Here is a 144,179-nt window from a genome sequence, read left to right on the forward strand (position 1 = left end):
ACTCTACGTGGGGCTTGAACTCACCACCCTGAGATCAAGAGTTGCATGGGGCATGGGTCTTTTTCATCAATAGTCTTGGGTACTTGGAAGTTCTTTTATGGAACTTTGGGATATTTTGTCTTATTAAAAAAAATTCCTTCTCACTCTTACCTTTTAATTTTAATTAAAAAAATTTTAAAGTGTATTTATTTGTTTTGAGAGAGATAGAGATAGAGAGAGAGAGAATATCCCAGGCAGGCTCCACACTGTCAGAGCCTGACATGAGGCTTGAACTCACAAAATGTGAGATCATGACCTGAGCCTAGATTAAGAGTCAGATGCTTAACCAACTGAGCCACCCAAGTGCCCCTTAATTTTTATTTTTAAAAAATTTATTGAAGTGTAATTGATATTCAAGAAATTCATATATTTAATGCATATACTTTGATAAGTTTGAATATATGCATATACTCATGACATCATAACCACAGTCAAGGTATAAACATCCATCACCTCCAAAATTTCCTTGTGTTCTTCCACTTTTTGTTTTTTGCTTTGGATTTTTGGTGATAAGAATACTCAATATGGGATCTGTCCTCATAATGTATTTTAAAGTGTATTGTTGGGGTGCCTGTGTGGCTCAGTCGGTTAATCATCTGACTTGGGCTCAGGTCATGATATCATGGCTCGTGGGTTAGAGCCCCACGTTGGGCTCTGTGCTGACAACTCAGAGCCTGAAGCCTGCTTCGGATTCTGTGTCTCCCTCTCTCTCTCTGCCCCTCCCCTGCTCATGCTCGCTCTCTCTCTCTCTCTCAAAAAATAAACATTAAAAAAATTTAAAGTGTATTGTAAACTATAGATACTATATTGTACAGCAGATCTATAGAACTTAATCATCTTTTATAACTGAAATTTATACCCATTAAGCAACAATTCTCCATTCCCCCCACCCCCCAGCCCCTAGTAATCATTGTTCTACTCTCTGCTTCTATGAGTTTGACTATTTTAGATTCCTCATATAAGTAGAATCCAGCAGTATTTGTTTTTAGCATAATGTCCTCTAGGTTCATCGATGTTGTAGCAAGTAGTAGGACTTCTTTCTTTACAAGGCTGAATAGCATTCCATTGTAAGTACATACCACGTTTTCTTTATCCATACCAATTCCCTTCTTCTCAAAAGTCATAGGTGATATTGACCTTATGAAATGGTCCTTCATGTCTCTTATATTTTTCCTTGCATTTTTCTACTTGTTTAGCTTTTACCCTAGTTATGGATGATTTCCTTGACCCCCATCTTTCAGAATGATAAGCTGGTCTCCAGTCCTATCCATTTTATTATATTCTGTTCACAGACGGAGAATTTGTCAGAAGTGATCTTTGAGTACAGCTAAGAGAATGGACTGGGGAGCACCACTGCAGACAAAGAGGTGAGTAAGGGGCTCTTGAGGTAGCATGGATGAGAGACAGTGGGGACTTGTCCTGGGAAATGGAAGCAAGTAGATGGATTAGGGAAAACTAGCAGTTGGAATAGATAGGACTTGGGGCTAGGATTTAGCATTGAAAAAGAGGGAGGAGACAAGGATGAAGAAAAGGTTTAGACTTTGGTAGCTGGATGATCGTGACACTATTCCTTATAGGGGGCCTCAGAAGTAGAAGCAGGTATAGGGGCATAAAATGAGCCTCTATTTGGACATGTTTATCTCAGAAGCATCCAAGACATAGGAATGGAGATATCAAGCAGATAGCTGAATCTATGGGTTGGGAACACAGCAAAGACATCTGACATAGAGTTATGGCTTAAGGATTTAGTAGGATATGGATGGACATTGAAGCCTTGGAACCAATAATATTACTCAGGGAGAGTGAGAATAGGAATCATTGTTTAAGAGACATGTTGAGGAAGAGAGGTCCACAAAGAGGCAGAGAAGGAGCGGTTTGAGAGTGTATTAGTTTTCTACCACTGCTGTACAAATTGCCACAAATTTATCATCTTAAAAGAACACCCATTTATTATCTCACAGTTTCTGTAGGTCAGTAGTCTGGGCTCACCATGGCTCAGCTGCTTCTTTGCTTAGAGTCTCACAAGTGTGAGCTCCAGTTTCCTTGCTGGAAGCTCTAGGGAAGAATCTATTTCTAGGCTCATTTGGGTTGTTGGCAGATTCCTTGCTGGCTGGGCGTCATTCTCAGATTCTGGAGGCTACTCACATTCCTTGGTTCACGGACCCCTATGAAGATAGCAATGGTAGCCTATATCTTTCTCACTCTTCGAATCTCTCTGACTTTCCCTTCAGCCCCACCTCTCCTGCCCCATCTCTCTGACTCCTCTGCTTTGAGGGGCAGAAGTGATTACATTGGTTCCACCTGGATAATCCAGGCTACTCTCCCAATCTTAAAGTCAACTGATCACTTACCTTAATTCTACCTGAGGTCTCTTCACAGTAGTACTTACAGTAGTGTTTGATTGAATGATGGGGTCATGGGGATTTTGGAGAGGACATCTTTAGAATTCTTCCAACTGCAGAGAGAAAAGAAAGACCAAAAGAGAGGAGTTTGGGTCCAGGGAACTAAAACCCAAGGAGGCGTGGGGATGAGAATGAATGTGAAGATGGTGTCCATAAGAACTTATATTTAGTGATAATAGCAAGCAAGAAGTCATGGCAGGGTCAGCTAGCTGAGGAGCCTCACAAAGAATTATTTTTGCTGGACCTCAGTGAATGGTGGGGATGTGGTCATCTTAGAAATGTCCATCATCCGTCTGGGGTGATGGAGCTTTCAAAGAAGTGCCAGTTTGTGGTGGTGAGGGGGTTTCTAGGGGTGAGGAGATACTGATTTCCCTGGAAAGTGGAAGTGAAAGTCTTGGGCATGCTTAAGACTGGAGAGGAATTGGGTGCCGAGCCCACGCCCCCCAACTTTATTTCTATCATTAGCTCCTGTCTCCTTTCCCCAAAGCTCTTAATAAGTGTCTTAATTTCCTGTGGCTGTTATAACATATTACCACAAATGTGGTGGCTTAAACCAGCTGAAATTTATTCTCTCACACTTCTGAAGGCCACTTACTGAACTCAGTAACCCTGGGCTGAAGTCAAGGTATGTGCAGCGAAGTGTTTCCTCCAGACACTCTAGGGGAGAATTTACCCCATGCCTCTTCTGGCTGGTGGTGCTGGTGGGGTGCGTGCCAATGTGAAGGAGAATTGGGTGTGGGTGGAGAGCCTCAGCAGGGACAAGGCTGGGGAGATGGGCTGGGGCTGGGCCACGGAACCCCTACATGAAGTGCCAGGAAATGGTCCAGAGAAGGCCTACCTAGCTCCTTACTGTATGATGGTAGCCTCCAAAGAGGAGGATGGAGGTCTCCAAGAGGATATAATAGGGGATGAGGAGAAAATAGTAGAACTTCCAGAGAACTTCGGTCATATTTTTTTGATATCATATCCCTCTCAATGTCTGTTGTAATGAATGTTTTGTACTGCTTTTGTAAGACGTTAGTACAGTAATTGATACATATAATCCACAGGAGTTGATAACAATCTAGTACGGTAAATGACACTCATAATATGCTATATTTATATGTATGTAAAATATTTATATATATTTAAAATAGTTTACTGATTGGATGTAGGACCAAAATAGTTCAAAGACCACATAGTACTTTAAAGCACAGTAGCATAGCCTGCCCAACAATCTCACTGAGCACATAGGTAGACCCCTGGTTGGGTCCAGGAATGGTGTCCTGTCAAGTGGCAAAGTTGGCTCTAAGACCCTAGGATACCAAGCTTGGATTCTGGAAGCTTCTTTCAAAACAGGTGGGAAAACAGTTGTTCCAGAAGCTATGGTTGAATCTCATTGACCATATCCTAAATATCTTCCAACATCTAACTAACTTGTCCTAACAACCCTCTCAACAAATTGGTGTATTCAGTTACTGCTTTATGTTGGAGAGTTTGTCAGGAAGTGACATTGCTTAAAGTTAGGTATTCAGGATCCGTTATAATTGGTGTATTTATTGTTTTATTGTTTTTTTGTTTTTTTTTTAATGACTGTGCCTAGAGTTTGGAAACAGCTGATTAATTTTTTTCTGGGCTGAAATGATCATAGCCAGGCTGTGTGGAGTAAGGTTTTAGGTGCTTGGTCGCCCACATTACCCTGACACGCCCAGAATCATTTTCTGAGGGAATCCGAGCCCTGCTATGAGGGTTCTCTTGTGTCTGGCTCTGCAGAGAGGTGAGGTGGGGCGCATGTACCTTCTGGATCTTCATGGAAGTGTGATAATATGCAGACACCCAGTCGAAGGACATAGGCCTGCCTTTGGCTGGTGCCATGGAATGCCTGAACCCTTAGTGTTAGGACTGTGTTTATGAAGCTTTGCCTCCTGGGATTCAGCCGGGCCACTGGAAAACTGTAACATCTGGATTTGGATCTTATCACCTGAGGTTTGGTGCGAAGCCATTTCACTGTGCTGAGATGTGTCGTAAATGGATCCACAACACGGCCTCCCAGAACCATGGTCACATTTGCTGCAGGGATGCTGTTGAGGGCGACGGTCTGTCGATCATTACATCACACAGCCCTTTTTAAGAGACTCAAGTGAGACATTTTCTGTAAGTCTCAGTACCAGGATAGAGTTTTTTTTTTTTTTCCCTGAGTTTGTTTTTCATTTTATGAATACTGTAAAGCATGTAAATGAACACATTTCCCTCTTTGATGGAGAAACACAGAGCTACATTTGCTGCTTTCTTCTCTAAAGTACTCAGGACCCTGTGGGTATATATTTTGTATGCTAATTCCAGCTTCATCTTATTTGTTTCTACCTTAAATTTTCTATCTCTTTACTTCACTGATTTGCTATCGTGTGTACAGAATGTGTTTCCTAAGTCACCTCAGATATTTCTGAAATGAAGAGAATTGAGGAGGGTGCAGAGGTTTAAAATGTGAGTTCTTATGGTAGGATGATCCGAGGTTGGATTCCTGCCCTGCCACTTAGGACATGTGTGACCTTGGATAACGTATCTGACTTTGATCGAGCTCCGGATCCTCAACTGTACACTGGGATGGCAAGAGCACAAGTTTTTTTAAAGGCTGCTGTAGGCGGTAAATAGAAAGCATTTAATACAGTGCCTGGCATATGGTCAGTGATAAATCAGTGTTACATAATTAATACTATTGTTAATATTAAAACTAGTGAGAGGAAAATTAAAATGTGAATAAATTAATTTATCTACTTTTTATCGACTGGAGGAGAAAAGGGCCAGTCTCATCCTGCCAGGGCATTTCCTCGATTCCTGTGGGTTGGGGCAGCCTGGCGAATTAATTGTACAAACTCCAATGATGATGGCTTAAAATCCTGTAGAAGTTCACCTAGGCCTCTGAGAAAGATTTTTATTTTTTATGTTTTAACTAGAAGGGTATGGAGAAAGGGTCATAACATGTTAAAGTATATTACTGACTGCATTATTGACCTGTATTACGTTTTAACAGTAACTCCAAAAATTATTACCATCTGAAAAACAATTCCAAACAATAATGTTGTGGCTTCTCTGTATATGCTGTCATCAACTCAGAGGGGGTATTGCTAGCTACTAGCCACATACCCTGAAACTTAAACAGTAAAATGAAATGGAACAGTAGATGATTATAATATTCTAGAATAGGCTGGTATTGTTACAGTGGCTAAAGTGATGTATTCGAGAAAGAATAGTAATACCAAGGTGGTGTCTTTATTAAGGTGCTTTATAAACATGAACCTATTATTCCCCCAAGGAGCTCTTTCAAATAGCATAAGCTCCACACACCAGACAAAGAACTCATTTTAGTCTGGACTTTTATGTGCTTAACTCATCTTTGATTCTATTCCAGCATCCAGCACATGCCTGGCACAAATGTTTCTTGACAGAGTAAATGAATGAGTAGGTTGCTCCACATCGTGAGAAGCCCACCAAGAACTGGACGATCTCTCCAGAGGCATCAGGACCGAAAAAAGCTTGGTGACCTGTGGGTTGATGAACAAGCACCTGGAAGTCTTTAAACAATTTTTTAAATGTTTAATTTTGAGAGAGAGAGAGAGAGAGAGAGAGAGATAGTGTGAGCAGGGGAGAAGCAGACAGAGACACAGAATCTGAAGCAGGCTCCGGGCTCTGAGCTGTCAGCAGAGCCTGATGCGGGACTCGAACTCATGAATCGTGAGATCATGACCTGAGCTGAAGTCGGACGCTTAATCGACTGAGCTACACAGGTGCCCCTTCTACTGGAAGTCTTTAATGCTGGGAACATGGGAGAAGGGGTTGCATTCATTCATTCATTCATTCACTCATTCAACAAATTTTTGTTTTAAGTCACTATTATGGTCCTGATGCTATGCTGGCCATAGAGGACATAGAAGACAAGGAAAATAGAAGACAAGGCTCTGTCCTCCTGGCACTGAGCACACAATAACAAAGACATGTGACAGGCACAGGGCATTCTATGGCATGACAAAGAAGGATACTAAATCCACCCCTGGACACACACACGGAAAGTTTATGAAGAGTGGGCATACAAGGGTTGAGTTGGATGTCTTGACCAGGTAAAGGGGGTGGGGGCAGGATAGCTAGAAAATGAGAGAGCACATGATACACAAGAGCCCCTGGCCATGCTGAGTCAGTGCGGCTGGGGTAGAAAGAATACAAGAGACTGCTTACGGCTCAGACTGGTGAAGAAAGGAGAGGGGCCTGCTCGGCAGAGCCTTGCCTTCTAGGATAAGGAATATCACTTTACGCTGAAAGCAATGGACATCGATTGAAAGTTTGAAGCAGGAGAGTTTCCCGATCAGATCTGAGTTTAGAAAGCTCACTCTGGATGCCATGGAGAGTGGATTTCAGGGTGGAGACTAGAGACAGGGAAACCACTGAATAAGGAGGCTGGGATGTTGACCAGGCAACAGAGGGTGGACCTGAAAGATCGTTGGGTGTCCTAAGTGATTGGATGTGACTGGGGACTGAAGAGGAAGAGCCAAAGCTATCTTCAAAGGAATGAAAAAAGTAAGATCGATGTTGACTTTGAGTACTGGATGGACATTTTCCCACTTCTAACTCTTTCCAAAGCCACCTTGTGACACATGGGCAGGACTGTGAGATGTGCATCCGGCCATGTGAGAGGCCGTCCCAAAGTTGTGGGAGCTCCTCTTTGCCTCATTTCCAATGTCACTATCATGGTGGCATGGCAGCTGCAATCAGGGAAACTGTGGGAGTCTGTGGACCCCTCTGATGGGAGTTAGGAGGCTTTAAGATCTTTGGACACTGCCTTGTGCAGATGAATGTGGGTCAGGACGTGCCTATGAAGACCCTGTCTTCTATTTTCCTTGTCTTCTATGTCCTCTATGGCCAGCAGAGCATCAGAACCATAATAGTGACTTAAAACAAAATAGAAAACAGGTGGAAATCAATGAATCAGATAATCATGGCATTGGGCTTCTTGGAATTTGGAAGCAGAAAACCTGCATCCAGGCTCCATTTGGGGTAAGCTGGGGAAAATCATTTAAGCTCCAACTAAAATGTCATTAAACGTCAACACTAAAAACTCCAATGACTTACACAAATCCAGGAGTCGCTTATACTCTATGAATTTTAGTTTTCTTCTTTATAAAATGAGAATTTAAATGTCTGCCTATACATATCTTGAATGAAATAAATCACATGTGTACTCATGCTTTGAAACCGGTAATATGGTTAACTATGTATGTGTTGGAAACCTGTGAGGGTTGCCAGGTGATGTATTGAGCATGGATTTGACAAGTCAGACATTTAGGTTCTGGATATGTCACAAGCCAGCTCTTGGCAAGTAGAGTAGGTTGCTCCCCAAATGGCGTCCAGTAATCACCACCTCCTGATATCTACTCCCTTGTGTAACCCCCACCTTGTGTGTGTGTGTGTGTGTGTGTGTGTGTGTGTGTGTGTGTGTGTGTTTGTGTGTGTGTTGGAACTAGTGTTGACTGAGTAGAATATGGTGAAATTCGTGGGATGTCACCTTGGAGATTAGGTTGTAAAAGACTGTGATATCTGTTTGGTTCTCTCTCTTTCTCTGCCTCTGATGAAGCAAACTGCCATGAAGAGGCTCATGTGACTGAAGGCAACCTCCAGCCAAGTGGTGTGGAACTGGAGCCCTCGGCCCAGTAGTCCATGAGGAACTGAATCCTCCAGTAACCATGTGAGTGAGCTTGAAATCAGATTCTTCCCCAGTGGAGCCTTGACATGAATGTGGTTCCTGCTAATACCTCGACTGTAGCTTCGCGAGAGACCCTAAGCCAGAGGACCTAGCTAAGCCATGCTGTGATTCTTGACTCACAGAAACTGTGAGATAGTAAATGTTGTTTTAAGCCACTAAGTTTTGGGAGATTTTTTTTTTACATGGCGATATGTAACGACTATCAAGTTACTCAATCTCTCTGAGTTCCAGGGTCTTCCTCTATGAAATGGTATCCTAAGCCTACATGCAGAAGTTATAGCAAGAATTCAATGGGACAATGGATCTAAGCCAAATACAGTGCCTGGCACCTAGTAGACAGTAAATGGTTGTTAACGTTATCGAAAAGGCAGCAGAGCCCCAGGACAGTTGAACGGTACATACTACCGGGCACTGAGTTTAGGGTAGCACCTTCATGTCTACCCTGTGATAGAAAACCACACTCTACTGTTAATGTTTGTTCAGTTGTGTGTCTTCTGCAGTTGACTTTGAACTGGATGAGGATGAAGGTATGTATTTTGTGTCCCCACCCTATTCCTTGTGCCTAGTAACATTCAGTGAAGGTTTGTTAAATGAGTGAATAAATAATTGAATTAATGAGAGGGCTGAGAGGTTGCTTGCCCCTTTGGGACGTCTGGGACTTCAAGCAGCTGGCGCTTGTCCCAGGAGATAGTGTGTGTGTTGGGGGGGGGGGCGGTGGGAAGGACGTCGGAGCTGAAGTGTCAGGGCCAGTTCTCACGCTCCTTAGCAGATACTCCCCCCGCAGCACTTGCTGAACTCAGGCAGCACATCGCTATGTCTGCAAGGCTCAGTTTCCTCATGCACCAAAAGGGAGTCATCATCGTCCTAACCTCCTAATAGGATCGCTTTGAGGATTAAGCGAGGCCACCAGTAGAAAAGCATTTTGCAAACGGCAAACAGGGCACAAATATTAGCTGCTAGAAATGCTGGCGGAAACCTGCCCCACGTGGTCATTCTTCTCAGGTGGCCTATTACTCAGTCAGGCATGTTTGGACACAACTCAGATTTGGAAAATATGTTTGGATTGTGGACAAAATTAATGGACTAATTTAATATGAAGAGCAATATTCTGACAAAGTTTTACTTTTTTATTATCTGGAACGTATTTTTGTTTTCAAAGGAGTAAAATGTCTTATTTCCTTTGAAGTATTTTCTTTTCTTTTTTTTTTTTTAAGTTTTATTTGTTTATTTTGAGAGAGAGAAGGAGAGCATGTATGAGTGGGGGAGAGGCAGAGAGAGACGCAGAGAAAAAGAATCCCAGGCAGTCTCCACAGGGTCAGTGCACAGCCACGACTGTGAGATAATGACCTGAGCCAAACCAAGAGTCGGGCCTATAACCGACTGAGCCATCCAGGTGCCCTTCCTTTGAACTATTTTCATTCACCTTTGTGATTGGCATGTTTGGCTTGGTAAATGGGAAATGTGTCTTTTACAGATGAATCCTTTAGCAGTAGGGTCACAGTAGTTTTTGCAACGTGTCGTTGATAAGTTTTGGCTCCAAATATTTGTTTTGTGTCCATGGACATGTGGGTCAGCACTCTTACCAGCTAAGGAAAACAAAGGCTTTTGTGAGATGTCCTTCATTTGTATTCAGGCTGGGTTACATCCCGAGCAACCAGCTCTGCCTCACGTGAAACACACCAGCAGGCCCTAACCAGACAGCTATTTCTGCTTCAGAGAAACCCAAATGTAGCCAAGAAGACTCAGTTTCCTTGAACAAGTAATATCCAGGCCCCTTTCCATCACACCTGACCTCTCATTCCAAACACATCTTCCTCTGCAAAATAAATGCCTTTCCCCAGCATTTTACAAATTGTGGTAAGGGAGGGATTTACCAGTTTACCATGAGTGAAGGCACCATGTGACATGAACATGAGTTAGGGAAACATAGCATACTATACCTCCCTCTTGGGGAGCAATGCCCCCCTTTTCACTGCCCCCAACCCCCCCGCGTTAGGCAACTAACTTTAACATGACTTAGGTGAAAATAAAAATCATCAAGTCAGACTTAATTGCTTTCTTTGTTCTTTCTTATATCTCTTTACTAACAAGGATAACCTTCTTCCTTGCCTTTTAGTTATTTTTCCATTTGCCTGTCTCCCTGGTTACTCTAATATCTCTGTGAGTACAGACTAGATTTTTCACTCTGCATTCCTTTGTTTTTTCACCCTGCATTTCTACTGGGCCCAACCCAGTGCTATAAATGGCATAGGTGCTCAATAAATGTCTTTGGAACATGCCGATAGAATAATGAATATTGAATCACCTAGAGTGGGCCAAATAAGCAGACCTTAGAGGAAGAGGGCACTGACAGGCAAAAAGGGTCATGTTTTAATTAATTAATTAATTAATTAATTATTTTAATTTTATTTTTTATTTTTTAAACTTTACATCCAAATTAGTTAGCATATAGTGCAACAATGCTTTCAGTAGTAGATTCCTTAATGCCCCTTACCCATTTACCCCATCCCCCTCCCACAACCGTTCCAGCAACCCTCAGTTTGTTCTCCATATTTTTGAGTCTCTTCTGTTTTGTCCACTTCCTGGTATTTATATTATTTTTGTTTCCCTTTCCTTACGTTCATGTGTTTTGACTCTTAAAGTCCTCATATGAGTGAAATCAGATGATTTTTGTCTTTCTCTGACTGACTAACTTCACTTCGCATAATACCCTCCAGTTCCATCCACGTAGTTGCAACTGACAAGATTTCATTCTTTTTGATTGCCGAGTAATACTCCATATTGTGTGTGTGTGTGTGTGTGTGTGTGTGTGTGTGTGTATACACGACATTGTCTTTATCCATTCATCCATCAATGGACATTTGGGCTCTTTCCATCCTTTGGCTATTGTTGATAGTGCTGCTATAAACATGGGGGTGCATGTGTCCCTTCGAAACAGCACACCTGTATCCCGTGGGTAAATGCCTAGTCGTGCAATTGCTGGGTCGTAGCGTAGTTCTATTTTTAGTTTTTTGAGGAACCTCCATACTATTTTCCAGAGTGGCTGCACCATCTTGCATTGCCACCAACAATGCAAAAGAGATCCTCTTTCTCTGCATCCTCACCAACATCTGTTGTTGCCTGAGTTGTTAATGTTAGCCATTCTGACAGGTGTAAGGTGGTATCTCATTGTGGTTTTGATTTGTATTTCCCTGATGATGAGAGTGATGTTGAGCATTTTTTCATGTGTCAGTTGGCCATCTGGATGTCTTCTTTGGAGAAGTGTCTATTCATGTCTTTTGCCCATTTCTTCACTGGATTATTTGCTTTTTGGGTGTTGAGTTTGATAAGTTCTTTATAGATTTTGGATACTAGTCCTTTATCTGATATGTCATTTGCAAATATCTTCTCCCATTCTGTAGGTTGCCTTTTAGTTTTGCTGATTGTTTCCTTCCTGTGCAGAAGCTTTTTATTTTGATGAGGTCCCAGTAGCTCATTTTTGCTTTTGTTTCCCTTGCCTCCGGAGACGTGTTGAGTAAGAAGTTGCTGCGGGCAAGATCAAAGAGATTTTTGCCTGCTTTCTCCTCGAGGATTTTGGTGGCTTCCTGTCTTACATTTAGGTCTTTCATCCATTTTGAGTTTCTTTTGTGAATGGTGTAAGAAAGTGGTCCAGGCTCATTCTTCATGTCGCTGTCCAGTTTTCCCAGCACCACTTGCTGAAGAGACTGTCTTTATTCCATTGGATATTCTTTCCTGCTTTGTCAAAGATTAGTTGGCTATATTTCTGGCTCTATTTCTCTATTCGGTTCCATTGATCTGAGTGCCTGTGCTTGTGCCAGTACCATACTGTCTTGATGATTACAGCTTTGTAGTATAGCTTGAAGTCTGGTAAGAGTGCTGACCCACATGTCCATGGACACAAAACAAATATTTGGAGCCAAAACTTATCAACAACACGTTGCAAAAACTACTGTGACCCTACCCTTGAAGTTCTCTTTCTGTCACTTCATTGTTGGTGTATAGGAATGCAACCTATTTCTGTGCATTGATTTTATATCCTGACACTTTGCTGAATTCATGAATCAATTATAGCAGTTTTTTGGTGGAATTTTTTTGGTTTTCCATATAGAGTATCATGTCATCTGCAAAGAATGAAAGTTTGACCTCCTCCTGCCCAATTTGGATGCCTTTTATTTCTTTGTGTTGTCTGATTGCTGAGGCTAAGACTTCCAATACTATGTTGAATAACAGTGGTGAGAGTGGAAATCCCTGTTTTGTTCCTGACCTTAGGGGGAAAGCTCTCAGCTTTTCCCCATTGAGGATGATATTAGCATTGTGTCGTTCATATATGGCTTTTATGATCTAGCGGTATGCTCCTTCTATCCCTACTTTCTTGAGGGTCTTTATCAAGAAAGGATGCTGTATTTTGTCAAATGCTTTCTCTGCATCTATTGAGAGGATCATATGGTTCTTGTCCTTTCTTTTATTGATGTGATGAATCATGTTAATTGTTTTGCAGATATTGAACCAGCCCTGCATCCCAGTTATAAATCCCATTTGGTTGTGGTGAATAATTTTTTTAATGTATTTTTGGATCCAGTTGGCTAATATCTTGTTGAGGATTTTTGCATCCATGTTCCTCAGGGAAATTGGTCTATAGTTCTCCTTTTTAGTGTGGTCTCTGTCTGGTTTTGGAATCAAGGTAATGCTGGCTTCATAGAAAGAGTTTGGAAGTTTTCCTTCCATTTCTATTTTTTGGAACACCTTCAAGAGAATAAATAGGTGTTAACTCTTCCTTAAATGCTTGGTAGAATTCCCCTGGAAATCCATCTGGCCTTGGACTCTTGTTTTTTGGGAGATTTTTGATTACTAATTTGATTTCCTTACTGGTGATGGGTCTGTTCAAATTTTCTATTTCCTCCTGTTTCAGTTTTGGTAGTGTATATGTTTCTAGGAATTTGTCCATTTCTTCCAGATTGCCCATTTTATTGGCATATAATTGCTCTTAATATTATCTTATTAGTGTTTTTATTTCTGCTGTGTTGGTTGTGATCTCTCCTCTTTCATTCTTGATTTTCTTTATTTGGGTCTTTTCCTTTTTCTTTTTGATCAAACTGGCTAGTGGCTTATCAATTTTGTTAATTCTTTCAAAGAACCAGCTTCTGGTTTCATTGTTCTGTTCTACTGGTTTTTTTGGTTTCAATAACATTAACTTCTGCTCTAATCTTTATTATTTCCTGTCTTCTGCTGGTTTGGGGTTTTATTTGCTGTTCTTTTTCCAGCTCCTTAAGGCGTAAGGTTAGGTTGTGTATCTGAGATCTTTCTTCCTTCTTTAGAAAGGCTTGGATTGCTATATACTTTCCTCTTATGACCGCCTTTGCTGCGTCCCAGAGGTTTTGGGTTATGGTGTTATCATTTCCATTGGTTTCCATGAACTTTTTAATTTCCTCTTTAACTTCTTGGTTAGCCTGTTCATTTTTTAGTAGGACGTTCTTCAGTCTCCAAGTATTTGTTACCTTTCCAAATTTTTTCTTGTGGTTGATTTCAAGTTTCATAGCATTGTGGTCTGAAAATATGCACAGTATGATCTCGATCTTTTTGTATTTACTTAGGGCTGATTTGTGTCCCAGTATATGGTCTATACTGGAGATCATTCCATGTGCACTGGAGAAGAATGTATATTCTGCTGCTTTAGGATGAAATGTTCTGAATATATCTGTTAAGTCCATCTGGTCCAGTGTGTCATTCAAAGCCATTGTTTCGTAGTTGATTTTTTGATTAGATGATCTGTCCATTGCTGTGAGTGGGATGTTGAAGTCTCCTACTATTATGGTATTACTGTCGATGAGTTTCTTTATGTTTGTGATTAATTGACTTTTATATTTTGGTGCTCTCACATTTGGTGCATAAATGTGTACAATTGTTAGGTCTTCTGGGTGGATAGACCCCTTGATTATGCTATAATGCCCTTCTGCATCTCTTGATACAGTCTACCTTAAAGTCTAGATTGTCTGATATAAGTAGGGCTACTCCAGCTTTCTTTTGTTGACCATTAGCATGAGAGATGGTTCTCCACCCCCTTACTGTCAATCTGAAGGTGTACTTAGGTCTAAAGTGGGTCTCTTGTAAACACCATATAGATGGATCTTGTTTTCTTATCCATTCTGTTACCCTATGTCTTTTGATTGGAGCATTGAGTCCATTGACAATTAGAGTGAGTACTGAAAGATATGAATTTATTGTCATTATGTTTCTTGTAGAGTTGGAATTTCTGGTGGTGTTCTCTGGTCCTTTTTAATCCTTTGTTGCTTTTGGTATATATATATATATATATATATATATATATATATATTTTTTTTTTTATTTTTTTCCATCTTTTCTCCCCTCAGAAAGTCCCCCTTAAAATTTGCAGGGCTGGTTTAGTGGTCACAAACTCCTTTAATTTTTGTTTGTCTGGGAACCTTTTAATCTCTCCTTCTATTTTGAATGACAGCCTTGCTGGATAAAGAATTCTTGGCTGCATAGTTTTCTGATTCAGCACACTGAATATATCCCTCCACTCCTTTCTGGCCTGCCAAGTTTCTGTGGATAGGTCTGCTACAAACCTGATCTGTCTTCCCTTGTAGGTTAGGGACTTTTTTTCCCTTGCTGCTTTCGTGATTCTCTCCTTGCCGAAGTATGTTGTGAATTTGACTATGATATGCCTTGTTGATGGTCAGTTTTTGTTGAATCTAATGGGGGTCCTCTGTGCTTCCTGGATTTTGATGTCTGTGTCTTTCCCCAGGTTAGGAAAGTTTTCTGCTATGATTTGCTCACATAACCCTTCTACCCCTATTTCTGTCTCTTCCTCCTCTGGGACCCCTATGATTCTGATATTGTTTCTTTTTAATGAGTAACTGATTTCTCTCATTCTTAAATTGTGCTCTTTTGCCTTACTCTCCCTCTTTTTTTTCTGCTACGTTATTCTCTGTAAGTTTGTTCTCTATATCGCTGATTCTCTGTTCTGCCTCGTCCATCCTTGCCGCCACTGCATCCATCCGGGATTGCAGCTCTGTTATGGCATTTTTAATTTCCTTCTGGCTACTTTTTACTTCTTTTATCTCTGCAGAAAGGGATTCTAATCTATTTTTGACTCCAGCTAATATTCTTCTAATTGTGATTCTAAATTCTGGTTCAGACATCTTGCTTGTATCTGTGTTGGTTAAATCCCTGGCTGTCGTTTCTTCATGCTCATTCTTTTGGGATGAATTCCTTTGTTTTGTCACTTTGAAGGGAGAAAAGGAATTAATGAGGTAGAAAAATTGAAATTAAAAAAAATTAAAATTAAAAAATATTAAAATTAAAAATACACACACATAAAAATCGAATAGATGATGCTAGATCCTAGGTGTGTTTTGCTCTGGGTGTTGAAAGTGATTTGACAGATTAGAGAAAAAAAGAAGTGGGCGGGAAGGAAATCATTTGAGAATTTGAAAAAATGAATACACTGAAGTAGACTAAAATGATATGATGGGGGTAAAGTAGAATTTGAAAAAATATACACAAAAGTAAAGAATATAGTAGAAAAAATTAAAGAAAAATATTTTTAATAAAAATTAAAAATAAACATGAAGTTTTTTGTTTTCTGTATTTAAGAAAAAAGAAAAGAAATGAAAAAGAAAAAGATAAAAAAAGAAATCGTTTGAAAATTTGAAAAAGTGAATACACTGTAGTAGACTAAAATAAAATGATGGAAGTAAAATAGAATTTGAAAAAGTTTACAAATAGCAAAATATATAGTAATAAAAATTAAATGAAAATATTTTTAATAGAAATTGAAAGTAAAGATGAAGTTTTTCCCTTTCTGCGTTCAAGAAAAATAAAAGAAACAAAAAAGAGAAAAAAGAAAAAGAAATAAAAAAAAGGAAATTGTTTGAAAATTTGAAAAGGTGAATACACTGAAGTAGACTAAAATAAAATGATGGAACTAAAGTAGAATTTGAGCAAATTGACACAAAAGTAAAAAAATATAGTAATAAAAATTCAAGAAAGACATTTTTAATAAAAATTGAAAATAAAAATGAATTTTTTTCTCTTTCTGTATTCAAGAAAAAGAAAAGAATTGTAAAAGAAAAAAAGACAAAAGAAAAAAAAAAAGAAAATTGAATAGATGAACCGGCTAACAGATTGAAGTCGGACTGAAATTGCTTAGTTTTCCCCTAGAAGTCAGTCTGTGTAGCTCTTTATGGTCCATAAACTAAGCTGGCGGTGAGACTTGTTTTCTTGAAGAAGTGAAGTTGGCTCAGTTGGGCGGGGCTCAGTGTAATAGCTCTGCTCTCCACTAGATGGCGCTGCTAGCCTACTGGGGTGGATTGTTGCGGCGCTGGTAGGTGAGTATGCGCATTTGCATGAGCAGTGAAAATGGCGCCACCCAGTTACCTACTCTTCTCCCAGATCAGCAATTGTGCATCTCTCCTCTGTCTTCAGCTCTCGTCCACTCCCCGCTTTTTCACTCTCCGTGACGAGGCCCCAGGCAGTACCTCTCACCCGAGTTTTGTGTCGGATGCGGCTATTTTCCCCAGCCCCTTACTTCTGAAGGACTGTGGCTTTGACCCATTCTGCCCCTCTGCAGGAGGGTCTCACCAAGCAATGTCCGAATGAGCAATGGCCGAATATTGGCTGCACCCAGGAATGCCCGCTGGACCCTGTTGTTGCCGGTGCCCCGAGACTACAGCCAGGTGCCTGCCCATCCCAGAAAATGTTCGCAAGACAGTGTAGCAGCAGCTTTTCAGGGATTATGGAAAATCACAACACACATCTGGCACCAGGCTTCACCCTTAACAACCTTGCCTCAGCACCAGCAAATGTGGCCGCCTTCTGGGGTCTGCTGGGACCAGGTGGATTCAACAGTTTCTACCAAATGTCCTTCCAGCAGTGGAACCGCTTTTCCCTGTGTGGCCCGAGAACCTCCTGGACCCCACTTTGTTCCTGGGGATTCGCCCTTCCTACCAGAGCACCGCTAGGTATGGAGCTGCGGAGTTGCAGGCTTTGTGCTCCCCTTGTTTACAGTCTTAATGGAATTTAAACCCTCTCCTTTCTCCTTTCTCCCTTTTTAGTTTAGTCCCTGTGGCTGTTTCCAATATTCCCCTTTCTCTCCAGCTGCTTTTGGGGAGGGGTGCTTTTCCCGTAGTCTCCCCCGGCTCCCCAGTCTCCATCCTCTCTCCGCCTGCAAAAGTGGTTCCCTACCTTTTGCAGCTTCTCGCTCCCCAAGTTCAGCTCTCCACGCCGCGTACCTGCTGAATTCTGTGATTCAGGTTGTGCAGATTGTTGTCTTAATCCTGCGATCAGTTTTCTAGGTGTGTAGGATGGTTTAATGCTGATCTGGCTGTATTTCATGGACGTGAGACACACAAAATCTTCCATGTTCTTCCGCCATGTTGGCTCCTCCCCAAAAGGGTCATGTTTTTAACGGACCAGAATCAGACAGTGAGGGGGTAAAAAATTCCACTTCTGTTGGCTCCTTCAGGCAGAGTCTGACATCAGTTGATTCTGTTAAGTCATTGTTCCCAATGGTTTGGCCCTTTTCAAGCCATTTATTCAGTGTCGTATAAGCATGGTCTTCCTGTATTTTCCTGCCTGGGGACATTTCTTCATCCACACAAATCCTCTTTAATTTTTTTCCTAGAGACACAATGTTTGTTTATGAGGAGAAAGTAATTTAGAAACTGCTCATCTTGATTTGGAGTGAATGGAACCAAACACACTGCCAATCTTAAGTTACCAACAGGATGATCATCTCACAAGAACACTGAGAGTCTTTGGCCAGATGCCAATTTTGGAAACGCTTTTAACATCTGTGTCACCAGCCACCTTTTCTCATGCTGTGGGTAGCAAGCACTCCTTGGAGGCTTTGAATATACTCTCATGTTCTCCATTACTTGTCAGGTTTCATGTCATTTTACAAACACAAACAAGTGGAAAGACAGACTTTGACTCAGAGGTGGCTCAGGACTCAGAATAAAGCGTGTGGGTGCCAGGTGCTAATTCTCTGTAACATTTGTCAGTGCGGATTCTCTCCCTCCCTGTTAGCTCAGCCATGTGCATCTGGGGGCCTGAGTGTGGGAGAAAGAGATGGCCTTTCAGACAATAACGCTGGCTCCCGGAAACATGACCACTGCCAGAGGAAGAGGAGGCCAGACTGCGTTGGATTGTTTCATGGTTAGCGAGGCAAACATCAGTCAACTCGAGCTGAGGTCTGATTGTGTAGTGCCGACCCCGGTGGTAAGTGGAAATAGTGGGGAAATCTGTCACAGTTTGGCCATGACACGAACAGCTTCAGGACACACTGGGGTCTATTTCTTGAGACCCAAGTGTCATTCATCGCTGAGTGAGGCAAACAAGCTGAGCAGACATGACAAGAGGAATCACGTGTACTTAGCAAGAACCATTCAGGGAACCCAGCTGGGGGAAGCAGAATTGGTGAAGATGATCTTTAGTAAAAGTGACACCTGTTAAATTGCTAGTTATTGACAGGGACTCACGAAGCATGCCAAAGACAGAATAAGACTTTCTTTTTATTATCACGGGTCTTTTTGGGCTCCAAGAGGTGGGAGTAGCACGTGGAGCAGGAACATGGACAGTGCTGGAGGCCAGGAAGGAGGGCTCGAAAATACTAAAGGTCAGAGAAGAAGAGCGGGAAACGTGGTAAGGACAAAGAGAGGTCTCAGTGAGCTACATAGATAAATGGGCAGGGAATTCCTTTGGCAAACAAGTGAAGCATGAATCATTTAATGCTAAAATGGTGGTTGGAGTTACTGAAAGGAGTCTAGGAGGCGAGGTAGAAAATCGTTAGCAGAAATTAATCATCCACTGCTTTCAACACTAAAAATTATTCTGACCTACGCAAACCAAAAAGACCATAGAAGAAGCCAGAGGGACCGCTCTGGGGCCTGAGGTAGCGGCGGCTGCCGTCCTGGCAGGCAGAGGAGAGTGGCAACGGGGAGCAGGGCTGGGTCCGATGCTCTGGAGGAGATAATACTATCACAGATCTCTGTATAGTTAAGAGAGGGGAGGTTCCTGCCGATAAACAGAAAGGGAAGGCCAGTACTGAATGAGGCCCAGCACCCTTGGTGAAGAAAGTCACTGTGATGGGCTCAGCTCCTGGTGAAGAGATCTGTTTGGTTTGGACCTGAGAGTCCCCCTGCAGAACCTCACGGGTAGAGAAAAGGCATGCACTGTGCTGTCCAGGGGTCAGGCTGACCATACCAGAGGGCACCATAACCCCAGGAGCTGGACAGGATACGACCACACTGTTTCCACTGTTGAGAGCCAGAGGCCAACTTACTCCCTCCGGTGCAGACATCCCCAGGTTTCTGGACTGTAGCTTTCCCGACAGGTGTCTAGGCAGCACCCCACCGTATCACAAGGAATCGTCTCACAAAATCTTTTCCTCTTCCAGGCACTGGGAATGGTAGGTAGGAGCTTCTTGGACTCCTGGCTTCCTGGGCATGGTGATGTTGGGATCACAACTGGCACTAGGACAGCACGAGGGAGGTCCCTAGGGTGCAAACGTAAGGAGGTACTCTCAGTGCCATTGGGAGAGTGCGTGGTTGCCACCCCCTTGTACTTTGCACCTCGCTTCTCCCACCCTAGTACTGGCTGTGGTTGGCCTCAAGTATTTTGCTCCGTATTTGGCAGTCTAGAGCCCACGTTTCCGTCTGGTGTCTGGAGAAGCTGTGGCCAAATCTGGAATGCATCAGGATGGGAGGGGGGTGCTTTGTTCTCTGCAGCTGCCAGATTCCCAGGGGCTGTCCGGGCCCCACTGCTATGGGTGCTGCAGCCTATGAAGCTGTTCCTCCTCTGGACAGGAAGGGTGGGAAATAGAAAGAGAGCTTTCACCAATGTGACCTAAAGGTAACCCCCAAAGGACACTGATAAGCTTTAAGAAATAACTTCTCTATTATTTTCCATTTAGAAAAACAAATGCATGTTCATTTTACATGGAGTTAAAAAAGAAAAAGCACCAATAATTCCAACCCCCAAAGTGATCCACTATTCCCACTGGTAGTCCCTTTTAGAGTTTCATCTTTCATCACAGGGCCCTAGTGATGCCAATGATGAAGATGAGAACGATGACCATCACGACAAATGTGTATCATTTCTCCACGTCAAACCCTAGGCTAATTGCTTTACATGCATTTTCCAACATGAGCTAATCTATTGCTCATAACAACCCCACTGGGCCAGCAATTGTATCCTTATTTTGCAGGTAAAGACAAGAAGCGTGAGATGTGAAGTGACCTGCCAGGGTGACACAGCTGGGAAGGGGATTCAAACCCAAGCACACCTGTCCCCATGGTCTGAGTGCAAGAAGGTGGATTAGGAAAGGTCTCCTCCTTCTGGGCTCCCCCCTCTGGTTCCTTCCCTGTCCGTTTACAAAGAAAGCATAGAGTGAAGATCAAACAACAGATCCGGTTTTGGAAGATTTTCCACCTCTTGGGTAGAAGAGACTCGCCAAACAAGAAGCGAATATCAGTCCCTCCACCCATCCCACTGCAGGTTCTGCACAGTGTTTATTGAGCTTGCTCACACCGTATAATTTACAAGTTTGAAGGAAAAACTTCTTGTATCCTTTCTGGGTTTGCATTTTGATGTTCTAGATTGTTTTGACCCTTTCTGGTGCTTCATGAAGTTGCGAGCTCCGTTGGAGAGAATTGTGCCCCCCCTCAGACCCAACGCTTGTTCACATCAGACATTCCCCCTGGGTTTTTGAAGTCAGACACACTGCGTTACACTCTGCCGTCATAAGAAGAAACCGCCCTGTGTCCACACGTTTTAGTATTATGTAAAACAGAGCATGTGCGGATTCAAGATGGTTGCACATTCTTTGACGGTTCTTCTCTTTGGGGAAGTTGATTTCTCCTCCTCTTGAATCTGGGGGTGGCCTGTGACTGCTTGGACCAGTAGACTATGATGAGACTAGCTTTTATGGTTCTGAGATTAGCTTTTATGGGAACTGGCAGCCCCTGCATTGGTCCCTTAGAGCACTTTGTCCCAGGGTCCTGAGCTATGTAAGGGTGTTTCAATGACCCTGAAGTCACTGTGCTGTGCAGAAGTCCAGGTTGGCAACATGGAGAAAGGTCATCTCTCACACATTCCTGCCCCAGCCATTCAAGTCTCCCCAGATGAGACCATGGACACTGTGAGGCAGAAATGAGCTGTCCTTCTGTGTCTTTTCTGAATTTTGATCAGTAGAGTCTTGAGATAAAATACTAAGTTGTCTTAAGCCATTAAGTTTTTGCAGGAACAGATAACTGCAACATAACCACCTGCAAAATTTACAAAGCCACTGAAGATATTTTCATCCAGACAAGCCCAGGAAAGCAAAGGGGTGGTGTCTTGATTTCCTAGGGTTGTCATGATACCACAAACTGGGTGGTTTAAAAAAGAACTCATTGTCACATAGTTCTGGAGGCCAGAAGTCTACATCAAGGTGTCAGTAGGGCCTTGCTCCCTCTGAGACTCTGGGGAGAATCCTTCCTTGCCTCTTCTGGCTCTTGGTGGTGGCCACCAATCCTTGGGGTCCCTTGGCTTGAAGCAGCCTCACTCCCCTATCTTTTCTGTTGTCACATGGCATTCACCCTACGTGTGCCTCTCTTCTTCATGAAAAGATAGATTGTATTGGATTAAGGGCCCACCCTAAACCAGCGCGGCTTTATCTCACTTAAACTGATTATATCCATGAGGACTCTATTTCCAAATAAGGCCGCATTTTCAGGCACTAGGGGTCAGGACTTCTACATATTTTGGGATGGGGGTGGGGGGGACACAATTCAACCCGTAACAGGAACTTTGGACAAGTGACAGGTCAGTTAGCTGCCAAATGGCTGTTCTCTTGGAGAACACGTTTCCCTCCAGTAGAGCTAAGTAGTTTGTTGTGTTCTATTCCAGTTTTAGTGTTTACTCTGGTTTGAAATTCAGGCATTCAACATTCTAGTGAGACATTTATTTACAACTTTAATTGGAAATGTTTCATGCATAGCCTTTAGGCATATTTATATTGGTAAGGTTAGGGGAAAAACCAGTCTGTGTTTTTACCTGTAACAGCATCTGATCTTAAAAAAAACCGAGCAACCAGATGAGAATAGGGGGACTCCCTCCAATTTTCTTTCTCTTCCGGTCTCTCCTAATCTCTGTCTCTGTCTCTCTGTCTCTCTCTCTCTCTGACACACACACACACACACACATACACACACACACTCAGTCACAGAGCTCAGAGAGAAATAAAGACAAACAAGAAATAAGGGCCAATCACAAAACTTTCACTTTGATGGGGACAGGTAGGAACAGCATGGCAGTCTAGGCATGAGGATAAGCAGGTACCAGAGAGCGTGGGACTGAGAGCCAGGCGGATGCCATTCATTCTGTTACTCATGCATTCACTCAACACCCCTGTATCAAGCTGTAGCGACAGCATGATGACTGTTAATCGAGTGCTACTCTGTGCACCCGGAACCATCAGAAGATAACTCCGGTCACTATTAGTAAGGGATTTTCAGTGGCCAGGAACATACAGGGAGGTGGGAGGTGAAGTGCAGAATGGTCTAGAGCAGAGATTCCATCAGAACGGTGAACTTGAGTCTCGGAGGAGATGGTGGCGAGTGGAGGGTGCGGATGGGGAAACAGACGGACTCATTGTCATTGTTGAGTTTGTTTTACATGTTGGGATGGGCCCGTGCTGACTTCACACTTTAGTGGTCACGTTTACTGGTCCAGCAGTACTTAACCATTGGTGCCCAGCCACCTGAGTTTGAACCCCACCTTGGCCCCTTATTTGCTCTCTTAGTTTGCTGGGGCTGCCATAATAAAATGCCACAGACCGGGGGGCTTAAACAACAGAAATTAATTTTCTCACAACTTTGACCTCTTTTTGTGTCTAAATTTCCTCTTCTTATACAGACACCAGTCAGATTGCATTAGGGCCCATCTTTACAGCCTTGTTTTAACTTAATTATCTCTTTAAAAGGCCCTCTCTCCAAATTCAGTCACATTCTGAGGTACTGGGAGTTAGGGCTCCAGCATATAAACTGTCGGGGGGCACAATTCAGCACATAACACCTGCTGTCCAGTATTGGCAGGTTACTTTCTAAGACTTACCTTCTGTACAACTGGAAAGCTGTTAGTAACTAACATGTATGAAATGCTTTCTGTGTGTTTTAAAAACATTTTTTTTTTATGTTTTTTTTTTTTTTTTTTTTTTTGAGACAGAGAGAAAGCATGAGCTTGGGAGGGGCAGGGAGAGAGGGAGACAGGAACCGAAGAGGGCTCTGCGCTGAGAGCTGCGAGCCCAACGTGGGGCTTGAACTCATGAGCGATGAGATCATGACCTGAGCTGAAGTCAGATGCTTAGCTGAGTGAGCCACTGGGCACCCTGCTTTCTGTGTTTTAAAAACTTTATATTTATCATCACATTTAGTCCTCACAATAGCCATAAAGTTGGTATTGTTAGAATACCAAATAAAAATACAGGATGCCCAGGTGAATCAGATACAAAAATGAATACTTTTTTTTTTGTAGTGTGTATGTGTCCTATGCAGTATCTGAGACATACTTACATTAAAAGTTGTCATTTATTTGAAATATAAATTTAGTCAAATGTCCTGTAATTTATCTGGCAACCTTAGCTCCTGGAGCCAGAATAGTAAGAAGGGTCAGGACTGTTGCCTTGGGAGAAGGCCCAATTGTCCTCTCTCCTCTCGCATTTGGAAACTCCCTTCTTACTGTGGCACCAAACTCAGGCTTCCTGGGAAGGCAGCCTAGACCAGTGTGGTTCTCGATTTTGGAAGGAATTTGCTTTCTGCCTCTCTCTTTAGTTTCTTCTTCTCTGTCACCGGCTGGTGTGGCCTGAATAAGCTTTTCCTTGCATTGCGATAAGACCAAAGATTCAGATAGGAGCTTGGGGAAAAATGGCCAAGTGCTTGCTTTCCTGGTTTGATGCTACTGAGACCTACCTAGCATAGGAAAAAAGACTCCTCCATATGACCTAGCTGTGTTCATCTAAGTCCTTCACTCAGTTTTGAATGCAAATCTTCAGCCAAGAGCAAAGTGCTATTTGCCTTGCTTTGCTTTTCTTCATCTGGAGGCTTAGCTCTCCCTTGGGGACCTTGGGTGGAGGGTTAAGAAAAATTATTCAAAACTTAGCAATAAGCAAAAGGGTTATTACACGACCTTTTAATGTCGTCTAAGGCTGTGCTACTTAAAATGTGGTTTGCTGACTAGCACTGTCACCTGGGAACTTGCTAAAATGTGAAATTTCGGGCCAAGCCCAAGACCTACTGAACCAGAATTTCTGAGGGCAGGGCCCAGAAGTCTGTACTTGTATATAGTCTGGGAAGCACTGATCCAGAGAAGCTGGCCTGAGGGTCCTCTCACTCTCTCTGGGAATGCAACATAGATTATACCACTGATTTGGGCTCAGACCTGGTGCAGTGCTAGTTAGATGGTGCTGATTTTATTTTCTGCCCAAGTGGACAGGACACTTGGGTGTGAACCAGTTTTGTATCTGGATGTGTAATCTTACTCTGCACTCCTGTTGTCTCATACTCTCTTCTGATCCAGCATCGTCATCCTCCCGGCTCCCTCAGTCATGGACTAAATAAAACCTTGACTTGCGCTTTCTTATCTATATGAAAATTAGGTTTTTAATATTTTGGGAATTATACTCTGACAGAAGGATAACTGAGAGAAGACAGGGCTCATGTCTTTTTCAGACTCCTGGCTGAATACTGTCATCACGCTGTCTCCATCAGGGTCTATTTATTACAAACAACAAAAGCCAATCCGAATTAGCACAGATAAGAAGGAATTCACTGGAAGCCTATCAGAGTCACAGGACTCAGTTACAGGAAAGACAGCCAGGCCTCCAGGGGACCGGAACACTGTCAATCCCTTACGTTCTCTCACCCCAAATGCTCTCTGGTGTCTGAGTTTCTCTAGAAATGAGCACCACTCTCTGGCTTCATTAGAGATTGCTTTCCCTGTATACTTAGCAGCCTGAAGATGGCTAGAAATGGATCTGAATGATCTTCCAGCACCAGAATCTCATTGGTCCCTGACAAACCAATGAATCGACTAGATTTCAGCACCATGCCCAAGTAGCTGGGGGAGGGGAAGGATCACACCTTCAGCTGCTCACTCACCAGAAGCTAAGGTTAGAGTAGATGTTCTACGAAGCGCCAATGGGCAGGGTGGCAGATTTATTTCTGATACTCTGCCCCTTAATAAGACTGTTTTAGAGACTCAGAGACAGAGAGAAGATGAAAGATGTGTTCTTCCCAGGATTTCCTGCCTCAGACCTGAGAGTGATCTTAGGACCAATTTGGCTCAACCCATCCCTGAGGCCTAACAAATAGGAAAGCCTCTCGGCTTCTTAAATGGGCAGAGTGAGGGCTGAAAAAAGAGAGGATGATTTTTAATTAAAACTCTTTGAAATGGAACCTAATAAAAACATCATTTTTAGGGGTTATACACTTAAGTTAACTGATCATTGAGAAAATTGCATCATATTGGCACGCATTTTCAGCCCAAATACTTACACTACAGTAACAATAGCTACTGTAACAAATAAATCTCTACATTTCATTGCCTTAGCACAATAAAGGTTTATTGCCCACAGCAGTATAAATATAAAGCAGGTATCCCTGATCAGTGGGTAGGAATCCTATGATTTGCTTAGGTCTTTAACAATTTCTGTCAGTAATGCTTTGTACATATTTTGTTAAATTTATAGGTACTGGATGGTTTTGACACTACTTTAAGAATTATCTTTCTTAAAATAATTTGTTTCCCAATATTTGTTGCCAGCATTTGGAAAGATAATTTCTTTTCTTAGACTGATCTTGGCATATTTATCTAGCAATCTGGCTAAATCCACTTAGTTACTTTAATAATTTATAGGTACATTCTTTTATATTTTATATGTATATGAATATATTGTCAAAAATACCTTTACGTCTAATTCTTATGCCCTTAGAATCTAAAGAACAGTCAGATAAGAATTATGGCAGAATATTAATGAACTAAATATTCTTCTTAGGATATTAGAAAAGGGCAGTGAAGTAAACTCAAAGAAAGTAGAAGAAAGCAGGGAGTCTGGGTGGCTCAGTCGGTTCTCTGTGCTGACGGTGTGGAGCCTGCTTGGGATTCTCTCTCTCCCTCTCTCTCTGCCACTCCCCTGCTTGTTCTCAGTCTCTAAAAATAAATAAATGAACTTGAAAAAAAAGTAGAAGGAAGGAAACAACAAAGATTAAAGCAGATAATGAACACATAATAAAGAATATCCACAAAACCAAAGATTTTTCAAAAGGCTAAAAAAATTAACACTCTCTGCAAAATTAATGAAAGAGAGAGAAAGAGGAGGCACAAGTTAACAATAGTAATTGACTTTCTGATGTAAATGTGAAGATTGTGTAATGTAAAAATGTAAAAAATAGCTGCGTATATTAAAATTTTTTTAACGTTTATTTATTTTTGAGACAGAGAGAGACAGAGCGTGAATGGGAGAGGGTCAGAAGGAGAGGGAGACACAGAATCCGAAACAGGCTCCAGGCTCTGAGCTGTCAGCACAGAGCCCGACACAGGACTCGAACCCATGGACCGCGAGATCATGACCTGAGCCGAAGTCAGACGCTTAACCAACTGAGCCACCCAGGAGCCCTGCTGCATATATTAAATGTAAAAAACATGATTACATATAATAAAAAGAAAATAGTCTTTTGAACAACTTAATGCCAACACACTGAAAAATTTAGATAAAATTGACAAACCTTAGAAAAATCACCAAAAGTGATTCAAAAGGAAATAGAAAATATGAATAGCTCTATAATAAATAAAAATACTCAAGCAATAGTATGAAATATCCCCACAAAAAGTTATCCAGCTCCAGGCAGTTTTGCTAAATGATATCAAACATTCAAGGAACAAATAATGTCATTTTTATAAAAATTATTCCAGAATGTATGAGTGTAGCCCAATCTTAACAGCAAACTTGGCAATGATGGCACAAGAAATGCAAACTAAATCCAATGTCATATGCCTGTGTTTATGAACATAGGCACATTCTACACAAAAATATTAGCAAACTGAATTCAGCAACATAGCAATGTAATAATACATCATGAGTGAGCTGGAATTATCCCCAAAATGTAAACTTAGTTTTAACATTAGAAAGTCAATTACTATGATTCAATACATTAATAAATTAAAGGGAAGAAAATGATACAATTATCTCAACAGTTACAGAAAAATGTACTGTTAAAATTCAACATGTGTTCATGATATAAACTCTTAGCAACTAGGAAGAATTTTCAAAAGGAAGTAACTTCATTAACTTCAGAAAATCTGTAAAAGCACTCCAACAGCAAACAAACATCATAAGTAATGGAGAAGTATTGAAAATATTCTCTTTAATATCAGGAATAAGACTAGAGGGCTTACCATTCTTCCTTCACTTCTGTTTCATGTTGTAGTAGTGTCCTGGCTAGGTCAGTAAGGGGAAGGAAGAAGATCAGAGTGAAAGAGTCCTAAAAGTCGTAACAGAATTTAAAATAGTCTGCAGAGAAAACCCAAAGGCATCGGCAGATAAATTATTAGACTCAATACAAAAGTTTAGCCAAGTGGCTGGATGAACAACTGACAAAAACAAGAAGAAGGACAACAAAAACAATTGAATGTATATCTATCGGGAAATACATTTAAAAAATGAAATTTAGAAAATCTATCTAAGAGTATCCCAAAATAAGAGGTACTTAGTAATAACCTTCCCACCATAGACAAAACTTTTGTGGAAAATATAATAAAAATGTACTCAAAGATACTTAGAGGCCCTAAAAACGGATGTGGCTGTGGATATGAATATGCACACACACATACACCAACTTGGGTCTGGTTCATCCTGGCAGTGGGAGGGGCGGCAGGATACTCAAGCATGGCCATTGCAAATGTTACAAGTTTGCAAATAATGCTGAAGACTGGCTGGAAGGACCGGCAAGCTCTTGACGTTCTTCCAGGGAGAGACTTGGACTCAGTGACCTTTGGGGGGAAGCCTCAAGAAGTTAAACACCTCATTTATACTGTGTTGTTTCAGGCTCTGAACTGTTCAAAGACCTTACGGAATATTAGGCAGCATCTAGGCTTTAAATTTGGCTGGAGGAAAGTGGCTTTCTTCTTTCTAATAGAGAAAGAAATGCTTAGTCTTGGACAAATACAAAATGATTTTGCAAGGGACGCTTTATGGTAATAACAGACCCTCAGCTTTATGGTGTGCTATAACAAGGCTGAATTACTCACAGCAAGATTCAAAACTTGAAGGCTTAGTCTTTACCTTTAATTACTGTCAGATGAGGCTTCATCAAACTTCAATTGCTTTACTTCAAGCCATCCATTGAAAAGAAATCATACTGCAGAAACAAAAAGGGGGCTGGCACAAGTACTAATTTAGTGAAATGTGACCATTGTCATGGGCAAACATAAGTCTGGTTAAGGTGCGCGTGAAAGTCCTCTGTGTCCTTGCATCCCTTTCCTGTGTAGAATTTATCAGCGTGTTATTATTGCCCATTGAAAATCAATGGGAAAGAAGCCAGGAGCCCAAAGCCCATTCAGACTAATCATCTCAGTGTGTTTAATCACAGGACTGTCAGCCTTAGTGTAGTCACAGTCAGTACAGGTGGTAAATGACATTTCAAAATGTTACTGTCAAGTCCTGCCTTCCCCCATCCTCTGTGGCTTGCTTCTGTCCACCGTTGAGATGATTTACCCCCCACCAGCAGGTTCAGCCCCACAGTAGTTTCTAGGAAAAGGATTGCAAATATGCCTACCATCACTTACTTCCCTTCCCAAGACAGACATCATTAATGGATCACTACCTTCATTTCTGTGAAGCCCAGATAGCTGCCGCCTTAGAATCCTTTTCTACTCAGGATTCCTGCAGCTATCCCCAACAGTCTGAAATGCAGGCAGGAATGCATTTGGCTTCTCTACTCTTGGACCAATTAGATGGAGAAGACCCTAAAGACAGCCAGCCTAGGACTGGCTCCACATGGAGTCACCCAGGCTGCTTTAGTCTGTCCTTGACTTTGTGTTCCTTTTCTTCTAACTGGGCTTTGCTGCATCCATCCATCCATCCATCCATCCATCTATCCATCCATCCAACAAATATTGAGTGAGTGCCTCCTACAGATCAGATACTATTCTAAGCTCCAAAGAAACAGTATTTATATTATAATGGAACTTTTATTCTAGTGGTGGAGACAGATTATAAACAAACAAATGAAACGGATAGTAATAAATGCCAAGAAGAAAATTAGAGCAGGACAAGAGGATATACATATGTCAAAACGATTAAATTCACAGTTTGGATATGTGCAGTTTACTCTATTTCAATTATAGCTCAATAAACTTGAGGTGGGAGGTAAATTTAGAAGAAAAACAATGGTGGGTGACATGAAAAGGAGTGATATTTCAGACAGAATGGCCATGGCACTCCCCTCTCGAGCAGCAGTACACGAGCAGAGTCTGTGTGAAGTAAAGGAACGGCACAGGAAGATATCTGGGAAGGAGCATTCCGGGTTGTTCAGGATGATAGGAAATCATTTGATTAGTATTTCTTCTCAGTTTTAAGGTAAGTTTCAGAGAGGTTATAGGACTTGTCTGACTTGTAATGGTTAAAGTAACAGATAACCCCCCAAATCTCAGGGCTTTAACGTGATAGAAACACATGTTTTGCTCACTGGAAATCCAGAGCAAGTGTTCCTGACTGGCCTGGACTTTCCTCCAAGCAGTGATTCAGAGGTCAAGCCCTAGCCTCTTAGAGTTTTACCTCTCGTTACCAAGGTCAATTCAAAGGCATGGCAGAATGGGGGACCGGGTGTGGGGAATTCTAATGTACCAGTTGAGATCCACTTCCACTCTATAGGACATTGGCAAGAATACGCACATGTGTGCACGCCTGTGACCCATAATTAAAAGAATCAAGATTCTTTTTTTTCTTCGTTTTTCTTTTAAAAAAAATTTTTTTAATGTTTATTTTTGAGACAGAGAGAGACAGAGCATGAGCAGGGGAGGGGCAGAGAGAGAGAGAACGAGACACAGAATCCGAAGCAGGCTGCAGGCTCTGAGCTGTCATCACAGAGCCCAACGCAGGGCTTGAACCCACAAGCCGTGAGATCATGACCTGAGCCGAAGTCAGACGCTGAACCGACTGAGCCACCCAGGTGCCCCTGTTTTCCTTTTCTTTATATTTTCTTACCTTTCTTTGCTTTTCTGCTCTTTTTCTTTCTTTTCTCAGGTCTATTCCTTTGCGGGGCATTGTCTAAAAGACGTTGTGTGAAGAGAGTATCTTCCCAGACACTAGTGTGAGTGTGAAGGGTCAGGCTCCCCAAAGCCCATAAGGTGGGAGGACCTCAGAGGGTGGGCTGGGTCCCCGACCCCACCTCTAGGATTGCTTAACATTTACACCTTAGTAATCATACAGTCCCACATGTACATAACAAAAGCAGATTAACTCTGTTATAAGGTTTATTAAATTGTGATGGTAAATTATCTTCCCAAATCCCCCATCTTCATGTTTGTTGCTCATAAATTCATCTACTCACACACACCAAGAATTGGGAAACCTTGTTTTCTGTCCTGCCTTCCATCTATTCATACATCCATAAGTTATTTTTCATTTAGCAAATATGTATTAAGAAACCGCTATGTGCTCTGTTAGGATTATGAAAATAAAACCATAATATAAAATGAGATAAAACGTGGGTTTAGAACAAGATGCATTGAACTTCTGAATCCTCTATGAGTGTGTCATGTGTTAACGTGTCTTCTCTTTTATACGCAAAGATGAGACCCCAGCCTTCCATCAGTGATAGATGTACTTGAGCTGCCTTCTGGGCATGGCATGGGTGTTCTAAACCATCCATTCCAAATTCCAGGCTCTTTGTGGTCCTAGATACATGCAGTGACTGTACGCTGAGACTCCATTCACTCACATACTCCAGGCTTGAGTCTCCACATAGAGGTTCTGGTGACTTTCAATGTATTTAAATGTTAGGGTTGTCTTTTTTTTTATTCTCTGAAAAGTACCTGAAGTAACTTTCTTTTAACTATTATGGTCAACTGCTTGTGCATTGATTTTCCAACTAGTGTCTGCATTGAACACTGAAAATAGCCCCTTAATTGCCACAAAGCCAAGCTATATTGGGAGAAGCCTGTCCATTGGGGTGCAGCAGATGCTGGGCAGAAGGACCCCGGGCGCAGGTCCAGTGTGGCAGGCAGACCCTCGGCACATGGAGGACTAAGCTCAGACAATGGGGGAAGCAGCACACTTGGTGCATGATCCAAACACAGGGAAAGGAAGTCTGGGAGCAGAGAACACCCGGAAACAGGCAGGTGGTACGGCAGGCAGAGGCCAAGCTGAGCTGCCAGGGCAGGAAGCAGGCTTTCAGATGATGGCAAAAGAACAGCTCACATCGGGAGACAGATGAGGGCAAGGATAACGAGCGTTGACTCTGGAGGTCCAGAGCCCTAAGTTCAAATCTTGATCTAGTCATTAGGTAACTGTGGAGGACACTGCTGGCTGAATCCATGCTGATTCTCTTCTTGCTGCACACTCGTCCTTTGGGGTTCGTTGTGGCACAGGACTGTGTTCTTGCCAAAGTACCGTGAGCGGAAGTGGATCCCAACTGGTACGTTAAAATTCCCCACAATGCCGTGCCTCTGAATTGACCTTGGTAACGAGAGGTAAAACTCTAAGAGGCTAGGGCTTGACCTCTGAATCACTGCTTGGAGGAAAGGCCAGGCCAGTCAGGAACACTTGCTCTGGATTTCCAGTGAGCAAAACATGTGTTTCTATCACGTTAAAGCCCTGAGATTTGGGGGTTTATCTGTTACTTTAACCATTACAAGTCAGACAAGTCCTATAACCTCTCTGAAACTTACCTTAAAACTGAGAAGAAATACTAATCAAATGATTTCCTATCATCCTGAACAACCCGGAATGCTCCTTCCCAGATATCTTCCTGTGCCGTTCCTTTACTTCACACAGACTCTGCTCGTGTATTGCTGCTTGAGAGGGAAGGTCATGTCCACTAAGCACACGTGCACTGGCCTGTGGCTGGTGAGCTGTGGCAGCTCCTCCCTCTCTGTGCCCCAGTCCCCACAGCTTGCACGTGCATCTGGAGGGGCTGTTGAGGAGAATAAAGAAGATGTGGGCCTGTGCATCTCCAGAAGGGTCTCAGTGAGACCATCCCACTTGCCATCTCTGTCCAGCCCACCCTCCACGCTGCCGCCGAAGCATTTTTCTTGGAACGCAAACCCAGTTGATCATTTTCCTCTTAGTGCCCTGCCTCTCCCCCTCTGTACGGTAAAGGCCAGACTCCTTATCATGGTTTATAAAGCCTTCATGGCCTGGCTCCTCCTACTTTCCAAGTCTAATCTGCCATTCTGTCAAATACAGCTTTGCTTCCAACCATTCAAAATTACACAAAACTCTCCCTGAAAGCGTGGTTTCACATTAACCCAGGCCTCTTTATGCACTATCGCTCTTGCCTGGAGTTTCTTCCCCTATATTGTCCATTCAGTGAACATCTAGGCATTCTTAAAGACTAGGTTCAAATAGACCGGCATTGTGCAGAACTTCTCAAACCCTCATGCTCACAGGCTGTCTCCACAGCAGGCCTATCTCACTGTGTACATGGGCCTCCATATAGCAACAGCCACCCTGTGTGTCATTCGTTGACTTGTCTCTCTCCCAGGCTGGTGGCTACCTGATCAGACTCCTCTGGAAACCCCAGCACACGCTCAGTGCCACTGTTTGCTGAATAAGTCTGAGTTGCTTAGAATTGCACAGTGCCGGGTTGATGCATAGTGAGTTCAGTATTGTTTCCGTTCTGTTATGGCCTGTGTTCCCCAGAGAAGATATGTTGAAGTCCTAGCTCCCAGTACTTCAGAATGTAATTTTATTTGGAAATAAGGCTGTTGCAGAGGTAAAGTTAAGATGAAGTCATCCTGGATGAGGGTGGGCCCCTAATCCAGTATGATTGGTCTCCTTTAAGAAGAGGAGAAAAGACACAGAGACGGACACGCACAGGGCCATTCAGCTCTGCACAGGAGGCAGAGCCTGGAGTGATGTATCGGCAGGTGAAGCACAGCAAGGATTCCTGGGAACAGCAGAAGCTGGAAGAGGCAAAGAAGGATTCTTCTCTAGAGCCACTGGGGAGAACGTGGTCCTGCTAACACCTTGATTACAGACTTCTAGCCTCAGAACTGTGAGGCAAATTTCTGTTATTTTAAGATACTTCATTTGTGATACTCTTAGGGCAGCCCTGCAGGACAAATACACTTTCCATCAGGCCATATGATCACTCCCGGTCCTCACATTTCAAGATGACTGCTGACTGTTTCCCTGTCTTTGCAAAGGATGATACCAAGGTCAGTATGCAGAGGGCATAAGGACCGTGAAACTCATAAAGCTTCAAGGGCTCCTCATTGATGAGGCCCATTCCAAAGGCATAGGAGGGTCTCCAGCTTTGTGTTCACATGAGTATAAGTTTTTGTAAAGATTTGAAAATAGTATTTTAACCACAATCTGTTAAGGCACTGTCTTTTTCCTCTCCCCTTGGGTCAGGTGACTTTAACATGGCTGTGAACTGTTTGGGATCCTGCAAAGGGGATGTAAACTTGGAGATAACTGAGTTTGGCTTAGTGGGATATATTTATGTGGTTTTCAGGTGCCTGCACGTGGAGTCAAGTTAGCTCTCCTGCTGTAGAAGGCTTTCCAAAATTCTCCTCCCACTCACTGCGGCGACTCAGTAAAGTGACACTGGGTGCAGGGCCAGAGGCTGTGCCCCATTATGCATGTGCCCCTCAGCACCCACTCTGGAACTAGGGGGAAGTGAAAAGACACAAGGTTCCAAGTGCATCCAGATGCAAGTCTGTGAAACATTCTTTGAACCACCAGATGTGTCAAACCGTAATTGGAGAATTTTGTGCTCATCAACTCTGTCAGAATGGAAGCTCCCTTCTGTCAGAAATATATTTTAGTAATGTAGCATGTACACTGATAAACACTCCTTACATTCTCTTATATCATGAGGGGAAGTCTCATAAAATAGAATTTCATCTGAATCCTTGTGTTTATAGGGCACACACCTGTAACAGTAGTACAAACACTAAGCTCATTCTGAATTCAAAGCTGTATGTTTTCTGCATGCATAACAGATCACGTTTTTGTGAATCTGATATACCTTGTTCCGATGAAGGCTGGTGGATGCAGACAAAGCAGCGTGCAAGCGACAGCCTGATGAAACAAGTGTTTCCCTGAACAAAAGTCCTATATGTATTCATCTTGGAATCATTGTGTAGCGTAAGAGTAATTTATTGTATTATGGGACTCAATGCAATAGAATAACTTATGAAGCTGAAAGTAACTTTCCTAACCATTAATGAATAATGCAAAACAATTTTTTTAATAAAAGAAACACTGAATTTTGTTTTCTCTTTAGAAAAATTATACAATTGTTATTGCATGAAGAGTTAATCAGAGCATATGGAGCCAAAAACTCTGTGGGAAGAATGTATTATAGAGATGTGTCAGGCAATTATTTAATAAGAATGTGATATTTATGAGTTCTGTGATCCTGGTAGGATTAGTCAACTTTGTTATATTTGAAATTTGTTGTATGTTCTTCTCAGTCTAAAGAAATATTCACTTTTGTATCAAATTTTATATTCCTCCTTTTGTATTTTTTTTCTTAAAGAAGACCCTCCTCCCCTCCCCCCAGATTATATGTGTTAAGCCCTATATAATCAGAAACTGGCCGTGTTAACACATAATGATGATCGACATGACTTGTTCATTGTTTTTTTGAAAGCCAACTGCAGGCAGGGCAACGTGGTAGGGACTATAATTATGGTATAAAGTGGGAAGAGCCCTTGGTTGGAGTTAAGGGTCCAGAAAGAGAAAGAGAGAGGGAGAGAGAGAGAGAGAGAGAGGAAGAGAGAGACAGCCATATTAGATTAGGCAAAAACCTTCCCCTCTTTAAAACTTGATTTCATCTTTAGTGAAATAAGGAATTTGGATTAAATAAGTCCTAAAATTCACCTTCACTTGATAATTTTATGAACGTCCATTTCAGAGTCAGCCCAAGCCTTGATATTATTTATAAATAATATTATCACTACCTAGTTGTTTCTGCTCTCCAGGAGTTTATGATCCAGTGAGCCAAGACTGGCTTTTGGTTTGCTGTGACAGGCAATGTTTTCTGGGAGTTCTTTTCCTTTGTGTCACAGGTTGATTTACATCTTGGGCTAAATGAACTCCAATTCTGATTGCTGAAGTTTTGAAGCTGTGCCTGGGCATGTTCTCATGAGGATGCTGTTCCTATTTCGGCAGGAGTTACCATATCTAATAGCTGAGTTACTCTCTTGGTCTCATTGATCCTCTGACAAGACCTGTGAGGGCATGTACTCCTGCCTGGCAGTTTGGGGCATGATTCCATGACTTTGTTTTCTTGGACCCTAACATCTAATAGAACATTCTGTTTGATGTTTTGACTGTTCTGAGGGCATCCTCTAGGTTGTTGGGAATGATTTCTGCTACAGGGATAATGCTTATTGTCACATGGGATACTGACATGACATTGCTCTGTAGTTCTTTTTGCTAAGGAACCACTGTCCATATAAATGTCAAAAACGAAATTTCCATCAACCAGCTACTGTTCATTCTATATTAGAAAAAGAGCAGTGTGTGCTTCAGGTGACACTTCTGTTTTTATTCCCATGCCTAAGTTAACCATGGCTGTTTTTATTCATTATTCATCTATGGATTTGATTTATATCCCTTCTTTTTCCAACATAAGGATTTGAATTAGATTTCTGAATTCAATAGGGAATTCTGGCCATATCAAGATGCCATTTTTGAACATGGCAAGCTCATAATTGTATTTGGGTTTGAGTTTGATTTCCAAAGATAGCTTTAAAAGGTGCCAACAGCTCTTAATAAGGTCACTTACATAAGCAGGTAATTAGTTTAAGAACAGAATGTCAACATTGATAAAAGCTGCTAATTTGGTTATTTTTAAAGATGTTTCTGCTGTGGAAGAATACCTTTTAAGTAAGAACTCTTGTTTGCTATGACTGTTTTTGAAGATTACATGCAAGTCAGTTAAATGATTCATTCACTAATTCCCTCAATAAATATTTGCTAAGGCACTGGATGAGAAGCTGCTGACCACTCGCAGAGATGATGCAGCTCCACAGACTGAGAGTTAGTATGAAGAAGATGGAAGTTACAGGTCAACTTGACCCAGAAAAGGAAATCCTGCCTTTGAAGTTCCACCCAAAGATGGGACATTGATAGATGGTGTTGATCTATGCTGGCTTGGCAGACAGAGGGGGAAAAAAAAGGCTCAACACCAGCATGGTCCTTTGGGGGAACCAGAGACATTGGCTCTATTTAATAAAGAAAGTGGTCATTTGGTTGCTGCTAGAGACAAAAAGCCAACCATAGGATAAGTCACAAAAGCAATAAAAACAGAAGTTGCATGGAGCAAATAGCACAAACAATGTGGTCATATATCAGTCTCTTTAGATGGGTAATAATCACTATATAGATGGGTCAAATAATTAGCATTAATGCAACCACAGTTCTAGACTATGTGGAAAGTGTCTTGAACATTTCACTAATTAATTCAATCAGTCATTCAAACAATGAATTTTTATTGAGGCTATGCGCTAGGCCTCTGCTAGTAGGTGATGGAGAATCAGAGATGAATAAACTGTATGGAGTGCAGTGTAAGGAGACAGATAAGTAAACCAACACTACGATATAGTTTGAAAAGTGCAATGACAGAGTACTTGAAAAGCACCCAATTCACTCGTGAAGGAGTGGTGAGCGAGGGACGCTAGGAGAGAAAGCATGGCCAAAACCATTGGTAGGTTACGCAACTACCATTTCCCCCATTCATCCTTGCCAATAGAACCTTTTGCTCTATATAAGGCAGAATGCATTCAAAGAAGAGGGCTTTCCGCCTGGTCACAGGGAAACCACAGCAACCTTTTCCCTTTGCCAGTGATTGCTCTAGGGTAAGTTGGTAACCTAGACCTACTGGTCCCAATGGTAATGGGACCAGTAGGAAAGTCTGCTGGGAAATATTTTCTTCTCTGATAAAAAAGATGTCCCAGGGGAAGCCTTCATTTCTTTCTGCCTTTAGATGTGGTTTTGTGTGGATCTGATGTTTGGAGTCAAGGCATGCATTTTGAGACCATCTGGGGAAAGCCAAAAAGAGAAGGCAGCCTGCAGCTCAGATATCATCAGGCTGCTCAATTAGCTAGCTCTGGAGTTGCCTGCTGTGCACTTCTTTCTAGGGAGGTAATAAACCTCTATATAATGCTGTATTACATTTCCAGTTTGATGTTTTGTTAGTTGAAGCTGGAAACATCTCAATTGATACAAGAGTCTTCCTGAAGGAAGTTCTGAGCTGAGTCTTGCTGAGCTGAGTCTTGAAGACTGTGTAAGACTTAATCAGACAAAGAACCGAGTGAGGCAGGTACAAAAGGCACTGAGCCAGACAGACACATCTGGGGAACCACAGTACTTCAGTACGGCTATGGCAAAAGGTGGGGCTGGAGAGAAATGTGTGTGTGCCATGAGAAGAACCTTAAATGTATCCTGAAATAACCCCAGAGGCACTGCACTGAAGATGTCTCTTAGATTTGCATTTCATAGAGATGATTCTGGTGGCCATAAAGGGGATGGAATAGGGGGCTTGGGATGAGACAGACAGCAGGTAGGCTAATCCTGATGAGAAACGAAAAGGGTGGTGAAGTGGGGAGATGTTAGGAAGGCAGGCTCCACAGGACTTGAAGGCTGACTGAATGTGGGGGAAGACACAGTGAGGTGGGAAGGCCAATTCCTGAGTTTCCGGTGGGTGTCTAGGCAGGTAGAAGTTTTTGCAACTGAGCTAGGAAATGAATAAGGTGGTTCTGAGGCTGGGGGAAACAGTTGGTATGTGTGTGATGGGTTGAAGGGGCATGGGGATAATAAGTTCAACTTGAACACATCCATTTGAGAATTCTGAAGGACAAGCAGGTGGGGATTTCTAGTGGGCAGTTTTATATGTAGGACTAAAGCCAAGGGCTCTGAGAAGAGGTCTTTCCTGGAGAGATCTGAGGATCCTCTGCACAAAGATGCTGTTGAAACCTTGTGAGTGGGTGTACAACACGCAGACTGAGATGAGAAGTTTCTCTGGAAATGCCCACACTTGAGAAGCAAGAAAGAGGAAAAAGGCAAGAAAAAGTGGGACAAAGGAGGCAAAGAAGCATCAACCAGAGAAACAGGAGAAAATGGTACAATGGAAGCAAAGGAAAGGTTATTTCCAGAAAAGAGACGGGGCAATATTGTCAGATTCCAGAGAAATGTCAAGTCAGATGGACTCTGAGAATCCAGGTGTTTTACAGAAGGGAACTCGTAACCAGAGGAATGGTGGGGATAGGAATGGGTTTGTGCTATGGTAGGAGAAGCAAAGGAAGGTAAGGAAATGGAGACAGATGTATACACCATGGGTTCTTAAACTTCACAGCACATTGGAATTTGCTGGAACTCAGCCCCAGGGAGCATAATTTAATTGGTTTGGGGGAGTCCCCTAACCATGAGGGGCACCAAAATTCCCCCAGGTAATTCTACTACGCGTCAAATTAGAGAAGTCCTGCCCCCAACTACACTGTGGGAAACTCAGCTGAGTGGGAGGAGGGCTCACGGCCCAGAGAGGCAGGCTAGAGGATGGTAACTCCTCAGAGAGACAGAAGAGGCTGAGATGGAGACACAAAGCACTGAACTTTTGCTGGGGGAACGCAGCAGGTCTTCCATGAGGAAGAAGATGCTATAAAGATGTGAAGGGGGTGTGTACCATTCGGGAGAAGAAGTCGAGGGAGACACCTGTATGCTGGTTTCTCTTGTTGGAGTTCCTCATGGGCCACAGAGTTCATTTGTATGACGGATTTACCGTTGGTTGTTTTCTTGTGTATGCCTATCCTTCCTGCTATACTGCAAGCTCATCTGTTTGGCTCACCATTGGATCTCCAGCAGCAGATCTATTGCCTGGACTCTAGTAGGTGCTCATTAGATATTTGTTGAATGAATGAGTGGCTTATTTATCTCCCTTGGTGTGCTCAGCAGTGATCACTAGGATGCTCAGAAGTATGTCAAAAGAAGTGAGAAGCCAGAGGCCTGCCACGGACATCACATGACACCCAACTTCTAATTTGATTCATCAACACCACAGAGCCTAGAAACTGAAAATTAAGACCAGTGACCAATGTGCGGCCCAAACCCCATTACTGCCTGTGGACTGACCTTGGGCAGGATGGTCACCTGGGCAACCTTACTGGAGAAACAAAGGAGAGGTGGAGTGGGAAGGAGTTGTTTGGGAATGTGAAAGAAGCAAGGAGAATTTCAAATGTATGCCTCACAGAGGCATTTGCAAACAGGTCTTCCTTTTTTTTCTTTTTGTTTGCTGAACTGACCGGCTGGCTCATATTATCCTACAAGAAGCAGAAAGAAGTGAATTAACAAAATTCAGTGTCTCTGTTCCCTTTATGGGGCTAGCATGTGCCTTTTAGTGGGTTGTTTGAAGTTGCTGATCTGTCTCTTACCAATAGGTTTCATGAGGGCAAATAATTTTGTCTGGTTTATTCTCTGATGTATCCACAGCCCTTAAATCAGCATCAGCCCACAGTAACTATTTACTGAATGAATGAATGGACATTCACATTGTGCCCTGGCTTTTATTTCAGGCCTGTGGGTTCGCTGCTTTGAAATCGTGCACTGCTCCACCTCCCAGTCTAGAACTTAACCATCACCCACTCCATCATGAAACTAACTAGGACTCCATAAGGAAGGGATTTTGTTTAATCATCCTTGGTACCTATCACTGTCCTGAGCCCGTAAGAGAATTCGTTCATTCAAAAAATATTGGCTACTTGTCTTGCTAATTCCAGGTACTGAGGTAGGCCCCATTGATACCATGTTAAACAAGATCCAGTTTCTCACCTCAAGGGTTTACCATCCTGGGAGGAGGAAAACCTACAGGCAAATAAACCAGTGAGCAGTGCTACAGTGGGGTCTGTACAAAGAGCAAGAGGAGGGCACACAATGGAGAACTTCCATCTTCCTGGGGCTAGGGTACGGATGGTTTGCAAGGTTGGTCAGGGAAGGCTCCTCAGAGTGGCTTCTGGCTGAGTAGGGACATGGGAGGGTATGTAGGTTGGTAGGCACGGATATAGAGTGAAAGAGGGAAGGTGGTGGTCATGGGAGAAGTGTGTTAGGCTGAGAGAAGAGTGTGACCATGAAAACAAGGAGACGAGGGGCACCAGGTGGCTTTGTTGGTTAAACGTCCGACTCTTGATTTCAGCTCAGATCATGATCTCATGGTTTGTGAGATCAAGCCCCACACTGGGCTCCGTGTTAATGGCTTGGAGCCTGCTTGGGATTCTCTCTCCCCCTTTCTCTTTGCCTCTCCCCTGCTTGTTCTCTTTCCCTCTCTCAATAAATAAATAAACATTTACAAGAAAAAGAAAACAAGGAGACATGAGAAAGTGGAGAGGGGTGTGGCTCAGGGCTAGGGTTGTCTATCAAGACATGGAAAATAAATCAACGATTTATTATAATCAGAACCTGGGTCTCAGACTTAGCTAGAACGGCTGAAGGCAGACAAAGTAGTCTTTTCTGTTTGTGGATGGAGGGACCCCAGTCCCAGTGCCCAGATCCCAATGAGTAAGATCTCTGCTGAAGCCTGGGCTTTGCTTTCTTTGTTTGCAATTGATTACTGTGGTTGTGAAGATCTCATTTTTCTCCACTCCAAATCCTGCATCTCTTGTCTGAGACTGATCTATGTGATTACACCCTTCTTTTCATATTGATCTGGTTTTATGGCACGAGATACTTTCAAATGATAAAACTTGTTTTCTTTGAGATAAAAAGGGTAGGAAAAGAAATTGACTATAGTGTTTGTAGAAGGATAAAGGAAATAAACATTTTTGGATAAACATGGACATTTTAAGCCCCAAACTGTGATCTATTATGGACATTTATATCCAAAAGGCAACCCTGTACACAGCAGTGAACAGAAAATGTTCAGGCTGCAAATAGGAAATGCTTCAAGGAAAACATTCTTCTTTTAAAATAAATCCAAAACAAAGATAATTGAAACTAAACCCCATCCCTAATTTGTACTAAAAACCATGTGGCCTAAGTGTACAATTTATAAATGAAATTATCCTTGGCTTCTTGAACTGTCATGATTGGCTTCATCAATGAAAGGAGGAAATAGAAGGAAGGACCTTTATCTTAGGATGTATTTCCTCTCTGAATGGGGCTCCTGTTTAATTGGTTTTTCTCTGTTTTTTTTTTTTTTCCCCCCCTGTGGGCAGAAATAGAGAAGAGGTTGAAGGATGGACCAGTCAAGGCAGATACCCCAGACTCCTCTCTTTAAACCAAAGAAAAAAAGTAGAAGGTATATTGACATTTTGTTTTAAATTTTCTAACTTGGCTCAAGTCATTTAACTTTCTTCACAATGATATCTATACCAGAGAAACGTATATCCTGTATTTCTTGTCGGGAAAGAGAAAACAATTCTTCAAATGCTTGATAATGTGGCGGGCAAGAAGTACATGGACATAATGTGGTATGAACTGAAAGGCTCCATGAAACTTCCTCTATGACCATAATACAAACAGTTTCCATTATTCTGCCATTGTACCTAGAGTTCCTATTTGATTCATTCCTTTAGGGAAAGATATGGCAACAATTCAGATTATTCTGATCAGATGGTGAATCAACCCAGCTAGATTGTCCACTGCTGGATGGCAGACCTATCTTCTGATTCCAAGTATGTCCACTTGGCCTAAATATGTCTATATCCATGGTAGGTGTTTAGTAAGTGTATGTGGAGAGCCAAAACTGAGCATTTTCAACCATTAGCACCATACTAGGATGGTTCACTTATAAAATAATTGTCCAACTAAGAACACTGAAATTTATACTTATTTAGAAGAAGGAAACTTAGGTTGATTTGGGTGTTTTAGCAGACCAGGAGCAGGAGAAGGTGCAGTGAGATGCCTGGGACCCAGGACACTAGACCTGTATTAGAAACATAATGTGACCACATATGTAATTAAGAAATTTCTAGTAGCTGCATTGAAAAAGGTAAAAGAAACAGGTAAAATTAATTTAATATATTAAAAATTATCATTTAAACATGTAACCAAAATAAAAATTATTAGTGAGGTATTTTACATTTTAGTTTCATACTAAGTCTTCAAAATCCAGTGCGTATTTTAATCTTACAGCAAATCTCAATTCAGAGAAGCCGCGTTTCAAGTGTCCAAGAGCCACATGTGGCTACCATGTTGGACAGCCCAGAACTGGAAGGCCAGTTGGCACACAGGGAGGGAAACAGAGAGGGAAAGAACAAGGGGGGAGCCTTAGGGAGTCTTAGGGAGGAGGCTTAGGGAGCCAGGTGCCAGAAGAAAGTGGCTGGGAACAGGGAGGGGAGTTGGAAAGCAGGAAGGCATTGAGACAGAATATGTTTTGTAAGTCTGATGGGGCCTTTTAGTACAATGGCTGGAGCTGCACTGCTCAGATACATTTGCTCAGGCTGGGTTGGAAGGATTTTTCAGGGCTGCTATAGGTGCGGTTCCTTCAAGTGCTGTTCCTTTGGTGTCCTTGATTAACTCATCCAACTCAAAGTCTCTGAATTTAATAAATTCAAGGAATTATTAGAACACCAAAATTATCACCTAATTTCTTCTAGAGAAAATGACCATCTTCTAGAAGAACATATTCAAATTACCATCTTGAAGCACAGGTATCCCTGGCCAGATGATATCTCCATGACTCTATATTTAATGTCACAGAGATTGTAGTAGAGACTGTGAGAAACAGGGTAGACAGAGAAACTTTCAGTCACTTTTACCAGCATGCCATCCAGTCTATCCAGGGCACTTTTCCATGATCTACAACCCATGAACTTAAACTCAGTTTGGAGGCATCTTCCATGAAGACATTATGGATGTATGGCACTATTTTACCATAATTGGGATGGGTGGGTGGGAGGGAAACCCACACCTAAATGCCATTTGCTTCATTAGAGACTGGATGTTGAAACGTTCTTTCTTGTTAAATTTAGAAATTTACAACAGTGGCAGCCCCAGTCACCCCACTTAATTCAAGCTGTATTTCTCTCCTAGGAAACAAATTAAAACTTAAAATTTTTAGGATTCTTTTTCTATTATACCCCATTAGATTTTGTCTCAGAAATTCCACATGCTGAGAGCTGAGAAATAAAAGATTTCAGGATCTTTCCAGCACACACTATTCAGAAAGAAAATTTCCATCTTCACTCCCATGAGTGGAATAATCCAACCTAGGAGGTGTAGTTCCATTAAGACCAATAACCTGAGGCCTGCACCTGATCTTTTTTTTTTTTTGTCCTTTCCTTATTTTTTTAAAAATTTTTAAAAATTTATTATTATTATTATTTTGAGAGAGAGAGAGAGAACACAAACAGGGGAGGGACAGAGAGAGAGGGAGACACAGAATCGCAAGCAGGTTCCAGGCTCTGAGCTGTCAGCACAGAGCCCTATGTGGGGCTCAAACTCATGAACTGTGAGATCATGACCCAATCCAAAGTCGATGCTTAACCGACTGAGCCACCCAGGCACCCCCTGCTTTCCTTATTTTTAAACGGCCTTCTCTTGATTGTGCCTTTCCATGGATTTCTTGGGCATGTTCTTTTCCAATCACAGGTATTATCTGTATCTTTGCTTACAATAATGGTTCCACCCAGAAACTTACCTAGTAATTGAGTATTTTGGATGGGTCTTCCCCTCTCAAATCTGTCCAAAATTTCTGTAACTACCTGGCAGATTGGCCAGTCTCCTGCTTGTGGTTTCTTCAGTTACTCTTATCAGGGACTCTTCCTAGAGCTGTAAAAGGATGGCTGTCAATGCTTTCAAACTTGACATTCCTTAACCAGTGTGGGGAGAGGAGGGGTCATTATAGCTGGATCTTCCTCCTAATCTTTTCTTTGGGATCAGCTAGATCTGGGTGTGTCTTTTCATTCCCTTTATATCCATCTACCTTGTCTCTAAAACCCCAATTGTTTTCCTAAGGAAAGCTTTCTTTTCCTCCTACTTAAGCAGCCCATCTGCTTTCATTTGTCTTTCATTCTCTCTCTGCTCCTATTTAGATAGTAGGACAGAAGCATATTTTGACAACCAACCCATTTCCTCCTCGAATTTCTGAGCAAACCTGCTTTTAGATATACTGTTTCAAGTTTAGGCCTCCTAACTTGCCTTCTTAACTTTTCGGGCGATAATAATTTCACTGAGCATTTTTTTGAGGGGGGATGTTTTATTTGTTTTCTTTATCTAAACTCAGGAAGATGGATTATTCTTATAAAACAATGGCTTCTATTCCTTTCAATACATCCATTAGTGAAATCTACCACCCTTTGGGAGTGTCTCCAATCTTAGCAACCCTGAAATGTAAAGCGAGGCCCAGAATTTATGCAATCAACAAACTAAGGGCAAATTTGAGGCTGAGAGTTTTACTTCCATTATTTCATTCAATTTCCACAATAGCCATTGAGGTGTGTATTCATAACATTCAATTTATAGAGAAGCAAAGTAAAAATTGGAAAGATTAAGCAACTAATCCATGTTATAACAAGTAATAGGAGATAGAACTAGGATTAAAATCCAGATCTGATTCTAAAGGCAGCACTCTCAGCCTGGGTACTGTATCATTTGCCTGTTAAAAGGTGGGTCACTGTCCATCCCTGCCCTTTCATTTAAATCCATATTCCTTGGACGTGAATCTCGGGAAATTGTTGGCTTCCCTCTCTCGTTATGCTTCCAGAATGCGTTTCCTTGCAGATGATGAAGTGGAGATGGGTAAGAATGAAAGGATGAACAGGAAGCTCCAGATGCAGGTGGGGCATGCTGAAATGATAGGTTGTGTACATAAATCAGTGGATGTGCATGGCTCTTGGTGACAGACACCCATTTGCCCTACAGCCAAACTGTCTGCTTTGGCTTTGCCGAGCTGTAGTGAGAGCCAAACTGTCTACTACTGAATCAGTGACCCAACAAGAGGGGCTGAAATTATTAAATCAAGCCAAATAAAAATCAAACCCTGTGCATTGCTGCAATGGAAGAAGAAGAGATGTCACATGCCGTTCCTGAGTATTTCAGAGATTTTTGTTGCCTGGGAATGGAATTCCAATGACTAGAAAGGCAGAGGGATGATTGCCTTAATGCATTGCCCGTTAATCCTGTTCATCCTTTTGCCAAGGAGGTAATGAAGCTGAGGCAGAAGGAATTGTTATTAAACAACCCAACTTAAATCTACTATTTAAGCTAAAAGTAAAGCAGAACAGGAAGGTCCCCAAAGTCATAAAGGATAATAGTTTAAGCTAGAGAGGGAAATCTAAGGCAGGTTGCTGTAAACCTTGATTTTCAACCCTGTTACTGATGCAGATGGGCCTGTGGATCTTTTGAAATTTATTACTTTTTCATGCAAATTTGAGCCAAGCAAATTTGAAATTGTGTAATATGAAAATAGTAATAAAGCCTCCCTTTAGGTATGACATTTAGGATAATATAAATTCCCCTTATTTGTCATGTTCCCAGCAGGAAATAGATGGCACACTTAAATTGGATGAAAGGACTATTTACAAAGGTGTGGGCAGGGTGCAGGGAAACTGCCAGAAGTAGTACAAACACTGGCTCCAGACCCACAGGGACCAGGGGAGGGAGCAGTTATTGAACCCTCAGCAGGCCAGCTGTATGGGGAGGGCCACCTGATGGGAACCTGGGTCTTTAGTAGAGGGACACAGCTGGTCTGTGGTGGCCCAGCAGAGTAGGACTCCTAGAAATTGATACCCTAACCTCTGTCCTCCGTCTCCCTGATTTCTTGCAGGTGCTGTGCATTGGCAGAATCTGGCTGGAAGCCAGAGGGCAAGGAGACTTGTTGATGTTGCATATATAGATCAAGTTCCTATGGCGAGCAGGGTGAAGGATCCGGAGGATCCCCAAGCTAAACCAAAAACCGAGCCAAGAATCATATAATTTCAAACTAACAGTAGGGCAAATTGTAAGCGATGCTATTGTTCCATGGCAATGCCCTTTCAGCTGGTAAACAGCACTCACACCCCGACTTCCCCCAAACTATCTATCCATGGTCAGGATTGCACTTGAATTGTATCGATTTTGAATTACGAGCAGCTTTGAGGAAACATGCGTTCCATTGAATTCAACCTCCCCAATTCACCTTCTCCCAAATATCATGTTGGTTTGGGGTCTTCCTATAGGAGATTTTAAGCTGCAAATTAATTACCAGGCTACAGAAAGAATTCTGGCTCACCTTTACGCAGCTTCTGTGTTCTTGAAATGCCAGAAAATTAAGATTTTTCTAAATACAATTCTATTTTTATTTTGAGGCATGGGATGTTTTAGGTGCAGTGCAGCCCTTCTTTCCTCTTACCCTAGAACTGATTGGTACTCCAAGAAATTAATTTTAAATGGAATTAACAGTGATGTTTTCCTTGTCACAATGGATTGCAGAAGTCCTGGCTGCTAGACTGTAAGTTCCCTGAGGGCAGGGGTTTTGTCTCATTCAACAACGGATCCTCAGCTTCTGGCATAATGCATGGTTCTTAGAAAGTACTCAATAAATACTTTTGGAATAAATGGACAAAGCTTTTAAAATTATGCATAGATCTACGCTGAATCATACCTATTTTTAACCATATTCCCTAAGTATGTATTAAAGATTTCAGCATCACTATAAATTGTGAAGGTTGAATGGCTCCCACCTCCACTGGAATGCTGGGAACACACAAACTAAGAATTAATATCCAAGATTATTAATCCTTGTGTATGATTCAATCTTTTTAAGGATTCTATGAACTGCAATTACTGCCAATTAAATTTTTTCCCTAAGACTCAGAGAAAGTCATTTATCCTTTCAGATCCCTGTGGATGCGGAAAACTTGGAATCTCGACCAAACCAAGTGTAAGAGTTGCCATGGGGCCCATTTTGTTCAGTCATCTGCTTTACTTTAAAAATAACAAGGCTGTATATTAAAGCCATCAAGGTTCAGTTCCAAGTGGGTTGAAAGGAGCTTTGATTCTCTCTAGGTAGCAGGATTCACCTCTATCACCTGCCACAAGGCAAGGACCAGCTGGGAGGGGCGAGAAGGATTGAGAAAAGCTTTGCCCTGTGATACTGTTCTTTGCTTAGAAAGCCTGCATTCTGGCATCTCTTAATGATGGCTTAATTTGGGGTATTTTTAATCCAGGAGATTAAACCAAGCCATCCATTAAGAAGTTAATCCATGCATTTGATTTCCATTAAGAGGGAGAAGAACAGATTTTTTTCCTCTCTCTTTTGTCCTAATTTCCCCTTTACTTAAACTTCTTCTCTGCTCAGTGATGTCATTGTAGCTTTTAGTCTCTGGCCTGAGGGTGTGGGTGTTAGCAGGTCTCTCTGTAGCCACTGCTGATTCATCTTGGTGAATCATCTGCCTGGGCTTCTGGGCTAGGAAAGAGTGATGTCACTGTATGTCCTCTTCCTCCTCCTCCACCCCGGCCTCTCCTTTAATACTCTGCATGTTCGCAACAGGCGTGTTCAGCTGAGACTTCCCGGGAGCCTGGGAACTCACTAAGCTTCCCAAATGCCGGGTGATCCCAAGCAGGGAGCCTGGAGTTCTCACCAGTGCAGGGCTGAACTTCTTCACCTTGCTCACCACGAGGACATTCATGACTCAAACAGCGAGGAGGTGACCAAACTGACACATCAGAGGCAGCCAGACATCCAGCAGTCAAGCTTCCCAGCCCTGCTCAGCCTCTCTGCTTTGAGGTCAATTATTATAAACTATCATTTTTGTAGGAGGCTCTTAAATGGTTGTATAAACCATGGCTCTGTTTCTCAGCAGTTATAATTCAGAGCCTCTGGTACAACAGTAATCCCTGGTTTAATCTTTTCTCTCTCTCTCTTTCCATTTCTTTTTTTCTCTCTTCTTCAACTGCTTCTCCACCTCACTCCTAACTCAACAGTTTCCAGCTGTGTATCGCTTGGCTCTGCTTCCACCCCAGATTTTTCTGTAACATTCAGTTGAACTCCTTCCAGCTCCCAGATGTGCTATTTATTTATGCTGAAGCATCTGGGCCTCAACACAGCCCTGTCACTGCAACATGGAAAACTGCAAAAAATTCAACTGGCAGCTAGCTGGCAGGCTGCACCATCCTGACAAACCAGGGAGGCATTTCAAAGGCGTATGGGTGAGGTCAAAGTGAGGGGCATGAGGGGTGATGGCAACCCAGGTGAAGCCAGAAGCTCACACTCTCCCATGCTGTGGCTTTTAGATGAGTCTAGTAACACTGGAAGATGAGGGTCTGATGTATTTCAAAGCAGGATAGTGCCCAAATAACTCATTCTCCTCTGTAACTGACCTGGAAGCAAGGTTACCCAATGGGGTTGTCATCCCAAAGTGATGGGGCTCTGAGCACCAAGGAAGACAGTCCAGAACTTGGGATTGTGGGGGCCACTGGGGAGGGATGCTGGACTGGGAGCCAGAGTCCTGGTTCTGGTTCAAATTTTCTCCTGCCCCACCTCCCTTTTTTTAAAAAAATATTTATTTATTTATGGGAGAGCGCAAGTGGGGGAGGAGCAGAAAAAGGGGAACAGAGGATCTGAAGTGGGCTCTGAGCTGACAGGCTGACGGCAGCGAGCCCAATGTGGGGCTCAAACTCACAAATTGCGAGATCATGACCCGAGCTGAAGCCGGATGCCCCGACTGAGCCACCCGGGTGCCACTCTCCTGCTTCTTTTCATGACCCTAAGAAAGCCTCTTCATCTGGGATTCTATACCCTTTCCCACAAAATTAGAAGACTGGGTTAAATGGTGAGATTTCAACCTTTTTCTTAAAAAAAATTCAACCTAAATCTTAAGTGGAAGTCTTTTATGTGAGTTTAATACTATGGTGCAAGGAAGTGGTAATGACAATGTTTTGTTAAACAGCATTGCTGGCAGCCATTCCAGGGCACACTGGATCCCACAGAATTCAAAGGCAGGTGGGGTGTCAGAAGTGTGCCTTCCCAACATTCAAGCATCCTCACCTTGAGAGTCATGGGGCTTGGCCACATGGCTACCCTTCTCGATGGCAGAGAGAACAAGCCCCTCAATTGGCACTCTCTCTTCCTTTTTCCTTCCCTGGGCCAGTCTAACTTCCTCCACCCCCTCCTCCGTTCTATTACCCTCTTATCCTTAGTTTCCTGCTGATATGGCTAGTCATTCAGTTCCATCCTCTCTGAATAGGCCAGGTAGAGCAGGCATGGGACAGAACCATTTATAACGTCAGGTGAAACAAATGCTTGGCACACGGATCTTCCGGACTACTAAATGGAGCCTCTCTTGGCAGAGTTTCTGTGTATTATATCAAAAGAAACTATTCACTCTCTTTTTCCACCTTGAGTCTTGTTACTGAAAGCCCCGCTTATCCTAGCCCTAGCTTGTGTGGCAAGCCCCAGGAATAAGGGTAGGGGCGAGGATGGGTCTGTGCCCCTCTGTCTAGCCATTTCTGAGATAACTTTATTGAAACTTGAGGGTTCCTTAAAGCATACTTTGAGGACCACTGCACAAAATATAATCATCACTCCCAATCCTTGGGTCCTAAAAATTCAGAGAAGAGTAGTCTTCACTTAGATTAGAATCCTAGGAAGTTTTTGGACTAGGGGACTTTTGGAAATTCCCCCATCCTTTCTTAGCTGCTGTTTTGAGGGAAGTCTACACCAATCCAGAGTCTTACCAGTTGAGGGAAATTCCCCTTGAGGAACAATTCATAACTCCTAGCACAATATAGCTATCCTCAGGTGACACAACTTTCTCTCCAATGGTGGAGTGTGAGATACTCTAAGCACATTTCAGTTTTGGAGAATATCACTCCATACAGGTGACTTCTTATTCACAGACCCAGGAGTCCAGGTGGCCTAGAGGTGAGGGCTGTGCCACCGAAGGAGATCCCAAATCATCTCGGCTCTGTGGACAAATGATTACTTTCCCTCTGATCCTCAGTGAATGGTATAGCACCATACTTAAAGCTGTTATACATTGTATTATGTTCTCCAAATATTTGCTGCCGTACTTAGTGATGGATTAAGATCTCCTGGCTACATGAATGTTGAGCGTAGTCACTGATTTGCTTTGGCCAATGAAATGTGAGAAGTGATGCATATCACTTTCAAGATAACACTCTCAAAGCTCATGTGAAATTCTACCATCTTTCTTTTCTCTCTTTTAACAAAGGGCAATATATGAAAAGGGCAATATCCCAAATAGTGGTTGCATCATCAGCCTGGGTCTCAGAATGATGAGGATGTGAAGAGGCAGCAGACCCAAGACAGACATGTGCTAAATATGGAGCATGAACAAGAAATACACCTTTGCTTTTGTAAGCCTCATTCTAGCTCAACTGTTTCTCATGGATTAGGGGCCAGACACACCTAGCTCGGAATTTCAGCTGTAGAACCTCAGACAAATCACTTAACCTCTTGAAGCTTCCATTTTCTCATCCATGAAATGGGGACGATAATGGCACTCATCTCACTGGGTTGTTGAGAGACTTAAATACAAAAATGCAAGTAAACTGCTCAGCACAGTGCCCGATACTTAGAAAACACTTGATACATGTTACCTACTATTATTGTAAAACATATTTAGGGCACAGGAATAAAAACATGGGCGTATATGAAAGAGATGAACAATTATGAAGCAGAATAATTGGTCATAAATCTTCTTTTAACACTTAATTTTTTAAAATAATACTCAGTGGGGCACTTGGGTGGCTTAGCCAGTTGAACGTCTGACTCTCAATATTGGCTCAGGTTGTGATCTCACGGTTTGTGAGACTGAGCCCTGTGTCAGGCTCTGTGCTGGCAGCACGGAGCCTGCTTAGGATTCTCTCTCTCTCCTTCCCTCTCTCAAAATAAATAAATAAATAAATATTTAAAAAATATAAGTCAGTATTTATGACTCTATGCAGTAAGAATAATGGCTCCCAAAGATGTCCGAATCTCAATCCCCAGAACCCATCAGTATGTCACCTTATATAGCAAAAGGGACTTTGCAAATGTGATTAAGTGAAGGATTTTAGAGATGGCAGTTTATCCTGGATAATCCAGGTAGGACTGATGCAATACAAAGGGTTTTATAAGCGAAAGAGGGAGGCTGGAGAGTCAGCAAGAGAAGGAAATGTGAGGATGGCAGCAGAGTTAGGGGCGATCCAGTTGCTGGCTGGAAGAGTCAAGGAATGCAGGAAGCCTCCAGAAGATGGAGAGCCATTAGCATGGATGCTCTGCTATGGCCTCCATTAGGACACAGACCTGCCACCACCTGGATTTTAGTCCAGTGTGACCATTTGGACTTTTGACCTCCAGAACCATAAAATAATGTAATATAATATGCCACTAAATGTGTGGTAATTTGTTACAGCATCAGTAAGAAACTAATTCAGGCCCAATCCTTTTTCTGTCATTTCAGCTTTGCTTCTTGTCAACAGGTAGTCTCATTTTCCTCAGTCCAAAATCAGAAAGGTTTGGGTAGGCCTTTTTTAGATCCCAAAGCATGCTGACTCATCAATTGGGCCCCTGCCTGTGGCCACCCTTTCCTGCCAACTCCCTCCTCCATCCCACATGATCCCACCCTATCAATCTCACATACATAGTTTCAAATCATAAAAGGAATTTTCTATTTTAATTTTAAAATGACATGTTATACTTTGCTCACTGTATGTATTTTCCAGTCACTATTGAATGATAAAATTAAGGCCAGAAGGCCAGGCTCTTAGATAAACCTGAATTATGCCAGCATGTTTCTTATCATGACTTTTTCCAGAATTCTCTTCTAGCAAATGAATTCTTCCATCATCAAGAGAATGTCACATAAATTCTCTTGATGATAAATGAATTCATTTACTAGAGTAATATAGGAGGCATATGGTAGCAATTTAAAAAAAAATATCATTGGTTGCTGAAATTTTGTTTGATTATAAACAGGGAGAAGTGATTGTTGTTGTTTGCTTCTTTTAGGGACTTTTATTTTACTTCATACATTTTTTTTTTATTCCAGGATAGTTAACATACAGCATTATATTAGTTTCAGGTATACAATTTAGTAATTCAACAATTCTATACATTACTCTGTGCTCATCATGATAAGTGTATTCTTCAATCCCCATCACCTATTCCACCCATTCCCCCACTCACCCTCCCTCTGTAACTACCAGTTTGTTCTCTACAGTTGAGAGTCTGTTTCTTGGTTTCTGTTTTTTTCCCTTTGTTCATTTGTTTCTTAAATTCCACATATGAGTGAAATCATATCGTATTTGTCTTTCTCTACTTGACTTATTTTGCTTAGCATAATATTCTATAGCTCCATCCATGTTGTTGCAAATGGCAAGATTTCATTCTTTTTTATGGCTGAATAACATTCCAGTGTATGTATGTATATATATATATATATATATATACACCACATCTTTTTTATCCATTCATCTATCAATGGACACTTGGGCTTCTTCCATATCTTAGCTATTGTAAATAATGCTGTAATAAACATAGAGGTGCATATATACTTTTAAACTGGTGTTTTTGTATTACTTGAGTAAATACCCAATAGTGCGATTACTCGATCATAGGGTGGTTCTATTATTAATTTCTTGAGGGATCTCCATCCTGTTTTCCTTTTTATTGGTTTTGGTGATGGCAGACAAGAGACAAGAGGAGTATTTGTCATCTCTTTCGCACAGGCACTTTTCAAACTTTTCAGCTCACCTGTCTGTAGTATGTAGGCTGTGCAGGTGCTTCAGGGGTCTCCCTTATGCTGGCAAACCTGGAAAAAAGCCTGCTCAATGTACTACCATTTCCAGGACTATCTCTGCCTCAGGGGTTCTTGGTTCCTTCACTGCTCATGCTTGGAGTTAAGAGAATGAGTCACATGGGGAGGTGTAAATTTCCTGACCCTTCCAACTATAGTTCATAGAGTTAGCCACAAAACTTGTAAATATTCTCTTTGCGTTCTAAATTAAGATAGTAATTTTGTGCTCAGGCGGCTACTTTTTTTTTTTTTTTTTTTTTTTTTTTTTTTTTTTTTTGCTTCCCATTGACTCCCAACTCACAGAGCCCAGGCTGAGAGTAAACAACTTTCCAGAATCTCCTCAACCATAAAATGCTGGTTAGTTTTTGTTATTTTCCCTATTAAAATAGGGTTGCAGTATGGGAGGGGTACCCTCTACCAGTCCTGGTGCCAGAAAATAAACCTTTTATCTGTCTTTATACCTGGCCTTTTCTTTCTTTTTTTAAAAAGTTTAATTTTGAGAGAGAGAGAGAGGGAGGGAGGGAGGGAGAGAGAGAGAATGAGGAGGGGAGGGGCAGAGAGAGAGGGAGAGAACGAATCCCAAGCAGGCTCTGTACTGCCAGTGCAGAGCCCAATTTGGGCTTGATCTCACAAACCGTGAGATCATGATCTGAGCCGAAATCAAGAGTCGGATGCTTAACTGATTGAGCCGCCCAGGCACCTGGTTGACCTTTTATTTCTAAGTGTCCCCCCATTACTTTAGAGGTCAGGGCTGTGAGCAACAACCACCCCCCCCCCCCGCCTCAACTCGAAACTCCTCTTCTTTCTGATATCCAGTCCTAGGGAAGGGTGGTCTGGCTACTCTCCAGTGACCAGCATCTCCCTCTCGGAGTGTAGTGTAAAATCTTAATACGTACAGTATACTCACTATCCTCATGCTAGATTTTTACTATTACATTTCAGCCTGGATTCTGCAGTGGAAAACTTAGTGCAACATAACTTTCATTCAATATTTTTATCTAAATATGGTTACACCCATTTTTAGCTAGATATTGCAGGAATTGGTATCTGAACCATACCAAAGAGCAGATGGAGTTGGCTTTTTCTGAGGAAGACAAAGCATTAGGTTTTCTTGTCTTAGTTATGAAAATGCCAGCTTGAGCAATTAACTGGCTGGTGTCCTAATTGTCTTAATGTGTGAATCACAGGGGCCATATGGCCCACCTGATCAATTGTGTGGGTATGAAGAAGGGGAGGGAAAAAAGGAATCCAAAGGGGCATAGTCACCCAAGTCTACCATTTATGTCAGAAGTGTGTTGGTTGCCAGTAAAGATTTGTAGATGTAGCTGCTGGGAGAAGCGAGCAGCATGGCGTGTCTCTGAGCTGGTCTTGCCTTCATATTATAGGGAGATGAAAATATTTTTTGGAGTCTAAATTACATGTGTGAAGAAACAGGAGGTAGCAATGGGGTTCTATGTATGAAGAAATAAAGCCAATTAAAAATAATTATCATCATCTTTGAAGTTCTAAAAAAAAAATCTTGTCAAGAATATAACCCCTCACTTGTGCCCATCTTGAGTAACAGCTGTCTCCCAGTTGCCATCAATTCCTCACTTGCCTTAATGGCAAAGGGTAGAGTCCTACCTTGGATCATATTACTGCTCTTTATTTTCAAAGGCTTCTCTTGAGTGGCAGCCACAAAAATCTCTCTTCTTTGGAAGAATTCAAATAATTTCCAGACATTCATTCATGATTTCACTTATAAACTTAGTTTTAAAAAAATAAGGGTGTAGAACAGGGATTTAAAAGTGGAGTCTACAAGCAGAATTGTTCTGTTTGGTTCTCACAGGATTTTTAAGAAATTTCACATTAAAAAAATGCAGATTTCTCCACGGCTGTAATTAGCTGGAGTTAAGTGGCAATCGCTAGCCTGAGAAAGGGCATAACCCAATCTTCAATTCCCTACAGACGTGCACTGGGCTGGCTTCATTCACTTATACCACCTGCCCGGTCCTATAACTGAACCCTGGCCTGAATAACCACCTCTGACACTATTGGGAAACTGAGGTACAGATTACTCTGTGAGGCAAACACAGCGTAAGTCCGCAAGGACTCAGCTTTGTGTGTGAATGGAAGAGGACCTGAAGTGGGGAAAAGTTTTTAAAAGCAACCGGAATGGTTTCTCTATAAACACACAGTGTGGGGGAAGCAAAGAAAGGAAAGTGATGGAGACAGAGAAATCGATGAGGAAATGGGGGAGGAGGGCATGGTTCTCAGGAGAGCTTTGTGCCCATTTGGTAGCAGGGGACAGAATGAAATCCACCAGTCTGTTCCTCATGTGATATTATCTCCCGCAGACAATGCCCAGGTTCCAGACACAGTGTCAACTGGAGATGGCCACATTTGCAGAGGCTGACTTCAAGACATGTTCACTTTCTCCTCTAAATTCTATAAACTCTGTGTCCTTGGATGAAGCCACTATAGCTTGGGACCTGAACCACCACAGAACTGCTTTCATAAAGTGGCTCTCTGTCCCGCTCGCCAGCCTTTGTGGCTGGTGCTATAGGAGATGCCCATGGTGCTGGATTCAGCATCAGGATGGTACCGGGGCTTTCAATTCTGATATTCCTTTCTGGGTTCAGTATTGAGAATACATGTTTTCTCTGAGAACATGTTTTTTCGTTTCGTTGCTGTTGTGTGTATGTGTGCGTGTGTTTTTAACATTGCAAACATTATAAAGGTTATACCACATCTCCTTGCACTGGTAGGTGAAAGGCCAGATTTCTCTCCTCGCACTGCTGGGTTAAAGGCCAGAATCTGTGGCCAGCCTCCAGTAAGTACAGCAGACATAGTGGAATGGGACACATTTGGGTACTTCATTCTGGTTTTTTTTTTTTTTTAATTTCCCAGCCCTTAATTTTCCTTTGTTCTTTTTTCTTGACTATAACTTTTTAAGTGCTTTTTAAAATGTCCTATTGTTATCAGATATTATACAAATACAGAATGAATAACCAAAATGGGCATTCCAGAAAGCAAGGAGTATCTGCAGTTAAATTAGCTCGAGTAAAAGGAAATGGAACCCCATGCTTATGGATACTAAGTTGATTGCAACACGTAATTGAACATTTTAACCACAAAATACTTTCCCATTAATTTAGAATTCAATTTAATTTTGGCTTTGTTCATTTTCCCAAGGTCTTTGATGTAAATTCCTAGCTTCATGAAGATCTATGACTTGTTTGATATAAAGTGTGTGTGTGGATCTTCTAATTGGTTTCTCTCACACCATAGTTAGCTGGCTGGAGTCTGAGATGTGCTGGGTGATATGAGAGGATTCTTTCTCCCACCTCCATCCCAGGGACCTTAACTCCGTGCCGGTTCTGGCCATCCTCCATGAAGATCCTGGCCTTCCTCAATCTCAGAAGCTAGTGTAAACCATGCAGGATCTTAGATTATATAAAGTGAAGGTGATTCCAATTTCTGTTTTTCATGTTGCCCTTTGTCAATGGCTTTTTCTGGGATTTGCCAAGACTCACATCCAAGTCTTGTTGGGATATTTTCCTCCCAATTTAGCTCCCAAGTGAAAATCTACCAACCTCACTTCCTTTTCTAGAGCATTTCTGTACTATTATTGTGTTGTTGGGAAAGAAGAAGGAGTAAGGATGTTAAGAGTGTGTCTGTGCGTATATATATAGGAAAGGGAACAATTGAGATTAAAAAAAATATATGGGTATGATATGAACAAAACATTCCTGAATGCATAAAAAGAGATGTAGGAAGAGAGAGACCTTGCATCCTAGTGTTCTCTGAACTAGACAACATGTGGTGGTGTTGACTGAGGACAGCTTGTTTTGGTTTAGAAATTGAGGGTTGTTTGGTACAGGAATGGCTGTGGGGTAATTCAAGGAGAAGGCACTGTGCAGCTTATATATAAGGCAAATTTGGTGTTTGTAACTCAGGGAGCTTCTTTTCTGGTTGGAGAGAAAGGCTTGCATATGTAACCCAACTAGGAAAAATTCAAGTGTATGATAAATTACTGAATAACATTATTAAAAGTAATAACTGCAATAAATGGGGTGTACCCACAGTTCTAAATTCAACCCATAACCAATTTATGAGAGACTTTCTTAGAGAGCACCTAATTTGGCTTTAGGTTCTCTCCCTAAATTGTAGTGAAAATTTTCATATTTGGTGATTGGAGTTTAATGGATTTCTTGATGTTTATAATCACAACTATGTCTTAAGAGGCCTTCTTTTAATACCTTCTATTATTTTCTAAAACTATCAATGTCACTTATCTTCTAAGAAGTTTTAAAGTCCCATCTCTTAAGTTTCTCCAGCTTTGGTGCTGCAGGACTAAACCCATTAGATATTGGGCCTGGACTACTTAATACTATTGTAGTGAATATGAATTTTCATAGTTGCAGCAACTTATAAAATTCATGTAACTTAAACAGGGCAATTCAAGTTACTTGGTAACTTAACACTTAAAACTTCTGGTTTCTTTCATGCAGATACTTAATCACATAAGATGCCCTGTTCCTTTTCTCATTTCTCCAGGGCTAAGGATTTTCCATCTTGTCATTGATGGAGGAGGTCTGGCGTGAATATCATCTTCGGTCTTTGCTGGTATCTGCTGAGGCTTAGCTGGACCTGCCTGGTCTTTGAAATCTGTCTCTACTCCCATTGTGTCCACTGATGAAGCGTGCTCCCCATGGTTTCTAGTCATCAAATCCTTTACTCTGCATCTTCTTTGCCAACAATACAAGGCCCATTTAAATTCCCCATATGCTCTTAGCCAACCTCCACCTCTCTTTACTAAACATGGAAAAATATATGGCTGCTCTTGCACTCTGTTCTGGGGCTGTGGGAGATTGAGAGTAGGGTGGCTGGAGGGTAGGACAGGCCATTTCAGAAATCCCTTTGGCAGCTTTGTGAAAATCAGTAAAAGGAAACCTTGTTTAAAATAAAGTCACGGGGCACCTGGGTGACTCAGTCAGTTGAGCGTTTTACTCTTGATTTTGGCTCAGGTCATGATCCCAGGGTTGTGGAATCAAGTCCTGAGTTAGGCTTTGTGCTGAGTGTGGAGCCTGCTTAAGATTTTCTCTTTCCCTTTGTCCCTTTTCCCTGCTTGCTCTCTCTCTCTCTCTCTCTTTCTGAAATATAAACAAACAAATAATAAAGTCAGGAAGCTGGAAGGGGAGCTCTTGTGCCTACCACTTGTTGACAACTGCAGACACAACAGGAAGAGACACACTTTGCAAGCCCATACTACTTTAGCTGCTTTACTACCCCAGCAGGAGGAAGGTTTTCTTCTTGCCCAGCAACAGTGCAGCCAATGAGAAACAGACACAACTCAGCCAATGAAAAGTGACCATACTTCAAACCCCCAGTCTACTCCAATGGGCGTTTGTTTCTAACAGTCCCTCCCAATTCCCCTTTCTTCTATAAAAGAGCCTTCCTCTCTGTTTTCTGAACTTGCCTATGGTTTTGCTATAGCTTTCAGGTTCTGAATTACAATTCTCTGCTATTCCTGAATAAACTTTTTCTTTTCTTTCTTCCTTTCTTCCTTCCTTCCTTTCTTTCTTTCTTTCTTTTTTTTTTTTTGTGTGTGTGCTTGTAAAATAACTGACTTATTTTTAAAGTACACTTGTACATACCTTTCTACTCTCCTGGCTGTCCTGTGATGAAAGAAGCCCTTGGAGGATTTCTTGTCAGGGTTCCAGTGTTCAAGTTGGGAGCTAGTCCTCCCCACTCTTAGATGGCTGTCTTTTCCAGGATGGTCTCTACCAACTCCCCAAGGGTTTTGATCCCTGGAGGGGTAACTGTGAGAATCTTTTTCTCAAGATCCTGCACCAGCTATATACTCTCTAAATTTTCTCTAAGTTCCTCAAACCCATCTCAGAAAAAGTTCTTATTGCCTCTTTGTGTGGTGGAGATAATGACTTATACATCATCACGTTTTTCCTCCTTATGTTTTATGTTATAAACTCTATGCACTTAGTGCTCCAGGATTTGCCTCTGAAGAGCTAAATTTTTTTTTCAATGCTATTGTATCTTCTCCTCTCAAGAGGCTATTTTGAAATTCAAAGCAAAGCATTTGACTTGCTGAATTCAGCTCTTGCTAGGTTCTTCCGTACTCTCTCCTCTTTAGGATAAAAGCGTTAGCCTAAAGATCTAATTTTAATGGTGAAAATGTTGTAGGGTAAAAAGGAAATGCCAAGAAGTAAGAATATATCTGTGAATATTTTAAAATATTTTACAGCCATTTATATGATATGAACTGAATAACTTAGGTGGTCTACTATAAAATTTTGCTCTTTGGGGAGGAATTGGAAAGAAGCTAGGCACATTTCTCAAGATATTAAGCTTAAATAGTTTGTGAAATTTACCATAAGAGGCAGATTTTTCTCTTCCTCCTTGGCTTTGAAAATATTCCCTGTATCACCCCCTTCTTTTCCATGATCTTCCATAACCTGGGAGGGTTAGTTGGCAAAATTCCACACAGTAAGCAAGACGTACTGCCATTTAAAAGGCTCAAACTATCTCCTTGGGGAAAAACAAAAACCCTGTGGCTAAAAATGTCAAGTCTGGGATCTTAAAGTTCTATTGCAGAAACTGGGGGGGGGGGGAATGTTATTTTCTTGGTGGGAGACTAGGTTGGATCACTGGAATGTCTTTTTCCCAGCTTGTTAATTTATATGATTTGAGGAAAATAGACCTTAAAAGTAGTATACAAAGCACAATTTTTTGGAGAACAAAAGTGAGCACCAGTTACATCAGTATTTTGAGAAATGTTTTTATGAATTTTTAATACAATTTGCAAATGATGAAATATCACATTTAAAAGAATCAATTAAATGCTTAAATAGGGACTTAAGCCCCTAATTATTGGGAAAAGGTAAAAATTCCCAGATTTCTGAGTTCATGATAGTAAACTTGTATTTCTTTCATAATATTCACATAATGTTCATGACAAATATAGTTCAAATGGAGATGTTTTATTCCCAACATGGATTGTTCAAATGAAACTCACTTATGTTGAGTATCACCATGCCAGGGATATAGACCATAGAAAAATTATTCCTGGGGTTCTTGGGTGACTCAGTCAGTTAAGCATCTGACTCTTGGTTTGGCTCAGGTCATGATCTCACGGCTCTGTGGGTTCAAGCCCCAAATCAGGCTCTGCACTGGTAGTGTGGAGCCTGCTTGGGATTCTCTCTCCCTCTCTCGGCCCCTCCCCACTCACACTGTTTCTGTCTCTCTCAAAATAAATGAATTAAAAAAAAGAAAAAGTATTCCTGACTGATGTATGTATTGTTCATGTGTGTAAAAATGTGTATGTATGTGCATATATAATTTTATACGTTCATAAAATTTTTGAACATTGAAAAGAATTTTTACCCACTAGAAAGAGTTTGCTATTTCAATCTCTCACACCATAATTTTACATCATGGAGTAGTGGTTAAGAGCATGGGTGCTGGATCTGATTGCCTGGGCTAAAACCATTAATTTGCTGTGTAACCTTGGGCAAGGTACTGGACCTTTTTGTATAGCAGTAACCTCATCTCTAAGAAGAGGGCAATAGCTACACCTGACCCATGAAGTGGCTGTGGGGATTAAGTGAATTAGAACATGGCATTGTATAAAGTACAAAATAAATGTGAACTTTACTCAGTAACATTACTAGTAAGTGCAAGGCCCATGCTAGCTGCCTTGGAAGATAAAAGAGACACAGTCTTAACCCTTACATGGCTTACAGTCTAATTGAAAACTCAAGCTATAGTCTCATATAAAGTTAAATATTAATGCCTGAGAAGAAAATCAGCAGTTCAGTTCAGCTGCATAGACCATCCTCTTAAATACAGAAGCCATATAGGCTGGGTGACCTGGAGTATCTTTATATAAAGTGGTAGTCTCACATTTGTTTCTCTTCACCTGACGCTTATCTCTTTGACATGATGAAAACAGGCTGGAGGCAGATTGTGTAATAAACATCATTTGCAGTGGCCCAGCCTACATTAACCTTGCAGTGGTTTTGCCATGGATGAGCAGTAAATGACGCAGATGCCGAGGCTGGATTAAGGCTCTTGACAACACAGGTTGGTTGAGCTGTGAGTGCTCTGAGAAGTGGGCCAGCCCACCAATTTCTGCAATTTTTAGAGGGGCAGTGACTGCTTCAGCTAATTTTTAAGTTTTTCTGAGATTTACAGACAATTTCAGACAGTGGTTATCCAGTTTTAAGTGGTAATTTTGTACAAGGACTGGCACAAAACTGCATGTCTAATTGCCTGACAAATATTACAGTTAACTTCTCTGTGAGATTGAGGACAGGACTACTTACGATGGTCTGGGATGTTCATGGAAGGCCTTGGGAAGAAGTAGTTATGAAAGAGCCTTCAACAAGAATTTAAGGTAATCCTTGGACTAATCCTTTTTAAATCAAATATTAATTGCCCTTATTATTTTTTTTAATAAAGAGGAATGCCTTTATTTATTTATTTTAAAAATTTTAAGTAGGCTCCAAGCCTGATGTGGGGCTTGTACTCACGACCCTGAGATCAAGAGTCACATGTTCTACCAACTGAGCCAGCCAGGCACATCATCCCTTAACTCAATTTTTAAATTAATCACTCTGGATTTTCACCTACACACTGTCCCTGAATGGTGCTCATTTCAAAAGATAATTTTGTGTCTAAGTTATGAGTTTAATACATTTTCATTATGTTGATAGGAGTATATAACCTTTATCTATAAAACTGCTTCTGTGGGGAAAACAGGGGTATTCTGAATTTCAGATCAATTTAGAAACCCATTTTTTAAAAACTCTACTTTGGTTGGTTCTTTCACTCAACAATTATTGCTTTTCATTAGTATCAGACACTGTTGTAGGCCCACGTGAACAAAAGAAAGACACCTGACCCCATGGAGTTAAAACATTCTGGAGAGGAGAGACAGTTAAACAATATACCGAAGAAATAACCGTGTAGTGCGTTGGAAGGCAATAAATCCCAAGGAATAAAGAAAAAACAGTGCAGGGTATGAGGGATGGGGATGCGTGGCAATTTTAAACAGGATGGTTACGGAGAAGATTACACTTAAGCAAAGTGTGAAGGGAGCCAGCCAAGATGACCACTTTAAGTGAGGGAAGAGTATATAAGGCAGAAGAGCCAGTGCAAAGTTGCAGCAGGAGCTGACCTAGTGAGTCTGAAGAATAGCAAGGAGGCCAGTACAGTTGGAAAGGAGTTGGGGGCGGGGGGGACAAGAAGATGAGGTCAGAGAGGTAAGCTGGGTAGTGGCAGGAGGGAACTTGCTAGATCACATACAGCCTTGCAGGATTGCAGAGCCTTTGAGAAAGTCAGCGGTCACTTGCACTGGGCTGGCTTAAAGTAAGGCCTGCTTGTATCAAAAGAATTTCTCTTCTCCCCTGTCTCCTATACTTCAACTTTAATGTGGATACAAATAAACTGAGATCCTGTTAAAATTCAAATTCTGATTTCATCATTCTGGGGCAAGGCCTGAACTTCTCCATTTTTAACAAGTTTCCAGGTGATGCCAGGCTGCCAGCCTACAAGGACACATTGACAAATAAGAGGAGGGAGGGGTTGAGTTCCCAGGGGCTTTGGAACTTACTTCTCCATTAGCTGGGTGCAAGGGACTTCTTGTTCCCCGTGAGCCTGAAAAGATAACCTCAGAAGGTTTTTGTTCGTTGTCTTTTTGGTCATGGTCTCGGCACGTGCTACACTATTTCAAGGTCCTATCACTTGGCTAGTAACAACAGGGTCTAGAACTTGCTCCAGGAACAAGAGCTAAGTTGTCCGGCTTTTTCCATGCAGTGTCTAAGAAGTTTCTAGGGCCTCCTCACTGCTACTATGGAGGCTCTGATTCTTAACTTCAACTTGGGAAACGCTGCTGCACTCCCTGAATAATTAAATTCTCTGACCACATTCCTGTCTCACTCCAGTTGCAGAAGTTCTGTACAGGTCCTATACCTTCAGTGAAAGGCCAGCTGTGTAAATGAGGCCTGAGGCAGCTAGAGGATTTGGGGTAGGCCACCAAGCAGAAGAGAGAATACCCTGCCAATGCCTATTTTACAAGCAAGGCTGGCCTTCTTAAGAGCCAGTGCAGTAAATTGCAGGCGGAGCAGCCCTGGAAGGACTGGCCGCTTGCAAATATAAAGCACAGGGTAGGAGTCAGAAGGGCTTGGGTTTGAATTGTGCTTCTACCCCTTACTGTGTAACATCAGGAATATTCCTTGGTGTCCCAGAGCCACAGTTTTCTCATCTGGAAAATGGGAATGACAACAACGCTTCCCTCATTTGTTGAGATAATGCACATAAAGCATGCAGTGTGTAACCTGGTTCATAATGATGCTCATAAAATACTAGTAATTATTTTTATAATTATTAGTAACATCCCACCTATCAAATCGCTTTGTGGCCTGGCACTACGGTACCTACCTTTAGATTCTCTGGAGTTAAGGCACCATGGCAAATCCCTCAGCAAAGGCTTTCAAAGAGAAAAACACAGGGACCAATAGCAGTTTCATCTTGGCAAATGTCACACGAGGTAATAGGAGGCACTGAAGATGTTTAGTTTAGAAAGTAGATGATGGGGGGACACACGTGGTAATAGTTGTCGCCATGCTGTCTTGTATGAGAGGAATTAGACATGCTCTATGAGACCCAGCGGGTACAACTGACACCAACGGGAAGAAAGTGAAGGACGGCACACGCATCCATTAACAGACAAAGCGAGGAAGGGGTCGATGGAGGAGGGGGGCGTCCGTGAGGGTCGGCTCGTGCGCAGCTGCGGCGGCGGAGCCAATCACCGCGCGCAGCCCGTCCTCGCGCGAGGGTACAGTCGTACAGCCGTGACGTCGGCGGTTGCCATGGAGAGGCCCGCTCAGTTGCGACCGCGAGCTGGCGCCAGGGGCCGCGGGGTCGGAGCGTGGCTTTGAAGCTGCTTCCGCTACCACCATGAGCGGCCGAAGTAGGGGTAGAAAGTCCTCCCGCGCCAAAAACCGGGGCAAAGGCCGAGGCAAAGCCCGAGTTCGCGCTGCTCCTGACGACGCCCCCCGCGACCCGGACCCAACACAGTGCCAGAGGCTCGGGGAGGAAACCCAGGCGGCACAGGTGCAGGCTGGCGCGGGTTGGGGTGGCCTGGAAACCGCTGCGCCCGCGCCGCCCCGTCGGCCCGGGGAGGAGGCTGCCTGCCGGCTCCCCCTGGATTGTGGCCTCGCGCTCCGGGCCCGAGCTGCGGGGGGTCGCGGGCAGGCTGCGACCAGGCCCGGCCTGGGGAAGGCCACATCCCTCTCGGAGCGCCTAGCGACAGACACGGTCTTCGTGGGAACCGTGGGAACCGTGGGAAGGCCAAAAAATGGCCCCCGCGTTGGAAATCGGCGTGGTGCTGCTGGGAAGAAGGCCTCAGAAACCTGTAGCGCAGCGGGGAGAGTACCTCAGGCCCTAGCTGGTGGGAAGCTGAAGAAAGGGGCCACTGGGGAGAGCGTCTCCGCCCCTGTGGGAGAAGAAACGAAGGTGGAGAAGGATGCAGGGTCAGGGCCCCTGGCGACAGATGGCAGCATGGATACGCTGGAGACCGTCCAGCTGAAGCTGGAGACCATGAACGCCCAGGCGGACAGGGCCTACCTTCGGCTCTCGCGCAAGTTCGGGCAGTTGCGACTGCATCACTTAGAGCGCAGGAACCTCCTCATCCAGAGTATCCCAGGTTTCTGGGGGCAGGCTTTTCAGAACCACCCCCAGCTCTCATCCTTTCTGAACAACCAAGATAAAGAGGTTCTCAGCTACTTGAACAGCCTGGAGGTGGAAGAGCTTGGCCTCGCGAGATTGGGCTACAAAATCAAGTTCTACTTCGGGCGCAACCCCTATTTCCAAAATAAGGTGCTCATCAAGGAATACGGGTGTGGGCCTTCGGGTCAGGTGGTGTCTCGTTCTACTCCAATCCAGTGGCTCCCGGGCCATGATCTCCAGTCGTTAAGCCAGGGCAACCCAGACAACAGCCGTAGCTTCTTTGGGTGGTTTTCAAACCACAGCTCCATTGAGTCTGACAAGATTGTGGAGATCATCAACGAGGAACTGTGGCCCAATCCCCTGCAGTACTACCTTATGAGTGAAGGGGCCCGTGCAGAGAAAGGAAAGGAGGGCAGGCAAGGTCCAGCAAGGCAGCCAGTGGAGACCCCTGAGCCTGGGGCAAACAAGTCCAACTGATCCTGCACTAGTCTCCCTACTACCTCCTGTTGGACCTGTGCCTAGCTAACCACGTGTGTTTGGCCGTCTGCCTTCTCTTCATGTTGGCCTCTGTGCACTGTATTCCCTTTGGACTTCAGTTACAAGAATATGGTATTTATGATCATGTTCTTTGGCCCCCTCGTGGCCTTGCTTTTTTCACATTAGTGTTACATGTTAAATGATCTCACCCCTACTGTTTATACGTTAAGCACACATGCTTCAAGTGTGTGCTGCCTTTGTCTACATCGCCTGGACCGTGTTCTTGGCTCTGGCCTTTCCCAGCTGTCTTTAACATGGACACTCATGAGTCATCCTCCACAAGGACCAGTGCATCCTCGAGCTCTGCTGCTCCAGGGCCAGTGACTTGCTGAGCTTTGTGTTCATGCTGGCCATGCGTGCCATCTGTGGCAAAGTCTTCTGTTGCCACTGCAGAATGAAGCTAGCACACATGGTATTGGCCATCAGCCAAAACTGATTGTTCCAAGGCCCTGGGGCCACCAGCCAAGGTTCTACCACCTACTGGGTCTCTGGCTTTGGCTAGGGGCCTATGCTGCCCTGCTGGATATGTGGAATAGCACTTGACTGCTGGGCATGGATGAGGTTAAGGGTGAGAAGCATAATGCCATGTGTTCTATACCATTATGCGTCTCTTCCTGCCTCTGGGTCCTTATGATGAACCTTCGTCAAGGTCAACACCGTACCCCATCACTGTCAGGCCACTGAGATTTGTCTAGGTTGCTATTGGCCCCACTTGGCTTCCCAGTCAATGAGGACCTCAAGAACTGCCTGTGGACCAAGGCCCCCTGCCAGTGCATGAGACACACACCTACCTTCCCCAGCCTTCTAGGAACCCTACTGCTTGCCAGACTGATGGGCGGGTATGTGACATGTGCTCACTGTCATCGTGCTGCGGCTCCAGGTGAGAGTGAGGACTGGACCCACATACAATCTAGGTACCTTTGTCAACTCTTCTCATCCCTTGCTAGCATATGACCAGAGTGCTATAGTGGGGTTGTGGGGAAGAGGGATTTTTGATCTATGGGCCTGTGTCTACTTTATCTCACACCTCAATACCTCCTTACTTGCCCTTCCTTCACTTCTCTTCCTTCTTCCCTCCCTTCCTTTCCTGTCCTCCTTTCTTACTCCTCTACTCCCTTCCTTCCTTCCTTTTTTGTTTCAATATTACTACAGCTCAGAAAGTGAAAACAACTGAAAAGCCAAGGTTGTCTGCATACAGCTAGTGAGAGAGCTAGGACTTGCTGTGCACACTCACACACTGGGCTGACAGAGGGCAGAGGAAACCAGAAGGCCAAGGTCTGTAGTCGGACCTTGGTCCCGACTCCTGGATGCACTCTATAATTCTGAAGTTGAAAATTCTTTTCATGGCTAACATGCTAGAATTATAAGTCCCAAGGCAGCAGTGTTGTGGACTTAGTGTTTACTCCTGTTCCAACTTTTTTGTGTGTGCCCCATAAAACCCAGTTGTCTCATATTGTTTCTTTCTCTGTGGTAGCCTCTGGCCATCTGGCCCTCGTTCCCCAGCTTTCTACCCTCAACAGTCCTTTGCTGTCTTTACTTCTACCTTCAGATACCCTTAGGAGTAGGCTTTCGTCTTGGGGCATGGGGTCAGGGTGGGCGGAATCTGTTCTGGATCACCAAGGCTCATTCCCAGTGGGTGTAAAAGCTGAGCTAGGCCCTTTTTCTCCTTCACATCCCTAAGGGTGACGCATTAAGACTGTAACTCCCATTCCTTGTGGGAGACCTTGTTCTGAGTTCCCCAGGGGCTGGGGTGGCCTTGACTCAAAATTGTATACAGGATGTGCCAGGCAAGGCAGTGGTAGCAAAAACAGAGTAGGAATGAACCTGATGTGGAGATGGGCCTGGAGAGGCAGATAGAAACGGGTGAAGAAACCTCAGGGAGAGTATGCCTATTTCTCAGTGATGGGGGGACAGGGAGGGACCTTTTCCAGAGTGAGGAGAGGAGAGTTAAAGGGATCATGGGACAATCACAATGCCTAGATGTAGGTTTGCCCCAAGTTTTGTTCAGTCATTAACTCATCAATAGTGGATTTTATAAATCACAGAAACAAACCCAAAACAGAATAATGTTACTTTGGATGCTTTCTCTTTTCTAGGTGTGGCCTTGCGTATGTGGAAGATTGATGCTATATGCTGCTTATTTTTGCCATAAGTAAAATCTTACCACTAATGGGAATATGTAGCAGAGTAGGTCTGCTTTTTTTTTTTTTTTTTTTTAATGTTTTTCTCTTTATTGTGGACATTTTCAGACATGCACAGAAGTGGAGAGGATGGTCCCTGGACCCTGAGTACCCATCACCTAGCTACATCAATTATGATCAACCTGGTATCTTCCTCTCCCCACCTATATTGTTGATGGAAAGTCCAACACTGTGCCAATTTAAACTTGACTACTTTGGGAGATCAGGACTCTCTTTTGGTGGTGATAGTGGTGGGGTGCACTATCATGATCACATCAGGTCTGCTTTTTGCTTTGAATGTTAACTGATGAAGTTCTAGAAATGGGCCTTAGAAGTGAAACTCTTCAAGATTGACAGGGAGTACTCAAAAAGAGATGAAAATGTGCTCTCTTTCCCCTGCATCACAACAGGAGAGAGACTGTTGTGTTGTAAATCTTTCAAAGACTGATATAAGGTGCTTACTTGAGACCCTTCACCAGAATATCAGTCTTTTTTGCCTGTAAAAGATGGAGACTTGTGTGACTGTTAGAAATACCATCAGCTTGTCCTGGTCTCGTGATATAACTGTGGTCTTGAAAGTATAATTTGGTAATTGTTGCTGTGTTCTGTAAAAATAATCTCCCAAAAGTAATCAGTAACTGGTTGTCTTACTTGCTAATTTGACATCCTGGTAATAATGCAATTATTCCTTTGTTCCTAAGTATAAATAGTTGTAAGCCTGCATGCATTATGGAAAAATAAAAATCTGTATCTCTGTTATATTTTTTATTTTTAAAAAAGAATTGGAAGGTTAAGCTGAAGCTGGGTAGTTGAGGGGATGTGTACATTGGCCTCGAGTGATTCCTAGGTCTCAGGCCCTTGTGTGACTAGCTATATCACAATACACAAAATTCAGATTCCCAAGCCCTTAGCAGATAATGACATTCTGTGGTTCTGGGAGGAAGCCAGGGAGTTCTTGTTCTTAACAAGTTTTCCAGGTGATTGTAGTGTAAATCCAGTGCTTCTCAAATTTTAGAGTACATCTGAATTGTGTGAGGAAACTATTAAAATATGAATTCTGATTCAGTAGTTCAGGGTGGAAACAGAGATGCTGCATTTCTTTTTTTTTATTTAATTTTTTTTAGTGTTTTGTTCTTAGAGACAGAGCACGAGCAGGGGAGGGGCAGAGTGAGAGAGGTACACAAAATCGGAAGCAGGCTCCAAGTTCTGAGCTGTCAGCACAGAGCCTGATGCAGGGCTCGAACTCACAAGCTGTGAGATCATGACCTGAGCCGAAGTCGGACGCTTTACTGACTGAGCCACCCACGCACCCTGGAGATGCTGCATTTCTAACAAAATTCCAGGTGATTTCAGTGCTGGTGGTTTGTGAACTACTTTGAGTGCCTAAGGAGGTGATGTTCAAGTCCCATTCAAACGGGAGTAACAGTGTTCAGCCTTGGCTGCACACTAGAATTATCTGGGACACTTAAATATGCTGCCAGAGCTTTGTACAAATGCCAGGTAAATCAGAATGTGGGAAGGGGTTGGTCCAGATACAGGTATTTTAGAAACATCTTAGGTGATTCTTTTGTCTATCTAGAGTTGAGAACTAGGGTTACTGATGCTGTTCTAACACATCTATAAAAAGGTTAATTCTAGTAATCAAGAGAAGCATCAGCAGACAACAGAATGCCACATAGCTGCCCAGCAGAAAATAGTTGGAAAAAATTAGAAGTGGGTTGTTAAATGACAAGATAATAAAATTAGTTTACATGAGAAAGGGCTTGAATCAGTAAGTGTGCAGTGTTCAGAGCATAGTAGGTATTAAGATATTGAATGAATGAATGAATTTAAAACAGTTTATAGAAAAATGCCTCTGGGCTAGTCTGATAATTAAATTAGTAAAGTAGATGAAATTTGTTTATAAGGATGTATTAGTTTGTTGGGGCTTCCATAACAGAGTATCATGGACTGGTGGCTTAAACACCAGAAATTTACTTCCTCAGTTTTGGAGGCTAGAAGTCTCAGATTGAGGTGTTGGTAGGGTTAATCTCGGAAGACCTCTCTCCTTGGTCGTAGATGGTCGTCTTCTGTCTTCACACTGTCTTCCCTCTGTGTGAGCCTGGGAGTAGTGGACGGTTGTGGAAGTTGTGTGTGGCTGTTCTGCAGGCCTAGATTGTTTCCCTGGGGGCATTGCGGGCCTCGTGTTGCTACATCTTCAAAGGGGAGTGGGAAGAATCAGGATTTTTATGTAGAATCTCCCAATTTTGAATGCTATCAACTAAAAAAATTTTTTTTAAACCCCTAAAGCCTCACTACTAGTGATACGGGGAATGCAAATCGGTATGGAGAGCGGCCTCTTTTTCAGGCTCAAGCCTCTTCTTGGGATTCATGCCGACTCCTCTGGAGTTAGGAATTTGGGGAGGCTTTCTGCCCAGTTCAGCTCACACACTTGCTTTTTCATGGGTATGAAGCCTCCACTTACCAGGCCTCCCTTTCACAGCCCTCCACTTGGGTTCCATCTGATCTGGGATTCACTACCTTCCCATGGGCTCATTCATTTATTGAATGTGCCAGTCTTGGTGTAGACATTAGAAATATAGCTGTGAACAAATAGAACTTTGAATTCTGCCCCCCTCCTAGGTTTCAACCTCTTCTCAGATTTTGCCTGGGATTATCTGTCAGTCTATTTCTTTTTTCCCTTTTCCTGCATAGGGCTTCTGAATGTTTTAGATCAATATGGGAACTAAAAGAAAGTCTCTTTTTCACCCTCTGACCTCCTAGATCAGAGTTCACAGAGCAATTAGGCTTTTAATAACCTGAAAAGTGAGGGCTTCTTGGAGTAATTCTCATTAGGCAGGGAGTCCCTGGCCCTTTTCTCAACTTTGAATTTTATTATAAAAGGACTTTTGATTTCTAAACTCATTACTGGCTGGGCTTTTTTGGAAGTGTGCTGGGTTTGACTATGCCATGGGTGAGGGAGGAGAACAAAACAGACTTGCTACGCATAGCTTACTGGAAGTTTTATCAGCTTCTGTCTCTCCTTACACTTGGGGCTTTCTGCCTCTGGTCTGCTCCACTGGTTTGCAACAAGGCAGAGAGGCATACTGCTCTGGGGTGGCCTCCCAGAGGGAGGAGACTTTGCCCTCAGTTGCCCCTTTCAAGATTTTGGAAAGCCCTTATGCCTTCTCAGCCCTTGAGATCCTAGGCCTTGGTGAGCCACTGTTACTGATGTTACATATCCCTCAGCTGTTGGGGCAGCAAACAAACAGAACAAAACAAAACAAGAGAACCCAGGCTATTCAGCCTATGGTTTTTATCTGTCTTTGTCCTTAGCATCTTCACTTCCGCTTTTGGCATCTTCTTCAACTGTATTTCACCATTCCAGATCATAACTCACTTGTCCTGGTTCGTTTTTATCTGGAACTCTGACTTTGTGCTTCGGTACCCCAAATCAGCATTCTCTGGTTACCTACTCTCCAAGGCTCAAATCTTGAGTTCCTTCCTCCTCTCCCTGCCTCCTGTCAACCTGGTTCTCAGCTGAGGTTTGACAAATATAAGACAAAATAGCCACCATCCACGTGACACTTCATGCTTCCCAAGCCACATTCACTTACATTATCTCAGTTATAACAACTGTCCCCTGAGATGGCTCAAAGAGGTTAAATGACTTGACCCAAACTACACAAGTGGTACGCGGTAGATCCAGAACTCAACTCAGGTCTGCCGGTTCCAAACTCCATCCATACTTGTGATGGTAAACATGAGGCTCAAGCAGATATCTGGTACTGTGAATCTAGGCACTTCTTTCCACAGAACCTGGATTGATGCCTTCACGGAGTGCATCAGACCCCTCAGCATGGCACATTAGTCAGTCACAACCAATCAGAGTTGGCATGAGTGGGAACCTTCTTGGTGATCCCAAACTACAGCCTGCTGTCGGAGCTCAGTTAGGAGCTGGACTAGCTAGGGTTGGGTGGCTCAGAACGGTGGCTGAGGCTTCTTTTAACTGCTTTGTTCTAAGGTCAGGATCGGCTCAAAGTTTTAATACCTGAATCTGAATGATTCGGGGAGAAGGAGGTAACTCTTCTATAACACGGAGTCTGGTGATAGGATGTTGCAGGCTTGCTTCCATGGCTCCATGATAGTAGGACTCTGGTCCACACCACTGCTTCCTCTTCTCTTGGCTTTTTTTTCTCATGGTGCCCCAGCTGCACGTAAGGGCAGGCAGGAAGGAGGGAAAGGATGTCTTCTCATATGTCTGTCTTTATCAAGGAAGGAAATCTTTGCCAGCAGTCCCTTCTGGATCTCAGGAGAACTGAGTCAGGTTCCTTGGGCCAGAAATGGGTCACACTCCCACACTCTATTTTAGGGAAGCAGCACTTCTCAGCATCTCTCGTGGGTGTAGGGGTCTGCCATCAAAGAATAAGGAGAGCTCAAGAGGTGAGAATGGACAGGAGATTTTAGTCGCCTGTGGGCTCATCCTTTCTGGAGTGATGTGGCTGTGCTGCTGACACGGACACCACATACTAGGCAGAAGCACTGTGCGTCTGCACTTCCCACCTCTCAGCTCTCCTGGGCACCTCTTTTGCCAAGAAAGCTCTACCAGTGCTTGGTGTTCTGTGTTTCATCTCCTCTGTTACATGGCTAGTGCTCTTCCAGCCAGGCAGCGCCTTTTCGGTTTTCCTCTCTCCCACAACACCTCACTCAGGGCTCACTCAACATTTGATGTATATGTTCAGTAAATGCTACTTGGGTGGCTGTGATAAATCAATAATATTTCTAAAATGAAACTTTTGAACAAGTCAATCACCAATCAGAACTTTCAGGAGTAAGGTCCAATCCTAAGAAGCTCGTACCAGGCCCCTTGTTATATGACTACATTAATTTTTTTTTTTTTTTTAATTTTAGAAAGGGAGAGAGAGCACAAGTGGGGAAGAGAGGCAGAGGGAGACAATCTTATGCAGGCTCCATGCTAAGCATGGATTGATGCGGGGCCCAATCCCATGATCCTGGGATCATGACCTGAGTCGAAAATTAGAGTTGGTCAGTCAACTGACTGAGCCATCTGGGTGCCCCTGACCCTACATATATTTTACTTCAAACACTTTTATTATGAAAAGTTTTAATATACATAAAAGTTGACAAAGCACAATGGTTACCCATATATGATTTTTAACTTTGTGCCATATTTATTTTGTCTCTATATGTTTTGCTGAACAGTTTGGAAAAAAGTTGCTTGACCACTGAATCCTAAATACTCAGCTTGCATCTCATAAAAAAGGATTTTCTGGGGTGCCTGGGTGGCTCAGTCGGTTAAGCGTCCAACATCAGCTCAGGTCATGATCTCACAGCTCATGAGTTCAAGCCCCGTGTCGGGCTCTGTACTGACAGCTCAGAGCCTGGAGCCTGTTTTGTCTTCTGCATCTCCTTCTCTCTCTACCCCTCCCCACTTGTGCTCTGTTTCTTTCACAAAAGTAAATAAACATTAAAAAAAAAAAAAAGGATTTTCTGCTGCATAAACATAAGACCATTTTCAGGCTACAGAATACAGTTCCCAAATACCATCTAGTATTGAGTCCATTTTAGTCCATATTTGGACTTCTCCATTGTTCCCAAAATTATTTTACAGTATTAGTTTTAAAATCAAGATTAAATAATGCTCATTCATCTAGCTATCTCTTCAGTCTTTTTAAAACAAAAATAATCGCCTCACTTCCCCCCCCCCCCCCCCCGCCCCCCGCCATGATATTGACTGTCTGAAGATGTTAGGCCAGTTGTCTTCTAGGATGTCCCAAATTCTGGATTTGTCTGATGGCTTCTTCCTGGTGTAATTTAACTTTTCCCTCTGTCTCCTGTATTTCTTGTAAAGTGAGGGATGCAGATGAAATGCCTTTGGCAAGAATACTACGTAGACAAAGTGGTGTACCTCATAATACATCACTTCCAAAGGCACAGTGACAGGTGTCCCACTGTTGTGCTGTTGGTTTGATCTATCAGTTAAGATGGCGATCACAATTAGTAGGTAATTTCTGAGATTACTGTGAGGATATTGTTTCATCCCAAGGTTTTATCAGCCATTGATGACATTTGGCCAAATCCGTTATTTCACTGTGGGATACAAAACAGTGACTTTCTGAACTTGGCATTTCCTTTACATATGCTATCTGGTATTTTCCTAAGGAACACCCAGCCCTTATCATCTAGTGGTGAACTATACTTCCTTGTGAAAGACAGTATAAATGTCTAATTTGTTCCTTGTATTACCTATTTTTGGAATCAGAAGTAAGTGTAAATAATTGCTTCTAATGGCCTCAAATAAGGGTGTGTTATTCTTTTCTCTTTACTATCACTGTGGACTTGTGGGTTTTTATTTATTTCATGTTTTATGATCAATTGCAGCCACTTTTCTTTTGGCTACTCAGTTGATCTTCATTTCATTTTGCTCCTAACTTAAAAAAAAATTTTTTTTCTAATTGAGAGAGAGAGAGACAGAGACAGAGACAGAGTGCAAGCAGGGGAGGGGCAGAGAGAGAGGAGACACCGAATCCAAAGCAGGCTCCAGGCGCCAAGCTGTCTGCATAGAGCCTTATGTGGGGCTTGAACTCACGAACTGTAAGATCATGACCTGAGCTGAAGTCAGACACTTAACCAACTGAACCACCCAGGTGCCCCACTCCTAACTTCTTACCAGACTCCTCCTTGACCCTGATTTTCTCCCATTGCCCCCATGTGCTGTGCTGCAGCCAGTGTGACTCACTTCTCTGGATGCCCACTGGGTTCTCTGGATGCCCACTGTGCTCTTTCACACCCTGAACATTTGCATGAGCTGTTAGCATAGGAAGAAAGCCCTTGCAGCCCTTCTCAAATATGGCTCAGATACTGTTGTACGGGGGCCATACTTTTTGATCTGAATTTTTCCCTCCCTTCTCTTTATTTCCACAATATTTTGTCCACACTTCAATTTATAGAACCTAACTAACATAGTGACATGTTCTTGTCTGTTTACCAGAGACTGTGAGATTCTTGAGGCCACAGAATAATAATAACAAACAATATGTCTTAATCATTTTTTTATTCTCATAGCTCAGGGGCTTACACATAGTAGGTTCTCATTAAGCAACTGAACAAATGAATGATCCCTAAAGATTCCTTAAGGCATCAGTGACAAACTACAGAGAGGCTAGAAGTGCCCAGAAACAGAGGTTGGGAATAGTTTCAAGTGAAGGAGAAGCATGAAGTGAATACAAATGGGTTAAAGGATAATGGGGGAAGGAAGCTATCATTGGTACAACCTCAGGCAAAAAACTTAGTAGTACCAAATCACTCTTGCAGCATATTGGAAATCAAGTAGGGAAACGGAAGTGACCTGGAAAGCAAAAGAATAATGTTGGAAATGTACCCTGCATGGTGTGCTGTAGTAATACTCCACGCGAATATATAATCAAAAACAAGAAAAAGCTGATATGATTCTCCCAATGACTTTTTTCTCTCTTTATATATGGATATGTATACATAGTGTGAGCTCTCTCCTAAGAGGTCCCTTGAATTTAAAGGACTTCAAAAAATTGGCTTAGAACAAGATTTAGAAAAATCTCTAAAAGAGTGGTATCACCAAAAATCACCAAGCTAGACAAGTTAAGCCTGCAGAATGGAGCCCAGTGAGGTATCTAGCAGAAGGTTAGCTTAAGCCTCAATAGGAAATAGCCTGAATTCCAGGATTGTTGGGAAAAAGTGGTCATCGAAGCCCACTGCTGCTCTGCCTGGTGCTGTGGGACCAGACACTTTATAAGAAAATTCAGAACACTTAGGGGGAGAAAGGTACAAGACAAGACCTTTGAAACCCAGGAACGTTCTGGACGTTGTGATCGTGAAACAGACTGTTCCCCAGGAACTGAGGTTGTAGGACCTTGATGTGCCATCAAGAGAGCGCTTCATCTCCTGCCCGGAGGATCCATCTTTCTGTCAGTGCCACTCTGGCTGGGAGAGCATTTATTCACGCAACTAGCATTGATGTGAGGGACACTGAGCTCTTACATGTTTACACGTCATTCTCTCAGCAAGAGGTCTTATCTGATTCCCTGATAAAATGGCATTCCCATGCCCACTGCTCACTCTGTATTCATTCTCAGTTCCCTCTCCTTCATAGGATTTATCACAAGTTGTGACTATGGTTTTGTCTTTGAGTTTGTTTCTTCCTCTGTACTATTGGCTCTTAAGTATCTTCATTCATTGTTGAATCCCTTAAATCCCAAGTGCATGCACACTGACAAATATTTTGGTCTGGTGGAAGTGTTAGTCTTATGAGCCATGACCTATTGAAATGGCAGACTGAATGGGCCATATCTTGGAGTTGTCCCATGGCAGGAGAAGCTTTCTCTTCCTAAGCGTGCTTTGAGATTTGGAGAATCCATTTTGTTGAGCACATGCCACATGCTGGGCACAGTGCTAAGCACATTTAAACACATCATTGTAACAATTCTATTATTATCCTTATTTTCCAGATGAGATAAAAGAGCCCAAGAGAGTTTAGGTAACTCATTCAATGTTTCATAAATTGTAATTCCTGGAGCTGGGAGTGGAAAGTCTTAATCACTGTTCTGCCCTGCCTCTCAGTCTAGGGTATGCAGTTTGAATTGTTGAGTTAGACTAACATCGTCCCCTGCCTTCAGAAGGGAGGGAGGAGGGAGTGTGGCTGAAGATAGGCTTCTAGCTCTTCAGAGGATAGCTATCACTGTGCTCACTCACCAGGAAGTGGGAATGCGTGTGCATGTTTGTGTGTGTGCATGTGTATGTGTGTATGGGGGCGGGGGCACATCTTGATATGTGCCCAGAGAGGGAATGAGAATGGCCAACAAGCCAGCTTTGGAATACAGCCTACAGACCTGTAGACTGCATGCTGCTTGTCCACAGGCCCACAGTGCCTGGAGGCTGCCAGGGCATGTGTGCCCACTCGGATCACTGCCCACTGAGCAGTTGAGTCCACATTTTAAAGACTCCCAGCTGTGGGTAGCTTGTGGGCAACAGACTCCCATGGCCTGAAGCAGCTCAGAAGGAGTAGGCCTCTGTTGAGGCCCTGAGCAGATGGTGTGACAGAGAGGCTGAATCACAGAAGGCACCAGGCTCAACAAAAGGCCATCGCAACTACTAAATGAGGGGATTTGTTTGTGTAGAGGCAACTTAGATAGGCCTGTGGGTCAGAAGCTATTCTTTGAGCTTCAGCCTCCCACACAGACAGCTGTCCCTATCTCTGCTCTTGTCTCCAAATAAGAAAGATGGTGAAAAATCATTCTTTCTTGACATTCCATAGGGACATTTCCCTATTCCCCCCAAACTCACTGAACATTCTGCTCCGCACAGGGAGCATGTGGAGGGAAAGAAAGCAAAGCAGTTGACATTTGTTGAGCACCTCCTCCATGCTAGACTGTGACATGTGAAATTTTCACCATCTTTTGTTTAGGTTTGTTTTCTTAATAATGAGCTTATGAAGCCTCCATTGTTATCTACGTTTTCCAGTTAATAATACTGACACTCTACTCTGCAAGTTAAGAAACTTGCTCAGGGTTTCTCAGCCAGAATTCTGACTGATGGAGTGCCTTTGGCTCCAAAACTTTCCATTTTACCATAGTTTTCCCTCCTAGAAGAAGAAGGGAGACACAGCTACTCCAAATTTTAATGAGAGTGATATGGATTAATTAGAATGCTTTCAGCTGTAACAGAAACCCTATCTAATGGGGACTGAGAATAAGGGCAGTTATTATTGCCATAATAAGGAATTTGGAAGCAAGTGGTCCCATGGTTGGTTTAGCTGTCCGGTTATTAAGTCTCCAAACTCTTTCCATCTCTCTAGCCCTTTTAACATCCATGGCATACACTTAGCAAGGACTTTGGGTCTTCAAATCTGTCTCTTGGTGCCAAGATGGCTGCTTCAGTGCCAGGCATCACATTCTCAGAGACAGTGTCCAACATAGGAAAGTAACAGAGTGGGCAAAGAGGGGCTTCTCCTGCACAACACTCTCTTTTACCAGGGGACAAAATATTTCCTTTACATCTTATTGACCAGACATGAGTCATATATATGTGTATGCCAAGACATTACTGCCATGAGTTGCTCACATTAACCAGGACTAGTTCCCCAAGTCTGGGCCACGTTACCTGAAAGGAAGAAGGGAGCATGGCCGTGGGATATGCCCTTGCCACGTGATAGTAAAGTCACGGCTCCTCAGGCTGTCTAACTGCCAGAGGCAGAGCAGAGTACTTGGGAGAACTGAAGACATTCACTATTTGTTCATGGATTTAGACTGCTTGTTTTGTTCCCTTTCTGATCTCAGGCATTTGTTAGGCGCCACAGTGGGTTGAAAGAACTATAGGATATAGGCTTGCATGTACTTTATGGGGGAGGAGTTAAATAAGGGGAACAGTTAAATGGAAGCATGAAACAAAAATTTCACAAAGCCAGCATATGATCGAATGGTCTCTGGGTCAAAGGGCAATTGAGCAGATTCTTCTTGAAAGTATTTTGTGAGTTTCTTTGTTATACTCATGATTGGATGGAAGCATTTCAACTCTTTTCAACCAGAGGGAATTGTTTTTGTATCCTCTGCTGGTTTTTGTTATTTCCTTCCAAAGAAAATGCATAAAATTTTCAATGATTTGAGGATATTCTGGGCCAACGAAATTATTTTTAGGTGTTAAATACAATATTGCTGACCACTCAGAGAAAATATTTGGTGCTTCGGCAAGAGATCCGAACCATCCATAAACTTATGTATGAGTACTGGTAGCTTTACGACGTATGGGTGACATTTTATGATTTTTTTTTCTTTTGCGGTGGGGCGGGAGGGTTCCCTGTGGAGCTAAGCAGTATTCAAATTAAGCATGAACATTCATTTCAACTGTTACATTAGAGGCATTTGAATAATGCTTAGCAAAATGGCACAGCAGCCAAAACTTTAATTTGGCCTCTGATTAAAGGCAATCTTCTCAATCTGGCCTCAGTTCCTAGAGTAATCCTTTGAACAGATTAAACACAAACACATACTTTGCTGATAATTGTGTGTTGATTTTATAATAAATTGGTTAGGAGTAGTTGTTATCATTTGAAACCCCAGATCCCCAAATGGTAACTCAGAATATGAGTTCTCATTCCTCCAGAGCCTCAGCTGGACAACTTTCTTCATGGCCCAGGCACTTTGCTAAGGTCACCATTTGGGAGACACCACCCCCCCTGCCTTTTTTATTTTTGGACTTTTGTTTTATGATCTACCTTGAGAAGCTTACCTTGATTTTTCTAGCCTCTCCTTGGTTGGGGTTTGGGAGAGAGAAGGGAGGATCATGCCCAGCATGGCATTTTGCAGGCTCCCTTTTCTGGGACTGTCCTAATGAGTATGGGCTATAAGTGTGTTGCTACCTCACCCCACCCAGTTGGGTATTTTAAATGCTCCTCTGCCCTAGTTGAGCTGAAGCCATGGTGATCCACGCCAATCTAAAAAGAGACGGTTTTGCCAAACAGTCAGCTATGGGTACTTCTCTGCCTCTGAGCACTCCAGAAGCTTCTGGGCCAATGAGCAATCACAGAAAATGTCGTGGCTAAAAAACAAAACAAACAAAAGACAAGATGCAGATTGCAGAACATGCTTACCTCATAGCTGCCTTCAGGTCTACATTTGAAGCCATGGCCTTCAAAACAAAACTGGAGCTCTAGTGGAACCAAGAAAGAAGAGTAGGTATGGGCTATGGTCTAACCAAGGCTGGAGTGAGTCACTGGCTTTGGGTTCTTGGTGACGATGTCAAATGTTTCAGAACGGTTAACTGGTAAATGTTGACCAAAGTTAGGTGTGGGACCTGGAGAGTTGGGAGAAAGATATGCAATGGGAGGTTGGAGGGTAGAGTAGTTAAGACTTGGATTCAGGCGTATGTGGGCTCATACCCAAACTCTGACAGTCGGTAGTTAGGGTGTGCCAACTTGGCAGGGTGTTTAGCTCCTTTAAGCTCCAGCTTTTCTTTTTTTAATCTATAAAATAGAGACAAACGTTCTGAGTTAGGTGGCGGTCATAATAAATAAGAATTTAAAAAATGTTAACAGAATTAACAGAATTAAAATTAACAGAATTTTAAAAATGTTTTAGCATGTACAACTGAAAAGTCCAGGGGCAGTCTGGGCTTCAGGTAGGGCTTGATCCAGGGACTCAAACAATGTCTTTCTTCACCTCTCAGCTTTTCTTTCCTCTGTACTAACTTCATTCTCAGGCAGGTTTTTCCCTCTGAGTGGCAAGCTGGCTGCTTGATTCTCTAGATCCACAAATATCACCCTTTCAGCAGCAACCCTAATGAAGAGAAAAAAGGTATTTCTTCCCTTTCAGTTCTCCCCTCCTCCTCCTCCTTTTCCTCAAAAAACAAAACAAAACAAAAAAGCCTGAGATTGCCTCTTCTAGTTCATTTAGGTCATCATGTACACTTGAACCACTTCCTACAAACCGGGCTACTGCCCAGCCCTGGAGCCTGGAATGGGGTTAGTCCCACCCAAACTACAAGGGCTGACAATAAGGAACAGATGACTTTTTTTTCCAGATGCAAATAAATTGTAGTGCCAGAACCAGAGAAAGGGGGATGGATGCCGGGCAGGCAAAACCAGTAGATCCCCGCTGAATGGCAGTCCATTCCCAGGTCATCCTTGTTAATAAGGAAGTGGGAAGGGCAGAAATAAAAGACTTTATTTATGAGGATCAAGTGCCAACCACTCCCCACCTTGCCTTTCTTCACAGTGTCATAGTCTTTATACTATAGAAATTTGGTCACAGCTTGATTGTGACTTATGACCCACATTGCTTTAAGCTCTCAAGGCAGTAAGCCTTGTTACTATTCTCTCAGGGTTTTGGTAGTTCTCCTCTGTATTTTCTGATGTGTCTCTTGGCTACGGATAATCCAGACAGTGATTGCTGACCGTGGGCATGTGAGGCTTGGAAGTCTAAAGAAGTGAGGCCAGCAGCTACGACTGACATACAAAGAGGGCTCCTTCAGGGAGCAGAAGTAGGGGACCTTCACCTGAGGCCGTTGGAAGCCGGGTGACACTGGCTAGTATGTCAGAGAATTGAGGGATGGATTATGGGATTTCCTGGGAACCCCTTGACTTTCCATATACCTCAGAGTGGTTTGGGAGTTTTTACTCCTCCTTCCTAGGCTAGGGGTCTGCCCTTCATTCCTCCTCTTGGCTCCTATTCCAGGGCTTACATTTCTGTAACTCCCTCTTCTCTACATAGTGGTCTGTTCCATTGGGGATGAGCCACACAGGTGACCCCTTGTTAATGTGGGTGGCAGAGGGACACACAGGCGGGTGGGTGTCTTCCAACACCAGACGGTGCCAGTTAAGGGATGCATGTAAGACTGGTCACACAGGCAAAGCTCCTGAGGCTCACACAGATGGCAGGATTTACTCTGGGACAAAGAGCATAACAGAGTTAGAATGAACTTATAACAACATGGAAAAGAGTGTTCACGAGAAATGTTGTGCACAAACTTACTACGAGAACGTCAGTCAGAGAAAGAGATGAGCTCTACTCAGTGGCACTAATGGATTCCGCGTACTTCCCTTTGGGCCGGGCTGTGGTGAGAGGATGAAGAGAATTTTATTTTATTTATTTTTTAATGTTTACTTATTTTTGAAAGAGAGAACATGCGTGCGTATTCGAGCAGGGGAGGGGTGGTTGTGGGGGAACAGAGGATCCAAATCAGACTCTGCACTCATAGCGGAGAGCCAGATATGGGGTTCAAACTCAGGAACCACAAGATCATGACCTGAGCTGAAGTCAGATGCCTAACAGACTGTGTTAGGCACAGACACCCAATTTTTAGATGAATTGCTCAAAATGTGAAACTAAGAGAAAAGGAGGCAGGACGTAGAAGGGGTAGAGGCTAATTAGGTGGTGGTAGGTGAATGTCTAGATTATTTTGCCCAGGAGTTGGCGGAGTTAGGCCCGGGAGCCAAGTGAGGGAGACACTTCCTCCTTTAGCAATCAGGAGGAGAGTGGAGGAGATGCTCAGCCTTGGGCCAGAGTGAGAAGCAGGAAGCAGGCAAGCTTTGTTCTGAGGATGAGGGTTTAGGGTAGAGGGAGCAGAGACCACCCAGAAAGGGGAGGCTTTCCTGTCCCAAGGCAGGGGACTCAGGAGGCTGCATGGATATCTCGGACCTTCCAACGCCTGTTTCTTTCATCTGTGCTTGAACTTCACTCTGTACTTGAGCCAGCTGTATGAGGACAGGCGTGGGAAGACAGGGCGATGAAGTGATAGAGAGGATGTGGGGCCAGCGAGGGAAGCCCGGGCCTCAGGATTGGCCTTCAGCAGAGCAAGCTCTTCCTCCTTATGCTGGGGAGGTGGTTGCTAGGTGTGGATTGGAGAACAATTAACCCTATCACAGGAGGAGCCCTGGAGGTCCCTGTAGCCCTCTGGGGGGGGGGGGGGGGGCAGATGCTCAGCCTGCCTGCAGCTAGGGAAGGGTTTGTGTCCTGTTTTCCTGCCCTGCATGAGGGCCAATGTGAGGTCACCCCCCACCCTCCGCCTCTGCCCATACACACGGTTCTAAATCTTGAGGCGCGCCAGGTTCCAGCCCAGCCTAAAGGAACTATTTGTTCTCTTGAGCTGTATTCTGATCTCCATAGCACAGAAGAAAAAAAGTCCAAAATAAAATGTAAACCTATTTTCAACAATTAGGGGTTTTGTTTTGGTTATTTTTGGAAGGGTATGTACTGGGGGGGAAGGTGGGAAGGAGGAATTCTTTCTTCATCCCTGCAGAATCTAAATCAATGAAAATTAAAAACTGGCTCCCAAGATGACACTGAAAAGTCTTAGCCCAGGATAAACTCTGAAAGCTACATTTTCAGCCCGAAAAATGAGGACTTTCTAACGGAAATGTTGGCAGCTCCGAGCTCTGCAGCCTGGCACTGGGCAGTCTTGGGACGGTGTTTATTTGAAGAGAGGACGCAGCCAGAGCGGCCCCTCTTGGAGACTGTGGTCCTGGCAGTTGCAGGGCCGTCCCTGTCTCCTGTGTGTGAGCCCCTGCGTCCCATGGAGCCCTCACTCTCAGCTCCACTGCTAGAGGGCTCTCACTGCAGATCGATCAGTCCTGGGCATCTGCCATGACCTCCCTTTGCCTTTGAAAGAAGGTGCTGCCGCTTTCCACCTGCCTCCTTTAGGGGGACTTTCTTTCTGCCTGCATCAGGAGGGCGCGCAGCTGTGGGCAGGAAGGGCCAGGGGCCCACTGGAGGTTGCAATGAAAGGTGAAGCCACAGGACGCACCATGGGACCTGTCTGCTGGACCCCACACCTCCTATGCCAGCCGTGGTCTTCTGCAGGCTGGCGGCTGGCTCAGCCCCTCAGTTGTGCGTGGATCTGGAGGGAAAGCCATTCTTGGCTGTGAGAGTGGCAGAGAGTGTGCGGGATGAGGCAGGGTGGTAGTGGGGAGTGGGGACGGGGACAGGGACAGTAGGGGTACTGCCTGGGAGCACTGGCTTTGCAACTAGAGAGAAGTGGATTTGAACCTTGGTGCCAAGACTTACTGGCTGTGTGACAGCAAGCCTGACTTCTCTGAGGTCCAATTTCTTGATGTTTAATACAGCGATAATAATGTTTATGGTAGATAAAGTCTCAGGACCCCCCCCCCCCCCCCCGCAAAATCACACACAGTGATTTTGAAATCGATGCTTTAGACCCAGACCATAGGCCATGGTTTGTGAAAATCTAAGTCCTCCTCCAGAAGCCGGCTTATTATGATCTGTGGACTCCTCTGCCCCAGCTTTGGGCCAGGACCACAGCCTCTTTGCCTCTGTATCAGCCCACACTTAAAACGCAGGGGCTTTCAGCACTTCCTACAAAAATCCACTCTTAGCAAGCACTCTGCAAGTCTGGTATACTTTATAGTTGATCTGGGGACACTGAACAGGCAGCTTCTGGTCTTCTTTCTAGTTCTTTCTCTTCACGTCTCCACTCTTGTCCTCCAAGATTGCCCAGAGTTCGAAATTCTTCTCCCTCTATTTTCAGACTTGTCTGTGCCCACTCCCTGCTCCCCGTATTGGAAACCCAAACTTTAAGATTGTTCAACAGATTTCGCCAGATCTCAATGTCTTTGAAAGCAGTGGAGTAGCAAATAACAAATCTACCCTGAGAGACTGCCTATTTCATAGCATTTTCATGAGTTCTAAATAAGGTGAGGTAAAACTACTACCACAGTGACTAGCACTTAGTTATCTTTATCTGTACCTTTTTGGGAGAAAGTTGGGGGTGAGCATATCTGAGAATCCAAGAAAGGATCCTCACACATTGGTGAAAAAAGAGCAAATGTTGAGGTCCACATATCCTGCTTTGTTTTCACAGAGATTTCCCCTTCTTCATCTCCTTCTCCGTCTTCTCCTTCTCCTCCTTCTCCTTCTTCTTCTTCTTCTTTTTAATGTTTATTTATTTATTTTGAGTACGACAGGGGGACAGCGCAAATGGGGGAGGCACAGAGACAGAGGGAGAGAGAGAGAATCCCAAGCAGGCTCCACACTGCTAGTGAGAGCCTGATGTGGGGGTTGAACCCACGAAGCCATGAGATCATGACCTGAGCTGAAACCAAGAGTCAGATGTGCAACCGACTGAGCCACCCAGGTGTCCCTGTTTTCACGGGTATTTCTATGTCTCATTGACACTCAAAGAACTCTGTGGGGAGGCAGGACAGCCTTTACCACACCCTTTACACAGAAAGACAGAGTGACTTCCCCAGATTCACTAACTGGGAAGTGACCCTTGTAGAACTGAAACCCCACAGGGGTTGGGACTGCTGGTGTTGCCCCAGTATCTCTTTTCCTTGTTTGCCAAAATTGCCCCTTCAGTCATTAGCTATAGAATGTGGTCCCAGAAGAAAAGCACCACTTCCCTACATCCCTTGCAGATAGATGTGATCGTGTGACACAAGTTGTTCCTCGGGACCCAGAAACCTTCCTTAAAGTCAGTCAGTGCCTCCTCTTTACCCTCTTTGTCCTTACCCCTTCCTCCATCCTGCCTTCTGTCACATGGATGTGGCCTGTGTCCCAGGGATGATGGAGCTGTGAGCTGGAAGGAGCCTGGGCTCCCCAAGAGCCTGTGGAGTCCCCATACTACCGGTCCTGGACTGGTTTCCTCAGCATTTTTATGTGTGAAAAGACGCTGTTTAAGCCACCAGTACTTTGGGTCCCTGTTTCTCACAGCTGAACCCTCTCCTGTCTGAGGCAGTAGATTTCCCGGCTCCAGGCACAGCACTGGGCCATGGGTTTCCTGGGAAGATGGTGGGAGGGGTGGGGGGCAGTGTGCGCTGGTGAGAGGATGCTGAAGCAAGGACTCCAAGCATTCTGGGAAGCATTCTGACTGTGCTGTGCTCTGCCCTTTGCCTGGCTTCCAGAGTTTGTGAGGAAGTTTATGAGGAAGCAGACAGCCTGTCATCTCCAGGAAGCGCTGGCTCCTGGGCCAGAGTGTGAGGTTTGTCTTGAGTGCCCCCCTGTCCGCCATCTCTTCTGGCCCTCTTTCCCCCGCCTCCGCACACTGTGGTGCTGGTCTGGCACCCCCCCCCCCCCCCCCCCCCACGCAGCCCCCTGTCTCCTTGCTTCTATCAAAACCTGCTCTCAGGAAAGGGTCTCCATGCCTGTCATTCCCACAGTGGTCAGAACCACAGCCTGTGAACCCTATGAAAGAGATGTCATGCTTCTGCGGGATACAGAGGTATTCCAGGACAACTTTCCTGCTGTGTCTACACCACTTACCACACAGAGAGTGAATCACACACCCTGCAGTGACATGGGCCTTCTGCCCAGAGGGGTAGAGATTACAAGGCAGTAGGACTCGGTGCAGGGAGCCTGGGCTTTGGCACCCGCTTTGGCGGTCCTGAGTTTTCAGGTTCTGGATGTTGGGGGCCGAGAAGCCTCAGGTTCTTTGCAGCAGGTGGAGTTTCTGGAAGCAGACATGGAGATGGAGTTTGGGCTCCAAAATGTTTATTGGGGATCAACACGTGTGACATGGAAGGGGAGGGAATAGAATTGGCCAGGGGAGAAGGTGATCTGCACCCCTTCCCTGGGGAGTTGGGAGGAAATGCAGTATACGCAGCCGGTCAGAGCTGTCCTATCATGGGTTGAAGGGCCTGGACCTTTGTGTCCCTGCCACTATCAGCTGCACGTGGGCTGCCCGGAAAGGAAAGAGCACGCCCTTGGGTGAAGCAACCCTCTACAGCAAGGCACACCCGGAAGGGGCTGGCAGCTGGAGGCAACAAGTCCATCCCAGAGCAGGGTCTGGGCAGTCATCTCCTGCTCCACCGCATTCTCCGAGATGGAGATGATGAGTACCAACCTCGCAGGGGTTAAGTTAGATAACGTGCGTGCAGATCCTTTGTAAACTGACAGAGGCTATCTCTATGGGCATGAGGGTAAGTCGTCAGGTTGACCTGGCCCTTTAGGATGGACTCCCTGGGCAGTTCAGGACTGGGAAATCCAGAGCCCTCCAAGTTGAACGCTGTGAAGCCCATCCTTTCATTGAGGGTCCGCTGCTCCTGCACTCAGCTGTTCCACATTAAGTGGCAGTTTGGGTTCAGAGATGAAGAAAGTGGAGTTTCATTCCACGTGGTGATCTCTGAATATATTTAAGGCTTGCTCCTCCCCCGTTCTAAAGCCATGCATAAAAAGGCCCAACTTTTCTGAGTCTGAGTCTGAGTCAGTCAGGGTCTAAGAGACATTTCAGGCCCGAGTCTACCAGAGTTGGGGTCCAAGATTAGAAGGAAGCCTGTGGAGGATGGTCTCGGTGTGACCCTCAAGGAACCATGCCTCCCGGTGCTGGCTTGCTCACATAGTCCCCTCCCACATTGGCTCTGGGCCCGGCCCTGGGGCTTGTTTTGGCAAATGGGACATCAGCAGATGTAAAGCGGGCAAGAGGCTGGGTAACTGCTTGAGCCCCAGGAGTTGCTGAGGTTTGGACTGTACTCCTTGAGGAAGAAAGCCCGGTTGGAAGGAGAGGCCCCGCCCTCCCAGGCAGCCCTCCTGCTGAGCAGAGCCCAGGTGAAGCCAGCGGAGCCCCCCCAGCTGTCCCACAGAATCATGAGAAATCATAAATTGCTATTATTATACATTTTTCGAATTGACGTTAAAGGCACTGAACATAAAATTAACCATTTTAAAGCGAACAATTCCGTGGCATTTAGTGTATTCACAATGTTGTGCAACCGCCACCCCTTTCTAGTTCCGATTTTCATCACCCCCAAAAGCAAACCCTGTACCATTAAGCAGGTCGTCGCCCCCCACCCTCACCCCCGCTGTGCCTCTAGCTCCTGGCAACCACCAATCTGCTTTATGTCTCTATGGAGACAGACCTTTTGTGGCTGGCTTCTTTCATTACCATAATGCATTCATCTGTGGTGTGGCAGGTATCAGTTCTTCATTTCATTTTGTACTCAAACTGTTGTAAGTGAATGTTCACAGCAGCACTATTCGCAATAGACCAAAGGTGAAAACAGCCCAAATGTCTATCAGCAAATGAATGGATAAATAAAGTGCGGTGTATACATACAACAGAATAGAATTCAGCCAGAGTTACCATTATTTTAAGCCTTTAGGTTTGGGGATAGTAATAGATAACTGATAGAATTTTTAAGGTGATTGGGGTAATGACAAGAGCCATCAGTTCTTACTAGGCTCTAGTGCCTTGCATTACGTGAAGCAATTTGCATGCATTATGCCCTCATTTTCACGGGGACCCTTGGCTCAGGTACTACTATCGACCCCATTTCACAAATGGGAAACCACCAATGGGAAACTAACCCCCTGGGAAAACTGAGAGTTGAAATGATTTGCCCAGTTTAACCCAGATGATTTGATTCCAGAGCTCATGTTTTATCCACTCATTGTACACAATCCAGCCCTAAACCATAGGCCTCCTCTGCTAGAGGGAGGGGCATGAGCCCCCAACAGACTGTGGCTTTGCTAGGAGAGTAGTACCACTCTCTGTTTTCTATACAGTTCCTAAGGAATATCACTGGGAGAAATGATCGACAGAAATTAAAGCAGATAGTGTTGCAGCGCCTGGGTGGCTCAGTCGGTTAAGCGTCCGACTTCGGCTCAGGTCATGATCTCGTGGTCTGAGTTCGAGCCCTGCGTCGGGCTCTGTGCTGACGGCTCAGAGCCTGGAGCCTGTTTCAGATTCTGTGTCTCCCTCTCTCTCTGACCTTCCCCCATTCATGCTCTGTCTCTCTCTGTCTCAAAAATGAATAAACGTTAAAAAAAAATAAAAAAAAATAAAGCAGATAGTGTTTAAAATCTGTACAATGTAAAATTCTAATCTGTGGAGCCTGATTTAGGAACAATTGAACTTTGTAGAAAAATGTCTATACAGTCAATGTTCCGGGGCAGAAGTTACAATCTTCGTATTTGATATAAACAAAGCACACTGGTCAATAGTCAAAGTTGTATTGTACAATTTGCATGGGAAAGAATTAAACCCAGTGAAAATAACTTCCATGAAATACAATACCAATAAAAGTGGAAAGAATTGTAAAGGATTTAACTGGGCTGTTTAAAAAGATTGATCAAGAAATTAAAGGAATTAATGGAATTTGTTTAAAAAAGTACTTTCAGTACAAAAATGTATCCATAATGATATAACTGTGGCTTAAATGGTAGTGCTCTTAGGAGTCGAAATATCCTCTGGACAGAACAGTTTTCTGAGTCAAAACATCTTATTATCATTCTATTTTTGAGTATAGTTGGCACACAATGTTAAAACATTTTTTACCTTTCTTAGTGGTTCTTTGAAGAGTGTAAAATGCTGTCAAGGTGTGAACATAGGTCACTCTGGAATGCCAAGACAGATTTCTAGGGCCCTTTGGAAAATAAGTGCATTGGGATTTATTCAGGCCCCCAGAAAGAAAAGAAAAAGCCGCAACTCTCTGTGGTGTGGTCATCTCAGGTAATCATGGAACCTAGCACCGCAGAAATATGGATCCAACAGCAATTCCCACCTAGTAGCCACAATCTAGGAGCAGGAGTTACTTGGGTTCACTAGAAAGAGATTTGGGGCTGGCTGGGGTAATGTGGGGATGTGGGGAAGACGTATAGGAGTTCCTATATCTAGGCCTACAAGCTTTTCAGGTTTTGTGAAAATTTTTATCAGCTGTAGATTACAAGTAATCTTGCAGCCATTCAGAGGGCATTGGTGGGAATTTGAGTAAAAAGTCTTCATCCTCCTGAAAGTTAAAATTATTAAATGAAGAAATGTATGCACAATATAACATTAGGTCATCTAATAATGGGTTACGCATAGTATAGTTCTCATATAGTTATAATAAGTAGGATGTTTGGATCATAAACATAATTTATTCTTCACACATTCAAATTTATGAAAATTAAACACCCTTTCAAAAATGTATAGCAAAATGATATATTATAAATAACAATATTATATATGTAGACAATATATGTGACTCACTTTCTCCCCCTCTCTCTTTATCTATCTGTCCTTGAAAGCTGTGGGTATGTTTTAATATATTTCATGTGATGTAGGGGTAGCCTAGGGCTTACAAAGGTCTTCATACACATGAGAGGGGTGGGGCATGACTTGAAGGTGAGGTAAGGGTTGTTAGCCTGTTAACAAAGTTGAGTGCGGTTTGGAGCCAGTGACCTTGTAAATTAGGCCAAGAGCTCGATTTTTCTTGACGCTGCTGTGGCCTAGGAAACAAGAATTGTATACAGTATTATTAGAATCTGAGCAGAAAAAATACTGAGTACACAGGTAACAAATAGATCTAGGTTTTAAGACTAAAAATGCAGGTTGTGGGTCAGTGATTTACTAGGTGCCAAGTGGGGTTAAAAATAAAACCCCCAAAGCACTGCCTGGGGCCGTGATGTGAATGGAACCCTTTAGAGTTATACAATATGGCAGCCCTGACACATCCCTTGGATTCACAGAAACATGGAGAGCAGGTTTGAACCATAGAGATTGTTCATCCTGCATTCCATTCAATGGGATCCTAGTCAAGAGATAATGGATGAGTAGTCATCACAAGGAAAAAGAGAAAGATGTTCTTTGGAGCGAGGAAAGCCCCAGGCTGAGTCCTAAATAACCCACCACCTGTAATTCCTTCCTTGCAGGACTGGGGTCTAGAGCCTTGGGGATGACATAGCGCGCTCTCTCTCTCTCTCTCTCTCTCTCTTTGTTCCTAGAGAAGCTGAACAGGTCTGGGCAGCTGGCCATAGGCTAAGCAGACAGATTGAAGTGCAGGGATCACTAATTTGTTAGGAATCCCTGAAGTCCCTACTGTCACTGGCCATTACTTATGTCCTAGAATCTTTCTTTACAGGGGACCTCTCATTCACGAACACATCCATAACCTTAATGCCTTTGTTTTTTAAGGGGAGACAGCATAAGTCAAGGGCTATTGCAGTAGATCCTTGCTCTGTGAGCACCACACATCATCACCGTTCATCCTGCCAAATGCCGGCAGGGTGGCCTCCGTGGAGAAAACAATTAATGAGTGCAACCTTACTTTTGGAGAGAACTTGAAAGCTCTCCTGATTCCCAGCCTTAGTGCCGATTCCTTGACACAGGAATCTCTCCTTTTGATGCTTTAGAAATCAAATGGATAATGGAAACACTTTCTGGTGGATGTTGGGAAATGGATCCTTCACAAACACTGCCTATCCCAGGTTGAAGGGAAGCTTGGATGCAGTGCATTTGGCCAGTATGTTCTTACAAGTAATCTTGCAGCCATTCATAGAACATTGATGGGAATTTGAATAAAACGTCTTCATCATCTTTATTTTTGGACAAGGTGACCATTCCTGCTCAATCTAACCTTTCCCACCCTTCTGCCTCTGTTCCTCCTGATTTAGAAACCTACAATATCAGGTCTGATAAGAACATAAAATTGACTTATCTTACCCCTTATTTATTTTTCCCCTGGGAGAATAAGGCCCAGAAGGATGAACAAAATCGCCAATAGTTGTTCAGCTTAGCATCAAGCTGTAGCAAAGCTGGGTCCCTTGAAGGCAGGGCCATTCCCAAAAGGGCTTAGGATTTGTGTCCCTTATTTTTCACCTAATGGAACTGGACGAAGACCCTTTGATGACACACCCCGATGAACCCCAGACTCCTATGTGGAAATGCGGGAATGAGCTCTATACTATCCTCATGGATACAGACTGACTAGGACCAAGCTCCAGCAGACACATACGCCTTGCTTTGTGGACCAAACATGATGCTGAAATTTGTATATAACAATTTTGGGGTTAACAACTACATTTTATGAGCACAAAGACAGCTGGCAGGCTTAAGGAAATATAAAGGGATCCCTTTGTAAAGTAAGTTAGTGTCTCTTTCCTTTTTTTTTTTTTAAGTTAGTGTTTCTTAACTTGCCTTTATGATACATCTAGATTTTCACAGTGCATAAGAATCCCTGCATTAATATTGTTGGAGATCTGAATCAAGTAACCTCTCTGTGTCTTTGTTTTTCCACCAGTAACATAATACTGATGTTCCTCAGCACCCCTGACAGGACAACTTTTAACTTGCTAGGGTCTCAGGGAGATATTGGTCATATTGCCGAGTCCCAATATTGCCAGCAGTTTCCATTCTGCCCACAGCCTTGTGCTGAGGCTGACTGGAATGCTCCTATTGTGAAGCAGTAAGGCTGGATTAGAGTGTGTGAGAGGGCCTGGCTAGTAATTCTCATGTTAGAGAAACTACTCAAGTTAAAAGAAGCCCAAACAGAGGATGTGACAATCCAATTCAACTCAATTTGTGTAGCGAGCACCTACTGTATACCAGGGCTATACTGTGCTCAGGGAATGGAGAACTCAGTGGCCAGTCCTTGCCCTCACGTGGTGGGGATGGGGGAGCAAGGGCCCCTCAGGGAGGGCCCCTGTTAGAGCCCTGCCTGGAGCCCATAAAGAGGAACTCTCCACCTTCTGACTCAGTTTGGTCCATTGAGGGCAGAACCATTTTCCACCAATGTATTTTTGTTGCGTTGAGGCGGTCCCAGCAGAGTTAGTCAAACATACCTGGAAGAGTGGGGAGGAAAGAGACACAGAGAAGAGAGGGGTGGGGAGTCACAGTGACTTGAAGCTGGAATTTTGTCACACTGACATCAACATCCTTCCTTGAGGAGTTCTGATCAAACTTTCACTTTGCAGAGAAACTTCTCCCCAGCTTTCCTCTAGCACTTGAAGCTGCAAGTTCTGAAGGTGAGCTCGGGCCCTCACACCCCTCCCTCGGGCTCCCACAATGCCAGTAACCATGATGAATCGCACCTGGCCATGGCAACAGTCTAAGTTTTTAGAAAAGCCAATCTGGAACACTCACCATGCTTAATAAGGAGCACTGACAGATAAGCAGCCTTCAGGATGCCATTTCCAAAAATCTATCTCTAACGAGGCATAGCTAACAAAATGTGTATGGTGATTATTTATTCCAGCAGCCTGTCCCAAGGTGCTGGAATCAGTTGCATGTGAAATTTGCTTTGACAAACCATCCCTGATTTTGTAAGCCTTCCACTGGGCTCCAGACCGAGGAGCTTCCACTATTGACTGAAGCTTCTGGTAAACTCTTCCTGCAAATGGCAGAATATAGATTGAAGCCATTGTCAGGTCATCAGTCACACACCATTTCCTGGGACTGAGATCAGAGAAACAAAGCATTGAAAAGTGAGAAGTCTAGGGGCTGGGAGATACAGGGCCAATTACTGTTGCTTCCCTAGGAAGAAGCCAGTTGCTGCTTCTATGGGAGACCAAGAAAGGGTGATATGTGGGGAGGTGTAGAAATCCAGGAGGTAGTGGGTGTGATTCCAGGGTTTCAGAGAACCCTGTCAGATCAGGGCTTTATCTCCCAGCACGTGACCCGGTTTCCCCAGTTTCAAAATGTAGGAAATCATACCTGCCCTGGAAATTCTGAAATCTCAGGCTGCTTGCAATTTATCTGACTTTATCTGTTGTGTTTAGAAAACCACATGTTGGTTGGGACTTAATGGGTTCAGGTTCATAGCATGTCAAAAAATCGGACACAAAATGCATGGCACAAAAATGTGTCAACATTTTTCCAGGAAAGAGGGCCTGGGGCAAGTGGGTAGTTCACATTAATTCAGGATAGTAAATTTTTTCTTAAAAGATCTCATAACTATCATATAATCTGTATGTGTTAGGATTAGGGCCAGCTGCTAGAAACAGACAACAGAAATGAAAGTGACTTCAGTAACATAGAAGTTTATTTTCTTTCATATAAAATAAGTCCGGATACCTAGAATAAGTTCAGAGCTCCACTATAGGCCTCCAGCTCCATGGCCCAAGATGGCTTCTGGAGCACCAGCCATCATGTCTGTGTTCTAAGTAGGAGAAGAAGGAAGGGGGAAGGGAAAAAAGAATGCTTCCTGATGGGATCCATTTTATTTAAAGGAGCCCCACACAATGACTTCATTTACTTCTATTGGCCATCCTTAGTTGCGAGGGGAATTGAACGATCTATTATGTTAGCTGGGCACATTGCTGCTTAGAATATATTGGACAGGCAACAGGTAGGCTCTGAAGCTTAGGTGAAAAGAATATTGCCTTATCACCTAGGCATAACCACATTTGAATGCTGGCTCCATTGCCTTTTAGCTGTGTGACAATGAGTAATTCATTTTGATTTTCTGGATCTGTTTCTTTAGCCGTACAAATGAAGATACTAATCCTACCAGATGGGTCTGTTATAAGAAGTGGATGAGACAGATCATGTAAAGTGCTCAGCACCGTGCCTGACATTTGAACAGTAGGAGTTCGATAAATGTTAGTGCCCTTTTTCTTTCTTGTACGTTGAATGTAACATTTACCTGCATAGAGGCTTTGACCACCAGCTCCTCGGCTTGGGCCCATAGAGCAGATTCCCTGGCAGAATGCCTAAGAGGGTGGCAATCGTATTTTTATTATGAGAACCATGGTGGCAACAGCAACAGTAAGAGTGGGCGTGCATCCCTAGCCTTCTCTGCACCAGGCATTGGGCCAGATGTTTTACAAAAATCATATCGTGTAACCCCCACTGTGTCAGACCCCCCTTTGTCCTCTGCCGAGATCTTTGGGTCTCTTACCAGAGCGATACTGCCCGCGGTTTGTACCTGGGACTCTCATCAGACGTTGTCTGAGGGCTCCTGGGGACACTTCGCTCACAGTGCAGAGTGCCCAAGTGCCTACAATTTACCTTCCTTCGTGACCCTCAGCCCCTGGGCGACCAGTGCAGGTACGTGAAAGCCCAGCTTCCTTGTGAGCAGGACAAACTGATGTACAACATCCTCCCAAGTGCCTGGGAGGATCAGGCTGGGAAACCATCTCTGGCTTCGACTTTCCTCTGTCCCTGTCTGCTTCTACTCTCTTAAGTGGGAACGTGTCCTAAATAAGTCACCTGTACATGAAGCCTCCTCTCAGTTTCCGCTTCTGGGGAGTCTGACTGAAGATCCACCCCAAACCCCGTGAGGCAGACCTATTAGTGAACCCTTTCCCATTTTACAGAAGGGAAAATCGATGTTTAGACGGGTCAAGGAATTTGCCTGAGGTCACACAACCAGTAAGGTGGTAGAATTGTGATTTGAACCCAGGTCTTCCCAGCAGCACCCTGACATCTTACCTTCCAGCTGCATATCTTCTCTGCACGGTGACCCAGAACCTGCAGGGACAGAGTACCAAGGATTCGGGCACGTTGAATGCCTCAGCCAACTTGCTGGTAAGGTGGGGGGTTATTTCCAAAGGATTTTGATGACAACAGCTAAGTTAAATTCTCGGCGAAGGGTCTTCGAGGGTGTCCTGAAACCCCGACTCTTCTGATTGAGGTTTGACCCTCTTCAGCTAGGGGAGGGAGCAGTGGAGCTCCTGGAGAGGACGCGGTTTGCATCCGCCTGGCCAGCCAGAGTAGCCGCATCCAGCCTGGCCGTCTGCGGGGTGCAGAGGCCGTGGCATTCGTGCCTCTCAGCCAGTCCTTGTCACATCCTCTCTCAGGGAAAATAGCTTGGCATGCTAGCATCAACACTGCCCAGAAAATTGGGCTCACTTCTCAATGTATTGTTTCCAAGCCATTTTGGCTTTATCGCTGAAAGAGCGACACCCTGAGCCTTCCCATTTCCAAAGGGCTTACTTACAAAGTCATTCCTCTCTCTCCCTTTGGCTGAAAAAGCCTGACCACACCATTTCTACTGAGGGAGACTGGGAAATAATTAAATTAGCAATAATAACTCAATAATTATAAAAAGTCCTCCTTAGCCGAGAATGGTTGGTGAAAGGGGGCCAAACATACAAACAAAACCACACACACAACAAAATCCCGGTTTGTGATTTTGCCTAGAAAATTAAATTTGTTATAAAAGCTTTTATAAAAGTAAGTTAGACTCTAATAATACCAATTATCAGCTAACTCTTAAAGAATAAATAAAACAAACTCTTTCCATGGGAAAATTTCCCAACAAAATGAACCTGATGGCTAATACTAACTTCTTCACACCTAACTTTTGTAGCACGCTCCCCAGAAGAGTAATTTTTACAAAATACTTGAGTGTTTTATCATTTTCTCCAAGGGCCGCTGTAAAATCTTTCCCATTTAAGTTGTTTCCTTTGAAGCAACACTGACTTTGCTCTTCTCTCTTAATTTGGGAATTGGCTACCTCTGCCTTAACTTCTTGGTCAGTGCTTTGCTGACTGAACCGAGCATTCTCCAACATCACTTTCACTGACCTCATGAAATCCCTCACTTTCTGCATGATTTGCAATTTTATTGTGCCATCCATTTGCATTGTGTTTGCAAATATGGTCAGGTATTGTAGAGGTCAGGCCATCAGGAAGGGGCAGGCTTCCGTTTTTGGCAGGAAAGCATATTAATTAATTGTAAGGAGGTCTAGGGTGGAGCCCAATATCATACGTACTCTACTTGAGCAGTGGATATTTTGGTGCTATGAAACCTTTGCTTTCTGGTACCAGTCCATAGTTTGGGCACTCATATATGAATATTCCAGTAACAGGGCCCTCCCTCTGTATCTGTACAGTGTCTCAAAATTTATGAAGCACTTTAACATTTAATTTGACCTTCATAGCTGCCAGGTGAGGAACCATCATTTTCTGGATGACCTTTCTGAGAGTCATAAAGGTTAAGTGACTTGCCCAAGGTCCCATGGGGACTTGAAAGGCAGAGTCAGGGCTGGACCCCAGGGCTGTATTTTTTGGTGCTTTTTTCTGGAAGTTCTTCATCTAAGCACCGAGCAGAACAACCGTAGACCCTGAATGGAGGCCTAGAATACACAGACCCCTGAATGGGCCCCCTAATTCTGTCTTGGTGCATTCTGCTTAGCCAGGAGGACTGTGGGAGGCAGAATCTGATGCACGCTACTCCCAGACCTAGCTCCGTATCAAGGTTAAAAAGCCCCATTAGCGAAGCTCATTTCTAAGCTTCGCCAAAACCAAAGTGAGCTCCTCTGCTTGCAGAAGAGTCGCCCTGGGCATGAAACTCTCTCTCTGGTCCAGAACTGCCATTCGGCTCACCTTGGCAACATCATCTCAATTAGGGTCAACAACCCTCTTAATTATGCACGATTCCTTAAGCAACGAGGTAATGTTTCATTCATCAGAATTTTATCTCCTAGTTATACCACTAAGAGTCCCTTTGGTCTACTCCACTCAAATTATCAACAAGAATAAATCCGAGAGTTCAATATTACTGCAGGGCCATCCATTCATTAGGGCTCGTTTTATTAGTCTCCTGCCGTTTGGAGCTGCCAGGACGTGGGCAGTCTGCTGGCAGCGAAGGCTGAAATGTTACAATTAGCCACGCAGGCACGGTGGCCAGGTGGGCTCTGAGGCATGCCAGGGAGGGGCAGGGTGGCCCTCGGGAGTGTCCCGCCTCTTTTTCTCTAATCGCTTCTAGCAGGCAAAACACACTCACTCCCATTTCATTCCAAGGATGCGAACCGGAGAGGTCAAGGACTCCCAAGAATCATCCAGTTTATTTCTCTTCCTCTAAATATTTCTTTAAAAAAAATTTTTTTTAGCATTTATTTATTTTTGAGAGACAGAGAGAGACAGAGCACCAGCAGGGGAGGGGCAGAAAAAGAGGGAGACACAGAATCCGAAGCAGGCTCCAGCCCTGAGCTGTCAACACAGAGCCTGGCACAGGGCTCGAACCCATGAACCGTGAGATCATGACCTGGGCTGAAGTTGGATGCTTCACCGACTGAGCCGCCCAGGTGCCCCTGTTTCTCTTCCTCTAAAGCACTGGCTCCCACGTCCTGGCCTGGGACCCGGGAGGACAGAGGGGTTACTGCATCAGTTTGGACAGCCGTGAGTGTGTCCAGCACTGTATGCACCACAAGTTTTTTAAATATTTCCAGATGCCTCTAGGATGAATATAATAAACATTCATTTAAGAGCTATGGGATTTACAGTAGTTGCATCAACAGCCATTTGGGGGCATCTTCTCAGCCTCCAATGACTCTTTTTTTTTTTTTTTTCTGAGAACTATGTTCCTTCTCCCAGTAGAAACTGGCTCCTGGCCCGTGTTTATATCACCTGAGCCCTCTTCTTCCCCGTCACGGCTAACTGGACTTGATGCCAGTGGCTTGACTATGCTTACTGGACCAGAGTCCCCCTTTTAGAACTTGGAACTGGGATTCATAGATAGCCTTTGGGTGCAGGTGACTGGCTGGAGGTGATGTGTACCTGGTTGCTGTGGGACGACAGCGCCTTCCTGGGTTAGGTGTGGAAAGCGGGCATGGGTGCAGGGCGGGGCGGGGGGGGGGGGGGGGGGGGTGGTGCAAACAAACAGAGAGAAGCAGGAATCCAGGCAGCCACAGTAGGGTCCTGGCCACTCTCCAGCTCCAGCTGTTTTCCTCCCAGAGGTGTGGCTATCCTGGCAATCCTTCCAGGACATTAAAACTGATTAAGGTGACTTCAACCAAAGAAACTATGACAAAATAGTGACTGCTAGATAATCTATGGATACTAAATATATAGATACTAAATAAAACTTCCGATGTGGGAATTTTTACCTATTTTTATTTTTACCTATTATAAAGTTTCCTTAATTTCTTTTTCCTTAAATAATTTTTTAAGTTTATTTATTTATTTTGAGAGAGCCAGAGAAAGAGAGAGAGGGAGAGAAAGAATCCTAAGTGGGCTCTGCAGGGTCAGCAGGGAGCCCAACACGGGGCTCAAACTCACGAAACTGTGAGATCAAGGGTCAGGCGCTTAGCTGACTGAGCCACTCAGGCGCCCCTCCTGAACATCTTAATAAGAATGTTTTAGAAAGATGATGTCCTCTGCTTTGCCTGAAAATGTTCTACAGACGGAGATGCATATCTTACAGGAGAACACCCATGCAAAGCGCTCAGCTTGGCATTCTCTGCAGAGTTCGTGCTCAACAAAGGTTAGCGACCGTTTTCTTCACCACCCAGAGACTTCTGACCAATCCTCACAATGCCCAGGTCCGAAAGCAACTTTCTCAAGTCTATTCTGCATTAAGAATGCATAGAACTTGAGCATATCCCCCTCACCTTAAAGATCTTTGCAGCCCCCGTGTAGTCCCCTGCTTGTAGGGTCAGGAAGATGATGTGCTGGGATGGATTGTGGGTGTGAGGTGGTCTCACAAGCATGATGTGGAGAACAAACTGAGTTAAAAATTCCCCGGCTCCCTCCCAGACCCACAACTAGAAGCTCCGGGGAGGAATGTGAGCGGCTGCATCCTTAACAACGCCCCCAGGTGATTCCCATCATCAGGGAAGTGTGGAAAACACTGATCTGTCGGGGTTATAAATCCGTCTCTAAGTGGACGAACCACAGGTCTGAGGAGATGTTTTAGGTCCAGAAAATCATATCATATTAAAACATATGGGTTAAAACATCTTGGGGTTTTTTTGTTTTTGTTTTTATTTGTGTGTGTGTGTGTGTGTTTTCCCACAATTACCCAGCATCCAACTGCCCACCTTCTTTCTCTCTAACAGGGCCGAGATTTTCATAGCATTTTCTTCTTCCCCACAAAGCCCCAGTACTTCTGGGAAGCTGACCCCATGCCCAGGTCCAGGGACAAATCAGTACATTCCATTTCCTGGTTCAAGTGTGGGCACATGACCCAAGGTGGCCTCATCAAGGGGAATTTCAGAATCGTTGCTTGGAAGGGATGGCATACTCTAAGGATGCAAGGCCTGGAACCACAGTGGCTATTTTGCCACCACGAGGGAGATAGCTTTCAGATGGCTCTGATCCCCTGGAAAGCAGAGTAGAAAACAGAGAAGAACTCAAGTCCTTACTGGCATTATTAAGGTGCCAAAGCTCAACTTATCTCTGCCCTCTCTGTTTGTGGGGCCAAAGATCCATCTGCTTCACTCTCCCAGTGCTTTGATCATGCTTCTAACGTCCTGCTCTCCTACTTAGTTGTTTGTGGGACTCTGTTCCTAGACTCTGCATCCTCTGTCAGAGGATCTTTATTGTTTTCGTTACTTTGTTGGGCATTTGGAACTTGCAACAAAGAGTGCTACCAGATATACTTCACAAGAGCTTTGAAAAGCGGTTAAGTTTATTTCATGTGTTGACGCATATTGGTCAAGGCATGAAATAAATGCTCAGGTGATCCCTAAGCAAGAGGGAGTGGATCTGAATTTCAGCAAGAGGGATTTACGTTACAGACAAGGAAAACTTTTCGTCTCATGAACGTTGTGAGGTATTTAAAGGGATCGTCCAGGGAGGTTTTAAGACTTTCCTATTTTGCAGATTAAGAACAAAAAAAGCGAATTTTGTAGGATAACTTCAGTGTTGTCCTGCAGAGCAGTGGAGGGACAGACCAATTATCCTCACTTAGGATCTCTTCTCCGTGATTTCATAAAGCCGTCCAAACTTTGTTCTGGACGAGTTTCCTGATTTCGGTTATGAAATCCATCATCCCGCCTCTCCCGGAGCCGCTCAAATGACACTTCGCAAACATTCCCAGGGGCAGACCCGCCCAGATGCCTCTTTTGGGCTGCTGAGGGATGAAAGGGTTCGTTCTCTCCCTGGTTGTGACCGACCAGATGTGTCACTTGGCCAGCCAGGAATATTTTTATTGCAAGTATGCCGTTTCCATTGACGGCAATCCCAAAACTGTTAAGACAAAAACAGAAGAGAAGATCATATTCTGGTTTGTTTGATTTTCTGATGTGGACTTGATGAGACAGGCATTATTTCAGGGCCTTAAATCTCTCCCACTAAACCGTCCTACAGCATCCAAAGCCCGCTCACTTATACAATGAATACAGCAGTGGTGCAGTGGAGGTGACTTTGCAAGGAAAGAGATTTCTTTTCTTCTTTTTTCGTTTTTTTCTTTTTTCTTCTTTTCTTTTCTTTTCTTTCCGTTTTTCTTTTCTTTCCGTTTTTCTTTTCTTTCCTCTTTTCTTTTTTCTTTTCTTTCCTCTTTTCTTTTCCTTTTCTTTTTTTTCTGTACAGGCTGCAACAAGGACCAGAGTGCTGTTAGCATGTTGGTGAGGCAGCCCCCAGGGCCTGGCCCAAGAACGTTCACTCATCTGTTATTGGTCGCTGACCACACTCGGCACAGGGCAGTCGGAGTTGAACCAGACACTGTCCCTGCCACCAACAAACTCGCAGCCTCGGAATGGAGTCCTCGAAACAGCCCATGAGGCCGTGAGAATGTGAACAGAGCGCCGGGGGTGTGGCGAGGCCAGCCCAGGGTCTGCCAGGGCCAGGCTCCTGAGGCCAGCCTGCTTGGCTCTTAGCGGACACCATCAGCCAGAGAAGATGGAAAACAACTCTTGTGTGGGAGTTAAAGCTATGGCCTCGTAGGCCCGACTCTGCTGTTTTTTACCTTAAGCCAGTCACTAAATTTTCCTGAGGTTGTTGCCTTAACAGTCAAGCAGAGCTTATCAAGCTTCCCCACAGAGTGCGTGAAAGCGCTTTATAAACCAGGACGTGTGTCTGCAGTTGAGCCACCCAGAGAGGCTGGCAGGCAACAGAATCAAGACGTGTCACCATGAAGAGAATGTGGGCTGAGGGGACGCACAGAGTGAGGCGCTGAACTCAGGGAGAGATCAAGCGCGTCTCTATGACCCTGAGGGCCACTCTTCAGGGATATAGACTGTCGCGGGTGTCTCTTTTCAGCTTAAGTTGGCAGAAAAGCGCAGGCTCTCCCGGATGCTGGGGTCAACCATCTCTGGGGATGGGAGTCAACAGTCAAAACTCCAATCCCACATCCCGATCTAAAAGAAAAGACTCAATTCGTCTGCTTGGTGGTGATTTTTTCCACTCTCCGAAAGCTCAGTAATATTTGACAAACCAGGCTGCATCACCATGGAGACGTGAACCGGCTGGCGCTTTCTCGGGCGGCACCACATAGGTGTGGAGGATGCCTGACTCCGTGGGCCAATTTCAGACACCGTGAAGGCCTTGATTTCTTACTTCTTCCCTTCCTTGCTTGCTTCACATTTTCGCGGGAGGGGCCCTGCTCATTAGCATACACAATTCCTTTAATGAGGATAATATCTTTCATTCCCTAATTTGCTCTAATGGCTAAGATTCCCCTGTCCCGGGGGGGCGGGGGGGGGGGGAGAAAAGGGTCACTTTTGCAGAGATCTAAATGCATGTGACATCTTTCGAGAAGGATTTTGGTGGCTGGAAGGGTGTGAGAAGAGGGCCCCAAAGTTCTCAGTGCTTGGAAACCCAGGGCAGGGCCCCTCCACCTCAGCCCCCCCCCCCCCCCCCAGAACAAGAAGGGAGCAGAATGGCTGCTGTGAACACGTTGGTCTCTTCATAGCTTTCCCCAGGGCTGGTGCCGTTAATGGTGCCTGAAATTTGTGGCAGCCACATGTCTTCGGTCAGAAGATTCCAGTGGTGGGGCTAGTATCTTGGTTTTCAAAATGGGGAAAAAATGTAAATTTTGGGGAATTCCTGGGTTTACTGATCATCATCACCTATATTCTAGAATAGATTATTTGGTAGAGATTTGTGAGCCCCTTTCAAAAGAAAGTCGTGCTCATGACTTACAAGCCAAGGCTCAGTTAGGAATTTATAGCCTGTAACTCATCTCCTTCTGGACAAGTGCTGTGTGCAAGGGAAGCAGTGAACACACATTTGTTAAGTAAATGAAGGCAGATGTGAGGGGGTCTATAGTAATAAAAATATATCCTAATGGATAATTGGACATAAGAAAGAAAAAAAATATTGGAGGAATAGAAAAAAATGTAGATTAAGAAGGAAGAGAAAACAGATAAATATTTTAGTCTCTAGACGATTGAAAGACTGTAAATGAGCCTGAGGTGTAGCTCCAAGGGCCCTGAAAACTAAAAGCATTAGAGTAATTGTTAGACATCTTATTCTCTCAATGTTTGGAAAAAAGTAGAAAGAAAGAAAGAAGGAAAGAAAGAAGGAGAGAAAGGAAGAAAGAAAAGAAAAGCAAAACGAAACATAGACTCACACCCAAATAGATGTTTTTAACTTTTTTCCCTGGCATTAAATTCTACATGACATTTATTGCATGAAAATTGTATTTTACAAAGAACCACAAGCAATGCAATATGTTTCAAAAGATATAGAAATGTTCTTCAAATAGACCCTCTAATAATGATTCTCTATAAAAGCTGAAGGTTTCACATTGAATCAGAACTCAGTTAAGATATTTTTGCAGGGAACTATTAAAATATAGACCAAATAAATTTGTTTAGAGACACTAAAGAAAATCCATAAATAAAGTGTCCTTTCGTGCCATTCTCTCAAGTCTTCGATATAAAGATGGAGGTCTACATTATATAACACTAACAGATACCAGACATGTCCATATTCTGTGCCTGTGATGAGGGAGGGAGCTAAATCCTTTAGATACCAGACATGCGGAAGCAAATTGAATATCATGTTCAAAAATCTTAGGAATTTGATAAAAATTCTCACCCAGAGAGGCAATGTGGTATCGAAAATAAGAGCCCAGGATACAGTGCAGATAGATTGGGGTTTCAAAACTTGGCTCAAAATCACTATGTGACCACCTTGGCTGAGCTACTTAACTTTTCCTCAGCCTCAGGATTCTATTTGCCAAAATGTGGATAATATGCCTTACTTTGAAGATTGAGTGAAAATTAGATGACATAGTGCATTAGTTTCTATTAGTTTCAGCTGCAAGTAGCAAAAACCCACAAACAGCAATGGCTTAAATAAGATAGATATTTATTTCTTGCTTGTGTTCTAGACCAGGGACTGGGCTCCTTAGAGCTTGCTGCTCTACCACAAGTGCCTCCCGTTCCTCAGATAACCTCATAGTCCAAAATGGCTGCTGGAGCTCCAGCATCATTTTTGCATTCCAGCCAGCAGGCAGGAAGAAGAAAGAGAGTGGGGCACACCACTTCCTTTAAAAAAAACATTTTAATTTATATCTCTCTGGCCAGAATTTTATCACATGGCCTTACCTAAGGTCAAGGGAAACTGAGAAATACCATCTTTAGAATTTTTTTTTAATGTCTATTATTTTTTGAGACAGAGGGAGACAGAGCATGAATAGGGGAAGGGCAGAGAGAGAGGGAGACACAGAATCTGAAGCAGGTGCAGGATCCGAGCTGTCAGCACAGAGCCCAACACGGGGCTCGAACTCACGGACCGTGGGATCATGACCTGAGCCGGAGTTGGACGCTTAACCGACTGAGCCACCCAGGTGCCCTGATAAATGCCATATTAACTTAGGGCAGGCTGGTGTCAGATTTAACCTCCAAAATATAGGACACCCAATTGAATTTGCATTTGGGATAAATAATGACTACTTTTTTTTAGCATGAGTGTGTCTTAGGCAATATCTGAGACATATGGTTTTAATAAGAAAATTTTCATTGTTTATCCAGAATTCAAATTTAACAGAGTTCTATATTTCATCTGGCACTCTAGCCCAGTTAAAAATCAAAGGTCTCATTACTGAGGTGGGGGTGAAGAATGACAGCTGGGAACAGCCAGCAGTCTCTGCCACAAGCATGTGTGAAAGTATGTTTCACAGAGTGGGTCTCCAGTAAATGTCTGTTCTCTCTCCTTTCCCTGTGAGGCAAGGCCAGAGGACAGTCTCAAGGGTGACTTCGAGTAGAGCCAAATTTGTTTCTGAGGCTGGTTTAAGCATGTGTACCTGGTTTCGACCTGAGAGATCTGTGCCCTATGCACGAGGGAGACAATTCTGGCCTGAAAATTAACAAAGCATCGTTCTTTTTAGTCACGAGAACTCTTGGTCTCATCTCTGCAGAAAGTCCATTTCTGAGCACATCTGTAAGTTGGTGGACCGACCGACTGAGGTGGCTGTGAGGAGGGAAGGAGAGGCCTGCGGGGGAGGGTGGGGCGGGGGAGGCATCGGTCCGTGGCTTACCTGCCTGCCTGCCCTTCACTGCACACGTTTTCACTTCAGCGTGGCTGATGTGAGATTGCTCTCTCTGACTGTAGTCACCCAAAAATTTCAGCTTCTTCTCAAGGCCACCTTGAATCCCTGATCACAAAGCCGTGTCATCAGCGTAATGGAGGAAGTCTCCCAATGCTGTGGCAGAGAAAGCATGAGCTCATTTCAGTTAATAACGGAAGTAAATTATTTGGGTTTCAGGTAAAATCAAGTGGAGATAGGACATAGTTTTGCTTTGCAGCACTGAGAATTAGAATCTACTTTGTCTAAAGACCGTTCTTGCCAGAAGTATTGTGTTGTGGGCTTTGATGACGGGTTATGTGCCCATGCCCTCACTTTGAGAATGGCGGATTTGCTCCAAACTCAGGTTTTTGGGTTGGCACTAGCCTCTCAACTGGTCCTCTTGTGCCACTCTCCTTGCCCTCTACCTGTGTATCCATTCTTCACAGAGTAGCGAGTGATCATTCTAGATCATACCTCAGTGCAAACCCTGCCTGAGATCTCCGGTGGCTTCTTGCTGCTAGACTAAGTTTCTGGCCAAGCGGAAAAGGCCTTATCCAGCCTGACTTTCTTTTGATTCTCTGGACACACTGTAGTGGGTTGAAAGGTGGCCCCTAAAATGTATGCTCACGTGCTCATCCCGGGAACCTGTGACTATTACTCTATATGGTAAAATATGTGATTAAGAATCTTGACAGGAGAAACATCTCCTGCACTACCCAGGTGGGCCCCAAATGCAATCACTTGTATTCTTACAGGACAGACACACAGAGAATGGGAGGAGGCAATGTGACCACAGAGGTAAAGACGGAAGTAGGTACACACAAGCCAAGGAGCACTGGAGCTACCAGAAGCTGGAAGAGGCAGTGGATGGATTTTCCCTTAGATGAAGTATGGCCCTACCACCTTGAGTTTGGACTTCTGGCTTCCAGAACTGTGAGAGAATACATTTCTGTTGCCTCAAGCCCCCACATTTAGGGTCATTTGGTACAGTAGCCACTGGAAACGAAGGCACCTGCCATGATGATTACAAATCTACTGGTTCTTCCTGTCATTCAAGGCTCAGCTTAAATGCCACCTCCTCAGATGTACCTCCCCTGATTGCCTATCTCAGGATGGCTCTGTTGACTCCTCATTTATTCTTTGGGTTTTCCCAGAAGGAGGGAGTGGGCAAGCAGTTGCATACTACTACAAGGAGAAGAAAGATAATTATTGAGAGCTGAGGATATGAGGAGAGCAGGGACTAAATCCAGGCCATTGGACTGCAGGGCTTGTGTCCTCTCTCACCAAGCTGTACTGCCCCTCGACAGTGTGAAACAATACTGCTAAATGGCTGTGTGACAACATAGGATATATTCTTTTGTCCCCCAATATGCTTGCAGAATTGCAGAGACCCTTGCTGCATTTTACCCCCTTACCTTCCTCGACAGTCTCATCCCTCCTGTTGAGCTTGTACACAGGGGCAGAGGAAGCAGAAATGGGAAATGATTGCTCACTGTCACCCACATGACATAGGCATTCTGAAGGATGAAGAGAGCGAGACAGGGCCGATGGCTATTAAACAATCAAAACTGATGGTCCACAAGGTGCACGATTGGACACGGACTTATACCTCGGTGTGCTATTTAGGAGTGGCAATTAAATGCGTGTTATCAACGTGTTTGATATGTGTATTTTCCTCTTTGCTTCAGCAGCTCACCCCAATTATTCCTGGAGAAACAATGTTCCTGATCTGGGTTCCTCATAGATGACTGACAGAGCCATTGTTTCAATATTGGCATTGATATGTCAAAGTTAACAGATGTTTTGCAGATATCAAGCTCAGAAGAATGGCAAATTGGGTCCATCTATTTTGTTAAGATAAGGGGCAACAAGACAGCCTTGGGAGTCATCTCAGGGATAACTACTCAGTTAGAAGTTATGAGTTACAGGTATGCCGAGATGACCCATCATTTTCATAGACTGGTACTTGTAATGAGAGGACACAGATCTCAGTGATTAGAAACTTTGTGGCAAATTAAATATGGCCACAAATCCTTTGACTCTCTTTCCATTGAGAGATGAGATCCAATTTCTCTCTCTTTGAATCTGAGCTGGCCATAGTGTCTTGCTTAACTGATAAAATCCAATGAAAGTGATGTTCTGAGATTTTTTTTTTTTTTTTTGAGTAGGCTTAATGCCCAGTGTGCAGCCCAATGCAGGGCTTGAACTCACAACCCTGAGATCAAGACCTCGAGCTAAGATCAAGAGTCAGAGGCTTAACAGATCAAGCGACCCAGGTGCCCCGATGCTTTGAGATTTCTGAGGTTAGGTCATAATAAGTGTTGTAGTTTCTGCCTAGGGGTCTTGGAACGCTCCCTCTCAGGATGTTCCCTCTTGGAAGCAGGTTCCGTGCTGCCAGAAACCCAGACTATATATAGGTGCTTGAATCAAGCTTGCAGGCCACAGACAGATCAGCTGCCAGCTGTTGGGTGAGCCATCTTGAACATCCACACAGTCAAGTCATCAGAAAATTACATCCCAGCTGACATCTGGCTGAAATTGTATGAGAAACCCCGACTGAGAACCACCCAGCTGAGCTCAGTCAACCCATAAAGCCATGGGTATTAATAAATTGTGGTTTGAAGCCACTAAATTTTGGGTGACTTTCTATGCAGCCATAGATAATTAGAGCAGAATTTGGTCCCTGGAAGAGGTAATGCCATGCTAAAAACTGAAATCATGGGACACTGGCTTTGGGACCGAGCAGGAAGTTGTTACTGGAGGCTGGAAGAAGGCATCCCTTGTTTTGTTATGATGGATAATTTGGTACACTGTTGCTTGTGGTAATGTGAAAAACAGGAATACACCCATGAAATAGCAAATTTGGCTAGGGAGACATCCAAGAAGAATGTTCAAAATGCCTCCTGGTTTCTTTCAGGCTGGTATGATAAGGTATGGGTATAGAGAGATGAGCCCTAGTTGAAAGGCACAGAAGCAGACTTGCTGAGTTTAGGAGTCAAGCTGTTTCTCATCCCCAGCCTCTCTAGTTGAGAAAAGTAAGACGCGGTGTGAAGGTATTGATCATCTCAAAGGTATGGCCATAAGATACTTGTTTAACTTTAGAAAGTTTTAAGACTATGGCTCATAGGCCCACTCAACTGGACAGAAGAATTTTGAAGAAATTTGGGGGTACTGTTCCATACACCGGACTCTCAGCCCAAGGCAGAAAGCAGCCTGTCTCTGAGACAGAAAGATCTAAAGGAACCTCACACTGATGTTCAAAGCATCATCATATGGATGTGTTCAGCAGAGTTTTATTATTCATCTATTCATATTGGCATTCGCTCATTCAACAACTATTTATTGCATAATCCTGTGTCCTAGACTCTTTGCTATGCTCTGGAGACCCATGATGCTTAAGAGAGAGTCTCTTCCCTGGGGGCTCATAATCTAGTGGAGGAGACAGACCAGAAACAGGAAGTATAACCCGAGGATGCATCCCACAGTAGAGGTGATGTGGGAGTGCAGAGGAAGGGCCCCAATCCTGGCATCAAATCTGCTCCACCTCATGACAAAGTTCATGCGTGAGCTGTGTGAGCTGTGTTCTGGAAAAAAGGACAGGCTCAGGACTGACAAAATGTGAGCTGCAGGCAGAGGCCACAAACAGACCAGAGAACTGGAGGACAAGCCCCCACTGACCTCCTGGAGGCCATCGACAGGCTCTAAGCTCAGCTCCCAGAATCTGGTGGGTCTATTCCAAGCCTCCCATGGGACCTACAGAGAGGGAGCATCTCTCACGGGCATGGATGTAAAGTAAAACATCTCAACTATGCCTTGGTTTTGGCTCCAAAGATGACTTCTGTGTGGCTGAATCTTTTTCTTCATGCATTTTATTTTATTATATATATATATATATATAGTCCATGCTCTAAAACATTAAAAAATAAGAAGCTAAAATAAATTTCCAGAGTTCAAAATGGCAGACTGTGATCAGAGCCAATGTCCTTTTCCTTCCAATGTTGGCTTGTCTGCAAAGTGATTTCATACATACTTGGTGAAGCTATGCTGCCCCCACCTCCGTCTTTTCCTTCTTCCACCTCCCCCAGTTCCCACCCATTGAGGTTGTCATCAACTTCAGCTGTGGTCAAAGGCTAAGACCTGGGCTGAAGTCTACCCTGGACACCCTTTGGGGCTTGGCTGAGGGACTTAATTTCATCCCTATTTGGAAGGACTCAAGATGACATTTTTGTCAGTGATGGTATAGAACTCTCTCCTTCCTTACCCAACTGGTTGTCTAGCCTGAGTCAGGAACTGACTTTTCCCTGGAGTAATAACACAGTGTGGGCCATCAGCCACGGCCAAGTACAATCTGGGTGTCAGGTTCATCAGCACCAGTTGGTGAGAGCTCCTGGAGGGCAGGAACCAGACCCTCTTTCCCCATTTTCCAGCACCTAGCCAGCTCTCTGGCATCTGGAAGGGGCTCAGTAGTGTTTGGAGAATTCACCCTGGGTATTACCCAGGCAGACAACAGCCCTCAGGTTTACCTTGGAATGAGGGGGATTCTTCTACAGCTAAAGAATAAAGATGATAGTGGTAATAAAAGAGACTAATACCATTTATTGAGCCCTAATGCTTTGTCAGGACAAGCAGTTTACAGGCATTACCTCATTGGAACTCAGAACCTCTGGTGTAAATATCATCGCCCCCATTCTACAGACGAATAAATGGAATCTCAGCCTTGAGGAATCTTGCGACAGCTTGCTTGATGGGGCTTGGACCTAGGACGATCAATTTTGGACTTTGACTCTTATGCATGACATCTTTCTTGTTTTGCTACCTGAGCTAAGACTACTGGAAAGCAGTATCCCTCCTACTGCAGAGCATCCCAGCTTCCATGGGACAAACTGATGCAGGACTGGAGGATCCTGTCAGGAGTCCCTTTTATCTGGGCTATACCCCCAACTCTCTCCCCATCAAGGCATGGGAAGCACAAGCCAGGCTTTACTCAGTGGGAGTTTGGGTTTGGGTGACCAAGCAGCAAAGAGATAAATGCTATCCAAATTCCCACTTAAAATAAGCAAAACAGCCCCAGGGCTCACATGACCAAAGCCAGGGGCTGAGGGATTTGGTAGGTCTGTTTATTTCAGTCTGTATTTGACCTTGCACCACACTCACCAAGCAACTCCCAGTGAATGCAGAAATCTTTCCCCGCCGCAGGAACATCTCCATACAAAACAGAAACACTGCACAGATGAGAAAAATTAAGACGTACTCTCCGGCCCGCCTTGCCGTATTATTTAAAACAATTACTGTATGATTTTGCTTTCACATAGCCATGGAAACCCTGCTGAAAGGATTTAATACAATTTATTGTGTGAAGCTTAAGAAGAAATCTGTTTCTCCAGTGCTGGAAAACAAAGCCTGCCAATTCCTCCCCCACCTCCCTACAAGGTGTGATGGATGCAAATTGCCGGCCGGTGGGTGACCTCACACAGCAGGCGACTGAGCTTTCTGGGAAAGCGTTCTGGAGAGCCCCAGACCTGCTTCCTTTAGATGTATCAGAAAACAAAGCCAGTGCCAGAGGAATGCTAATCTCCTTTGATGTGCCCAGAGCTGATTTACCATTTCGGAAAGGGAAGCACAGTTCTGGGCGGCAGGACCACAAGGTTTTGCAGTACACACAACAGAGAAATTTCCCCTGCCAGGTGACCCCGGGAACCTCTCCATTCACGGGCTCTTCTTACAGGTATTTCAGGCCTCGGTGATGGGATCCGAGGGAGCGGAGCCGGACACGCGGGTCTGGGGACAGGGCGGGCTCGCTATGGCGCTTGATACCTACGACCTAGTTTTGCAGCCCTTGTGGACCCTGGTTGCATATGACAAACTTGGCTGTGTTTTAGGGGCTTGGAGACGGACTGAGGCTCTAAGTCCTGGGTCTTTTTGATTACATTAGAAACCTTGAAGCTGAAGGAGGCCCGGTATTTTTTATTTTATTTTTATTTTGAAATATTTTTTTAATTTTTAAAATATCTTTAATTATTTGTATTTATTTTTTGATTTCTTAAAATATAACTTATTGTCAAGTTAGCTAACGTGCAGTGTGCTCTGGGCTTCCGGAGGAGATTCCCATGATTCATCGCTTACATACAACACCCAATGCTCATCCTGGTATTTTTTACAAGGGCACCAGGTGATTGGAATGCGTGGCCAGGGTTTCCAACCACTGCCCCAGGGCTTGGGCTTCCTTAGGCCGAATTCTTTATGCTGGCTTTCTGGTTCCCAGTAAGAGGCATCGTGCCTGATGATCTGTAAGCCTGAAAGGCTTGCTTTATTATTTTTTTAATGTTTACTTATTTTTGAGAGAGAGAGAGAGAGAGTGAGCAGGGGAGGGGCAGAAAGAGAGGGAGAGAGAGAATCCCAAGCCGGCTCCATGCTGTCAGCACAGAGCCTGACGTGGGGCTGGAACCCAGGAGCCTGAGCAGAAGTCGGGCGCTTAACCGACTGAGCCACCCAGGTGCCCCACTCAACTCTTGCCTCTGCAGTTCAGTTCTTTATCCCTAGTTTCAGTGAGTGGTGGGGAGAACGTCAAACTGTGGCTCAATTTGGGGAAACTGGGTGAAGGGCTCTCCTGTACTATTTTTGCAACTTCCTGTGTATCCACAATAATTTCAAAACAAACAGTTGAACAAAGTTGCAGCTAACAGCTTGGGTTCAAATTCTGGATTTGTTTCTTAATATGAGGTTTGGGACTTAGGGAAATAGCGTACCCTCTTGGGCTTTTTCCTGTGGAAGATGAGGATAATTATATCTATTTATTACACAATCAAAGGAGATCATAAAAGCGTAAAGCCTGGGTGTTAGCTGGAGTCTTAAGGGCTAGATGAGATTGTTCCAACCCTCAACCTACAGATCTGGACTGACTACTTTCTCAAGCCAACTTACAGCCTTGTGGTCACCTCAGACTGTGACCTCTTGCTGCCACCAAATTAGTCAGCTTGGACACTGTCTCAACACAAATGTGTTCAACCCAAATGTGCAACTCAGCCATTTCTCTTGCCAAACAAACTTCTCATGGAGGCAGTTCTGAGTGCAGGGGACTTCACTGGAGGTTTGTGAAATGAAAGGAATTACATGGGCGCTTCAGAAATGACTTACGACACAGCGTCATACAATCCCGCTTCTGAAGGTTTTTGGCCACTGCCATATTGGTTGGTCCTCACCTCTTCTGCTCTCGTCGTCCCTCCTGTCTTTTTCCTTTGCCCCCAGTTTCTGTGCCTTTCTAATGTGGAACATTTAGCCATCTTGTTGATTTCTTTAGCTCTCATCTTTTCTCCAGAGATCTTATTAAAATATTTTCCTGACACGTCCAGCCTCTCCAAAGCTACACAGAGCATCGGGAGGTCAACAAAAAGTCAGCCCCCAACTCTAACCCGTTGTGATGGCAACAGCAGGACTGTGCTTTCAGCTCAAGCTCACAGTCCGCAGCCCCCTTCCTCCACCCTGTCTGACTCACAGTGGCCTGACGAGAAGGCCTCTCTGAGAATCGTCTCTTTAGTCAGGCAGAGTTCACCAGCCTCCACGCCATGCTGCCAAGAAATGCTGTTTATGCTTTCATTAGAACAGACTTCCCCTCCGCTTGCATGCTGGGTCCTCCCGTCCCCCTACCCCTTGCACAAGCTGGTGAGGTCTTCAAAGACAGGAGACACGTCTTTCCCATCACATGGTATAGTCCTGGTGCACAGAAGGCATTTGGTAAATGTTTGCTCAAAGTAGCAATGAATGAATAATGGTTCACCAAACAACAGCGCTGAGTTTGCTAGGGTTATTTATTTTAATGTCATGCAAAACACAGAGTGGACATTATCTCCTGTTTCTGAGTCTTTTGTGATTGGTTAACCAACAAGTTAGGACTAAAGTAGCTGCAGCGTAAGAGCCAGTGAGAGGAAGCCATGGCGGTTGCATTCTCGGGGGGTTTATGCTCGACTGTAAAAATAATGCTACGTCATGTTGTTGGAGCCGTTCTGTAGAGCTTATAAAGTGCTTTGTTTAATTTAAAAGTATCCTAGCAAGGATGAAGAAGGATAGCACACTTTACAATCCCTTGTCGATAATTACCAGTCAACCTGTGATCAGACAAGATTAAAATTCGGATCTTTAGGACTTCTGACTCTGCTCTCACATACCTTGCCTGGGGATAATCCATTTCTGGAGAGAACAGCTAAATACTTCTAGTGGGCAGGGATGTGTCTGTCTCTTAGCAGCAGAAGGCAGAGCTCAGTTCCCAGCAGCTCCGTTGTCCTTCTTCCTCTGGCCTGTATCATATTTGGACTTCTTAGCTTCCAGGTCAACGCAGGTCGCGGGGATGGAGGTGAGCATCGGGTGGCTGTGGAGATACCTGTCAAACCTCAATGCCTAGGTTTATTCAGTGATGCTGGATTGAGACAGCATGACGTGTACTCATCTGTGCTTCATAGCAACTCAGTCCATGCACATTTACTGAGTGCCTTCTATGTGCAGGCACTTTTGTAGGTGCTGCAGATTCTCAGGTGAACAGGAGAGTCGCAGTCCCTATCCTGACCGTCTAGTGGAAAAGATGGACATTTAACAAATAAAGGATCATAAACGTGCACAGTGCTGTGAAGGAAGTACTGTGTGAGTCAAGGGAGTAATGGGAGTAGTGGTGAAAGCTGAGGACAGGGTCACAGCGCGATTGTGCAACTGTGGTCTTTGTGAATGGCGTCCCTTGAGGTGGGGTATTGTACAAACCGTCTGGTCAGTATGGCAGTGGGCCTGAGAGGGAGGCAGTAACATGTAAACTGAAAAGGATGAAAAGGACTTTCCAGGTGAAGAAAGGAGGACTGGCATGTGCAAAGGCCCTGAGACTGAAAGGAGCTATGCATGGCCAAAGGATTGAAGGAAAAGTAGTGTGACTAAAGCAGAGAGTGAGAGGGCAGTGTGGTGGGCCCTGAGCCTGGAGAGGAAAGAGGAGCCAGGTCAGGCGAGGCCTCAAAGGCCTCGGAGAGGAGTCTGAACATTATTCTGGCTGCAGTGGGGGAATGTTTTGAAGCTGGGAATGGTATGATCTATGTCAATTTCGTCTCCACTGGGGGATAAATCGCTGTGGGGACAGCAAGACCGGAGGTGCAGATAGCACTCAGGTGTAGACGGCCCTGCCAGATTCAGTTTGCACAATACACCTTGACCTCCTTTTCCTTCTCATGCTTACAATTGTGACAGACTTTGCAATTTTCAAAGCATTTTTAATTTGATCCTAGGAGGTGAGGTGGGTATGATCACCCCACTCCATACTTGAGGTAACTGAGGTTTAGAAGGGAAAAAGTGGTTTTCCCAAGATCCAACAGCCAGTGACTCCTGGCACTGTTTCTCCAGTCAAATCAAGGAAACTGACTAATCCCCATTCTATCATATTATGCAATGCTCAAGCTAAATTATATAATTACTTACTTTTTTAAACCCTAAGACGTAATCTGAAATTTCCGAGTCATGATTACCAAGCAGAAAAAGAAAGAAAAATACCCAGGAAAGACTGACGTTTTCCCTAGGAACAGCCAAGGTCACCCAAATTTCAGACGAATTGGGTTAAGAGCACTATATTTCATCGGCGTCACAGTGGGTCTCTCTTCTCATCTTTATTTACCCGAGTGTGGCCTACTGAAAAGGATCCAGTGTGCTCCAAGTCTCAGAAGATGTCTTTTTGCTCATTAATCACCAGAGGTTAAGACATAAACAAATCAACATTATTTAGAACGAATGAGGCAAGCATTCGTTTCAAAGACTTTTGTTTCCTCTGGGAACATGAGCTACCTGAGCCATAGCCACAAAAATATGTGTTTTCTTTCCCTTTTAAGGAAATGCCACCTCATTGCCAAACCTTAAGCACAACATCCCAAGTGGAAGGAGAGGTTTCAAGTATAGCAGGGAGGAAACTCAGATTCAAAAACCCTACAGTTCTCTTCCACTGGGGACTCCATCTGAAACTGTCTGTGGATAGTGTTTAATGTTCTGCAAATCTCCTATTGAACAGGGATTCTTGTTACAATTACAGTATAGTATTTTCCCCAAGATCCCTCCTTGTCTAGGAGCCAACCGCTCAAACCTTGAACAGATCGTTCCCAGACTGAATTTCCAATGCTCTCATTAAGGAGCAGGCATGAGGAGGAAATCATGTTTATCCTGCCCTTGTCCTTGACCCTGGGGCACACCAGATAAGTCATGAGTTTGGGGATCGAGGATTGTAGCATGCAGTTGGCCCTCTTCGCTTTTTTCTGGCTAGAGTTTTGTCAGAATTAATTCACTTGGATTTGTTATTTTGCTGGAATCTCTATGGAAATTACTAATCCAGAATATTACAAGCATAGTCCCATGAAGGCATAAAACTTAAAAGAAAAAAAAGCAGAAGGGGGCGCGTCTGGGTGGCTCAGTCAGTTGAGTATCCGACTTTGGCTCAGGTCACGGTCTCGCAGCTTGTGAGTTCAAGCCCCGCATCGGGCTCTGCACTGACAGCTCAGAGCCTGGAGCCTGCTTCGGATTCTGTGTCTCCCTCTCTCTCTGCCCCACCCCCACTTGTGCCATCTCTCTCTCTGTCTCAAAAATAAATAAAAACATTGAAAAAACACTTAGATGTGGGCAAATAGGGCCCTGTGGGAAATGGAAGATGGAACACCTGAAAAGGGGAGTTTTTCAGTAAGTTGGGGTGGGGGTAGGGGTGGCAGGGACTAGAACCCAAAGCTGCCATGATCCCAAGGCATGTTCAGTGGAAAGTTTGGGTTTGTAAGGATGCCAAAACCTACCAAACACACCGTCCTTGGCGTGGCTTTTCTGTAAACACCACCCTACCCCTTTTTCCGAGGGCACCCATTCAGAGGTGGAAGGAAAAGGTGGCAGCAGCTTCTGTGTGGCTGCGTCTAATGAGGTTCATGTCATTGTTGTATCTCAGTTCTGGGGAGGAAGGTCAGGGGGGAGAGCTGGCTGGGCTTGTCATATAGAAGCAGCATTGGAAACAATTGCAGGCTCCCCAGATCTCCACCCCCGCTGTCCCCACCTCCCCCAGTACACGTTTCCCCCCTCCCAGTGGCATTTGGTCCTACCTTTAGCATGTACCAACCCGCTGCTGATAATCTGTGCACAACTCTGTATCCTGTAGGGTTCTGTGACTGCAGGTGACAGAAAGTGACTCTGATTAGTTGGGGAGAGGAATTTTATCGGGAGGTCGATCAGGCACACGTAGAATCAACAACACTGTTTCAATAGTTTAGGAAACAGACAGGAGGCGAGACTCAGCAATGGGGGAAAGCATCTATTTATGAGCTTAGTCCTGCCTGGCCCCTGTGACACTGGACCACTGGGGGAGGTGCTGGGGGAAAGGAACTTCTAGTTTCTCTATTCTGGGGTGCAGGTGCATGGATTTACCATCTTGCTAAACCAAAGCCAGGAGTAAATCAGGGTGCTGAGCGAGGGGTGGAGGAAAACAGGGTTCACTGTACTTTTTCAATCTCTCCCAAGGGTCTGTGAACCATTCCAGGCAAAGGACAGGGTGATATATTTCTCCTCTTTGTATCCCCCAGGGTAGAGTCCCCTGTTTAACGCAAATATCCCCAAACAGGGCAGACCTGAGGGGCCTCAGGCAGGACGCTTGGGTTGGCCTATTGTTGCAGGTTCAATTCTGGGAAGGGAGAGGCTCTCTGAGGGGGCGGGGGGCGTCGAGAGGTGTCCACACGCTCCTCCTTCTGGGTGGCTGCTGACTGTGAACACTCCTTCCTGCAGGAGCTTAGAAAACTGGGGTCAGAGGCCTCCAGGGAACTGGGAAGAGTCTCTCCCTAGTCCCTGGCGGTTGCCAATCCCTGCTATTCAGACAAATCTCCAGGAGCAAGCGGAAGGCCTGAGAGAGTGTGGCCGAGAACCTGAAGAGAGACAGAACGCCTGCTTTGCCCCTCCCTATGGATCCCCTGTTATCCTCATGGCAAATGATGGCTTCCTGCGTGCCCTCTCCTCTCCCCTCCCTAGGCTAGGACTCCAGGGCTGCATAGATTCATTTCTGAAGCAATTAGAAAAAACACAGCACCTTATAACTATTGGAGGTTGAGTTACAATTTTAACCCCAGCTGAGACTTACATTTTAATGAGAAAAGCATGAGCTCTGTGATGTTGGGGAAGCCACGTCATCCCCCTGGGCTCCCGTTTCCTCTTTTCCAAGGCGGTGGGGGCAGAGGGGTGAGTTCTAAGCGTCTCAGTTCTCAACAGCCCACCATGCTAAATGAGCAGCCCCACTGCTTAGCTAGGACACGTATGAGCCTCATTTATTTGGGGCTGCGCTCAGAATCTAGAGGCACGGTTGGTCTCCTAGGTGACTGCCTTGCAACCCCACGGTAATCTCTTTCCTGTGCCTGTTTTCTCCTGTAAAGGGCTCTGGTAAGAGATTCCAGAGGCGCTGCAGAGCAGGGAGAAGCCAGGATTTTAATATACATGCGGTGACATTTAGGGCCATGTCAGCATCTCCAGGCCGAGCTGGCACAGACTTACAGCTCACAAGATGATGCCTTTGGCTCATACCTTGCTTAAAAACAAAACAGAAATCCACTAGGAACACAAAATATTCTTTAGCAGAAAAGGAGGGACGCTTGGGACAAGTCAGGTGTCGGGTGGGCTGGAAGGCAGAGATTCCCGCTAACACTCGTCTTTCGGGGGTCACATGAAAAGGTTTAACTTTGTATAACGTAGCCCTCCCCAAACTTCTTTGAACATGAAATATTTTCTTTTCGTGGACTACTCATCAATTGCTGGCAACTTTGCATGATCTGTCTGCACATACGCTTTTGTACAGGGAACTTCCCATGTGCACTGACCCCAGGGCCTCTCCAGCCTCTCCATATATTTGGGACATGCAGACAGCTTGCAAAGGAATGACACATTCAGTAAGGTTGGTGAATACCCTTTGAGCACTAACCGTGGATCAGACATTGTGTTGAGTATCAGATAAATTTGTAAAAAATACATGGTTTCTTTCCTCAAGGAGCTGGTAGTCTGGTCAGAAGGGGACACGTGAAGAATGGCATCACCTTGCCTTCAGTATTGCTATGCATGGAATTGTGTCCCCTGTTCTGGACTGAATGTTTGTGTCCTTTCCCCTCAAATTCATACATTGAAACCCCACCTGCCAATGTGACGGTATTAGGAGGCGGGGCCTTTGGGAGGTGAGTAGAATTAGATGGGGTCGTGAGGATGGAGCCCTAGTGAATGAGATTAGTGCCCTTGTAAGAGTCCCTGGCTTCTTTCCACTCTCTGGGGTGGACACAACCTGGGACACAACCCGGAAGAGGGCCCTCCCAGAACTCCCCCCGCCTCCCCCCCCCGCCGATGACATCGTGGTCTTGTACTCCCAGCCTCATGAGCCATGAGAAGACAAACGTCTGTTGTTTACAAGCTGCCCAGTCTGGGCACTTCATTATAGCAGCCTCGACTGACAAAGACACCCCAAACTCATATGTTGAAGCCCTGACCCCAATGTGACTGCTTTTGGAGATTTGGAGATAGAACCTATAAGCAGGTAACTGAGACGAAATGAAGGCCCGGCCCTATTTTGATAAGAACCGTTGCCTCACAAAAGAAGGAAAAGAGGGATTGTTCTCTCTGCACAGGCCGAGGAAAGGCCAGATGAGGACACAGGGACAAGGCAGGCACCGGCAAATCAGGAAGAAAGATCCCACCAACAAACTGAGCTCTGCTGGAACCTTGATCTTGGCCTTTGCAGCCTCCAGAGTTTTGATAAAAGAAATTTCTGTTGTTTAAGCCACCTAGCCTATGGTATTTTTAAATAGCCCAAACTACATGCGTGGGCATGAGCAGAGGATCCAAAGTCAAAAGCGGGCAGCCACAGAAGTGTCAGGAGCCATCGCCCGGGGGAACCGTGGCTGTTCGTGCACTGTGCTATCCTTACCTGTGGAGCTTATCATGGGCTCTCTGCGGACTTTGGGAAGCCAAGTCACGAGTCTGCGTCCCAGCCTCCTCATCTGATAGGTACAGTCGGCTTTAATGTTCTGTAATTATTTGGCCCTTGTATTCATTTCCTAGGATTGCCATTAACAAATTACCACAAACTTGGTGACTTAAGACAACAGAAGTTTATTGTCTCATGGTTCCGGAAATCAAGGGGCCACAGGCCATGCTGCCTCTGAGCCTCTGGGTAGAATCCTTTCTCACGTTTTCTGGCACCTGGTGGTTGCAGGCAGTCCTTGGAGTTCCTTGGCTTATAGCTGCATCACCCCAACCTCTTCAAGTGGCTTTGTTCTCTGTGTGTGTATCCATGGGTCTTCAAATCTCCCTGTCCTTACAAGGACTGCACTCATTGAATTTATGGCCAACCCTAATCCTGATGACCTTACCTAGATTACATCTGCAAAGACCCTATTTCCAAAGACCAAAGGTCCCATTCGCAGTTCTGCCAGTTAGAACTTCAACGTATCTCTTTAGGTGACGCGATTCAACCCGCTACAGCCTTACCGTAGATCGAGACAATCAACCTGCCCAAGGCTTGTTGAATCACCTTGTAGACCGTGTCATAAGCCAAAAAAGATGGATCATAATTGGCTGTGTTCACAAACGATGTGAAAACTGGAAACATGACATTCAGCTCCTGACTGGTCTCCTGTTAACAGGTCTCACACTCTTCTACCTATTCTGTTCTGTGCTCTGAGAACAATGGCAATAAAATACAAATCTAATCATGCCATGTCCTTGTCCAAAATTCTTTGTGGCTTCATCTTGCCTAAAGCATAAACACTCTACTCCATTGTGGAACATGCCAGCCCTTCATGATTTGGTCCCTGTCCAGTCCAGCTTGGGTTCCTGTCCAACTCATCAGAGCATTGGGATGTCAAAAGACACAGTCAGGTGGAGAGAAGACAATGGTCAACAGTTGGGCCTGCAGAGGATAAATGGGATGGGGGCCGCGGATTGATGGAGGCTGCCCCAGAACGGGACAAAGAAGGACGCAGCAAGGGTTCTGTCAGAAGAATCATGAAAGTGACTAGTTGGTACCTAAGGTGTTATGAGGGATGAAAGGCTCGGCAGTGGCATTAGTGTGGCAGGCATCCCACCATTGCCAAGTTTAGAACGTGGCTGGATTGGGGTGACAACTCTTGACATAGGACAACGACTTCACCACGGGCGTTCGGAGAAGGAGGTGACTTGCCCCTCCCTCCTCCCGATGCTGGAAGGTGAGTGTCAGAGGGAGGGAGGCGTGGAAGCTGTCCTGACCCACCCCTGCCCTGGCCCCAAACTGCAGTACCTATAGATCCAGTCAGTCAGCACTGGGGGGCTGGCAGGAGAGGAACTGGCACCCGTAAAAGAGCATCAAGTCCAACCACAGGAAACAAATAATGTAATGGCTAAAAGTGACAGAGCGTGGTTGCTCACAGTCACTAAAGAAACAAAACTGTGTCGTGTTTACGTCTGGCAAGTTAAGCCTCTTCGACAGTCTTTTTGATGGGGAAACCGAGGCAAAAAGATGTTAAGTAGATCTCATCTTCAGTTCTGAGGAAAATTAAATTGTGCATGGATCTGTGCATATTACCGAGGGCTCTGCAGATCTTAGCTCTTATTATTTCAAATGGAGAGAAAGACGTGTACAAAAACCCTGGCATCAAAAGGAGGCTCTGCTCAACCTCGTGTTGCCTCCGTTTTGGCAACTGTCAGCATTGTGATCGTTGCTTTGCGTGTCTGCCTGCTTGACCCTGGGGACTGTGCCAGGCGCACCAGTGATGAATGACCGAACGAATCATGAACGAGTGAAGTTGATAAAGTGAATAGCCTTCCTATTTCAAACTGTAGGGGTTAAGCGGAGGCTTGGAGGGTAGGTGTAGCTAAAATCGTTAAGATGCTGAATAAAGGTGGTGATAAACCCAGGCTTTGGAGCATTTTCTTTGAGATGTGGGTTGTAATACACTTGGGTTTGTGAGAGAAGGTGACAAAAGTGGTCTGACACCTTTAATGCAAGTTTGACTGGGGGTGCAGGGTATGGACAGGGGTTGTCTCTGGTTCCCAGGGGGCCCTGGGCAGCCTGGATTCGATGGTGACCAGCGACAACAGAATGCACAGCTCTCCGTTTGCTGTGTTCCTATGACAAGCAGGTGGGCATTAGATTTGGTCTTTTCAAGAGATGAACGTTACACGGAAGAACGTGTTCCACGTGAGCCAGTTCTGCTGCGATAATAAAAAAGAACCAGCGGGAACCCAGCTTCGTCAGGCAAAATCCTAACTGAAAAGGCAGTGCTGGCCCTATTCGCTGAAATTCAGCAAAGCTCTATGCTTACGTAGAGTTTTAGAGGGACGTTCTCTCGATCCCAGAAGAAGCCATTATTCCCAAGCAGTTACTCTTGGAAGAGAAGCACTGCTGTTCTGAGAGAGCCTGTTTCCCGGGCTTTGCCAAATAAAGAGGGAAGGTGAGCTGTTGTGCGCCTGGCACTTCCAAGTCTGACACACAGTTGCTCGATGACAATGTGGGTACAATGGGATTGAATCTAGGGTCCCAAGGGAGAGAGTAGCTCGCTTGTCCAGGGTGCAGCTTGTGGGAGCTCACGGGGCCAGGTCCTTAAATGGCTAAACAAGCGGTGGTGGATTGAGACCACGACCGTGCCGAGCTGAGAGAGTGCAGCCCATGCCACAGGAGATGCAGTCCATGGGCCTCAAGCTCAGCTTGGTTTCAGTGGATGTTAACCATCAATTCTGTCTTAAGGTGAAGGCTTCCTCCAGCCATCTCCTCTCTGGCCCTTTGATTTTAAAAGAGCTGAGTGCATTTCTGTAGCGCCTCTGCCGTGCCACGTTCGGTGGTCGTTGTTAGACAGGACGCGGTTCCCATGCTTGCTGGGTGTGCTTGCTAGCGTGGGACACAGATACGTGAGCAAAAACAGGGCAATAGAGGATGCACAGAGAAGTGTGGCTGTTTTCATCGCCATCATCCAGGGTGGCGATCCTTGGCCACTCAGAATGCTGACAGCTTCACTGCAGCAATGCTCCCTCCGTCCCACCTTAACAGATGCTCTGTGGCCACGCTGCTGTGGAGGGCACCATAAAAACCACTGCACAGTAGCCGAAATCGTTTCACGTATCTCACTCGGACCACTGCTTTGTTTACTCTGGTAACCCCAACAACCCTTGACTCCATGAGGACTCAACTCACGGACCCGGCCAATTTTTCAGTGACACCAACATCTTGGTGTTCTCAGAAGCTTTTCTATCCAGCTTGGAGTCTGTGGGGACAGCCCGTTCCCCTTCCTCCTTCTCCCTCTGTGGTACTGCCTGGTGAAACCTTGGCCTTGGTCATTTCTCACTCTCCTCCTCCTCTGTGCCTGCACCAAATAGCTCAGCCTGCCAGGACAGGATTCAAGGCTAACCCAAGGCTTTTGGTCTGAGCACTGGAAGAATGGAGTTGCCATTTTTGGAGATGAGAGAAAGACTCTGGAAGGAATAGGTCTTTGGGGGAGAAAGTCTGAGTCCAGCTCTGGATCTGTGAGGTTTGACATGGCCACTGAAGAGCATGGATTTATGAATTTGCGGTTAAAGGAAGAGAGGTCCAGGCAGGAGATAGAAATTTGGAAGTCAGCAGCATATGGACAATATTTAAAACATGGAGATTGGTTGAAATCATCCAGGGAGAGACTGTAGTTGAGAGAGGAGAAAAGGTCTGGTGACTGAAGCCTGGGACACAAACAGAATTCAGGGAGACGGTGAGGAAGCAGCAAACAAGGCAAAGAAGGAGTAGTTCGTGAGGAAAAGAAAGCCGGGGAGTGTGGTGTTCCGGAAGTCAGGTAAAGAAAGTGTGGAAGAGGGGGCATGATGATAGGGGGTAGGGGGGAGATACTATAGAGATACTATAGATACTATAGGGCCAGGCCAGGTGAGGGCTGAATAGGGGCTGAGTTAGAGACTTACGTGTCATCTGGAGACAGTTTCTGTGGGATGGTGGGACAGCGGTTATGACTGAGTGCATTCAGGAATAAATGAGAAGGGGGGAGTTGAAGACCTCAGGAAGCTTTGAACTACCTTGCTGTAAAAGACAGAGTAGAGCAATGGGGCAGTAGAGAAGGATGTGGGGTAAAGGGAGTTTTTTTATGGGAGAAATTCTATCTGTGTGCTAGTGGGAAAGTTCTAGGGAAGAGTTAAAAATGGACGATGCAGGAGAGAGGGATCAGCTGCTAGAAGGAGCGGCCTTGATGGACGAGAAGAGGCACTCAGGAGGGGCAGTGTGGAGGGCAGCCACAGGAAGGCTCACTGGGCTGGGCGCAGGGAGGGGCAGGAGGTCTGTACCCCATGTGGTGGGGACATGCACGGAGGGCAAGATGTGACCCTGCTTTCTGGATCGGGTCCCTGTTCTCAGAGGATGGGGAAGCCGTGAGTGAGGATAGAAAGAGGTGTTTGAGGAGGTGTGTGGAAGGTTCATCCGTGAGATGAACGGTATGAGTGTCCGGGGAAGTGACCCTGCCCTGGCCTCGGGAAGGTTCTGACAAAGTATCAAGGCCAGAGAAGGAGGGAGGAGGAGCCCTGGAGGAGGGCAAGTGGAGCCTGCATCCCTGCCCCCCACTCCAGGTCTGGTTGTACTCCTAGGGGTGCAGGAGGGACACATGGCCCGAATCGAGAGCCCTCCGAGGGTGCCGTGCCCTGGGGACACGACCTTCAGGGAGAGCAGGGGGAGGCGGTTTGCTGCCCACGCACGAATGTAGCGGCCACCTGCCCCTCCATCCATCACCCTCTTCCACGCTCCACACTCTGTGCGGCTTCCTGAAACCACTGTCCATCAACTCGCCTGCCCTCCCACGGGAAGGGTCTTGTCCATCGCTCTGTTCCTGGCGCCCTGGGCACCGCCTGGTGCAGACTGGCCCAATGGTTCTCAACCTGTTTATTCTCAGGACTCTTCCACACTCTTAAACATTGCTTTTTATGGGCTATGTCTTGTCAATACTTACCATCTTGAAAATTAAAGTACATTTTTAATACTGCCTTTAAAAAATGTATTAGTTCTTTAAAAAATATAATGAACCCGGGGTACCTGGGTGGCTCTGTCGGTTAAGCACCTGACTCTTGGTTTCGGCTCAGGTCGTGATCTGACTCTTGGTTTCGGCTCAGGTCGTGATCTCATGGCTTTGTGAGTTCGAGCCCCACATCGGACTCTGCATTGACAGTGGAGAGCCTGCTTGGGACTCTCTCTCCCTCTCTCTGGCCCTGCCCTGCTAACGCTGTCTCTGTCTCTCTCAAAAATGAATTTAAAAAAAATTAAAAAAAAAGAACCCATTGCATATTAACATAGAGAAGTTATTATTATGAAAACATGACTTGTATTTTCCCAAACCAAAAACTAAACTTTAGTGGGGAGGATGTCCTTGTTTTACCATTTTGCAAATCTCTTCCCATCTGACTTAATGAAAAGTGGAGGGGTTCCCATATCTGCTCAGGCCTTCAGTCTGCCATATGTAGACCCTGAAACCTCCACAGGTTATTCGCGGGAGAACGAATGTGAAGGAGATAAATGAGGTCTTGGTAGTATGCGGAAAATAGTTCTGACAACTTGCGTACCCCTGAAAGGGTCCTGGGGACCTTAGGTCCCACTCTGAACACTACTGCGAATCTTTGCTGATTGACTGTCTGACCGACTGAATGAGTGAATGAATGAACAAATGAGTGAATGACTCTGTCAGTGCGACGTGCTGTCAGTTTTCTCCCTGGGCTTCCTGCCACCACCCAGGGCTCCCTTTCTAGGTCGCCTTCTGGATTGTTGCAGAGTCACCTTGCCATTGCACTGTCTGTCGCTTCAGGGTCAAGTGCAGTTCGATAGCGTGGCACCTGTGGTCACCAGGGCCGGTCCCTGCCCACTTCTCGGGGCTCTTTTTATTCTCCCCACCCCAGCCTCCTGCCATACATGACCACTTCTCCCTTAATTCATGCTGTTCCCACCACCCAGAACATCTTTTCCTGCGTCCTCCTCTCTCAGCCACCCCCCACACTGTCTGGCAAGCTAATCCTATTAAAGATCAGCTCTGAAGCCTTGCCTGACTACTTGCCACTGAAGCCACTGATAGACCAAGAGGCGCTTTACCCAGACCTCACTACACAGAACACTGAGACCTTCATAGTCATGGCCGATGACATAAGTGGGTGCACACACCTTACCTGCCGTACGCCTTTCATCCTCACACAGGCTCTGGGAGTCAGCCACTGCAGCTGCCATGTGGCCACACTGGGATGGAAACCACACCCCTTTAGGTGGAGGCTCTGCAGTCAAGCAGCTCTGAACCGGATCCCGAGAAACCTAGTCTGAAATGCCCAGCTGTAACTTGCCTGGGCAAGTAACTGAATATTGCTAAGCCTTAGTACCTTCATCTGTGAAATGGGATGCTAACCGGACCTATCCCAAAGGGTTTGGTAAATCTTAAACACATTAGTACGTGACAATGGTTTAGTACAGACAGCCACTGGCACATAGTAAGTGCTCAGTAAGTACCAGTTCTTATTAGTTATTGTCATGTGTTCCTGCATTTTTCCACGCTCTAAGTGTAGGTAGATATTTATGCCACTGTCCTCTATTTGATGTTGAAGTCATGAAAGCAGGAACTATGTCCTGTAAATCTGTGTCTACCACACAAAACCCACCACCGTTCGTGGCACTTAGTAGATGCTGGATAAATATCCCATGAATGAAGGAATGAATGAGTGGCCACGCTACAGGCTAAATCAAGTCCCTGTTTACTGGACTCTGTCCTGGGTAACTTATATCTGTCATGTCTGCTGAGCTGCACACTCAAGTCTGCATCTTAGGACGGGCCACAGGAATTTCCCCAGACGTCCTTGCCTCAGGGAACCTGCAAGGAGGCGTAACTGGAGGGAGAATGTTTGGTGAAGGCAGACGCTGAAACTGTCTTTGAGGCATGCGCTTAGAGAGCATACACAGGTTCAAATGCCAAAGCCAAGCCATGGCACCCACCGCGTGGCTTCCAGGGGCCGACCCTCTGGAAGTTGTGCTCCCAGCTGATGCAACCGTGCATGTGCCCCTCTGTGGTGGACTCCCCTGACAGTGCTCTCCGACCGTGCTCTGTGGGAAGGAAGGCTGGGAGGAGGAGGCCCTGGCTGTCACATGGCTCTCACTTCTGAGCCTCTCCGAACTCCTCTTTGGGGAATTGCTGGGCTGGGTCTGACCTGGAGGAGGGACAGCAGCATTCTAGGCCCTCGGCTTGCTCACTGCCTGGCTTTGCATGCACGTTGTTGTCATTGTTGGGGGCGATGTCACTGAGAGCCCATCTCTGCTCAGCAAGCAAACAGCCTCTAGTGTGGGGTCATGCTTCTCATGCCGGAAGGCTGTAAATCGTAACGGTCAAGGGCACGAGTCTTGGGGGGCAAACAACTAGATACAAGCCCCAGTTTACATCTTTCCCCTGCGTGAGATTTCATGTAATCCCCTCAACCTCAGCTTCCTCGTCTGTGAAACGTGGATAAAGACAGTTCCCTCCTAGTGCAGGTGTGAGATTTAAGGGAATTAGGGCAGATAAAGCTCTAGGATGTTCCTCAGTACTTAGTAAATGCTCCAGAAATTCTACCTGTTATTAGGAGATAAGGCCACAGGATGAACCAGGTATATATATATATATATATATATATATATATTTTTTTTTTTTCTGGAAAATCAGTTTTTCTCAGAGAGTTAGGGAGAAGTTTTGAATTTTGATTATGTCAACAGAGCAAGCACATGATATAAATATTTTATGAATTTTTAGATAAAATAGAACCTTTGGAGAAAATAAAATTGTGCTTTCAATGTTTGTTTTGCCCTTTCTGACCCTGGCTCCAGAGCCCCAGGCCTGGGGCCGGAAGAGCACCCTCTCCTGGTGTGGGGGTACATCGGGTCTACATAGAAGGCCCCCCTCCGCAGAGCTTTAACAAGCATAGTTCCGGACCTGACCTCACTCAGAGGGATTGCACCCAGGAAGGCTGTCCCCTTAGGCTAGGGCAAGGGGTGGGTTTGCCCTCTCTCTTGGGGACCCCTGAAGTGTCACAGATGAGTCAGCAACTGATCTGCCGCCTGAAGCCGGAGCAGAGCTGATCTAACAGAGAAGATAGAGAGAGTGGGGCGGGTTTATTCATTTCTCTACTCTGAAGTCCTGCAATACCATGAAATCTTTGTATCCCCAGAACCCTTGCTCTAATCATTTCCTCTGCGTTTGAACTCACTTCAGGGCTTTGCTCAGGATGTCTGGAAAGGTGGACGGGACCGTTAAGAATGTGGCAATTACCTCACCTGCCCCTTGGCTTTCAGCTTGCATTGGCGGTAAGGCCTGGATGTATGGTTTTCAGTGGCTCCTTCAGGGTAACTAGATACTGAAAGACAACTAAAACATACAGATGCAGGCTGGGTAGCTGCTCCATTACATGTCTCTGCAGGGCTGTGCCACGGCTCGTGGCTTTAATACGTCGGGCACACGACTGCGTGAGGTCTCCACCTCCCTGGGTCATCGGAGGTCTATTTAAGGTCAATTACGACAAGTTCTGAACAAAGGATTAATAGAAATCTGACAAATCTGGTTGGGAAATGTACTTATTTTGTCAGATTTTCTCGAGTTGTAGCGTTGCTCCGTTCAGGCTGAATGATGGCATTCAACGTGCCTCCTTACTCATCCTGACAGCTAACAAGATAAACCTGTCAGCATGTGATTTGCCAAACACGTTTCCGAGAAGTTCAGATAGAAGTTGCCAGTGGTGCACGCTTTGGAAAAGGGATGCGCGTCGCATTCAAGGCGGTGACTGTAAAACAAATCTGTTTCTGCCTGCTGTGCCCAGACGATTGCTTCCAATGGCCAGGCCAGCCGTGCCCGTGCTCAGGTGGTGAACTCAGCATAAAGCATCGTGGTATTGGAGGACCACTGGCAGAGAGCTGAGAGCCCGGTCAGGGGTGCCCTGCAGGTACAGGCCAAAGGCACAGCCGATTTGCATTATTTGGGCACTTGCTTCATCTATGGCTTGTGCGCAGCCACAGGTGTGCCAGGAGCTGTGGCACGGCCAAACTGCCTGAAGGGGTAAAAGGTTCCCCGGGAGGACCTCGTGGTCTCCGAAGGAAACTGATGGATGTCTGGGGCTGGCCACACAGCAGACGGGGGGTTCCAATGTGGGATCCCTTGAGTTGCTCACCAGGGGTTGGCTGGTCAGGGACCACCGCATCAATCTCTCCGTTTCCCCCAGGGCCACACCGGCAAGACAGGGCAATTCTGGGTTAATGCGGCCTCTTGTCCTCACTTCCGTTCCTGTTGATGGGTGCCAATGGACAACAGGATGCTCCCAAGTTCAAGGCCCCGTGGATCTGAATTTGAAGACATGCTTTCACAAGAGGGTCATGCCAGTGCCACAGAAGCCTCACGCTTCCCAACCGTCTGGGTCAAGTTTACTTCTGGAACCAACATGATCTGACCTGGTCAAGATGGTTGAGCCTCAGCCCACCGGCCATGGCTCTGGACTGTCTTGGAGCTGAAGGCCTGGTGTTTAGGAGTGATGACCAGAGGTATGTCGTTACGAATGGGCTGGGCCTACTGGTTCACCTTTTCCCCTTTAGGGCTGAATCCTGTCCCCAAGATTGAAGATGGGGCCCGACTCACTAAACTGTTCCATCTCCTCTCTGGGGTGGGAGGTGGTGGCTACTAGGTCTTTTCCTGCATAGGAGAGGAGTGGACCGATGGTCCAGTACCATAGAGTGCCACTTCTGAGTGTCACCCACCACCTGAATTCATGCCATTTTGTTTTCTTGAGTCAGGGCCAGGGGCAGGTCACCATACCTTTGAACAGCATAATAGCTCTGCATTGAGTCCAGACCAGGGGCTAGGCACACTCTGAGCTATAGACCTATCTCACAACAATCCTATGACAAAGGTTATATTATTCCCATTCATTCAACAAAACCATAAACTCATGTTGTGCTGGATTCTATCCACAGGTAGGGAAGACTTCAAAGCTCAGAGAGGCTAAGTAATCTGCTGGCTGAAAGATCTAGTAAATGGCCAAGCAAGTAAGAACTCAAGCAGTTGGACTCAGGCACCTGGTGCTGAATGACCCAGTGTGTCTGATCACCTTCTATGCTAGGCCATAGGCAGGGCTATGTGGGCAGCCCCAGAGCCCTTTCAATGCTTATAACTCCCAGGCCTGCTGTCCTGCCCCCCTGGATTTAGCTGGAGTTACTCAGAGTTCCGAGGGTGGGGAAGGGGCTGGGGCCCCACACACCCCTTTGGTCTCGGTTATTTTCAGCCTCCTTTCCTAGACCACACTGGCCATACTTGATAGCGACCACAATTAGTTATTTTCAGTTAACACATTTTTTCTTAAAGTAGAATTTAATAAATATTTCTTTTTATGGAGGTAATTTTTATGGCTAACGGTTCTTTTTATTTAAAAAATTTTTTGACGTTTATTTATTTTTGAGACAGAGGGAGACAGAGCATGAACGGGGGAGGGTCAGAGAGAGGGAGACACAGAATCTGAAACAGGCTCCAGGCTCTGAGCTGTCAGCACAGAGCCCGACGCGGGGCTTGAACTCACGGACGGCGAGATCATGACCTGAGCCGAAGTCAGCCGCTCAACCGACTGAGCCACCCAGGTGCCCTGATGTTTTTTAATTTTTAAAAATTTTTTTGTTTTTTAGTTAAAAAAATTTTTTTTTAATGTTTATTTTTGAGACAGAGAGAGACAGAGCGTGAACAGGGGGAGGGTCAGAGAGAGAGGGAGACACAGAATCTGAAACAGGCTCCAGGCTCGGAGCTGTCAGCACAGAGCCCGACGTGGGGCTCGAACTCACAGACCGTGAGATCATGACCTGAGCCGAAGTCAGCCGCTTAACCGACTGAGCCACCCAGGCGCCCCATAATGGTTCTATCTTTACAGTATTGATATAAAATTTGCTTTGTAAGTAAATGGATTTAAGCTTTTATTATTTTTTTGCATATACACAATGGAATACTACTTGGCAATGAGAAAGAATGAAATATGGCCTTTTGTAGCAACGTGGATGGAACTGGAGAGTGTTATGCTAAGTGAAATAAGTCATACAGAGAAAGACAGATACCATATGTCTTCACTCTTATGTGGATCCTGAAGAAACTTATAACAGAAGACCATGGGGGAGGGGAAGGGAAAAAAAAGTTAGAGAGGGAGGGAGCCAAACCATAAGAGACTCTTAAAAACTGAGAATAAACTGAGGGTTGATGGGGGGGTGGGAGGGAGGGGAAAGGGGGTGATGGGCACGGAGGAGGGCACCCATTGGGATGAGCACTGGGTGTTGTATGGAAACCAATTTGACAATAAATTTCATATTAAAAATAAGTAAATAAATAAATAGCATTTTGCCTTGGAAAAAAAATAAAGTATTGTGGTAAAATACACATAACATAAAATGTGCCATCTTAACCCTTTTTAAGTGTACAGTTCAGGAGTGTTAAGTACATTCACATGTTCTGCTACCAATCTCCCAAACTCTGTAAAGATCTTGCAAAATTGAAACTCTGTACCCATTAGACAGCTCCCCATGCCTCCTTCCCCGAATTTCCTGGCAGCCACCGTTCTGACTTCTTTCTCTATGTATTTGCCTACTCTGGGTGCCTTCTCTAAGTGAAACCAGACAGTATTTGTCCTGTGACTGGATTATTTCACTTAGCATAATGTCCTTATGATTCAGTGATGTAGGATGTTTCAGAATTTCCTTCAAGGCTGAATAATATTCCATTGTATGGACATACCACATTTTGTTTATCCATTCATTCGTGGATGTTAATGGACACTTGGGTTGTTTCCATCTTTTGGTCACTGTGAATAAGGTTCCTATAAACATGGATGCACAATTATCTTTTTGAGACCCTGCTTCATTTTTTTTTTTTTTACATAGATACCTAGAAGTGGAATTGCGGATCATATGATATTCTATTTTTAATTCTTTTCAGAAACACCATATTGCTTTTCACGGGGGCTGTGCCATTTTGCATTCTCGCTGGCAATGCACAAAGGTCTAATTTTTCCACATAGTCACCAACATTTGTTATTTTATGCTTTTTGATGGTAGCTATCCTAATGAGTGTGAGGTGGTAACTCACTGTGGTTTTGATTTGCATTTCCCCAATGATTAGTGGTGCTGAGCAGGTTTTCGTACGCTCGTTGACGATTTGCATACCTTCTTTGGAAAAATGTCTATTCATCAAGGGGCCCGTTTTTCAATAAGGTCATGAAGTTAATAAGTTTTTGAATCACAAATGCTTCTGGGAGAGGCAACAGACTTCATCAATTTCACTGGTTCAACTGACAGAATTCATTAGTGTTTGCCTCAGAAGGAGGCTGTGCTGAGGACACTGAGAGCATGTGGATTGGATGGTGTAGGTGGACAGGAAGATTATGGGGAGGTAGAGGTGGGTAAGATGGCAGGGGGCACTGGGCAGAGAAAGGTGCCCTGTGGGATCTAGGAGAGAAGCAACAAATGGGAAGCAGGAGGGAACCCAAAATAAATCTCACTGCCTTCTCATTTTGTCAATGACTGATCAGGCTCTCGGGGATGCCCAGAGAGAAGTAGGGATGAGAGTCCTCTGGGTTATACATATATTCAGTCCCTTGTTAGATTTCAGGACAGACACAAAGAGGCCTCTAATGAATGAGAATTTTCCTGATTCGGCTCCCACCACCACCTGGAGGCCCCATCTATGGATGTGTGAGTCATGTAGCAGGAGGGGAGACTCAGAGCTGGGCTCCCAGATGAAGCATTCTGACTCTCTGGGTCTCTGTCAGGTAGTTTTCAAGAGGGCCATGTGGGGGTGTTGGCAATATGTGGAGTGGTTTGAGCTGGAGAATGCTACCTACTTGGGATGTGGGTCAGAATGCTAATGGGTGGGCAGTACGATTAAGAGCAAATTGTTGTGCCTGAGTCGCAACAACGTCCCCATTGAGAAATGCTGCTCCATTCCTTGAAGGGACAGCAGATAGGGCAGAAAGGGCACAGTCTGCCCTAGTGACTGACAACCTGCATCGAAATCCCCACTGTGATACTTACTTGCTAGGCTGCTTTGTGCTCATTCCTTAACCTCTCTGAGCTGTGTGCTACAATCTTCCCCAGGCGAACATGGGCTTGGCTGCTGCTTTGAACAAGGCTGATGGTTCCCCATCATTTGGTAGTGAAGAGGTGACCCTCCAGCTGTGTCTGAATGCTGCTATCTTCTGCTGGGAAGCGGGGCTGGCCTGCCAGGCCTTGGACATGCGTGTGTCGGTGAGTTGCTTCCCAGCCGCAGTGGTGGGAAGGGAGCTGGCAGCCAGAAGGGCCACGTCAACAAAAGCAGGCAGTGCCCACCCACTTGTGTAGCACTCTGGCATCAGTTCCCTTGGCAGTGGCTTCCCTTTGCCCTGGAACAACCCCGCCTGGGTTGGATCAGCTGGTAATCACAGCCCTTTACCACCGCGCCCCCCACCCCCACCCCCCGACGAAGCTCTGTTTCCAGTGGGCCCAAGGCCCTGTGGATTCCACCTGTGCCTTTCCGGCTCAGAGAGAAGCTTTTGGTGCTTTTGTTTGATGAGCTGCTGGCAGCACCCCTGGTGGCACTCAATTATAGCCCAGCTCAGCCGAACGCTTTTGGTCTCGGGTTATGAAACGAATACCCGCTGAGTCCTGGACACCCGAGCTCCGAGGCTGTTCAGATTTCACAACATCACTCTTGAAAAAAGCTCCTGTCTTACACGGATCCTGTCACTCCCCTGTGTCATTGCATTCTTGCCTCCAGTTATGATTTTTGAATATTTCCTCACACCTTCCCCCACCTCCCAGCCACCTGTATGTTCTCCCCACACAACAGCACATGCAGCTGCATACCTCGGGGGTAAGAACACAGGCAGGAGCTGCAGCTTGGGGCAATGTGTGTCACGGGGTGCTGGCTGTACCCAGGATTTTAGTGGCGGGACATTTGTGTCTTTCTTCCTACGTAAAGGCCCATTTATCTACATTTCAGGCACCTGTGAATAAAGTTCTGTGATCTTGTTCATCTTACGGAGGCTCAGTTGAGTCAGGTTCAACTCTCCAGGGTGTTGGGGTAACCCCCTCTCTCTTTGCAGACACAGAAGAGGAGGCTGTGCCCTCCGAGGATATTGTCACTTGGTGGCTGTGCTCTCTACTCATTGGAAATACGTTGCAAGTTCGCTACAAATAGAAATCCCAAATTTTGGGAAAGGTGCATCGTTTTGTGACACTGATAAAAACATTGTTGGAGAATTGCTGGAATCCCATACAAAGCTATCGACAAATGTTGTTTGGTAGGGTCAGGTCAGTTAACGATGAAAGAAGGGAAACTTAGCAAGAGGAGGTTATGGGAGGTGGTTTAAAACGTAGAATATTAAAGGATAAAAAAGGCCTTTGGGGAAAATGACGATGACCTCAAATGTCTATGCAATGCTTTGCAAAAGCTCCATTATGATTGTGCTATAATTCAGAGGAGAATGCTTTTGTGCTGTGCTGTCACGTTGGGCACCTCTGACCGCCAGACTCACGTGCTCCTGGCCTCACCTTGACCGCAGCCAGGGCTTCAGGATGGAGCTTCCACATTGATGGCTCCCATCCCTGCCTTCCTTCCTGGGCTTCTCTGATGCCGTAGACCCAGTGCTGATCTTCCAATGGACACAAGTAGCCCAGAGCGCTGGGAGCAACCCAGGAACAACCCACAAGCCAAGTGGAGCAAGGAGCTGACAGAGAAGTAGTCCTCACGGTCGGTGCCCGGAGCCACTCTGAGATGCCTTCTCTGCCATCCTCAGAAGGTTGCCGAGGTCGGTGAGATTATGTCCCAGTTGCCCTCGGGAGTGACTTTGACAATGCACCCTATATTGCATCCTTACCTTGCCTTTCTCTTTGCGGTCGCTCAGCCATGTTTCCCTGATGTTTCCCTGAAACAGGGAGCAGCACAGGGGTCCTTGACTCTGTCTCTGCCTGGGGGGGGGGGGCCTCAAGTTGCCAGCGTGTAATTTGTCAGAAAGAATATATCCAACCCTCCTTTCAGTCTGGGTTCCAAGAATTCGCTCAAAATTTTAGTTATAACCTATATAGTGTTAAATACAAGAGAAAATAAAATTTTATACCTTTTGGCTTAACTTTTCAGATACAACTCTAATCGATTCTTTTCTTGCTATTCATTTCGTAACACTTGTTTATGATCTAAGTGGATTCACTTTAAGTGGCCTTTTCCCATCAGATAATGGGAACCTTATATATATATTTCCCCCCAGAAAACTGTAACTGATCTTTCCCCCACTTATGTTGTATGTCTTTTTCCCTTTATCAAATATTCTTCTAAAACATAACATTTGACCATATGGCAGTTACCACCATTTATATACTCAATCCACTAGCACTATATTTTGAAGTTATTTCCATTTTTTACAGTATCATAAACAAAGGTGAGGAGAATAATCTCAATGTATGAACCCTGGGCAGTTTTCAACTCCTGTGCTTTAGTTTCCTTATCTGTCATAGGGGGACAAGAACAGCACCTACCTCAGAGAGCTGTCCTGAGGATTAAATGTATTATGACTTGTAAAGTGCTCAGAACAGTGCCTTCCCCACACTCAGTGATCTATGAAGGTTAGTGATGGTGATAAAGGTGATGACTGTTCTAGTGAAGGCCATGGTCTGCCCAGTTATTCAGTCCAATCAATTCCCGAGACTTGTGAATTCTGACTGTTACTTGGTTTAATTACACAACCCTGTTGCTACCACACCCAGGTCACTCTCCCCTCTGCCTGGTGTCCTGTCCTCAAGTGGTCTCCTTGCTTTGAGTTTGCTCCTTCCAATCCATTCTGACTCCCACGGTCAAAGTGCTCTTTCCCAAAGACAGAACTCTGAAGAGGTGAACCAATTTATATTCCTTCTAGCACTGTGTGAGAGTACCTATTTCCCAAACCTTCACTAACCTTGTCTATAATTATTGAAAAAACATTTTTTGAAAAATGGTATCATTTTACATTTCATTTCCTTGCCATGGTTGAACTTTAAAAAACACATGCCTGCCATTTTTATTACTCCCATTCTATAATGCCTGTTCATGTCATTTGTTCTAAAAGGCCTTTGATATTATGACACAGTAAATGCTATCTGTGTTCAGAGGCTCAATTTTGGAGCCTGGCAACATTTGCCCTGGCCAGCCTTGGCTCTGGGCCTGGGGCCATCCAGAAAAGCCCCTTTTATAGTTGCTTCTGATGGTATAGTGTCACGTGCCCATCTGTTTTAACTTGGCCCAGCCCATGAGTGCTGGAGAACAGGACCCCTTGAAGCACACGATAATCGTTTACTCAAAGTGGCCCGTTCCTCGGCCCTGGATCACTTTTACATCAAGCTCCTTCTGGATGGCCATTTTTAGCTCAGATGACCACACCGTTTTGAAGCCTGCTGCTTTGGGGGGCTAAATATAATTTCTCTGGGAAAGGGGCCAACCGCGGCAGCTTATTTCCGTTTGGCCTGTGTCTTGAGGCAAGACTGAATATGAGAGGAAATGTGGAGCCAGCATGAAGAAACAGCGTGGCAGCAACCATCACTGCACACAGACCTTCCGGTGGCAAAGGCGGAGCCAGTGGACAGGTGAGTGCACCCACTTTTGAGCCCCCTGAGGGTACTGGCAGCTCAGTCATGACATTCTTTTGTTCTGGAATGACAGGGGTGTTTGGATGTGTGCCTACTCAAACCTTACTGGAAGGTTCTGCCTGAATTCCATTTCTCATTCTGGTAGTTCATACTACTTGGGATAGCACAGAAAGCCTTCCGTGACTTAATCCCTAACTTCTCACTCTTGACACTCTCCAAATCCCAATGACCACACTCACCTCTCCAGCCATATTTAAAAAAAAATTTTTTTCTTAATGTTTGTTTGTTTGTGTGAGAGAGACAGAGAGAGAGATAGAGACAGAGAGACAGAGTGTGAGCAGGGGAGGGGCAGAGAGAGAGAGGGAGACACAGAATCCGAAGCAGGCTCCAGGCTCTGGGCTGTCAGCACAGAGCCCGATGCGGGGCTCGAACTCACAAACTGTGAGATCATGATCTGAGCCAACGTCAGACGCTCAACCGACTGAGCCATCCAGGCGTCCCAACCTCTCCAGCCATATTGAACAACTACAGTTCCCCAAGTGCATCATCCCATTCTACACCTCTATACTTTCACACATATTATTTTCTCTGCTTGGGTTACGACTGGAAAACCTCTACTCATTTTTTCAGATTCAAACCCAATGCCCCTTGACCCACTCAAGTAGAAGTAATCAGTCACTCCTTTGGTTCAGTATGGTTCCCAGTTTGTACCTTCATTGTAGCACTACTTTTTCCATGCTTATGTCTCCTCTATTGGAGTGTGAAAACATTGAAAGCGGGACTTCATTCATTCATTTATTAATTCATCCATCCATCCATCCATCCAACAGACATTTGCTGAGCACCTGCAAACACAACGTGGCACTCTTCCTTATCTTTGCACAGCTTCTGCAGAGCATGGCTTTGGAACATACCTGCTCAGGAATGGGTGGTAAGTAGTATGAGTTATTGAGAATGGCTACATAACTCATTCCTGGCATTGGAGAATTGCCTTCAGGTGCAGCATATTTAATCATCCTGAGCTTTGTGATCTAATTGTGTGGGGGGAGATGCATCATTCCAGCACTCCACCCCACACTAGGGCTCCTCATCACGTCCTGGCTGCCCAGTCTTCTGTGTCCAGAGCCGCCAGATACATTCAGGAGCATCATCTGGGCTTACAACTTCTTCTCCCACCACTGACTTGCTTTCCCAGTGGAAATTATGTGTCATGTTGCACCCAGAAGAGCCAAAGTGTACCCTCATCATGGCCCAACTATGGTTCAAATAGTTGGAGCTGTGCTAGGACAGCATGATACCAATGCATAGCAGATAGCAGGAAGTGGGTGTTGGCAATAATTGCCATGTTTTTTAAAAAATTACTTAATTAATTAGAGACAAATGGTTTGAGTGACTCAAGTCCATATAGAATTTGAAAAGGCCTATAATGGAGTGATGTTGGGGGGAAGAGAGTGAGTGCGCATGTGGGACAAATAAATGAACGCCCATAAACCATTTATAGGAGTGTGGGCCGTGCTTTGTTTTTTGGATGCACCTGCCATTTGTGCCCTCCTATTTTTCTTCTTGGTTTCCCAGGTTCTGGACTCCCTGGATCCTCCCTCCTTTGAGTCTCTCTGCCCTCTGTCAGCCTGGTCTCAGCTATAAAAAAGCCTCACTAAAGGAAACTGTTTATCCTCAACCTGGTCTGTGATAGAACCTCACACTGACCGTAAGGCATAGACCAGCAACCTCTATTCACTATAGTTAATTATTTGTTCTGTAGGGTTTTTTGTGTGTTTGTTTTGGGGGTCTTTTTTGATATTTGTGTTTGAAATACATTTTATGCTAATTCTTTTTAAAATAGATTAAACCCTCCCCTAATATCTAGTTCTAGACTTCATTTTTTTAAATGTTTGATGAGTTTTATAACATTAAAATATGCTGTTCATATTTTTACACAGAGCTTTCAGATGTATATTTTGGAGTGTTTGTACTAAAAGATGACTTTCAGCGTTTCCAGACAGAATTCTTATCGGGATGTCCTAAGGACTCGGACTCTTGCTTTAAGTTGTTATCCAAAAACAACAATTTTCTTTTTAAAGCCAAGTATCTCATTTTGGATTCTTTGTAGGAATGTTGGAAAGATCCCTCTGTCCCCTCCTCTTGGCCCACCCATCCCCTATAATAGACAAGCTTCCTAAGTTCTCAGGCCAGCGGCGCAGGGGTCTGACCAAGCGGACAGCCAGGTCAGCACAGCTTGTTGGCAGGGTGATTGTCTGTAACAGGCCCTCTCACCCAACCCGAAGTTGCTACATGGCAGTCGGGGCTTGGTGATGCTTTTCGCTGTGTGGTGGTATCTCTAGGGCAAAAGTCACATCACAGTCCAATTTGGAGGGTCATTGAGCCACTCACTATTAGGTGTAAGTTTCCAAATCCCAAGTGTTGAGAAGTTAGCCCCTGGACATCCTGGGACATGTGGTGCACACTGGCAGATGTGAAATAGAGATCCAGTCAAGTAATTTACCATCAGGTGTGATTACCCAACCGTACTAAAGACCCCACAACCACGGCATCGCATCCCGCTCCAAACATTTGGTTAAGTGAAAAACGGATGAGAGCTCAGACTTTACCTTAAAATATATACGCTTTTCTCTTCCATTTCTTAGAATGAAATTCATATGTGAGGTAGCAGAGTGCTACCTCAAGGGCTCTGGAAGCCAGAAAAAAACCTCTAACTTAAAGCCTTCCCTCTATACTTCTTAGCTGGTGACCCTGGGCATATTGTTTACCTCTCTCGGTCTCAGTTACTCACCCGTAAGATAGGGATAATGATACTGAAACTCACAGAGCTATTGAGAAGATTCAAAGAGACCAATGTATTTAAGTGGCAGCTGGGGGATAGCACTCGATAAACAATGCAGAGGTAAAGAAATGAAAATGGACCAGGCTTTTGAAAGATCTGGAATATCAAAGACACATTTTCTAGTCTAATTTAGGTCTTGAGATCTCTTTTCTTACTTGGTGCCTCTTCACATTGCTGTCCTTAAGTCAATGGCGGGATTGGCCACAGCATGTGGAACTGGGGATTGGGCACCAGCGCAGGGTAGAAGGTTGAGTTATGCCAGCATCTTGCTTTATGATTGGCCCAGCTAATAGACTCTCATTAACGCTGAGATAACTTGAAGATGTTCTTGAAATAAAATGTTGATCTAGATCGGGGGTTAGAAAACTTTTTCTATAGAGGATCAAATAGAAAACATTTTAGACTTTGTGGCCCATATGGTCTCTGCTGAGGTGACCCTTTGCAGTGTGAAAGCAGTCAAACACAGACAAACATGTAAGTGAATGCGGATGGCTGAGTTCTAATAAAACTTTGCTTATGGACATTGAAATTTGAATTTCATGCAATTTTAATGTGTCAAAAATATTCTTTTTTCCATTTTTTAAGTAACACTTTTTTTTAATGTAAAAAACGGGCCATATAAAAATGGGTATCAGGCTACATTTGGCCCATAGACCCCTGCTTTAGAATATTTTGTTAAAGATGAAATTTGGATGTCTACTGGCATGCTTTAGCTTCCTTCCTATTAAGTGTGTGTGGTTATAAACTCTTGACTCCATGCCTATACTGTGTTAGGTTCTCTACGTGCGTTATCAGGACTTCAAGAAGGAATCATCAAATCCACCATGATAGTCAAAGTTTCAATACTCTTCTCCACAGACGACCCATAAATAAAATATGCATTACCTCTTTTAATCTTTACTCCACACTGCAAAGTAGATTTTATCATTTCTACTTTATACTTAAGGAAACCGAGGTTCAGAGTAGCTACTTGCGTAGGATCACAGGCTGCAGAAAAGATAGGACCAAGATATAAACCAGGATTGTGTGATTTTAAAGCCCAGGCACTGAGCACTGCCTTTCGTGGCTTCCCTCACCCACCAACCTTGTAATCATTTAGAAATTCGTGACAGAACAGAAGACCAGGGACTGTGTTAAACACTGACCTCACTTTTTAGAACCCAGGTCAAGGGTTTTTTTTCTGGGAATTTGGGTTCTATCGGGGTAACACTGAGGAAGTTGGATTAAATGCCCAACAGCTGAAATACCTTTTTTATATTTGGTTTTGTTTTTTAATCACATGAGCAAGCATTACTATTAGCCAGGAGTCAATGGCCACACATGGGGAGAGACACCCAGCAGTGGAACAATAATTACTGAGGTCATAGATAACTTTGGGGTGAAGTTGACACAGGGGTCTTGTCACTGATGGAAGCAATGGCATGCAAGTCAATGAGGCCGAGCCACCCCGGATACAGTTCAAAAGGTTGTCTGCATTAAAATGATGTCAATTAAGTGGAAGGAATTCAGAGACCAAACAAGTAAATAATAACAGCTTTGGAAAGGGCTGATTCAGGAAGCCCAGTTTGATTTGACAGTGGTGTTGTGGTGGCGAGTGATGATAAATGGTTCCCTGGGAGAGCCATTTGGCTGTATTTGACTTGAGTGTAGAGCAAGGAGGTCAAGTGATCAACTTGAATTGTTCTAGGGGCCATTAACCAGTCTTAGAAGAAAAGGAGAAAGGGTTGGGGAGAGAATGGGGGAGGGAGGGAGAGAAACAGAAGGACAGAAGGGGGCAGAGAGAGAAATGGGTAAAAAATGAGAAACAAGCAAAATTGTCCAGAGGCAATTAGCTAGTCTTTTCTAAGGAGAGACAGAGAGAGAGAGAGAGAGAGAGAGAGAGAGAGAGAGATAAAAAAAAAAAAGAGAGAGAGAGAGAAACAAGCAAAATAGCAAGAAAAACTTGAGGTTTACTATAAGCCAGCCCTGGACTAGCTTCTGAAAGGAAGCATGTATGTGTTTGTTGTGGGAGAAGCTAAACTAGGGTGCAAAAGTGAGATAATAAGCAAGCAGGAGGGAATGGCCGTGTCTGATGAGAACAGTAAGGACACGTGGGTGACATCCGTTTTCTCACCCAGTGACCAAAGAGACCAGATTTCAGGGTGTGAACCTGTAATAGCGGATAGGAAAGTTACTCCTCCAAGGCATCACGCCTGAGGGCGTGTGGGGAACACAGGCGGCCCAAATAGATGACAGGAGGATATCCTGGATTGGGTTTCTCCCAGAAGCAGACTCTGAGACAAGTATTTCAGTGCAAATAGTATCTTTGGGAGGTGATTACAGGAAGCAATCAGGGTGTGGGGAAGTGAGACAGAGATGGGAAGGCAGCCAGATAAAGGTTCATTATCAAGTAAGTACCACTGTGGACAAACAGAGTGGAATCCCACCAGGATCGCTGGGGCCTAGTGTAGAACATGGACCTTGGAGTTACCCTGCCCGAGGAGAGAGGAGCTGAGGCCCCAGCAGCTGGTCAAGGGCCTTTTCCCCCACAGTGTGTGACCATTGACTCCTGGTGGGCTCCAGGGGGCTTTGGCAGTCAGAGACAGCCCTTGGGCCAAGTGTGCCAGGGCTCGCTGGCAGTTGGAGTTGGGCTGGCGTTTATGGCAATGGCGACTGCCAAGAGGCTATGGCCGGGATGCTGGCCGCATCTGCAGCGGGCACCCTCCAAAGAGCCATCTTGGAAGTGAGGCTCTGAGGGTTATGGTTTTTACATGTGTACACGCCTCCTGCTACACAAAAGGGGTGGGTGGGAGAAGAGAGAGAGAAGAGAGAGAGAGGAGAGAGAGAAAGAGAGAGAGAGAGAGAGAGAGAGACAGCAATAGAGAAGGAAGCAAGTCCACGAGGGACCAAAGGTGTCTGCGTGAGGACCAGAGCAAAGAGAGTGCAAGTCTGGAGTGTTCTTGCCTGCCGCCCATTCCCGCGAGAAAGGAAAACTGGATATCAGGCTCAATAATTCAAGGACTCCATGTTCTCATGCTGAGTATCATGCTGGCGGATGTGAAGATGGGTGGTCTTCTCCTTCTTGAGAGAGGGGCTGGACATGGGAGAACAAGTTTGCTGTGGCAGAAAACTTAAGCCGCTTTCATTGGCATGGAAAACTCCACAGATGAGGGAAAAAAGATCCTCTGAGTCTTCCTTTTAAGTGGTCTGGTAGTGAGACTGTTTTTCCCAGATGATTTCCTGGGCCAGTATAAACTTCTGCTGGGGCCGACTCTGACATTTCTCTCTCCACCCATTCCCCCTAAAGCATGAGCCCAGCCAAGGCTCTTTCCATACAAGCTCAGCTTTTGGAAGGTGTTCAAGCAGTCAGTCTTGTGCAGGGCTAGGGTGTCTCCATTACAGCAAACATGCCCATTCACCACCCACCCCACCCCGGTCTCGGAGTGGGCTCCCTCAGGTGTCCACGGGACAACCTCTCCCCTGATCAGTGGGGCTTTGGTTTTTGCTGTTACCCAGAGGATGATGGAACTCCTTTGAACTCAGGGCATCAGGGGAACTGAGCTGTGGGAAGCTGAAGAGTGCCCCCCCACAATACATCAGGGCCTGATTCCTAAAATGTGTGAATGTTACATGATTTGGAAAAAAAGAGCTTTTGCAGCTGCCAATTAAGTATCTGGAGATGAGGAGATTATCCTGGGTTATGCAGACTTTAAATGCCATCACAGGTGTCCTTAGAGGAGAAAGGCAGAGGAGGATTTCACATACACAGAGGAGAAGGGGATGCAAAGGTGGAGCAGAGATTGGAGTGGTGGGGTGTGGCCACTGGCCCAGGAACGCTGGGAGTCACCAGAACCTGGAGGCAGGAAATGGATTGTCCCCTAGATCCTCTGGAGGGAGCACCTGGAGTGCCCTGCTAACACTTGGATTCTGGACTTCTGACCTCCAGAACTGTGAGAACAAATTTGTGTGTGTGTGTGTGTGTGTGTGTGTGTGTGTGTGTGTGTTTAATTTTAAGGGCAGAGCGGGGGGCCTTTTTTCTTTCTTTCTTTCTTTCTTTCTTTCTTTCTTTCTTTCTTTTTTAATTTTATAAATTTGTGTTGTTTTAAACCAAGTTTGTGGTAATTTTCTGTAACAGCCACAGGAAACTCATTACACGAGTCCATAAAATTTCTGGTCACAAGCGGATCTGGTTACAGATGACCTGTGGATTGAGTTCGGTAATAACCTGAACAGCCTCTTCTTCTGGGTTTAGGTGAAGGCAGGGAGAGAAAAAGGGAGGCAGATGTTTGTTTCCAGTGGTAGCCTCCAGAGGATTGTAAACTTGCTTCCGGAGACCTTGGGGAGACTGAGATCCTTGCTTTTTGTCTTCCAAGTGGCCAGGATGCTATCCAAGGGTGGGGTGACTCAATGAAAGAACGTGAGTGGTGTGGATCTGGGTCTGGGGTCCAGTTCCAGCTTTGCCAGGTCCTCAGCATGCAATGAGGTGACTGGCTTGGGTAGCACTGGGATTTGTACCGAGGTCTCCTGAATGCACCACACATTGCACAAGGACAGGAACACTTCCATCTGCCACCGGGCTGTGAGGAGGCTGATGATGTTGGATCCTGTTCATTGGGGAAACCAAGGTTCTCTTAGGGGTGACACTGAACACTTCTAGTGTACCTGCTACTCTCCTGAGACCTCACAATATCTTTGTAAAGTAGAAATCCTTATTCCCTGTCATACTTAGGGTTCCCCAGTGAAACAGAACCAAAAGGAGGTGTGTGGTGTGAGTGTGTGTGTGTGTATATAGAGAGAAGGTGAGTGGGAGAGAGGAAGAGAGAGAGAGAGAGGGAGGAAGCGAGAGAGAGGAGGAGGGAGAGGGAGAAGAGAAGGATTTAATTCAAGAAATTGCCTCACATGATGGTGGAGCCTTGGTAAATCTAACATCTATTGGGTAGGCGTGCAGGCTGCAGACCCCAGGAATTGTTGATGTTGCAGCTCAAGTCTGGAAGCAGTTTGCTAACAGAATTCCTTCTTCCTTAGAGGAGGTCAGTCTTTTTATTCTTAAGGCCTTCAACTGATTGGATGAGGCCCACCTACATTATGAAGGATAATCTGCTTTACTCAAAGTCTACTAATACACAAAGTCTACCGATTTAAATATTAATCTCAAATAAACAATACCTTTACAGCAACATCCAGATGTGTTTGACCAAATATCTGGGTACCGTGGCCTAGCCAAATTGACACAAAAAATTAAACATCACTCCCTCTCCCAGCTCCAAGTCTTTTAACAGAAGAGGAAACTGAGGCTTAGGGAAGTAGAACAACCCACTCAAAGTCATGCACCTAGGGCATGGCTTGACTCAAGAGTCAAGGTTTCACTGCCAGGTTTAGATGTTTCAGCTGGCATTAGGCTGAAATCGACCATGCAGCCACACCCAGTTCCTTGACTGGGTAGATCATGCCCAGTCTAGGCAACAAGCCAAGGTGACCTTAATCAGTTCAAGTTCTTTCTCTTCCTTACTACTCACCTTTGACCTTCTGACTCTCTCCTTCGGCCCTCATTCACTCTTCTCTGTTCCCTAGCTAAGTTTCCTTCAGCACATGCTTTTGCGATTTGTGTTTGATTTTTTTTAAGTTACTTCTAACATTTCATGCAGATTTCAGGTACCATATATCTACCATGAGAAAGCTCTCAGTCTCCAGCAACAAGTCAGCTTCTTGTTGGACACATGTAGTTGGGGCTAGTGAGGGGGTTTCTCTTCCTGGACCTCTCACTCACAGGGCAGCGAGGAGAGGAGACCTGAGTGTCCTTGCTCTTGAAGGGCAAGGGCTAGTCCTCAACTGACCTTGAAGATGGGGCCAACTCTTAGCCATCTTTGAACCCTGTGTCTGTCAATGTCCAATCAGGAAAACTGAAATATACCGGAGATTTGAAGCAGAGAGAATTCCATTTGGGGAACTGATTGGAAAACCTGAATAGCAAAAAGGGAAGGATAAGGGAAACCAAGGATTCGTAGTGACAGGGAGCTGCTCCCATTCCTCAGACTGGCCGGGGGAGGGGGAGGCACAAGGGAAAATGGCTCTTCCAAAGAGTTCCCTGGGTGAACTCTTGCAGCTTCTAGAAGCTAGGACACATGGCTTATCCTGGATTTGGGGATTGCTTTTTTAGGCAGATGCCTGAAGTTGATGCGGAGGAGTGAAGCTAAGGGTGTAGCTATGGTTACAAAGCTCTGCGGATATGTGTAGATTGGTGGGAACGTGTGATCTTTCACTACTTATTACCCAGGTTAGGTTGGGCCCCCATTTCATGCTGCCATAGCCCACTGTCTTCCCTCACAGCATTTGGTACATAACAACTATTCCATTTATCATTAAACATTTTTTTAATGTTTATTTATTTTTGAGAGAGACAGAGAGACAGAGTATAAGCAGGGGGTAGGGCAGAGAGAGAGGGAGACACAGAATCTGAAGCAGGCTCCAGGCTCTGAGCTGTCAGCACAGCTGATCAACCGTGAGATCGTGCCCTGAGCCGAAGTCTGACACCCAACCGACTGAGCCACCCAGGTGCCCCTCCATTTACAATTTTATCTATCTGAGCCAGCTTCCCAGCCAGGCTGTTAGTTCCATGAACTAAGGACCACGCCCTCCTTGTTTTCTCTCGTATCTCCTCTGTGTCTGGGGCTCAGTGGCCACCGGTGCTCGTGTGTTAACTGAACACCTACTGGGACCTCAAGAGGTACCCTTTTTTATTCTCATCGAGAACATTCAGGGAGAATCAAAGGGCCTCATGGGAGTGCTGTAGAAGAAAGCTGTATTTGAGGCAGTTTTCATTCAGCCGTGGCCC

At 44.6% G+C, this 144,179-nt stretch overlaps 1 protein-coding gene and 1 long non-coding RNA gene across 6 annotated transcripts; one reads left to right on the plus strand and one right to left on the minus strand.

Moving 5' to 3' along the window:
* Positions 1 to 25,307: 25,307 nt before the first annotated feature.
* On the minus strand, positions 25,308 to 63,935 carry LOC125924513 (uncharacterized). 2 transcript variants are annotated; one of them, XR_007458446.1, is made up of 5 exons: positions 63,556 to 63,935; positions 44,034 to 44,164; positions 28,511 to 28,586; positions 27,625 to 27,667; positions 25,308 to 26,379 (listed from the first exon to the last, which is right to left on the minus strand). It is a non-coding gene; the product is annotated as an uncharacterized LOC125924513 (long non-coding RNA). The 2 variants fall into 2 exon arrangements; XR_007458445.1 differs by lacking the exon at positions 25,308 to 26,379 and having other exon boundaries at positions 26,386 to 27,667.
* A 51-nt stretch (positions 63,936 to 63,986) lies between these two features.
* On the plus strand, positions 63,987 to 68,321 carry TSPYL5 (TSPY like 5). Of its 4 annotated transcripts, none has more exons than XM_049633063.1 (2): positions 63,987 to 66,296; positions 67,479 to 68,321. In XM_049633063.1, the coding sequence occupies exon 1, from the start codon at positions 64,075 to 64,077 to the stop codon at positions 65,320 to 65,322; it is 1,248 nt and encodes a 415-aa protein (XP_049489020.1). In that variant the 5' UTR covers positions 63,987 to 64,074; the 3' UTR covers positions 65,323 to 66,296; positions 67,479 to 68,321. The 4 variants fall into 4 exon arrangements, with proteins under 4 accessions (XP_049489020.1, XP_049489022.1, XP_049489019.1 ...); XM_049633065.1 differs by having other exon boundaries at positions 67,632 to 68,321; XM_049633062.1 differs by having other exon boundaries at positions 63,987 to 66,262.
* Positions 68,322 to 144,179: the final 75,858 nt, after the last annotated feature.

Source organism: Panthera uncia, chromosome F2 (assembly GCF_023721935.1).
Source record: "Panthera uncia isolate 11264 chromosome F2, Puncia_PCG_1.0, whole genome shotgun sequence".
NCBI lineage: Eukaryota > Metazoa > Chordata > Mammalia > Carnivora > Felidae > Panthera > Panthera uncia.

Excerpts from the sequence above, each read along its gene's own strand:
- TSPYL5 (XM_049633063.1), top strand. The coding sequence starts at position 64,075 with ATGAGCGGCCGAAGTAGGGGTAGAAAGTCCTCCCGCGCCAAAAACCGG.